The sequence below is a fragment of the Patella vulgata genome, chromosome 2 (assembly GCF_932274485.2).
Source record: "Patella vulgata chromosome 2, xgPatVulg1.2, whole genome shotgun sequence".
Classification (NCBI taxonomy): Eukaryota; Metazoa; Mollusca; class Gastropoda; family Patellidae; genus Patella; species Patella vulgata.
The window spans coordinates 83,936,208-84,061,766 of record NC_065880.2 but is presented as its reverse complement, the minus strand read 5'-3'; the positions used below and the strand labels follow the sequence as shown (position 1 = coordinate 84,061,766).

General features: G+C 36.7%; 5 protein-coding genes across 7 annotated transcripts; 3 read left to right on the top strand and 2 right to left on the bottom strand.

Annotated features, from left to right (window-relative positions):
• Window positions 1-6,054: 6,054 nt before the first annotated feature.
• Window positions 6,055-11,206, top strand: LOC126812140 (glycoprotein-N-acetylgalactosamine 3-beta-galactosyltransferase 1). The gene is made up of 4 exons (XM_050538400.2): window positions 6,055-6,205; window positions 6,767-6,925; window positions 7,945-8,627; window positions 11,022-11,206. Exons 2-4 carry the CDS (start codon window positions 6,796-6,798, stop codon window positions 11,127-11,129), a joined length of 921 nt encoding a protein of 306 aa, XP_050394357.1. The 5' UTR covers window positions 6,055-6,205; window positions 6,767-6,795; the 3' UTR covers window positions 11,130-11,206.
• Window positions 11,207-12,457: 1,251 nt separating this feature from the next.
• LOC126812157 (uncharacterized) lies at window positions 12,458-57,870 on the top strand. The gene is made up of 7 exons (XM_056099140.1): window positions 12,458-12,719; window positions 27,588-27,824; window positions 37,725-37,854; window positions 43,530-43,662; window positions 45,884-46,023; window positions 47,576-47,706; window positions 56,277-57,870. The coding sequence occupies exons 2-6, from the start codon at window positions 27,638-27,640 to the stop codon at window positions 47,703-47,705; spliced, it is 720 nt and encodes a 239-aa protein (XP_055955115.1). The 5' UTR covers window positions 12,458-12,719; window positions 27,588-27,637; the 3' UTR covers window position 47,706; window positions 56,277-57,870.
• Window positions 57,871-59,897: 2,027 nt separating this feature from the next.
• LOC126812156 (microsomal glutathione S-transferase 3) lies at window positions 59,898-65,494 on the bottom strand. The gene is made up of 5 exons (XM_050538428.2): window positions 65,155-65,494; window positions 64,642-64,703; window positions 63,832-63,889; window positions 62,589-62,661; window positions 59,898-61,308 (listed from the first exon to the last, which is right to left on the bottom strand). Exons 1-5 carry the CDS (start codon window positions 65,272-65,274, stop codon window positions 61,208-61,210), a joined length of 414 nt encoding a protein of 137 aa, XP_050394385.1. The 5' UTR covers window positions 65,275-65,494; the 3' UTR covers window positions 59,898-61,207.
• Window positions 65,495-65,649: 155 nt separating this feature from the next.
• Window positions 65,650-73,596, top strand: LOC126812098 (protein downstream neighbor of Son). Its single transcript, XM_050538333.2, has 8 exons — window positions 65,650-66,110; window positions 66,793-66,924; window positions 68,114-68,302; window positions 68,787-68,899; window positions 69,856-70,091; window positions 71,298-71,514; window positions 72,110-72,305; window positions 72,779-73,596. Exons 1-8 carry the CDS (start codon window positions 65,736-65,738, stop codon window positions 73,124-73,126), a joined length of 1,806 nt encoding a protein of 601 aa, XP_050394290.1. The 5' UTR covers window positions 65,650-65,735; the 3' UTR covers window positions 73,127-73,596.
• A 28,674-nt stretch (window positions 73,597-102,270) lies between these two features.
• On the bottom strand, window positions 102,271-110,784 carry LOC126812154 (transmembrane protein 50B). 3 transcript variants are annotated; one of them, XM_050538425.2, is made up of 7 exons: window positions 110,727-110,784; window positions 110,052-110,176; window positions 109,236-109,348; window positions 108,636-108,703; window positions 106,791-106,886; window positions 105,606-105,666; window positions 102,271-104,747 (listed from the first exon to the last, which is right to left on the bottom strand). In XM_050538425.2, exons 2-7 carry the CDS (start codon window positions 110,148-110,150, stop codon window positions 104,702-104,704), a joined length of 483 nt encoding a protein of 160 aa, XP_050394382.1. In that variant the 5' UTR covers window positions 110,151-110,176; window positions 110,727-110,784; the 3' UTR covers window positions 102,271-104,701. The 3 variants fall into 3 exon arrangements, with proteins under 3 accessions (XP_050394382.1, XP_050394383.1, XP_050394381.1); XM_050538426.2 differs by having other exon boundaries at window positions 110,739-110,780; XM_050538424.2 differs by having other exon boundaries at window positions 110,633-110,744.
• Window positions 110,785-125,559: the final 14,775 nt, after the last annotated feature.

The window sequence follows — 125,559 nt, the reverse complement described above, 5'->3', positions numbered from 1 at the left end:
CATTTCTCTCTCTCTCTATATATATATATATATATGATTAGGTGAGCTAAAAGAAATTTATTGAAACAGTATTACCCTCTCGAGGTAATAGAAGTTGGGATAAATAAGGCTTTGGCAATTGATATTCAAACACTGAGGGCTACTAAAGCAAAAGACAGTTCGGATAATATCATTACCTTTGTCGCTACTCATAACCCCCAACATCCCAACTTCTTTAAAACAATGTACGAGAGTAGGTTCAATTCATTAAATCACAAAGACAGCCACCTAATCTGAAGAGTCTCCTAACCAAACCAAAATTCAATTCATCTATCACAAGGACCGGCTTTTATGTATCTAAATGCCCGGATCTTCGATGTAAATGTTGCGACCATATTACGCCAAATAGCAAATATAATTTTCCTAAGTTTACATTTAGTGTCAACGACAATATGAATTGTGACACAAAAAATCTCATATATGTCTTGACTTGCAATGGGTGTCTAAATTTTTACATAGGGGAGACGTCCACGCATCTACGGGATAGAGTACGCAACCATCGACGGGATTGTAATATTGAAAATGGGCCCTTATTTGTAAATAGACATATTTTTAAATGTGCACAACACCTACAAGTAAAATTCCAAATTTTCCCTTTTTATAAAATGAAAGTCGATGACACCACGAAAAGGAAATTAATGGAAAATCATTTTATTAAAAAATATGTTCCTCGACTTAATAGTCAATAAGTAACAATTGGCCATTAGCTTCATTAATTTTCTTAAATCTATCCCATGATTATCTTAAACTCATTGTTCATAAATTGAACCCCATATACTACAGATTAACACATGTGTGTACATGTTTCTATTAGTTAACGATATACTATGTAACCATAGACAATGGTAACTATAGCCAAGTGTTACTATGTAAATATGTATAAATATACTATACTGTCCATCTTTATACAATGACATTATTTATGAATAGTCCCAAGACGGACGAAAAGTACTTTAAAATGTTAAAATGTTATTAAACCAGTGCTGAAATCAGTTTGTGTCGGCATACCTTTTTTTATCTTTTCATCATTTACCGTGAAACAAAGTAGTGCAGCTTTGCGGTTGTGCTAATAATTTTGGATATATATATATATATATATATATATATATATATATTAGACAATCTAAACTGTTTATGCAATATTGTAGCCCAAAATGGAAATTTCTTGAATTCTGATTGGTCGAAAAGTGGCGTCGAATGAGTATAACAGTCCTCTAAATTTCCTGGGCGACTCACTGCGAATGAATATTTTCTGGGTGCTAGACTCTGTTTGCAGTGGCCAAAAATTCTACACCTCAAAACTTTATTCTTGGAAATCTTCATGAATTTTTTCTTGTATGTCATCAACAATGAAATTCAACCATTGGCTTATTGAAACACTCACCTGAAACACATAAAAAACAAAGTTAGTGAGTGTATTTGAAGCATAATAAGTAAATTTAATTTCAAGGCTGGTCTGACAATAACGGTTGCTATGGTCATTCTATCATAATCAGACTGGTCAAAATCGAAGATTTTCAACAAGTGAATAAAAATACTACAATTTATTGAACTCCGTATGGATCGTAATATATTTTTAAAAATATACAAGTCGGGCTGATACTGATATGAATATGACAGAGACTAATTTTCATACATAGGCCATGTTTTTTTCCGAAGAAAAACAATCACATTCACAGCGTCGAAATGACAACGTAAACAAGCATAGCAACCACATGCGTACGCTACACAGCATATATCTACACGGTCACACGAGTGTATGGACATTTATCAAACAATTTGTTTCGAACCTAGTCACTGCTGGAGTTCAAAATCATTTAAAAAGTACATAAAATACATTACGATTTCTGTTTCGATCTTTAAAATTATCGCAGAATGACCTCCTTTTCCAAACAGACACAATTAACCAGTCGCTTAGTGAACCAAATAGAATGGAAATGAGTGTTATTTTATTACGTCACGGATATTTTCATTACGTCAAAATTGTTTTCCTTGGTATTTACGTCATTAAAACCAAAAAACGACCCTCAACTATCGCGAAAGAAAGAATTCCAAGAAAAATGTTAAATATTTTGGGCTACAATATCGATAAACACCTCCTGTTTAGAATTTATCGGACTGTTATTGTCCATTTGATACCGCTTAAATTTTTCATTAGAGGCGCTCGATCGCTACGCGATCTCGGCCTCTAATGATTTAAGCGGTATCAAATGGACAATAACAGTCCTCTGAATTCTAAACAGTCGGTGTTTATCTCCTAATTGATAACCTATTTATCATGATATATGTATATTAAACACAGGATATTCTATTATCATATGATTAATTAGTTGTACAGTGACAGCCGATCGAGGTATATTAAAGTTGCAATTTCATATTTTTAAGTTATATTTTTAATATTTATTAAAATAAAGCCTTAAAATAGATGGTGTCTATAAACAGTCCTATCTTGTTAAAGAATAATCCTATTAATCCTATAATTCACCATCATTTTCATCTTCAAACTCCAACGTTTGAAGATAACTATTCCATGGTGGGGATAGAAAACAAGGGAGGTAATTGTGTTATTATTTCCGGTGTAAATGAGTTTTAAGTGTGAGAATGACACCTATGATCGTATAATAGTGAGTTGACTGACAACCTATTGAGCCAAAGACATAGAAATAATTATGTTTGACTTTCTTAGAAAATATGAAATTGTAACTTTAAACACAGGATAACCTATTATCATATGGTTAATTTCTTTTACAGTGGCAGTAGGACGTTAAACCCCATTTCATTTCATTTCGTTTTACAGTGGCAATCGAGATATATTAAACACTGGTAGTCAGTGCGTACGGCTAGTACAAGACCGGGGTCATTCGTCAGGGATGCTAAAGACGGGCATACGCCATGTGGTGTGCTATTGGGGAAATATGTCCCTCGCAGTGGCATTTTTGCCTAATTCGAAAAGGTCTTTTTACTGTCAACGCGTATTGAATTTGCACACCAACAAATTGTATGGCGGACTTCAGGTTTTCGTCCTGTTCTTGCCACTCAACTCCCCGGCCCTCACTGAGCCATCGTACCAGGTATTTTGAAGGCTTGGCGAACCCTGGATTATGGATTATGACCCCTCCTTTTTTTAGCTTCTCTGTCCATCTCTTGCAAAAGGTGGGTGTATCTTGCATGGCAAACCTTGTTTTTTTTAAATGCCGCTTTTAGCTTGGATGTTAGATGAAAGTAATAACCCCCTTTCAAGGAATGAATGAATAAATAAATGAAATGGGGTTTAACGTCCCACCGAGCTAATCAAGACAAACATGCAGTATGCTATGATGGAAATTTGGCTAGGACAGTATATGAATTCCAAGAGTGTATGGATCTGCTACGTTAACAAGAGACCTCTGTTTGGGTCGTCCCATCCGAACGACTAGACTGTGTTCCTTGTCACGCGTTCTGCACTTCTGGCAAGGGAAACCACACCAGACAATTCCGAGGAACATTCTCGACCAACTGCGGGATCGAATCCCGGACCTCCAGGTTACAGAGAGAGAGAGCGAGAGAGAGAGGGTGGGTTGGTATTAACCCTGTCGGAGGAGAACAGTAGGACATTAAACCCCATTTCATTTCATTTGCATTTCAATTCTGTGATCAATTTGTATGTACCTGTTTCAACAGAACATATTCAGCCTGTATTAACAAATGACATCACGTTACATAAATATAGGATGAACGATTATTGACTTAGTTACCTGCGGTATACCTAGTTATTATCGATTCAATCTAATAATTACCTGGATTAAATATAATAATATCATAGTTATACGCTTCGTCAAAAAAAAAAAAACCAAACAAAAAAAAACATTCACGTTGGTTACCCATGACTACTCTTTTCCCATTATATCATAGGGTCTCGCATGGTTTCGATTCTCTAGCTGGTTGTACGTGACAAGGAGTAGTCGTTCGGATGGGACGAAAAACCGAGGTCCCGTGTACACATTCGCGTACACGTAAAAGATCCCTTGGCAGTTGGAATTCGATATAAGAGTAGGCCGTAGTGCCGCTGTCCGGGCAAAATTTCCCTCATAGCACACTGTATGGCGTATGCCCGTCTTCATTAGCCCAGTTCGGAGCAAAACAGTAAGACGTTAAACCCCATTTCATTTCATTTCATTTAGCCAGGTTGGTGCACCATGAATTACCGTAAACCACATTTCGTTATATTCCTGCGTTACACCTAAAAAAAAACAAAACAATGTTTGATTTATATTACGTTATATCATTATGCCAAACTTCTTGTTAAATTTTCCAAACGTTTGGATCTAATGATGCATTGGAATTAGGTCTGGACAGTTTAGTCTGTTTCAAATCTGGATTGATACACAATTACTTAAGGTAATTTATGCCAAAAAAAACCAACAAAAAACAGGCGGGACGATTTACCCAATACTACCCAATACACCACAATATCAACACATACTACCCAATACTACAACACAATCTGATTAAAACACAGATCCTATTTCGTTTCGTTTTTATAGTTCAAAATTTCGTTTTACTTGTCTATATTACACTAGGATCTGGAAGAGTTGTTATTATTGACGTGTTGTGAATGGTGTGAGAGATTAGCCAATGAAACGGTCTGTTACGGCGAGCTTCTGGCGTGTTTTGTGCGGAACTGTTGGTAATCCACTGGTAACATCAATGCTGATTGGTTAATCAAATGTCTGATGTTATAGGGTGACAAGCCGCTCGTATAAACCTCTGGCGCGACCTATCGCTACAACCGGTCAGATCTTCATGTAGTGTAGGCAATCAAAAGTATAAAAAAACGAAACGAAATATAGATCTATATTTTAATTAGATTGTACTACAACATAATGATGCAAAATTTGCATATTACTTGAATAAATAGGTGGTGCCGAATGCCACCCCCTCCCACTCTCTTTTATAGTGCCCACACCCTTATTGGTTTGCGTCATATACTGACCACGGTCCTAGATTATAAATATGGAATAGACACACCCCGTATCTTGCACTCTGGGAGGGACTAATTACTAAATTTGACCAACAGACACATTCCATTCCTGACCATGAAGATGGCATATGACAAATGTGTTTATTAACCTTTAGTTCAATTCATGTAGATTTCTGTTGTTTCGGGTGTTATTTTGCTTGACTATACTATAAACAATTATTAGTCAAGGCCTGCTTGGATGTTAAGCGCCATTATGAATCAATTCAAATTAAAAAATGATCAATTATATCAACGTCATAAATGATAATACAATAAATAAAATGTTCGAATGTTATTGTTCTACAAGTGACCACTGTTCATAGCAAGAAATGAAATCTAATGGGGGCCGCAGTGGTTCAGTGGCAAAGCCGATGGCTCGCTAACCTGGAGATCAATGGTTCATGGTTTACCTGCTTGCATTCCCTTGTCAGTGGTGCAAGGCGGAGGATACCAAACGTATATTGTCTTTCGAACGCCATCGATTGTCAACTAAGCCAAATAGCGTTGGAAGGAGGGTGACACGGAGCTTGTCAAGTGCCGGGTACCCCCCGACCTCCCCACCCTAAGATGAAATAAAATACAAGAAGAAAAAAGAAGAAGAATTTATCATACATGTGGAGTGGGGGGGGGGGGGCGGAGGTGGGAGGGAGTAATAATGATGGTCTGCATCCAAAACAATCAAGAGTTACCTCCCTTTAAGGGAATAAAATAGTCATTAATTAGCAAAGCCAAATTTTAACATTTGGTGCTTGCCCAATGAGATTGACATGTAAAGATGATTTACATAATTATAAACCTACTAGTCACAAAACATATTATTACCCAAAACGAAATATGCTTATTGATCAAAAGATCAATTTGATTATTATAATTATGTATTATACAAATAAACACGCGTGCATACAACGGGGATAATATTTGTTATATTTGAGTAAGTTTAGCTGAGGAAATAACTATAATGTGACACTATAACGCCTTATATTACCATTTTTCAAACAGCTGTTGATGGTTTCGTACAATTACGCATTGATTATTCGATATGCGGAGCAGCTTAGAAAACACCTCGGTGTAAATATAGTAGGTTTTACTTTCCCGATTGCATTTCAATACCTTTATTTGAGTGTAGACATGTATGTATTAACCAGTATGTTCACGGATTGAAATAAGGTAAGTTTTAAATATGTTATATTTCTTAATGTTTCAAAAAGTTACGTTTAATTATATACAACTGAAATGTGAGTCATTCAGGTTTATTATTTGCGTAAGATTTGGAATTGTTTTATTCATATCAACTTTCGAATATTAAATGAGTTGTATTAACGAAAACCTTAATTCTAAAACTTCAATTAATTTTTAATTGTTGCCCTTGAATTATTTTTTTTTTATTTTTTTTTTGGGGGGGGGAGGGAACCTTTATTGGGATTTATTGGGATTTTCCGGGGTGGTTCCCCCTTGTCAGTGTTGCAGGACCGAGGGGACAACGTATAGTCGTTCGAATGGGACAAAAATCGAGGTCACGTGTATATATTGGCGTGGACGTAAAAGATCCCTTGTATACCCGTCTTCATTAGCCCAGTCGGGGCAGTACAGTTGGACGTTAAACCCCTTTTCATTTCATTTCATTTATAAAAGCGGCATTGAAAAGTTAAGTGTTTTCAGGGCTGTGGTTTTATAGGTTTCAGTAGCGACAAATTGCAGTAACGATTAATATCTAATCTATCTTTTCAGTGAAAGGTGTAACAGATGAAAAGACCAATATGAAAACTAAAACGATTGTCACCTGTATTTTGGTGTGGGCGGTTTGTTTAATAATATACCAAGTAGTACGCATGCATATAGTACCATACACAAAAGGCTTACAAAGACGGGGAGATAACCTAATGCTAGGTAAACGTTTCATGTTTATGAGAAGTAAAAAAAAATATAAAGACCTCTTTGATTTCGGCAAAAATAGAGTATTGAAGTGGTGGGGTGTTTTTTTTTTGGGGGGGGGGGGTATTCGATTTTTTTGGTTTTGGTGCGAACATTAATGATGGTTTCATTTTTAGCCACCTGCTTCAACACAGTAGGGGGGTTGCATGGCCGAATGGTTAGCATGTGCGCGCTGTATCATAAAGCCTGTCATTATTAGTCAACTGGCGTGGTTTCGAATCCCCGGTTGTACGTGACAAGGAGTAGGGTCGCCTGTCCAACGTCGCGGGTTTTCTCCGGGTCCTCCCACTGCTAAAGACCCCTATGCGCAAGCGAATTATTGAAATAAAATTGAACCATATGTTAGTCCCGAAATGACCTAGTTTGTGTCGAGTGGACGTTAAACCCCATTCTCTCTCTCTCTCTCTCTCTCTCTCTCTCTCTCTCAACACAGTAAGATACGATTGATTACATCTCACAATGGCTGTAGACAATTGTGAAAGACGACATGTTTGTTTCTATAAAGATATCGACCAAGATCAAAGGGGTTATTTTAAGCTAGCTATATTATATTGTATGTATACATTGTTCAAAATATTCAACTCTTGTTATGTCCCGATGCAGCATTTTAGCTCTATAGAAATCAATTGCAAACTAAAATATTGATTGGCCAAGAAAGTTCATTCAGGTGTTCCCCCTTGTCAGTGATGCAGGACGGAGGGCTGACAAGGACAGCTGTCTAGTCGTTCGGATGGGACGAAAAACCGAGGTCCCGTGTACACATTGGCGTGCACGTAAAAGATCCCTTGGCAGTTGGAATTCGATATAAGTGTAGGAAGTAGTGCCAGCGTGACGGCAAAATTTCCCTCATAGCACACTGTATGGCGTATGCCCGTCTTCATTAGCCCATTTCGGAGCAAAACAGTAGGACTTTAAACACCATTTCATTTATTAGATTATTATCTTCTCGTTTTCTCTAATATATGAATATTTAGTTTCAGAGCAAGAGGGTGGAATAATCACAGGTGACGCAGAGGGAAAAAACAAAATTCACCGGATATTTTGCATCATTTTTACTATTCCCAAAAATATAATGAAAGCTTTAGCTGTGAAAAATACGTGGGCTAAAAGATGCGACAAATACCTGTTCTTTAGTAATACGACCAATGCATCATTACCAATGGCCGCCTTAAATATGACGGAAGGTCGAGAGTTTCTACCGAGAAAAAGTAGATTAGCCTTTGAATACGCTTATGAGCATTACGGCTCGGATTTTGACTGGTTCCTGAAAGCAGACGATGATACTTATGTGATAGTGGAAAACTTACGTCATCATTTAAAACAATTTAACCCGGATGAACCTGTTTATGTTGGGAAAAAGTTCTCTACGCATCACAATCATACCCATTATATGAGCGGCGGGGCGGGTTATATTTTTAGCCGTACTGCCGTAAAATCGATGGTTTCCGAATGTTTCCTAAAATACAGTAATTATTTTCGTGGTGGTATGGAAGACATAGCTGTGGGACAGTGTGCGAAAATGTTTCATTATAATATGGTGAACGTATCCACGGACGCCTTGGACAGGGAAAAATTTCATAGTCTACATCCGGGTAATTATCTGGATGCTGATGTGCCCGAATGGTTATACAGATTTTCGTTCTCTAAAGTAAGAACGGTAAGTTGCGTATTTGATCTTTTTCGAACTAAGATTCAGATAACATCCCGAGTGAGGTGGTCTAAGCATGGATCTTAAAATACATCTATTATAAGGTCCGTGGTCTAACGACTGAGCTGTAGATGCACGTCACGGGTTCGACCCAAGGTTTATAACATCCCGAGTGAGGTAGTCTAAGCATGGATCTTAAAATACATCTATTATAAGGTCCATGGTCTAACGAGTGACGGGTTCGACCCAAGGTTTATACTTGACAAGAAATTTGATCGCTTGCCTAATCTCGTGGGTTTTTCCTTGTATCAATTATACAATATATTAGTCTACGGCAATATACACTTGTCTTTACCCGAACGCCCCCCCCCCCCCACACACACACACACGTACGTCCTGCACCACTGACAAGTGGAAATCAGACTGTTTAATTAGACAGCACCATACTCATTCCTACTAAACTTACGCTGAACGTCTACAGACACTAAGCTAGTTGACCGACATTTTCATTCCTAAATCGCAGATTTTAGTCGAAAACATTTAATTTAGTCTGTTCGTGTATAACAGATGTGAACCGGCGTAGGGCCGCATTACAAAACAATATACTAATTGTTGGATATGGCGACCATTTACGGCAGAGGTCTATTCTCGAAATAGGGAGGTTGGATGGCCGAATGGTTATCATAAGTTCTGTCATTGAGTGAACTGGTGTGGTTTCGAATCCCTGGTTGTACGTGACAAGGAGTAGGTTCGCCTGTCCAACCTCGTGGGTTTTCTCCGGGTCCTCCGGTTTCCTCCCACTGCTAAAGACCCCTACGCGCAAGCGACTTATTGAAATAAAATTGAACTATATGTTAGTCCCGAAATGACCTAGTTTGTGGCGAGTGGACGTTACCCTCTCTCTCTCTCTCTCTCTCTCTCTCCCTCTCTCTCTCTCTTCTCGAAATAGAGTATCGTTTTCTGTGTACAGAATGATACCCATTAAGACACACTGGCTTCCCAAACGATGAGGATGTTTGGTTATAATAAAGACGATGGGCCACGGATCAGTGAGTAAGATGCCGACTCACTGAATAGGTGGTCTGGGGTTCGGTGCCGGTGTTGGTCAAGATTATCCAGGGTGTTTTCCATAGAGGCGCAGGAGGGGGAGGGGCTGTTAAAGGAAGCGCGTCTAGAACCCTTGTCAATCGATGTCCTGGGAAAATGCCCCTCATATCACAGCACACTGTACATGTGTATGGCGTATGTCTCATTTAGCGCGATTTGTGCAGGACTGTAGTCACCTTGATTAGTCCAGATGTTTTCCTCTTTGACAACTCGATACCCGCTTTCGCTTAGTACACACTAAACATTTAAGCCATGGCATGGTAGGCTACATAATATTCAATACCGTACGCAATGGTCCTAGATAGATATAATAATAACCAACACAAGCCAAGAAAATGTTTAAATGTACTAAGAATGCAACAGATGGCGATGTTGAACAGCCATCTAGCAGAAATTTTATTAGAAAACGAAGAAAAAGCAAAAAGCAAAGAAACAAATCAATTCTCAGCATCTATGAAACAGGTGCACCAAATAATGGGGTAACATTTGCCATGAACAAGGAACCGTACGAAATCAGGTATTGGATAAAGCTGTGGCATAAAATAATTTTAAAAAAGCCAGAGACACAAAGAGTGGAAATACGATTTCTATCTAGATGAGGCGTTTGAAAAAAAACTCTTTTTAAAACTTTAGTCTTTGTCGCGTCCACAGGGGGTATAACTCTGGAATGGAAGGCCAAATATCGATAGAGTCTGTCCTCTCTTGACCACAATACTTCACATCAAATTTGAAAAGATCCGTCAAAAACTCTAGCCTCTATCGCGCCCATAAGCCATTTGTTGATGGACGGACCGACGCACGGACGGTCAGAATGACGACATAATAGTAATACGCCCACTCTGAAATATGTACATATAATAAGTATTTAATGCAATCTGGTTTAAACACAGATCCTATTTCGTTTCGTTTTTATAGTTCAAAATTTCGTTTTACTTGTCTTTACTACACTTGGATCTGGAAGAGTTGTTATTTAACTCGTGTTCTGAATGGTGTCAGGGATACCCCAATGAAACGGTCTGTTACGGCAAGCTTTAGTCGTGTTTTTCACGGAACTGTGGGTAATCCACTAGTAACATCACTGCTGATTGGTTAATCAAATGTCTGACGTCATAGGGTCATAAGTAGGTCTTTTGACCCCTGACGTGACCTATCGCTATAACTTGTCAGATCTTCGTGTAGTGTAGGCCATCGAAAGTATAAAAAAAACGAAACGAAATATAGATCTGTATTTAAATCAGATTGTATTTAATGTGACCCTCCAATTCATATACGTTGTTGTCTTTCTTTTTATTTCAGGGATTTGATTGTTGCAGTAATGAAACTATCTCATTCCATTATGTCTCACCTAAGGAAATCTATCTTATAGATTTATTTTTATATCATATTCAAATTGCTAAAACTTAATATCAATACTTATTTTATTGTATGCCTATCACGTATGTAGATTTTATAAAATATTAAAGAAAAATAAAAAGACAATCTATATTGTGGCCATCACTGTATAAAGTTGGTTAATACAGTCGCTAGTGGAAAAGGGCCCTTATTCACGAAAACTTAAACTAAGATACAATCGAAATTTTAAGAAATACTGCAACTTCATTGGATATATGCAAATTGATTTTACTGGTCAGCCAATCGAATTGCAGTATTTCTTAAAATTTCGATTGTATCTTAGTTTAAGTTTTCGTGAATAAGGGCCCTGGTATTATCGCTTTGGAGATTTTCACCGGTTGGCACTCAAATCAGTTTCGGTTTGTAGTGTTTTGATAATGCTTAGTTGAGATATAGTTGTTTTAACTTCAATTTACGTTTTTCTTGGCAAGAGTGATAACACCTCATTAAACCTATAAATGATGCCTGAAGCATTGGACGAAACACTAATCGCTATATATTTCAGGTCAGCTTATATATCCGTTGTTTGTTTGTTTGTTTTTTTTTTGGGGGGGGGGGGTACCCTTCCTTTTCTGGGAATAAAATATTGTTTATTATTAAAATAAAAAGGATGGCACTGTCTCCCTAACTAATGCAATGAAATGAAATAGGGTTTAACGTCCCACTGTTCTGCTCCGACTGGTCTAATAAAGATGTCATACATGTCATGCTTAGAGGGGAATTTTGCCCGGCCAGCATCGCTACGGCATACTCTTATATAAAATTCCAACTTCCAATGGGCTTTTAGGTGCACGTCAATGTTTTTCTTCCCACCCGAATGTCTAGATAGCAGCCCTTGTCATTCCCACCGTCCTGCTTCACTGACAAAAACAAACCACACCAGAAAATCCCGATGAGCTTCCTCGGCCAACACCGCTAGCGAACCCGCGACATCAAGGCTGCAAGCTTCGAGCCAGCGTCTTACTCACTTAGCCACCGTGGCTCCTCCTGTGTTAAAACTTTTGGTTTAGACAAAACATGGCCTGTTATGTTTGTAAATATCAAAATGTATAATTTAATTCTAGAAAATGTGACTAGTAATATATTGCCAACAATCTGGGATGGACTTGTTTTAAATAAACAATGCTAAAACATCAAAGAGATGAAAATCCGAACATTCCTTAAAAAATTATTTATTTATCATCAAGAATTTGTTTATTTTCATATTACGCTTCCTGGGGCTACTTTCACTTTGCGCAATTAACATCTGGTTCTAAAATAAACTCTTGGAATATATGATATGACATGGACAAGTATGTAATAACTACTTGAGTTGTGGTGTATATACAAGCATGTTACTAGCACTGGCAGTGTATATCTGTTACTATTACACCAAACAGACAAGCACCCCCGCCAGTGTGTAGGTCTGTTACCATTTTTGGCCCAACATAATGAACAGGCGCTGATGCTATCGTATCAGATTTATACGGTTATAGCCACTGTGCTCGTAAAGGATGGTAGGTATAGATAGATATATGACTTACTTATACTAGGTCAGGACGAGATATATGACGTGGGTGTTAGACGATCAACCATTTGGATTATATATATACTATACAACAGGTAAGTATTTAAAAGTCTTTAATTTTTTTCATATTATTTCACAGGGTTTGTCTACCTGGTGCCACGCCCCATTATTAGTAGTTTAGTAAAATATCGAAAATGTTAAATGTTCGTGTAAGGTACTGTACTTTGTTATATTAGTGATTTAGTAATGAGAGGTCCCCACCGTCTTGCGATACGTTACGATAGGATTGTCCTTATTGAGTCCACATTTTTTTATATCACATTTAAAGGGTTTATGGGGTTTGTTTACCTGGTGCCACGCCCCATTATCAGAAGTTTAGTAAAATATCGAAGGTACTGTGTGTTTGTTATTTTATTAATTTAGTAATGCCTGGTTCCAACTGTCTTGCTTTGCGTTACGATATAGGATTGTTTCTATTGAGTCCACATCTACATCAGCTGGTACGTTCGGATACGTTTCGGTACGATTAACACGATTTGTACGACTGACCACAATATATAATAAGACCTGATAGGATTATCATAATTACTCCACGATTAAAACCACGATTTCAATCGTAGCGCGAATCGTGATAGCGGGAACTTAGCATTAGTAATTTAGTAAAATATCAGAATTGTTAAATGCAGAACATGTTTTATACCCTGTCTAGAACACCCTATGTCACTTCTCCTTCAGTTGGAAGAATATATAACTATCAATTATTGTTCTACTTTTGTGCTATAATCAAGAGAAAGAAATAGGGTTTAACGTCCACTCGACACAAACTGGATCATTTTGGGACTCAACATATGGTTCCATTTTATTTTATTTCAATTATAATTCGCTTGAGCGTAGGGGTCAATAGCAGTGGGGGGGGGGGGGAACCGGAGGACCCACGAGGTTTGGAGTGTTATAATCAAGGGAATTTCAGGTGTGTCCACCAATGTTACGTAGAAAGAGAGGCGGATAGAGAGAGAGAGAGAGAGAGAGAGCGACAGAGAGAGAGAGAGAAATGGGGTTTAACGTCCACTCGACACAAACTAGGTCATTTCAGGACTAGCGTATGGTTTGATTTTATTTTAATGATTCGCTTGCGCGTAGGGGTCTTTAGCAGTGGGAGGAAACCGGACAGGCGATCCTACTCCCTGTCACGTACTACCCAGGAATCGAAACCACGCCAGTTGACTCAATGACAGACTTTATGATACAGCGCGCACGTGATAACCCCCCCCCCCCCCAATCACGTTACGTTATGATTATATTCATTTACTATATATTCAACATTTGGAAATCTTGAGGAATGTATTAAAAAAAATCCGTTTTCAATTACACGTTTTGGTGCATGTTATTGACGATTCAAGTAACACCCGAGAATGTTTAGTCATCATGTTTAAAGTCACGTATAAAACTGAATAGATATATCGAACCCTGTTGCGCCAATTTCTACATAATCATAACACACAGTGCTAAATGATAATCCAGTTCAGTTTTTCGTCATAGGTCGCTGAGATGTAAATAAGGTTAGGGCGAGATTGTAGGTTAGGTTTAAGAATTTTGGGGAGAGGTTAAGTCTCCACATAAGCACTGACCTAGGATGATGAAAAATTAGTTCTGATATTTCCTAGTTTTATTAAAAATACATGCAATATATTAGATTTATATACAAAGTTGATTTCTCTCTCTTTTTTCTTTTCTACACACCCCATACAATCACACAGCACCCAGACATCCACAACCACAATTAAAACAGAGACAGAGAAATGGGGTTTAACGTCCACTCGACAAAAACTAGGTCATTTCGGGACTAACATATGGTTTAATTTTTTTTATTTCAATAATTCGCTTGCGCGTAGGGGTCTTTAGCAGTGGGAGGAAACCGGAGGACCCGGAGAAAACCCACGAGGTTGGACAGGCGACCCTACTCCTTGTCACGTACAACCGGGGAATCGAAACCCCGCCAGTTGACTCAATGACAGACCGTATGATACAGCGCGCGCGTGCTAACGCATCGGTCACCCCCCCCCCCCCCCGATATACTAGAGAATCTTCTATGAAACAGATGGTAATCAAAGTTTTTACCACTCACGAACCCCTTGGGACAGGGTACAACTCCCAGCAGACCCGACATCTGTATTCAGATTTTCCATATTATGCCTTGTAGTGTTGTGTTGGGGTGTTTACTCCTGGATTGTCCTGGACTGGTTTAATTTATTTAGAGTCCATCAAACATACATCCATATTGAAGTTTCACCCAATCCCAGAATGCTCTAGGGCTAAGGCCTTTTATTAACAAGGAAAACAACTCTATATACCTTTATGGTTTTAAGAAGGCTTCAGACCACATTTAACTAATTAGTATTAATCTACATTTGTTAAAGTAGAATAGTGAGCAAGTAATAGGGGATATATATGACACTAGCCTGTGTCACGACTTTTCAACACAATCGTTGTAAAAAAAACCCTAAACTGGGCCATCTTACTCTGAAAAGTTAAATTATGAAAAAATAAGCATGAAACGACATTTTTTTTTTAAATGAAATGGTGTTTAACGTCCTTCATATCTCCATCGACTGGGCTAATGAAGATGGACATACGCCATACAGTTTACTATTTGGACAGGACACAAACTCCTCGCAGTGTTTCGTTTGATTAGAGTTAAACCCACTTAACACTGCTGTAATGGAAGCAAATTTCTGTTCCAAATTATGACTGGTCAATAGTCCGATTAACAACTAATATCTAACTGCGTAACAATATCATTACGCTTTAAACAGAGCTGTAAATTTGACTAAATATGTTTACATAACGTTACGTCATAAGCGAGGTCAAGCTTTATTTTAAAGATATAAATGGTGATGTAAGAAATGAAAACCAACCAATTTGGGCGAATTAAATAATTATATTCCAGGGGGCAGTTTCACAAAGCAACTTACGATGAAAAATTTGCGTAAGTTTATCGTAACGTAAACTTACGTAAAAATCGCGTTTCACTAAAATTCTTAACTTACGAAATTCGTAACTTTTATCGTAAAGTCTACGGCAACTCTCACCATGTCGTAAGTTGGAATTTTTTTCGTATCTTTGACAAAATGGCCGCCTTGTTACTTTATGTGAATCGGCAACTTCGACGAGAGAGAATATTCAGGGATAGATTAAACCCTCTCGACACCCATACAGATGAGGAGTTAGTTTCGCGGTACAGACTTGATCGGACCAGTATATTACATCTTATTAACTGTATTATTATTATTAATGATGATATCGAAACCGCAACTTACCGATCGAAATCCCTGTCATCACCTGTACAAGTCCTGATTGCATTACGATACTATGCCACAGGTAGCTTCCAAAAACTCATTGCTGATGCAAATGGGATGAGTGTACCATCAGTGTCTAGACTAATTTATCGTGTTTCACGAGCAATAACAACCTGTGTTGACGATAAATTATCAATAAATTTCCCCTATTCCATGGAAGATATCAATTCTACAAAGGAATGTTTTCACCAAATAGCAGGCTTCCCAAATGTAGTGGGAACGATTGATGGTACACAAGTTGCCATCATAGCACCATCGGGAGAAAATGAGCCGATGTTCGTCTGCAGGAAAGGGTTTCATTCCATTAATGTTCAAGCAACAGCTGATTCTAAACTCAGGTAAACGTACGAATTATCGTTTTGTTTTAACTTTAAGCTTCAACATGACACGCGATCCGATAAGGGGAAAGCGATAAGGGGACTCGTCGTAAAATTACATAGTTCACTGCATAGTTCCTTTCAGAATCCCATAATTCTGTTCAACCCCCTCAATTAAAACACCGAGAGCTGCCGGGTTCCAATTTTGTTTTCGCCTTTTTGGTTCCATTTCGGCTTTTGGCAGACTTACAGACGACGTATGGTACTATGTCACGCGCTATGACGTAGCAAACAAAAACAAGTAAACAACAGGCATGAAAATAGCATTTTATTCATAAATACATCGCTAAATCTTAGCGTATATATAAGGAATATATCATTTCGTCGTTTATGTTACAAAAGGTAAGGATCAAATCAAACATAACGGCTATAATGCCGACATTGTCAACATCCAGTCCGTGGGAATGTTTACAGAAGTGTGAATGAAGTGACGCAACATGACGTCACGACCATTCGTGACGTATTTACGAAAAAAGATACGAGAAAAAGTTAAGAAAAAACTTACGCTGGCCTTTGTGAAACCGGCGTAAATAATTCGTATCTTTTTCGTAAGTTTTTCTTAACGTAGTTTTTTTTCTTAAAGTTACGAACTTTTGTGAAACTGCCCCCAGGTCTTTGAAGCTTGATAATTTATTACGAAGCGAACTAAATAATTATATTCCAGGGGGCAGTTTCACAAAAGTTCGTAACTTTAAGAAAAAAAAATACGTTAAGAAAAACTTACGAAAAAGATACGAATTATTTACGCCGGTTTCACAAAGGCCGGCGTAAGTTTTTTCTTAACTTTTTCTCGTATCTTTTTTCGTAAATACGTCACGAATGGTCGTGACGTCATGTTGCGTCACTTCATTCACACTTCTGTAAACATTCCCACGGACTGAATGTTGACAATGTCGGCATTATAGCCGTTATGTTTGATTTGATCCTTACCTTTTGAAACATAAACGACGAAATGATATATTCCTTATATATACGTTAAGATTTAGCGGTGTATTTATGAATAAAATGCTATTTTCATACCTGTTGTTTACTTGTTTTTGTTTGCTACGTCATAGCGCGTGACATAGTACCATACGTCGTCTGTAAGTCAGCCAAAAGCCGAAATGGAACCAAAAAGGCGAAAACAAAATTGGAACCCGGCAGCTCCCGGTGTTTTAATTGAGGGGGTTGAAAAGAATTATGGGATTCTGAAGGAACTATGCAGTGAACTATGTAATTTTACGACGAGTCCCTTATCGCTTTCCCCTTATCGCGTGTCATGTTGAAGCTTAAAGTTAAAACAAGACGATAATTCGTACGTTTACCTGAGTTTAGAATCAGCTGTTGCTTGAACATTAATGGAATGAAACCCTTTCCTGCAGACGAACATCGGCTCATTTTCTCCCGATGGTGCTATGATGGCAACTTGTGTACCATCAATCGTTCCCACTACATTTGGGAAGCCTGCTATTTGGTGAAAACCTTCCTTTGTAGAATTGATATCTTCCATGGAATAGGGGAAATTTATTGATAATTTATCGTCAACACAGGTTGTTATTGCTCGTGAAACACGATAATTTACTCTAGACACTGATGGTACACTCATCCCATGTGCATCAGCAATGAGTTTTTGGAAGCTACCTGTGGCATAGTATCGTAATGCAATCAGGACTTGTACAGGTGATGACAAGGATTTCGATCGGTAAGTTGCGGTTTCGATATCATCATTATTAATAATAATACAGTTAATAAGATGTAATATACTGGTCCGGTCAAGTCTGTACCGCGAAACTAACTCCTCATCTGTATGGGTGTCGAGAGGGTTTAATCTATCCCAGAATATTCTCTCTCGTCGAAGTTGCCGATCCGCATAAAGTAACAAGGCGGCCATTTTGTCAAAGATACGAAAAAAATTCCAACTTACGACAAGGTGAGAGTTGCCGTAGACTTTACGATAAAAGTTACGAATTTCGTAAGTTAAGAATTTTAGTGAAACGCGATTTTTACGTAAGTTTACGTTACGATAAACTTACGCAAATTTTTCATCGTAAGTTGCTTTGTGAAACTGCACCCAGGTCTTTAAAGCTTGATAATTGCAAATATAACTGTTTATTTCTATGTTTATTGATTTCGGTATAGTGCCCGTTATTACATCTTTGATCTATATTCAATGGCTCTTTACATGGACATTATATATACACACACAATATATATATAAAGTCTGAACAAACCAATTAGTAATTACTGGATATGACATTCAACATATACCACTGTAGATTTAGATAGCAATTCAAAGTTGGTTTAAACAATATTTTATTTCTATTATAACATGATTATTTAAAATACTCATATTGTAGATCTGAAAACAAGCCATAGCTTAGATGTATATAAATTCATCTCCATGTAAATTGTACATTTTAATAACATTGCTAAATAAATGTACAAATTTCAAAGGTATAATATCTTACATTTTTTACAAATAAATAAATAAATCATCTTCATGGGCATCATCATCATCATCATCATCATCGTTTAACAACAATCACCACCCCTTGCCAATTCAAAGTTCTAAACACTATGCTAACTTGATTTGGTTCCCATGAATTAAGCCAGAACAGTGTCTTACGTTGAATGCCAGAATATAATGATCTAATAAACTTTAAACTTCCAACAATTTGTCTGGTCTCGAAGGTGTTTTTGACTCATCCTCAACAGTTGGCAAACAGCGAATTAGAAAACGTTATGTATTATATAAATATAGCTAAGCCTGTTCATAATGGACAAACCTTTATCTCATCAATATATTTAAATATTATAGTTGGTTAGTCTTTGAAGCTCTACGTAGGTCTTTTCCACGATTGAAGGTGGTAAGAAATAGCATCGATCCGATTACCGCTCTCTCTCTCTCTCTCTCTCTCTCTCTCTCTCTCTCATCCTGACACACGTGAATTTTGCGCCAAAAATCTTTTTTTTTCATGAAACCCCAATCTCAATTTAAATTATTTAATAGTGGCTGCACATTATCCTTACCAATACTTACTGACCATAGAGCGTCCATGATAAGATTTAATAATGGTTGCACACTATTATTGTACCAACAATTACAGACCATAGAGCGTCCATGATAAGATTTAATAATGGTTGCACACTATTATTGTACCAACAATTACAGACCATAGAGCGTCCATGATAAGATTTAATAGTGGCAGCACACTATTCTTACCAATAATTACTAAGATGATTGACCATAGAGCGTCCACGATAAGATTTTAATAGTGGCTGCACACTATTACTAAGATGATTGACTATAGAGCGTCCATGATAAGATATAAAGAGATTTGTAGTAAATAACAAGTAAATATAAGTTACTATAACAAGTTGAATCAACCCTTATTAAAGAGATAGATGGTTGTTGTAGTAAGTAAATACCATGGTGTATATAAATGTGTGAATCAACCCTTAATACAAGATAACACATCTGGTAACCATATTGTTTTATTGGTTAGACAGTAACATGATAGATAGTAGAATCGACAGTCAGGTCTAGAGTCATTATGTAACAGATCTATCGACAAGTTCACAAAGCAAGAGTGAGAGAGAGAGAGAGACAGAGAGAGAGAGAGAGATAAATGGGGTTTAATGTCCACCCGACACAAACTAGGTCATTTCGGGACTAACATATGGTTTTAATTTTATTTCAATAATTCGTTTGCGCGTAGGGGTCTTTAGCAGTGGGAGGAAACGGGAGGACCCGGAGAAAACCCACGAGGTTGGACAGGCGACCCTACTCCTTGTCATGTATAACCGAGGATTTGAAACCACGCCAATTGACTCAATGACAGACCTTATGATTACAGCGCGCACGTGCTAACCATTCAACCATTCGGCCATTCAACCCTCCAGTTCACAAAGCATTCTCAGACAAGAACTACTCAAAATTGTTTGCCTTATTTTAACTAAAATATAGCCCTTTATAAAACTTTGTTGTTTTAATGTATCAAATACATCAATAAGGAACTATGTGCAAAGTTTTGTGTTACTGGATCAAAATATTTCTCATAAATAGTGATTGGAAGTTGAATAAATTCTTAAATTAATTCTGAGAATGCTTCGTGAACTAGGGACCTGGGCCCTGTTTCTCGAAATCTTAACTAAAGGAGTAGGGTCGCCTGTCCAACCTCGTGGGTTTTCTCCGGGTCCTCCGGTTTCCTCCCACTGCTAAAGACCCCTACGCGCAAGCGAATTATGTAAATAAAATTAAACCATATGTTAGTCCCGAAATGACCTAGTTTGTATCGAGTGGACGTTAAACCCCATTTCTCTCTCTCTCTCTCTTAACTAAAGATAAAATCCAATTTTAGTAGATACTTCAATTTTGATTGGCTAAGCACTAAAATCAATCTAATATTATCCGATCAAATTACTAAAATTTGGATTTTATCTTAGTTAAAATTTCGTGAAACAGGCCCCTGGTCTAGAGTCATTATATAACAGGTCTATCGACAAGCAGTAACAACTGAGTAATTAAACCCACAGATACACCATTAAGGTTCACAAAGATTTGAAACTCAATTCAAAGTGAATCCAACTGTCGTTAACTGTGTGAACGTATCGTTGTCAATTAAAGACAGGTGACCTTGGAATCAGGGCCAGTGCAAACCCCTGTGTGAACGTATCGTAATCAATCACAGACAGGTGGCTAGGAATCAGGGCCAGTGCAAACCCCTTTTCTAGTTTTTAAAAACTCAAATCAAAATATGTTTGCTAAAATATAGTCAGAGTCCACCTACTAAATAAATACTGGCGTGGTTTCGATTCCCCGGTTGTACGTGACACGGAGTAGGGTCGGCTGTCTAACCTCGTGGGTTTTCTCCGAGTCCTCAGGTTTTCTCCCACTGGTAAAGACCCCCCTACGTGCAAGCAAATTATTAAACTACTAAGCGACGTTTCTGTAGTTTTAAACTCAGTAATTGTGTATCCTTTAAATTATACCTTGTGTTAATCATGCACATGTCTGTGCTTCCTGGGGAAGAACAGGAACATATTATATTAACGCAGATATTTGTGAAAACCAATCTGGGTGGTTCCAAATGAAAACAACATCATAAGTTCAAACTTTTCCCGTTTGACTTTTATCACTGAAAGTTCACATCCTGAAAACTAAAACCAAAAGAAGGTGGTTTCGTTTAAAAGTTTAAAAATAGAAATGATTGTACACCTATAACATTTAGGTGTAAACCTGTAGACAAACAAAAGATAGTATCGTGTCTCACATGGACAGATGTTTTTCTAAGAGAGGAACAAATAACAGGTTTTAATTGGTACTAAATATACATTTAAATACTCGTTAGGTATTCTATACGATGTTCTTCTTTCATTTCTCGATGATTTATTTACAGTGGCTATAAATCTATGTAAGCAAGAAAACCCTATTGTCATTAATTAGCCCTTAATCATACCCAGTGTTGCATATGTATTTCAGACAGACAGTATGTAAGGGCTAAATCTGCCTATTGCGGGTCTTTCTCTGGGCCTTAAATGTTATATAAATTATTAATTAGACATTAATTAACTTCCCAAGACCATAATCAACCCTCGATGCCATCGTATAGTTTAGATTTTCAACAGGTTTAAATCCAATGGCGGTTGGTGATTAACAGTCAAAAATGGATAATCGAGACTTTGTTTATTATCGTAACAATGGTAGGGATGACAATCGAGGCTACAGTGTTATTAAAATACGGATTTCTCTGCTAAGAGTGAAGCAATTTTACTAAAATTTCCAACATATTCCTTTTACATTATTCATGTTTAACTATTATAGCTATAACTGCCAGGTTAGCTAACCAACGTCGTACTCACTGAATCACAACTGCGCTACGGCCTACTCTTATATCGAATCCCAACTGTCAAGGTATCTTTTACGTTCACGCCAATGTGTACACGGAACATCGGTTTTTCGTCCCATCCTTATGACTAGACAGCTGTCCTTGTCAGCCCCCCTCTCCCCCCGTCATGCACCACTGACAAGTGGAAACCACGGCCGGAAAATCCCGATGAACAATCTCAGTCAACAGCGGGATCGAAACAGCAACCCCCAGACTAGCGAGCCAGCGTCTTACCCACTGATCCACAGCTGCAGTCTTAATCGTAAAGATCTGGGGCCTGTTTCATGAAATTTTAGTAGATACTTCAATTTTGATTGACTAAGCACTAAAATCAATCTAATATCATCCAATCAAATTCCTAAAATTTGGATTTTATACGAGTTAAAATTTCGTGAAACAGGGCCCTGACCCTTGACCTTTCTCTTAAAACCCGGTAATTAAATACAGGTGCTGCCACAAAACATTAAATACAAGTAGATAACATCAGTTTGAACTCAAGATAAATGTTGTGATATTACTATTTAGTTGTTATCATTTATATCACTTAGTCTGTAGATAAATTCAGACCTCCTCGTGTTAATTTACCTGTATGCCAATATAGTATGTTGATCATTTACCGTTTACCGTGTGAATCTGAGAGAGAGAGAGAGAGAGAGAGAGAGAGAGAGAGATATGAAATGAAATGAAATGGGGTTTAACGTCCTACTGTTCTGCTCAGAAGTGGGCTAATGAAGACGGGCATACGTCATACAGTGTGCTATGAGGGAAATGTTGCCCGGACAGCGGCACTACGGCCTACTCTTATATCGAATTCCAACTGTCAAGGGATCTTTTACGTGCACGTCAATGTGTACACGGGACCTCGGTTTTTCGTCCCATCCGAACGACTAGACAGCTGTCCTTGTCAGGCCCTCCGTCCTGCATCACTGACAAGGGGGAACCACGCCGGAAAATCTGGATGAACTTTCTCGGCCAAATCTGGATGAACACCCGACCTCCACGCTAGCGAACCAGAATCTTACCCACTTAGCCACGTGATCCCCGGAGAGAGAGAGAGAGAGAGAGAGAGAGTGGGTTGAACGGCCACTCGGTCCACTCGACACAAACTAGGTTATTTCGTTCAGGACTAACATATGGTTAAACTTTATTTCATTAAATCGTTTGCGCGTAGGGGTCTTTAGCTGTGGGGGGAAACCGAGGGACGCCGAGAAAACAACGGATGTGAAACTCAAGCCACGTTATTGACTTTGAAAAAAAAAGTAATTCAGCTCGTCTGTGATACCCCAAGGGTACCATATGGATGCCACAAGGATACGAAGACTTCTATTCTTTACATACGTTATAAATAAATCTATTTGAATGGTATTTCTGATCGTCTGCTTGTCATCAAAAATAGCAGGAATATTTTCACAAGATATGGTCAAAGATTCCATATGTTGGAAATAGTATAAATGACATTTCGGCCAACATTGAAAATCGACCCCCGGACCCCCGTGACTTCTTGTGCATGAGACTCTTTGAAGACCAATGTAAACGTTCATATTGACAGATTTATCGCTGCACCCATGAAGTAATTTTATAGTTAGATTACGGCAAATCGAAATAGTTTTTTAAAGCGCCATGGCCCCTTTAACATATTGTGAAATGAAATAAGTTTTAACGCTTTACATTTCTTCATCAACCGATGAAGAAATGGTTAGCATGCTGTGAAAGTGATAAAGATATAGTCTACAAATTGTTTAAACAATCATTCACGATTCAGATTCGTTGATTCACAAATGATTCAGGGGTTACATGATTAACCTGTGAGGTATGAATGTAGATATAAATTGGCACTGTAAAATACGAGTAACGTACTGGGAATGTGTTTATCAGTTAATTACTGTAAACAAATACAGTGGGATGTACGAAATGAAAGGAAATATAATAGGGTTTAACGTCCTACTGTTCTGCTCCGAACTGGGCTAATGAAGACGGGCATACGCCATACAGTGTACTATGAGTGAAATTTTGGCCGGAGAGCGGCACTACGGCCTACTCTTATATCGAATTCCAACTGTCAAGGGATCTTTTACGTGCACGCCAATGTGTACACGGGACCTCGGTTTTTCGTCCTATCCGAACGACTAGACAGCTTTCCTTGTCAGCCCCTCTTTCCTGCATCACGCCAATGTGTACAAGCGGACCTCGGTTTTTCGTCCCCTAGACAGCTGTCCTTGTGGGATGTACTAGAAATAAAATGAAATGGGTTTAATGTCCTACTTTTCTGCACCGACTGGGCCAATGAAAACGGGCATACGCAAATACGCAGAACATGTCCCGTATCGCTGGCAAGGGGGAACCACGCTGGGAAATCCCGGGGGAATTTCTCGGCCAAAACTTAGATCTAACCTTGACCTTGGACACCCCCCCCCCCTAGTTAATGAGCCAGTGCATTACTCACTGAATCACCGCTACTTTCAGTTATCATAGAAAATATGATATATTTTTGAAATCGTTTTAATCCTCAAATAAAGGCCTTTGGTTAGATTAGATAAGGGGGGACAGTTTTCTGTATAATAGTTAATTAATAGATAATGAAAAGAGAATATGCTGAAAATTTCAGTGAAAACTACTTCACTCTGAGCCTAGATCTCCGAGACTATTTTGTTGACAGTTTTCAGTGTAATAGTTAATTAATAGATAATGAATAGAGAATACTTCACTCTGAGTCTAGATCTCTGAGACTATTTCGTTAAAACTTCAAACACTCATAACTTCGTTCCATTTTTGAACTATCATAGCAAGAACGTCCAGCTCTTTATCTATAAATCTTACATAATGCATCTTTACCTTCAATGGCGAGTTTACTTTGTATTTTATGACAGCCTGATATTCAAATATTCATTATTATGTCTTCAATGCATGTCAGAAGTATTGTTTGACATTTACTGCGGGGCTATGATTAATGATTGACATGACCGAAACACATACAAGTTCATTGAAATAGACTTGAATTGTCCGCCATGAATTTCTATTGTATCTGTTAGGTGTGTTGTGTACGCATGTAGCGTTCATGAATCAGTACAAAAGTATATGTTTTATCACCGCATGCAGATTATCAGAGATATTCTATTCGTGTGTGCACGTGAGAGAAGACGATAGCTGTATAAATAGATAGGGTAGGTAGGCCTATATTTGTATTACATGCATGTAATAAGGTGATAAGCTAATACAGTTCCGGTCTCCTGCCCAACACGGGATATTCCGAGGTGGTTTCCCCTTATCAGTGGTGCAGGACTGCTGTCTAGTCGTTCGGGTGTGATGAAAACAACGAGGTCTCGTGTATACATTGGCGTGCACGTAAAAGATACTTTGGAAGTTGGAATTCGTATAAGAGTAAGCCAAAGTGCTGCTGTCCGGGCAAATTTTTCTCATAGACCACTGTATGACGTATGCCCGTCTTCATTAGCTCAGTTGGAGCAGAAGACTAAGGCGTCAAACACCGTTTCATTTCTTTTCATATTATGCCCGACACCCGCAACTTTTAATGTTTAAATTTAGAGAGGGTTGGATTTGGACTTGAAACACAGAAGGTCCTTGGTACAAGTTAACCTCAGCTGTTAATTTCTTTATATACAAGAAGTACGTATATATAGGTACAACAAAAATGGTGGCTATGTAAAATCTTAACAAAGCGAGAGATATATTGAATTACAAACCCCAATAGCAAATTCAGACAGAAGTTGGATATCTGGAGTTAATTAAGAAATTAGAAAACTATTGACCAATAGATAATAGAGGCCAGTCACGTGGTGTTATACATAATAGAGGTCAGGCACGTGCTATGATGTGCCATGTATGCTGCAACTTTAACTAAACGAACATTTGGATTCTGTATATAAGACCCTTAATAGCAGGCAGAGAGAGAGAGAGAGGGAGAGAGGGGGGGGGGAGCTTCTGGACTCACCGGAGCTCAGGCACTGGATTCGGCAGATATGTGGAATGGTTGCTTGGAAGGAGTTAGGGCCTAGCCTTTAGTAATGCATGGTGATTATGTGTTTTATTCTTGTTCCTGATGTAAATAAAGGTTTTATTTACAGCACAGGGGTCTGTTTCACGAAATTTTAACTAAGATAAAGTCCAAATTTTAGTAATTTGATTGGATAAAATATTAAATTGATTTAAGTGCTTAACCAATCAAAATTGAAGTATCTACTAAAATTTGGATTTTATCTTTATTTAAGATTTCGAGAAACAGTGCACTGATCTTCTGTTAACAGGAAGTTTATATCAGTGACGTATAAAACCGAATACCGTTGACGACGATGTTCAAAATGCTAATAACTAACCTGAAATGTCTCAGTGTGATACCCTTGGTGAGGATAGAACTATGATTGCGATTGTCGTATAATTGGCCCGAGATCGGAAGCACGAACCCAATTGTGTTTAGTATAAATCACCTAATAACACGACCATTTTGTGGCTGTGAATTATAATATGGTTCATGAAAGTTCATATAATAAGTTTGCTTGAATATTCACAATAACAACCCTCAAATGGCGCTTTCTTCAAGTATTTCAATTAATTGCGTCCAGGATTTTATTTCCCCGGAAGGTTTTGTAAATTTCCACTGCCCCGACTGGAGAAACCAGGCGGTACCACTGCACCTACGAACGCCAATTATGTAGTTTACTGAAAGACTTGGTAGATTTGCGACTCCCCATCCAGAAAATCCAGGCTCGACAACTGCACCTACGAACGACAATCACTTATACAAAGAGAGAGAGAGAAATGGGGTTTAACGTCCACTCGACACAAACTAGGTCATTTCGGGACTAACATGGTTTAATTTTATTTACATAATTCGCTTGCGCGTAGGGGTCTTGAGCAGTGAGAGGAAACCGGAGGACCCGGAGAAAACCCACGAGGTTGGACAGGCGACCCTACTCCTTGCCACGTAATCACTTATACCATGGACCTTTTAATATTATAATGTCCGTGCCTACACATAGTCTGTTTTGTTTCAACATTAATCAACATGTTTTTCCTTTGACTTTCGTCATTTCCGTTTTTTTAAATCTTCATTACGTATCTATCGTGGCAATGCTATCTGTGTTAAAATAATATTTGGAACGTGTTTAACCAGTTCTATCACATATGTGATAATGACTGACACCAATATTGTCCTTTAATCACGTTGTATATGATGTGTGTGTATATATTGTGATAATGACTGACACCAATGTTGTCCTTTAATCACCTTGTATTATGATGTATGTGTACATATTGTGATAATGACTGACACCAATATTATCCTTTAATCACGTTGTATGATGTATGTATATATTGTGATATTAACATGTGGTGTTGTTTTATTTCAGCATTAACCAGGTTTTATATGGTGTGTGTATAAACAGAGTGATATATTATCATGTGGTGTTATGTGACAGTTGTGTTAGTGTTAGTTATAACATCTATACCAGCACAACAACAAGACTATTTACCAACTGTATGGAATTTTAACCAATATCCTGATCCTGCCACGGATTATCTGAAATGTGGCAGACGCATGAAATCATCGGTCTGTGATCCCAATGGTATCATTACGAAATCTAAAGGTAAGATTATTTTCGGTTCCGGATTAAAGAGAGAGAGAGAGAGAGAGAGAGGGTTTAACGTCCACTCGATACAAACCATGTCATTTCGGGACTAACACACGGTTCAATTTTATTTCATTAATTCGCTTGCGCATAGGGGTCTTTAGCAGTGGGAAGAAATGGAGGACCCGGAGAAAACCCACAAGGTTGGACAGACGACCCTACTCCTTGTCACATACAACACTATGGATGAGATTATAAAAATACTTCCGAATCATAATTATTATCTACTATAGAAGTTTTTGTTCCCCAGCAGTGAGTCAGGCTGTTATTGCACCTGTTGTAATGTACCGTTACGTGTAGATGTGTCAATCAAAGTGTCAAATAAATGAAATAAAAACATCATCGTCATTGATAAACATAAATAACACGATGATAACACCGAGTTAACGTTTATAACTTTACATACATAACATGTGTTTATTTGCAAATGAGGCATTTTTTATGATGAATTGATATGGCAACACGCCTATAGTTTATCACCAGAGAGAGAGAGAGAGAGATTTAACGTCCACTCGACACAAACCGGGACTAACCTATGGTTCAATAATTCGCTTGCTGCGCGTAGGGGTCTTTAGCAGCGGCAGGAAACCGAAGGACCCGGAGAAACCTTACGATGTCAGACAGGCGACCTTACTCCTTGTCGCGTACAACGCCAGTTGAATCAATGCATTAACAATACGTCCATCCAACCCCCCAGTTTTTCACAAATACACTGTCGTAATATTTAAATTATTCATTAAGTAAACAAACTGGGGAGAGGGGTTTTACATAGACTAAGCCTGTTCCCCATTCAGATATCCTAAATAAAAATAAAATCTGTCCCAATAATTTTCGGTAGAATCATGTTTCTTTTTTATTAAGCTTTCATATTACATATGAAAGCTTATTGTTTCTGTTAAGATTATTATTGTTATTTTTTTTTTGTGTTTTGTCCACAAATCGGATTTCTCAGAATCTAACCATAGGATCGTTCTGAAACTTTTACCTATCCCCCCAAAAATGGGTGGTGGCTGTTGATTAAATATATTTTCAAAACGTTTTACGAATCCGAAATCACCGAATTTTACGAAGGAATGCATTTGACCTACAATGCTGTAACTCTGTGACTATTTGACCTATTTTACTAATTCTTTTTTCTTTGAGTATCTTGAAACATTTACTTCAAATCTGCAATTTCGGATTTTGGCATTTCGAAAATTCGTCGCTGTCATTTCGAACCGGAAGTTATTACCAATTTGACAACTTCTTTAATAGTTGTGCGATTTTCGTGAAATTTAGAATGTTAGTAGATCTTGCCAATGCGACTTCAATGATGTCCTTGAAAATTTTCTAAATTATCTCCCCTTGGTGAAATTAAGGATCAAAGTTTTCAAAAAAATCGACGAAATATAGGTCAGATTGCCCTGAAATTTTTTTTCTGTACTAGCTAAGACAGTACTGATGAGTACACAAAATATGGAGTTTGTCGAGCAAACCGGAAGTGCCACCATCTCAAAATGTGAAAAGTCCATACGGCTTTTGCAATATTTTACTTAAAGACATAAGAGTTACATTTTCTGAATGCTTGAAGGAAAGCCTAAAAATCTATCGGTTTAGAATTTTGATTTAGGTCAACTGATGGACACCATTTTGAAATGAAAATGAAAATTAGTGAAAAATCCACATTTATGGGCTTGAAAACATACACAATTGGTCGTGGCTTAGAGAATCTGTCTCCTATTACCGAAATTAATACATTTGAGGATAGCCTGGATCATGGTCAAATGTTTGGTATTTGAATATTTCAAAAATTCGAATTTCTCCTTTGATGTTTTCCGTGCCGACAAGGTTGTTTTCGAGTTTAGCTGGTTTTGATTTCGCGCATGCGCTACACAGGAACCAACGGTACCATGAGTACTAAATTCCGGCGAGCAACTTTTCACGTTGGTACCTAGGCACCCTGAAAATTTCAAGGTGATACCTGCATTCGTTCAAGTCGTTTGTTGTTGTCAAGTGGAATTTCGCCGTGACACCGGCACCGATTGTCCGAAAACCATGAAATTTGGACACAATACGCCCATTACCACCCCGGACTCTGTGCTTTACCCCCATTTTGATCCCATTAAAAAAAAAGAGTTTTAGCAAAAAAACGATTTTCGGAATTTAATATTGGTTTTAACCCTGTAATACCCAGACATGATATATTATTATAATCCCTATGAAATATTTTAATTATTTACTGCTATAATATGAATTATCACTTATTCCCCGTTAAATAAATATCGGTCACCTGGTGCCGCTGTACAACTTAAAGGACACTGGCCTCAAGTCAATTTACGGAGAGAGAGAGAGAGAGAGAAATGGGGTTTAACGTCCACTCGACACAAACTAGGTCATTTCGGGACCAACATATGGTTTAATTTTATTTCAATAATTCGCTTGCGCGTAGGGGTCTTTAGCAGTGGGAGGAAACCGGAGGACCCGGAGAAAACCCACAAGGTTGGACAGGCGACCCTACTCCTTGCGTCAATTTACGGCTTCCATGAGGGGAAAAAGTGGAATTTCGCCATGACACCGGCACCGATTGTCCGAAAACCATGAAATTAGGACACAATACGCCCATTACCACCCCTGACTCTGTGCTTTACCCCCATTTTGATCACATTAAAAAGAAAAGAGTTTTAGCAAAAAAACGATTTTCGGAATTTAATATTGGTTTTAATTAATTTTGAAATTGGAAATGCAAAGAGATTTTATCGCCTCTTCCGTATGTGATAGGTATTGGTACTATACACATTATCCTTAAAAGACAATTTTTTAAACTGACCGTAACGATGCATCGACACTAGAAACCGAAATCGCCTATTTTGACCTATTTTGACTGCTGGGGTATCTTTCCGTCGCCCGTCCAACCTGTGTATTTTTTCAGGATCACCCGGTTTCCCCCCACTGCTAGACCCCTACGCGCAAGCGAATTATTGAAATAAAATTGAACCATACGTTAGTCCCGAAATGACATAGTTTGTGTCGAGTGGTCGATCAACCCCATTTCGCTCTCTCAATTTTAGCACTCCTAACTCTAAAACTAAATGCAAGGAACGGGCCTATTTACAGAGGTCACAATTTTAACCTACATGCACACCTACATGATATACATATTATTATAATCCCTATGGGATATTTTAATTATTTACTGTTATAATATGAATTATCACTTATTCCCCGTTGAATAAATATCGGTCACCGGGTGCAGCTGTACAACTTCAAGGACCTTGGCCTCAAGTGCATGGGACCAACTCTACATTTTCTGAAATGTCAATAAAAGCCCTGGAATGATTTCATTTAAAAAAAATAATCAGAAAGTAAATCTAGTTTTATTTATATGCTATTTGTTGCCAGAAAATATATTTTGTTACGAGTCTAATTCAAATTTAAAAATAAACAATGGGTCTGAGGCATATTTTATTGATATATAGAAATTAATGCAGTGTTCTCATTATGTGATAAAAGAGTGCCAGAAATGTCTCAAAATTCAGCCATTTGTGTATTTAGTATATCAAGTATATGCGTGTATTACAAAGCTCTGATTTGTGTGATTTGTGTACACCCCGCTCCCCCCCCCCCCCCTCCTCGTGTCACTATCATGTACATATCAATTCTGCTGCCAACCCACCCACGCGAACATGACTAAATTATGAAACATTGTCTAGTCGTTTGTATATTACGACAAAACGAGGCCAGCGTGGCTCATTTGCTGCAGAACGGAAGGCCTTGCAAGGATTAGTGTCTAGTCGTTTGGATGGTACGAAAACCCGAGGTCAAAGTGGTTCCCCGTTGGCAGTGGTGAAGTATGGAAGGCCTAGCAAGGATCTGTGTCTAGTCGTTTCGATGGGACGAAAAACGCCCGTCCCCTCGTCCATGGTACAAGGATTAGTGCCTAGTCGCTTGGATGGTATGCAAAACAGAGGTCCCCGTTCTCTCCCTTTGTCTGTGGTTCTTGACCGAAGGCCCGACAACTAACTTTGCGTGCAGTTTTTTTTAGGTAGGACGAAAAATCGAAATCCTGTGTGCATATTGGCGTGCACGAAAAATAACCCTTTGCATTTGGAATTTTATGCACCCACCCCACCCTCGAACAACGCTTAACATAACATTTTGTTTTCACTACCTACATTGTAAAATTTGTTTGATTTCAGATGACTTAGCCCCGGTTTTTCACAGTGAAAGATTTTGATGAAACTTGACATGCATGTTTATAACCCAAAGATATGGTTCCTTTCGATATTTGCGCATATCGAATCGTAACTTCATGAATTATGGTCCCTGATTGTAAGAAAAATCACTTTATATTTCGCGTGTTCTCTATCTATCTCTCGGAAATGGAATATGGAAATACACAAGCTAGCTAGTGTATTACAGGTTGGTGGTGGTGGGGATGAGGTCTTCTATTTGCAATGATTTTTTGACTACAAAATATACGCTCTAACTCATTACTCAAACTACAGCAAAAAAAAGCGGAACGGAAACCCGATTTTATATATTCTTACAATAGCAACGCACTTCGGGATTAACTTAGAAATGGTTCCACTACTGATGTCTTCCGCCTTACTCCTGCCACAGTAGTGGCTTGTCCTACGGAGTTCCTTTCCGCAAGTTTTTTTTAGTCAAATGACTGCAAAAAGGTTACTGGCCTATGTATAGCTCCCTTAATTTACACATAAACTGACCTAAAACTGCACTGCACATATAATAAACCAATTCCCATTGAAATAAAGGTGAAGCCGTACCGCATAATTATATGATTTGATGAAACCCAACTGCTACCTGAAGTTTCTCGCCTATCGAAGTTATAATATCCGCCGGTGTCATGGCGGCTCGCACATTATAAGAATCATTGCTTTGAAAATGTAGAACGCATTAACACAAAGAAAAACTGATGGGTAACTAGTTTAGTGGTCCAGTCTTCACTATAATTTGTGATAGAATTACTTATTTAAAAAAAACTGAATGATGTAAAAATAAAAATGGTTGGAGTGCCCAAGTTTAGATTTGTCGTTGATTTCATAAAGATGTTAGGATATAGAACGTTAAATACTGTGTGATTCAACATGGCGGCCGAGGGGTTTAATATGATATAAGTACGAAATACATGTACATGTAGTACCAAATGGTTTATATGTATGAGAGTCAAGGTTTGGACTAAATGTCTTGGGGAAGTAGGGGGCGACTAGCATGTGCCTCTCTTTAGTGGACCGATGTGAGATTGCCCATTGTATTAACTGGACGGGTAGGCCTATTCACCTTCAGTTATGTGTCAATGTCAAATAAGCGGCTTCGTATCAACACGGTCGGCTCTGGGCCGGTTTAATTCTACGTATCTCTCGTAGCTGAGAGAAAAAAGATTTTTTAGCCCAGAGAATATCTTCCGTCAGAGTGGTTGTTGATTCATAGATTCTAATAACCCCTTTTGAAGTTTATATGAAAGCTTTGATATCTGCTATGCAGATCTAGTTATTATTATTATTATTTTAAAGTATCTAATTGCACTCGGAAACGGATCCACCATGATAATGTATCTTTGTAATGATAGGAGAGCTTGAGATGTAATAGATTTTGTGTTTCACTGTCGAGACAGTAAGCTAAAAATAAAATTAAAATTAATAAACTTAATTTTTCAAAACAAAATGGAACGGAGGTATATTCTAACTGATTTTGCGTTCCAGTGACGACACGGTAAGCCAAAAATCTAACTTAAATTAGTCAACTTTCAAAACAAAACGTAGTCGTATACGGTCCGGCCAAATTTCCCTCATAGCACACTGTATGACGTATACCCGTCTTCATTAGTCCAGTTGGAGCAGAACAGTAGGACGTTAAACCCCATTTCATTTCATTTCTGGTAATCGTATACTGCCCGACCAAATTTCCCTCATAACACACTGTATGGTGTATTCCCTTCATCATTAGCCCAGTCGGAGCAGAACAGTGGGACGTTAAACCCAATTTCATTTCATTTCTGGTGGACGCTGACATCAGTTCCAGGCATTTTGATAAGCTTTAACCAATAAACTATTTAATCTATCAAACTCGGTTTTAGAGAGATTAAATGACCCATTCCTCATAGGATCATAGTGAGCTAACTAGATTAGGGAGGAGGGGCAGCTCCAGAGAAAACAATTAACTACTTTTTTGTTGTGGATGGGTTAATAGAGAGAGAGAGAGAAATTGGGTTTAACGTCCATTCGACACAAACTAGGTTATTTCGGGACTAAATGAAATGAAATGGGGTTTAGCGTCCTACTGTTCTCCTCCTATACTGGGCTAATGAAGACGGGCATACGCCATACAGTGTGCTTTGAGGGAAATTTTGCCCGGGCAGCGGCACTATCGCCTACACTTGTATATTTAATTCCAACTGTCAGGGGATCTTTTACGTGCATTCCAATATATACACGGGACCTCGGTTTTTTATTTCGGGACTAACATGGTTCATTTTCATTTCAATAATTCGCTTGCCCTAACCCTAGTCTTAAGCAGTGGAAGGAAACCAGAGGACCCTGAGAAAACCCACGAGGTTGGACAGGTGACCCTAATTCTTGTCATGTACAACGGGGGAATCGAAACCACGCTAGTTGACTCAATGACAGACCTTATGATACAGCGCGTACATGCTAACCATTCGGCCATCCAACTCCCCACGGGGGTTTAGACTAGTTAAGTTTAGAACTGTGTCTTGTGTAATTTATTTGAGATTCTCAAGCTCCTTAGAAGTGATATCAAATTACTTTTATCCACTTTATATAATAAGATAAGAGCATAAATTAAAACGTCTTTTGACATTTGATACCCTCAGTGCCGGTTATAGTTGTCAGTGCTTATCTAATGGAACCATTTATATCAAGGCAATAATGCTACTGAAGTCTGACATGCTGTTATACCAGTCAATTAAATATCAGTGAACCTGAACAAACCCAGACGTCAAAAATTTAGCCCTCTTGTCAGGGATACTACTAGGACTGTATATAGTCATGTATAGGATTTGTGTAGGTGCCCTTAATGCATGAGTAAATTGCATGTGAATAGTATAATATATATCATTGTAATGTCCTATGACCAATTGTAACAACAGTATGAATAAACATTTGTATTTGCGTGAAATATATCAATACTTCTTGATTACATTGCCTCGACTCAACTTACGCCACCCTCGGGATAAATTGTGCCGTTTGACCAAACAATTTTGGGACCCGGTCATTTTATTCCGGAATAATTAATTGTGGCTGGATACTACCTGTTAATGATAAACAACTTCTTAAACTATGTAGGGAAACCAATTTGGGCAGCAAATATTGAATACTTTGGACGCAAGGGCAGTTTTTGTGGCAAGAGGCACAAAGTAGTCCCTCTCTCTACGCACGCACTGCAGTGTGTTGTTGGTGAAATTTTGCCTGTACAGCGGCACTACGGCCTACTCTTATATCGAATTCCATCTGTCAAGGGGTCTTTTACGTGCATGTCAATGTGGACACGGGGCGTCGATTTTTATTTTCATCCGAACAGCTGTCTTTGTCAGTTTCTCCGTCTGGAAAATCCCGAGCATTTCTCGGCCAAAACCAGTAGCAAACTCGAGACCTCCAGGCTAGCGAGTCGTCTTCTGCTTTTCAAAGCAAGCATACACAAAACCACGTACAAAATCTTTGGAATCCGAAAATATTTATTGAAATATTTAGTGGAGAGATTCTGGAACCGCTCCAAAATTGATGTTATTAAATTTGTCTATACTACCGGTTAATGACTTTATGCAGACCCTCCAGTTTTATAATGTTTAAAGCCGACATAGTATAAAAATAAACGGCAGTCTGTTTTCAGCAGGTGTTCCATTAACTAAACCTGGAATGTTGTTTATTGTTGATTTAACGAGGTGTCAATTAAATCATCCCTCATCAAAACCTACCTGGTATTTCTCAAACGATTCTTGAAGAAATACAGATATGGCCGGCATTTTAGCACATGCTATAAAATGTCCACAAAATCCCTTTGTGTGAATGTCCACAAAATCCCTTTGTGTGAATGTCCACAAAATCCCTTTGTGTGAACACGTAGTAATAAAATTATTATTACTGTCTTCATTTACCCAGTCGGCCCAGAACAGTATGACATTAAACCCCATTTCATTTTCATTTCGTAAAATTATTTTAATTTTAGCCTCGCCGATTTTTTTAAAATGGGTAGAGATCATTACGGTGTGGTTGCGTGTCGTCAATATTGTCCGTATGATCAGCCCACAATTTGAGATATAATATAACTATAGTTCGCCTAGTTTATGCCTAGGCCCCACTAGGCATATTTTGCCTCGGGGATATACTACCGATGGACATTTTTATAAGCCTCGGGAGGCGTCATGAACAGGTTCCACGGCGTCCAAGTGGAACTACCGGGGGCATCGAGAGCCACGTAGAATCATCGGCAGGTCTCGGGATGAACTGCGAAAAATTTTGAAGTTTGCATTGTAGGGAAAATAGGCTCATCAATGTCCATCCCCGAGGCAAAACATGCCCAGTGGGACCTAGGCATTAGCGAACGGAATGAAATTTGTATTATTTAACCTCTAGTCGACAATTTAACCAGGAGATGGGATATTTTCCCCGACAGCGACGTGCCTGATCTCTGACTGTCCAAAATACTCCAACTGCACCGCTGGGTTTGGTACCACGCGAAGAACTAGGGACAGTTTATATATTGGGAAATCGTGGTCGACATTAAAGGGAGAAGTTTATAGTTCTTTAAAGGACCTCCGCAAAATTTCGACACTTGCATCCAAGCCACGTATATTGCATGTGATGTATACCTGAAAATAGGTACACCTGGTAGCCCTGCTGCCAGATTGCCTGGAAATATTTTAAGTTGTTGAGCTGCTGGACCCCTTTCCAGTGTGGGGCCCAATTTGGAGTAATTGGTCAAATGCAGTGCCGGACTGGACCCACCTGTCCACCTGTCTTTGACAGGTGGGCCTAAGCTCATTTTAAAAAAGTGGGCCTGAGCCTATAAAGAAAAAAGAAAAAGAAAAAAGAAAGGAGAGGGGGGGGGGGAGAAAAGAAAGAAGGAAGGAGAGGAAAGGACACAGGACAGGAGAAAGAAAAGCTAGGAAAAAAATGACTGACAAACAACACAAAAAAAGAAGTGTACTACAAGGAAAGAACTTTATGAGTTTGACCTCATTATACCGAGAACCGTGTAATTCATCTTTTAACCTCTACTTAGTTCTTCATAAGTCATTATCGCCGAAATAATCGCCAAAAACTTGCCAGTTTTGAGTTTTTCGCGAAAAATTAACCACTTCCGGGGGGGGGGGGATTTCACTTGGAAATCAAAAATTTGGTTTCTTCTGCTTTGGTCTGAAATGCTTGGAAAATGGGTTTGCGGTTGTCAATTTTCAAAATTTTCCGGGTGGGTTCTCCACCCCCCCCCCTCCCTCGGACGCTGGCGGACCTTCAGCGTGTACTTGTGTGGGCCTTAGTCAATGACCTGACAGGTGGGCCTTCAGCCCACCAGTCCGGCACTGGTCAAATGTGCCAAAAAACCGGTCCTGTAAGTTGCTAGCACTATACGTGGTCTAACGTCTGGTGTCGACGTTCTATTCTTCTACGCAAGATGAAGACGCTCTCTGTAAAACGTGGAGTTGTTCTAGCCTTAGCCGAACTTGTTCCGGTAAGTTTCGGTGATCACGTGACTGATATTGTATTGTACTCTTGGCGCCATAATTATCACTCAATGTACTTGAAATGTGCCGTATATCTCATTACAGTGTCTATTGTTTTTAACGACGATAGATATAGAAGTGTTTATATTATAAATCATGTGTTTTTTTTCTCTCTTCAGCTGATGAGATTGATAGAGTTATAGACGGTGTAAGGAATGATACTAGGTGTATGTGTTATGACTGTGTTCAAGCTAAACGAGGCTACATCATCAGAGTTGCTATACTACCACAAATGCAGAAAATATTAAAGTAAGAACATATGTGTATAGCTTTCAAGTTCTATAATAAACCTATAATGGTAAATCTCTTTGATCTCTGGGGTATATTCTATGCCAGGAATAACATGCCCGTCTGAAAGTCGGGAGCGGCTTTGAATATATACAGGGGAATTCTTCTGAAAGTTTTTTCTTTAAACCTGTAACGGGGTATTCTTCCAGGGTAGGTTTTTATTTTCCATTAGTTAACATGATTTAAGGTTTTTCTTACTGGAATTCTGGGATATTCTCATTTTACGAGACGGTTTATAAGCAAGATAAAGTCCTCGACTTTGGTTATGCTGGGGAAGAAAGACTTCAGAAAAAACCCTCGAAAGAAAAACCTCGGCCTATCGGCGTCTTTTTCTCGGGTTATTTTCTTCATTCTCTATTGCCGGCCCAGCATAACGTCAGTCTCGTACTTTATCCTTCACATTAAGCCTTGATGCATAATGTAGCGCTCCCTTAAACATACAATATTTTGAAATGGTGCAATTCCGTTCAGGTTTTACAAAGTTATAATAAATTTAAATATCATCGATATGCTGTTCGCTATATAACAAGACACCGCCATCTTTTAATGGTACAGCGGAGAAACCTGATGGTCCTAGATTAAATCCGACTGAATATAAGCCGGGAAAATTATCTAGCATTGGTATTTTAATTTTTTCTTAATTAAATGTTAAATGATTAAGCTAAGTACATATTTAGCGTGGATTAAGCCATGAGAAATTTGATATTTTAGGGAAAATGCAAATGACGCATCGGTACTTTAATCCTAACCGACATTCAAGAAATACAATCCAATGTAGGACCTAGACGTCTTGATCTCCTGTAGGACTCTAAACCCCATTTCAGTTTTCATTATAACCGAGCTAATGAAGATAGTGAGGGAATATTCGATCAGACAGCGTCGCCACGGTTTATACATTTTTCGATCTCCAACTTTCGAGGGGGGTGGGGGTAGCGTGCTTCCAGTGGTATGTACACGAGACCTCGGTTTTACGCACAATCCGTACGACTAGACCCTTTGCCTTGTCAGCACCACCGTCAAGGGCCTACTAGGCTGAAAAATCCTGCATAAATGTCTCGTCCATCTTGATCGAACTCGAGACCTCCTGGTTAGCGAGCCAACGCCATGCACACCGAGTCTAAACAAAAATAAGTGATTTGAAAAATTGGTGTTGGCGGTTAAAGGTAAAATGTTTATTTTGTCTTAAATATTGAATATCAGAAGTCCATCTTTTCCCGGTAAGATCACAACATCAATGTTGATTTAAATTGACAAATAATTTGTGTTTTCAATGTCGAAGACTTTGGATGATATTGAGTTAGAGTCTTTAAATAAAATCATTTCTTATGTCACCATGTAAAATATTTCTTCGTTTTAAAGAATAAATGAACCCAAGTTAGATTGTTTTTTGTTCTGCTTTGTACGGTTAATGAAACATATAACGGATTGAGTTAGTGTTCTCAGACAAGGCAATTAATGAAACCCGTAACAGATTGAGTTAGTGTTCTCAGACAAGGCGATTGATCTGTTGTTATGTTGCCAAGTAAAACAATTCTGTTTTCCCATATCTATATAGACGGTAACAATTATTTTTAACCTAGCTAACTTAAATAAGATTACTGGTGTAAAGACATTGTAGTCGGTATAATAAAAACAGTCTAGAAAAAAGGTACACTTAAAAACTTCCAGTGTATCATGGCCTCCTGTGTTCATTAGCCCAGTCGGTGCAGAAGTGTAGGACGTTAAACGCCAGTTTATTTCATCTGGTATTAAAGGTCAACGGAAAAGCTTCAATTTTTTTTTAAATAATGCAAGTAATTATGCCAACATAACAGGAGTCCGAATGTCAATATTACTTGCAGCAGGTAAATTTAAACGTTAGTAATTTCCGCTATTCTCCGTGGGTAGTCGTAACGTTCCGTGAATAAACAATCCGTGACGTTATTTTAGTCCTTCTGCTCATATTCTAGTCTATATTGATACAGGAACAGATAAAGACAAATTCTATTAAAGGAGAAGGTCCACTATTTCTATAGTAAAAGATAGCCATATACTAGAATCAATTGTTAAATATTTTCTCGAGGCCCATGTTTAAATGGTTATATCCCTGATTGTTTTCAAATTTTAGTGAAGTCTATGTCACTACTGGTCCGGGACTGTACAGCGCAGTGGAAGCTTACGGCTAGACCCCGGATCCATTCACTTTATTTGAATTGTTCGTTTGTTTGTGATTTCTGCGTATCTTGTCCATATATTTGTTTCTGTGTAAATTATGTGTGGTGCAGTCCCCCTGGACTTACTATTAGAGAGTGCAGACACATGACTAAGAGTTTATTTCGACACACAAAATAAAAAACAAATGTTTTAGAAATTAATTTGTTGGAGGAAAAAAGATTATATTTGTTATTAATCCTAAGCCGTCATCACGATTCATGTTTGTGTATAATAATGTATGGATTATTGGATTCGGTTCGGGAAGGGACGCAACTCTTTCTTGACTTAGCTAAAAAGTTCCATTGCCCAAGCGTAACTGGGAGGTTTTAGGTTTTTTTTTATGTGGTTGATTATCCAGCAAATTTCACAACTGACCCTGAACCTCCGTTCGCTAACCTGGAGGTCCCGTTTTCGATTTCGGTGTTGGCCGAGAATTTCGAGAAAGTTCATAGGGTCTTTACGGTACGGAATATCGAAGATGACGCTCGACAAAAAAGTAGGTGTATGGGTTGTGCGGGGTCGTCTGAACGAGAATATAACAGCAAAAGATCAAACAGAAATGTACAAAAATGTTTTAAAATATTAATATTGGGGTAATTTCTAACATTCCAACTACGTTTTACATTGATCATGTGAAAATATATTTTTTTCATATTACATGCCATGGCTCTAATTAAAATATAGACACAAAAATTATGTAATTGTTGAGACTGGAAGAAACCGTCAAGTTTTTTTGATCTTTTCTTCATTAACTTTAGTTTATAAACTTCTAAAAAAAATCCACATTACGCAGGAATTATCCATTTTCGTGTATTAATATGTCGAAATGGCGGACCCGGTCTTCACATCTTCACAGGTGGTATTGTTTATCATCTTTATCATCTCACATATATACCTATTTATATCTCATACATATACAGATGCACGTGTAGAACATACATAGTCAAACATGTTCCTTTCAGTGTTTCTGCGCCTTAACATACCCGTTACCATGACAATATCAATAAGAGATACAGGATTAATAGATAACATATGATCATGTATACGATAACCCAGTTTCTCCGAGAGAATATTTAATTTTCCGAAGCTAGACATATTTTGCCTCCCCCCACCCCCATTGATTGCCAGAGTAAGACATCTGAGGTCGGACCAGAGGCTCTGTAGTACGAATATTGGCCACGCCGACGTAAAAAAAAAATAAATACATATCTATAGAGAGCGCGAGAGAGAAATTGGGTTTAATGTCCACTTGGCAGGAACTAAGTCATTTCGGGACTAACATGGTTCAATTTTTTTTTCAATGGTTCGCTTGCGCGTAGAGGTCTTTAGCACTGGGGGGAAACCGGAGGACCCGGTGAAAACCCACGGGGTTGGACACGCGACATATCTATGGGCTCAATGGGGATCCATGATGGGTTCCGGACTGGTCTACCGGCTACACCCACCTCTCACTGGGTCAGCGATAACCCTATCATATATAGATTACCGTTCTTTACCAGAATTTTAATGGTACTCGCTCAACCGTTAATGTACACACGATAACAAGACCTTTAAACTGGTTGGAGTCTCTATCATATATTGCTAGGTTCTCGCTTTCACGATTCGTGCTGCAACTGAAATCGTAGTTGTAATCGTGGTGATTCTATCAGGTCTTATCATATATTGAGGTCAGTCGTAGCAATCGCATTGATCGGACCGAAACGTATCCGAACATATCTGGACGGACCAGATTGTGGACTTAATAGGGACAATCCTATGGTAATGTATCGCACGACAGTGGGAACCTAGATAGATTATTTTTCTCTACCACAATTATAATGGTACTCGCCCCACCTTTAATGTTCACCGATAACAAGACCTTTAAACAGGTTGGGGTCACTGGACGCCCCATGATGGTTCTGGGTTTACCCCTGATGTAGTAAAATGTTGTAACTCTGATAGTAAAATGTTATACGGCTTTGCCGCCAAAATGTCCCCGGTTCGTCCCGGTTTGAGAACCGGGGGAAGACCACGTTTTACCCAGGATCTCTCCGGTTCTCAAACCGGAGCGATCCGGGGTAAACCGTGGTCAATACCTGCAATTCGTGGCAGGGACTTACAAGCACCAGTAACTATAAAATGTTTTGAAATATTTAAGGTCAAAATGTAGATCCCTTATCTTCAACTGGAGAAACAATTAATGACAATATCTTGCCATGCCGCCGCCTTGAACCATTATTGTACTTATTATGGCGCCTTGAACCATTATTATATACAATGTAGTTAATTAGGTGTATGCTGCACACTAACACTATTTATGAAATAACAATTACAAAGCTTGATCAAGACGAGGGTGTCATGTTGAAGCGTTGCAGGTTAATAAACCAGGGGCCTGTTTCACGAAATTTTAACTAAGATAAAATTCAAATTTTAGTATTTTGATTGGATAATATTAGATTGATTTTAGTGCTTAGCCAATCAAACTTGAAGTTTCTACTAAAATATGGATTTTATCTTTAGTTAAGATTTCGAGAAACAGGGCCCAGTAATTGTTATTCCATAAATACATGTAGTGTTAGTGTGTTACTAAATGCCACTTTAAGAAGGATGTATATACTGCTAAGAGAGGTCTATCTATAAAAACAAACTACACTGTAGGTGGCTTAGTTTCCCAATATTCTACTCTCGTTCCTTACAGTAAGTAGAATAGTGATGCTTCAGCTAATTTCTCTTGTAACATGAACCTGTAAATAGACTGTTCCGTTAATACTTTGTTATGTTAAACCGATTTGTTATCCTTTCCCAGTATTATCATGAACTGGCTTGCGCGCAAGAGCTGTCGGTTCCAAATTTTAGCAGGGTTTAGGGTTGGTGCTAAATGATAAGGCCAGCTTAATTTTTCGTCATAGGTCACGAAATGTAAACAGGGCTAGCGCTAATCCCAACCCTGAACCTAGCCCCAATGCTTACCCTAACCCTAACCTACAATCTCGCCAACAATTACGTGCCATAATCTTATTTACATCTCAGCGACCTTGACAAAAATTGAACTGGCCTTAACGAATAGATTTAGCCAGGGTTAAGAAGAAATGTAATGAAATGAAATGGGGTTTACCCATGGACCATGGGTAAGCGCAAGACGATATCCAAGACGCTGTCCGTCTTTTGCACCACAAAAGAGGGGAAACCACGCTGGATATAAGCAAAACGAAGAAGAGAAAATCTCGTATTAGCCGAATCTAAAATGAAGTGGGGTGTAGCGTCATACTTTTCTACTGTGTGCTATGAGGGACATATTTTCCGAACATCGGCGCAACGGCCCATACTACTCTTATATCGAATTACAACTGTCAGGGGTTATTTTACGTGTGCACCAACGTGTGAGCAGGACCTTAGTTTTTTGTCCCATCCGAACGACTAGGCGGTTAGCCAGAACCTAATTATTCAATTTTGTTTAATTTCAGTATGACTGGAAATAATCCAGAGGGTAAATTAAAAGATGCCCAGTTATTCGCCTACCTATTATCACAGAGATGGAATCTAGTTGGTACCTGTAATGAAACTATTTTAATTCTTTATGCTAGAAATGATAATATAGTAAGTATAGAATTTGTAGAATCAACTTTATCCATCCCTATCCCACCTCCTAAAGTTTGACTAGGTTCCTTGGGTAGAAGACTCGCAGGAAACTGCGTTAGTTATATGTCCATTTGAATTGTTATTACAGTACCAATTTTAAAACAGCCAAGTACTGGCGTTTTGATGGCCTATATGGCATAATTCAGCATAATTATTTTACTGTATCCACGTGGTGCCCAGCATGTACGCCCTTTCTCAATATTAAATTATCTCTTATCACAAGCTTCATTCGATATTTTACGTCAATAAGTGACTAGTTTGAGATGTCAAACATTGTGGAACATTTCACCGAAAATTTAATGTCCGGCCCCTGAAAAAAAGACAAAACCCAATCTAATCAGTACAGTATAATAAGATAGCTAGTATTTCGACAGATTGGGGGCCAGGCTAGGTGATATTAGACAGTATTACAATACAGAATCTCTCGAAATATCGGCGATCATGCTAGGTGGTATTAGACAGTATTCAGTAGGCTACAATATAATGAAATAACTAGTATTTCCACAGTCTGGCGGACAGTCTCGGTGGTATAAACAGCACTCGGTACAGTGTCATGAAATAACTATATATAGTATTTCGAGAGACTGGGGGCCAGACTAACCTGTATTAGATAGTATTCAGTACAGTATAATAAGATAACTAGTATTTCGAGAGACTGGGAGCGAGACTAGGTGGTATTAGACAGTATTCAATACAATATAATAAGATAACTAGCATTTTGACAGACTGGAGGCCACACACTGATCAGCAGTGAATACTAGGCCTCTACAATAAAACTTTCGTAATCCTCTGTGAAACAGATTGTGGCGGCCAGTCTAGGTGGTATTAGACGGTGTATAGTATGCTTTCCATAGACTGGCGGCCAGATTAGGTGATATTAGCTAGCAATCAGTACAGTATCATGAGATAACAAGTATTTCCACAGACTGGATGCCAGTCTACAATGTATATAACATCACGCATCCATTACATTCAGTTGAACCCAAGATTAGATATTGAAAACTAAGAATTGTAGCACGTGTTCCATACAGTAAAATAGATCATTACTTATATTGACCTGGTTTCTGTTACATACAATCAACAATCAGTCACTTGAAATAAAAAAGGGGATAAAAACACTAGCGTCTGTTCAGCTAATCTCAGAAATAACTGTTTTCAGATGGGTAATTATGACATCAGCAGAAAATATCAAGACTTAAAAAACACGAGTAAGGCTTCACGTTTGGTTGTAATTATACAAAAACAAACACGTAGAATATTGTTACGAGTAAGGCCTCACATTTGGTTGTAATTATACAAAAACAAAAACGTAGAAGTATATTCTTAAAAAAGTCTCAGGCGTTGAGTAATTGTGACATCGGTGCATGGATAACGAGCGACGAGCAATGAGCTATTAAAGATACATTATGGGAGATTAGATAAAGAGCTGGCAGTTCTCACTATAATAGTTAAAAACTAGATAATGTAAAGGCAATTTGCTGAAAATTTAATTCAAATTGATCCACTATGAACTGAGACTTAAGCGATTGAAATTTCGGCCTAGCTTCGATCATCATTACTAAAGTATGTACGATAAAAAAAACATAGTGTCGACCATCCATTTCATGATTAAATTATGAATGGAAGTCGAGCAGCAAATGGGATCATAATCCAGTACATATCGCAGGCTAGCGATGACATCGAGAGTTGGTTATGGTCTGGATAAGTTAATTAATGTCTAATTAATAATTAAGATAACATTTCAGGCCTAAAGAAAATCCTGCAATTGGCAGATTTAATGTATCTTTAATGGTCTTGTGCGTCATGTTGGGCATATGCACGTTCAAACACTCGCGGTTCTTGAGCAGTTATAATTTCTTAAACTGTAAGTGTTAGTAATGGAAATGACTGCAAACTACGAGAGAGAGAAATGGGGTTTAACGTCTACTTGACACAAACTAGGTCATTTCGGGACTAACATAGTGTTCAATTTTATTTCAATAATTCGCTTGTGATCGAAACCACGCCAATTAACTGAATGACAGCCATTATGATACAGCGCGCACGCGCTAACCATTTTCGTACCATCCGAACTACTAGACAGCTATCCTTGTCAGACCCTCCATCCATACAAACATAGTACGATGGTACTTGTTTATAAAACTAGTTTCACTGTTAATTGTATGTTGTTTTTTTGTAGATTTATACCTTAACAAGACAACATGCGAGATTGAGGTTAAGAGATAGTGCTATTATACAAGTATCAATGAATACTAGACATTATTTTAACAAGAATGCAACAATAGCTGATGGAATTATACAAACTATTTTAGGATACAAGTAAGTGTACAATATCTGATCGGGCAATATTGATATAGACAGGTCACAATTCTATGGGATGCAATTACTGCTTATTACTGAGCGAGGTTGCAACTAGGCTTCTCTAGTCAAGTCATTAGGCTTATTACATATATATTACACACACCCCAGACTAAATCCCCGTAGCAACTATTGTCTTTTTTTTAAAACCACTGGGTTTTTTTCTGAACAAAATAGTCGAATTCACTTCATATTTATTGGAAAGGTACTCATAAGACTAAATACTGTCTAACACAGTCGTTTTTTGATACTTTCGGTGGTTTACACTAAATGAAGATCTGACCATTTGTATTGTGCGATCGCGTCAGGGGTCGTACGAGCGGCTTTTGACCCTATAACGTAGACATTGATTAATCAATCAGTGTTGAAGTTTCTAATGGTTTACTTACAGTTCCGTGAATCGCACGCCAGATGGTTTCATTGGCTAATCGCTCACGCTATTCAGAACGTAGGTTATATAACAACTCTTCCAGATTCTAGTGTAGTACAGATAAATAAATCGAGATTTTGAACTATAAAAAACGAAACGAAATAGGATCTGTGCTTTTATTAAAAATGGTTCCACTACTGATGTCTTCCGTCTTGCTCCAGCCAAAGTAGTGGATCGCGTCCTAAAGCCTTCCTTTGAGCAAGTTTTGTAGTCAGTTGATTAATAAAAAAAAATTCTGGCCTATAACTCCATTAATTTCCAATAATACAGACCCCAAACTGTACTATACATAGCTTAACATATAATAAACCAATTCCCATTGAAATAAAGGTGAAACCTTACCATGATTTGATTAACTCCTATTGCTATGCGAAATTTCTGTTCAGTTTAAAATGGCTGCCGAACCAGAATCACGGGGTGTCATGTGCACTCGAAAAACTGTTCGGTAAGATAAGATAATGATTTCAGTGTTCCACTCTTCGCTATTTGTAACATAATTACTTATTTCCATGCAAACTGTGAAGATTATGTGTTGAAAATTTTGCAATTGGATCTAATTTTACTTGGTCAAGCCTCGAATAGTGCAGCCGTAGATAAGAATTATCACGGCTCAAATTTGCAGCTATGTTTTAATCGGATTGTATCTAACAGGAAGGGATTTGTATCAGGTCGTTTAGATACTGGATCATCAAAGCCCTAGTCCTCACACTAGATTTTATTCAAATTTACTAAAAGAGAGAGAGAGAGAGAGAGAGAGAGAGAGAGAGAGAGAGAGATGGGGTTTAACGTCCGCTCGACACAAACTAGGTCATTTTGGGATTAACATATGGTTCCATTTTATTTCAACAATTCGCTTGCGCGTAGGGGTGTTTAGCAGTGGGAGGAAACCGGAGGACCCGGAGAAAACTCACGAGGTTGGACAGGCGACCCTACTCCTTTTCACGTACAACCGTTGATTCGGAACCACGCCAGTTGACTCAATGACAGGCTTTATGATACAGCACGCACGTGCTAACCATTCCGCCATCCAACCCCCCTAAATTTACTAAGATTCGGTCACAATATTTCTCTTCTTTTTTTCAGAACAATTCTACGTGGTGAAGAATATGTACCTCATTTCGCCGAGATTAAAGATGATGACAGTCATGGGACACTGATGACCCCAACATGGTGCCTTTTATTTATATCACTGTTCTTTATAGTCTCTGTTTAAGGTATTAACACGTGGTTTTTCAAATGAAATGAAATGAAATTGGGTTTAACGTCCTACTGTTCTGTTCCTATGCTGGGCTAATGAAGACGGGCATACGCCATACAGTGTGCTGTGAGGTAAATTTTGCCCGGGCAGCGGCACTATCGCCTACACTTATATCGAATTCCAACTGCCAAGGGATCTTTTACCTGCATTCTAATGTATACACGGGACCTCGGTTTTTCGTCTCATCCGAAGGACTAGACAGCTGTCCTAGACAGGCCCTCCGCCCTGCATCACTGACAAGGGGGAACCACGCCAGACGTTGTTTTTCAAATCATATCAATTAGGCCTATCATGATTTATTTTAAATAAGTATATATTATAATAGGTTCCCACTATCACGATTCGCGCTACGATTGAAATCGTGGTTTTAATCGTGGTGATCCTATCAGGTCTTGTCATATATTGAGGTCAGGCGTGGCAATCGTGTTGATCGTATCGAAACGTACCCGAACGTATCTTCACGTACCAGATCGTGGACTCAATAGGAACAATCCTATCGTAACGCATCGTACGACAGTGGGGAACCTAGCATTAGGGAAAAATGTACATAATCAGATCATAAGTAAAGACACTTATCGTCAAAATGATTCCAATACCACTTATTACAGAATTTGGTTGAGGCCAAGGCTTGTCTACAACTTTAACATGTCTGAGTTCCTTTATAATTTTGTAAACTGTTACTTCGTCAACAACTTTTAATGCAGGGGGTTGTTCGGAAACAGCCCCCCCCCCTCCTTCTGCTCCCCTCGTCTCCTCTCCCTGTGACAACATCCATAATACAGGAAACTAGACACACATCTATGACATTAAATATAAGCTACATATAAGTTCTCATTCCCCAGCTTGTGTTTACTAGATTACGATTACCATTATTCTCTTTGCCCCACCATTTCGTAGGACAAGTTTACTGATGTACCCCCTTACATCATATGGCTCTCCTACGACTTAACCGGGTGCTCTAATCCGAACGATAGTGTTATATCCCGTCTCTCTGTCAGCAAACTTATGGTTATACATACCTTTCAACACTATAGAAAGTTGATACGAATGTCTTGTAAGGAACTGAGTCTACACAGACAAGTGTGACATTATCTTAGTGATAACAGATATCAGTTTAGTAAATATATCATTTTTTTACATCAGGAACAAAATATACAACAGCTACATAAATAAAACAGGAACATAAATTAAACATCAACAAGGTACATTAATATAGTATATGACTATATTTCAACCATTCAAAAACAAACAATCATAATTTACATTCTTTTAAAAACAAAATGTCATTTCTAAACATCACAAAAAGGAAATTCACACAATCAAAGTATAATTTTAAGAAAAAATAGCAAACAAAATACAAAACGTACATATATAAATATAAATTAACATAGGATTTTGTCATATTGTTTTTTTACTTGAGATAAAAAAAACTTATCAAATTTAACAACGGTTTATCTCTCTAAGGATTTTGTCATATTGTTTTTTTACTTGAGATAAAAAAAACTTATCAAATTTAACAACGGTTTATCTCTCTAAGTTGGGAACAAGACACAAAACCAAACATAACATTCGCTTCTCATTTAAGCGCGACCCTTCTTCCTTGTCTGCGATATCACCTCGGTGGAAGCGGGCGCAAAATACAACTAACTCACACACCTTGAGAGTATAAACCGATTCCTCTTAATACGAATACAAAGCTGTCGAATTTACGAGGCAAACCTCTTTTAAAACTTTTCAGTTACATCTGTGACACTACGGGGTAGATGTGTGACACGTTCGTCTAGGACCTTCTTCGACTTCACGTTGTGGGATAAATTATTTCAATCATCAATTAACTGACTTTGGAACAACGTTTATGTTGATACTATATATAAGTTTATATAATTAAACAAATACAGCAAACAACAAAGTTATGATAGTACTTTTCGAATTATTAAATTAACCACGGTCTGAGTTTAATATCCTTTTTAACTCAGACCTAACGGCCTAAACGTGGCAAGAGCCACATACTTCTTGCTAGTTCTACATAAGGTTCGCGCTAGGATGATGTGTTCACCATGGCCTCTAAGCCGAGGAGGTTATGGGTATGTTCCCCTGAGCTCTGAATAATGGTCTTCACTACGCTCTCATCATGATATCTGAGCGTAAATCAAACCCGCTCTTACCTATATAGAATAGTATAATGCGTCATCTATTAGGGCGGGACAATTACCATTTTTGGGTAAGTGTTTCGTATAGGCACCGTTTTACGTCAAGACTATTCTAGTTAATTGTATTATAGTACCCTACTTCCAGCAATGGATACTGACATAACTGTCGGCGAGTTAGTCTAAGATAGTAGTAGAATAATGCAAGATACTTCATTACCCTAGTTTTCGTCACACATCATGTAGGTAACGAATTTCTATATTAAACAGAACACCTTTCTTATAACTAAAATAAACCCTATAGTATTACACATCGAGGTATATACAAAACACAATAAAAAAAAACATAGGAGATAAAACCATGAAAACTTTGTGAATGTTTATGAGTTAATATATTTACCGCGAACACAACGGTGGGCGATAAAAAAAATCTATTCAATCGTCTATTCAACAATTTCCAAATTAGGAGAATCTTAACTCAATTCCAGCCAAACAATCACAAAATATTTTACTTTGAGTACTTTGTTACTAATCATTTTCAAAGCCAAACTATGTGTTCAAAAACAAACAATTATAATTTATATTCTTTTAAAAACAAAATGACCTTTAAAACAACAATAAAACAAAATTTCTGTTCCCACCTCTTCCGCCGCCATCGGTGCGTAAGTCTTTTGAAGTTGTTAGTGATTTACTCCTTTTCCATCCTTGAATTATGGATTTCCATATCATCGAACTGTGCATGATTCATTTCCGATCATTGGACAGTGGTCATCTTTAGAGACTTCACGCTGTGCTGACGATAGATTTCCAGTTTCAAAGTCACGGCATCCATAACTGATTCTGTTGGTACTTATTTTCTATGGAAACCGCGCCTGTCACCCACGGTTTCGAAGATAAGCTTTTTAGCCCTGCATTTTTTCTGTCCTGCATTTCTTTTCGCCTCTAATTTAAGCGCGACCCCTTTTCCTTGAGGGTACATAACCGATTCCTCCTAATAGGAATACAGATCTCTCGAATGTACGAGGCAAAACTTTAAAAAAAATCAAGGTATATACAAAACACACGCACAAAAAAACTAAGAGATACACCCGTGAATACTTTGTGAATGTTTGAGTTAATACAGACAAATACGTTTATGTTTAAACTTAAACCTTACTTGTTTTCACTATTTTCTTCGCTTGGTAATTTTACAAGTTTAACATCCTGTTTAAACTTTATATTTAGCAAATCTCTAACATTTACAATTTCATTAAATCTATTACTTGGTCTGTTTGGCTTTCCATGGTCAGTTTACTAGGAAATTGATACCTAACTAAAAACGACCATTTACAAGGGTAATCCATCCACCTGGAAACTTCGTCTGCTTCCATTTGCATCTGGAAACTTCTTCTTCTTCCAAGTCATTCCTTGAAGGTCGACATATTTTTGTCAACGGCACCAAAAAGAGAAAACTGTGACACTACAGTCAATTAGGAACTGACTTTTGACTTCACGTTGTGTAAAAAAAACTTCAAGGATCAATTGACTCTGGAACACTTTGTTCGTTTAACTATATTTTTATATCTTTATAACATCCATAATACAATGGTTATATACCGGAAACTACACACCAAGCTATGACATTAAATATAAGCTAAATTTAAGTTCTCTATCCCTAGCTTGGGATTTGCGGCGTTGCGCTCTTCTTTCGTAGTCTATATGATGATCTCCCATTTCCAAGGGTAATCTATCCACCCGGAATCTGTTTCCATTAGCATCTGGAAACTTCTTCTTCCAAGGAATTCCTTCGGGGTCGACATCCTAACGCCAACGGCACCAAAACGAGGAGACTGTGAGACTACAGTGAATTAGGAACTAACTTTGATTTCAGGTTGTGTAAAAAACGTCAAGGATCAATTAACTCTGAGACACTGTTGGTTTAACTGTGTTTTATATGACATTAAATATAAGCTAAATATAAGTTCTCTTTCCCCTAGCTTGGATTTTGCGGCGTTACGCTCTTATTTCTAGGTATACATGGCGATCTTCCATTTCCAAGGGTAATCCATCCACCTGGAAACTCCATCTGCTTCCAGTTGCACCTAAAAACTTTTTCTTCCAAGGAATTCCTTCAGGGTCGACATCCTTACGTCAACGGCACCAGTCAATTAGGAACTAACTTTGACTTTACGTTGTGTAAAAAAACTTTAAGAATCAATTGACTCAGTATACAATGGTTATAAACAGGAAACTGCACAAACAGCTATTAGCTAAATAGAAGTTCTCTATCCCCTAGCTTGGGTTTTGCGGCATTACGCCCTTCTTTCTAAGTCTACATGATGCCGTGGGATGATTTCCCCCCTAAGAACCCCGAGCGATGTCTCTCCTAGGATCTTCAAATGATGTCTGAAGGAAAATTCAACCTTCCTCTTTCTTTTATAGAAATTATAGATGTGTCAAATATTAAGGCGGGGTGTGACACTCTGGGGGCATGTACTCTCTGTCCGGACGGCCAAATCTTCTGCGTCACACTGTCGTGTGTCTAAGTAGGACTTGACGTTGTGATAAATAAGACTTCAAACTCTTTTCTGTACTCTGGAGATATCTTTATAGGTTACAATGATATATTCTACAACATCGACACAGCTATTGTTCTTTAGGTATTTAAACGTTAACCACGATTAAAACCTATAAAGTCTACCCTGGCTATTTCGCCCAACCGTCTCCCAGGAAAAACGCGCTAGTCTAATGTATATAAAAATGGTTAGGGGCATCAACTATGAGGGTGGATCCTTGACCATGTTTGGGCAAAAGCTGTATTAGAGCACGCCGTTACGTCAACCTAATTTTATGAAATTGGGGTAATTTGTACCGTACCAAAGGTGCGGAGACCTCAGACTGACCTGATGCCTGATCGTTAACGTAATGGGATATCAGTTTTAACGAACCATGACACAACAGTAGCCCTCTTTCAGACATAACTGGTTGCAGTAACCGTGATTCAGTCTAAGAAAGGTGAAGGAATCCTGCAAGCGTAGTTTGCGTAGTGTCACAATTCGCCCCCCCATTAATTTTCTTTTGTGAGTTCAACACAAACGTATTTGGGTAGGCCTTAACATAGCCGGCCAGATGCTATATTTATATCGCGTCAGTCATGAGAGTCGAACTGTTTTCACCGGGATGGGTACAATGTTAATTCCAAATAGCCAGGGATATTTGTATAGGATATAATGCAGACATTGATATAGCATATAATATGGTTATACTATAGGGGATTACAACATGGATATTTATAGCTATAGCACAATACACTGTAAGTACACACATATATATGCGATATATATATATATATATCGATGGTTATAGTTCTTGAGAGCAATTGTTTATCGTTATTTACAAGGAGAAAACCGCACACAATAGGTTCCTATCACACGCAATGTTTCATTTTCACTGAGTTTATCAATCACATATATGTTTTCTCAGTTTGTACACCAATTACCCTAATTAAGTTCCAGTCATCGGCCACGTTTGGACGGATTCGGTGCGGGAAAAACTTTCTGCAGATCTTCCATTGCCAATACAGGGCACATTTTGTCTATAGTCGCCGGTGTATCAAATGGCATGGAAGTGACATCAGTCGGAGCTGTGGTGTAGGCTTTTGGTTCCATAGAGGATGTAACACTATCTTACAGATAACAGAAGATCAGCATAATGTATAAAACATTTATTGAGAACATGAAATAGACATAAACCGGTGGGGGGGGGGGCTCTATTCCAAGTCTGACTTGCTGTCAGTAAACGCCTGCTTATATAGCGTCTAACAATTAGGGGAGATGGACAGGAGTGATAATCATATATGGTATTGTTTATTATCAAATTATGGTGTCTATAATTACACTGCATATTTCTTTGGAAGTCATTGTCAGGTCAAGGTATGATGCACTGACCACTAAGTTCTGTCTAGTGTTATACGCGGATCACGTGTAGCTTGTAAAGAACATATTGAATAAATTAGATGTTTAATAAAATCGTGCCTTAACAAAAGTTATAGAGAGTTTAAACGTCATCTTCAGGTATAGATCACTTTGTCACATTCGTTTCCCACTCACAGGTTATTTATTAAAAATAAATAACGAACACAATTCCCACAGGTGGGACACTGGCTTCATCTGTATTACATGTACTTGATGTCACATTAATAAATGTATATCACACACGAAATAAAACAGTGCACACGATATAATAAGAGTACTCATGATATAATGAAAACACACGCGATCATATATTTATACTATACTACAGGAACAACATTAGTCCTAGACTTTTTGTAGGACGATACCATTTATGCGGTCTACACTTCTCGTTATACCATTAAATTATGGCATTCTTCTGGACTAACTCATGACAAAGTTAATGTCACTTGGTTATTTCTTAGTGCTGGTGTGGAATCATCTGTTCCATGGAGCGTATTTTCGTCCTCGGTCTCAGCCGACACCATCTCCTTAATTAACGTTGTTATCTAACATGCATTAAATACAATACAATATCAATACTTTAAAGCTCTAAATATGTCGATTACAATTTCAAGTCCTAATTCTAAAATAGCATTACACTGATATACATGCTACAGTTTTATATAAGGTCACTGAGACATTGTCAATATGTATACTCGGTTATACGTTACAACACATTAAAAAAAAACAAACACTGTTTTAATGTCAATAATACTACATAAATATATGTTCTATTCATAGTTCTGTTTCTTGCACGGCTAATTTGGTGATCGTAAACACTTCTGCAAACTTCGCTTCAGAGCCACATCTTTTTACATACTGGAATTCCCCTGTCTGGTTCGGCGTTGCTGTGCGTTAAGATATGGTACAATAAATCCCATAAATGACCAGTGTACTTGCTCAATTAGACCAATTACAATTACATTACCCTTAATTTATAACACTGCATATTTCTTTGGAAGTCATTGTCAGTTCAAGGTATGATGCACTGACCACTAATACATTCTCTGTCGAATTATACATGGATCACGTGTAGCTTGTAAAGAACATATTGAATAAATTAGATGTTTAATAAGATCGTGTCTTAAACAGAAGTTTAGAGAGAGTTTAAACGTCATCTTCATGTATAGATTACTTTGTCACACACATTATAATTTGAAAACCGTCACTCTTTTCCTGTGGTCAAAGTTCAATCAATGATATAAAAAACAAATCCAACAAAACACGTAAAAAAACTATCTAGAATATCCATTTTCTGTTTGTCATTCTTATGGAAACCTCGCCTGCCACCCACGGTTTCACGGATAAACGTCTTAGTTCTGCATTTTGTTGGGGGGGGGGGGGCACCAATTCACCGTGTGTCTTTTGACAGCCACATGCCATTTTCTTCATTATCACGGGAACACACCCAATGGTCTTGTTGGGCGATGGTACCGTAACAGATATTGTAACACTATCAGTTTTGTCATTAGACTGGATAACCTGCTCTAATACGTCAGACTCGCTCCTACGTCACTCCTTTTCTGACTTGCATATTGAAGTCAGAATAGCGCAGTGACGTAGAACCAGCCTTACGTCATTTAGAGCAGGTTGTCCAGTCTATTTTTTTATTGGCCTTAGATGGTCAACTTCCAGTGGCTCATGATTATGTGTAAAACTTGAGATTGGATTTTGATTTAATCTCAACACAAATCTGGCTTGCAAATTTTGTTCTGACAAAGCCGAAACTGTCGCTTCTTGTAAAGTTTTTGGATTGTCTGGAATTAATTTCATTTTTAAACGATCATCTTACAATCCCGTAATAAAATATCCTACTGATTGTCACTGAACGGGTTCTAAAACAATTTCAGCAGACTTATATGCATTTTTAGCCAAAAATACCTGAACTTTTTCAGAAAAACAAAATGTTTTAGCTTGCTGTAATATAACTAAAGCATGCTGTGGGTCAGCAATAGTATCATATCTCGTTTCCAATTCCTTTTTTACCGCTTCCCAAGTACATGTACGATTTGATTTTCTGTTAGTCAACAATTCAAAAAGTCACCCACGGTAACTTTACTGGATTGATAAGCCACATTTTTGACCGTATCTGTATCAGTGTCAGTAAAAAAAGAAAAATGGTTATTTCCCAATACTCTTTATCCAAGGTTCGAAATTTGTAGGTTCCCCGGAACAAGCATCAACTGAATTTGAAATACCATGATGTTTTAAAGTTGTAGACAGCCCATTTAATTCCTCTGTTAAATTCTGAAATAAAGTTATAGACAGCCCAGTAAACAGCCCACTTAATTCCTGTGTTAAATTCTGAAATAAAGTTGTAGACAGTCCATTTGCAATTAATTACTCAGTTAAATTCTGAAATAAAGTTGTAATTTCATGATTTTCAGCCATGATCGATAAGTAACAAAGACAAAAGCTAACGTACCTTTCCAACGTCAATCAGGTGGTTTAACTGGAGAATTCTGGCTTCAACAATATCTTCCTTCTGCTACATAGGACTTCTTTTCCATGTATTATTCCTGGTTCACGAGCACCATTACTGATAACTGTAACACTACAGATAAGTGAACGTCAGCATAATAAATGATCTGAACTTTATTACAACCATGAAATGTGAATAGGTTGGAAGAAACTCTGTAATTAAACACATCTAACCAATATATGTAGTGGTCAGTTGGGCCCTGTTTCTCGAAATCTTAACTAAAGATAAAATCCAAATTTTAGTACATACTTCAATTGTGATTGGCTAAGCACTAAAATCAATTTACAAAAATTTGAATTTTATCTTAGTTAAAATTTCGTGAAACAGGCCCCAGTTTATAAGTACTGGGCGTCGGTGCATTTAATTATATAATAGATGTTAGTATACTGTATTGTAATATATAGTCAAAGTTTGATAAACGTTATAAATTATGAAGCACTTTGCAGTCACAAGTCAAGAGTCTGGCTACAATTTACAAACGAGAGAGTTTTATGATCTCAAGTTCGCGTGATGCATGTAACTGGTTCTACATTTTTTTTGCATCTTAGGTATGTTTCTCGGTAAAACGTAGGGGGGGGGGGGGTGCGGGGTACTCGTTGTTTAAGTGGTGTATTATATGTACCTGGTTCGCTCCTGTTCCCCCATCATACGACTTGTGGTCCAGTTGGTCCTACATGAATTTAGTACCCGGGCAACCCAATGCCCCAATAATATTGTAGATTGATTTCGTTTTTATTTGGGTTATCGTCAAGCTAAAGCAACAAGAACTGTCTACGTCAGTTTTAAAAATAAATCCGGTAGACAAATTTCAGAGGACGAGTTAGTTATATTTTAAGTGAAATATAACAAGAAGACGTCCTAATTCGTTCATTTTACCAGAGAAAAAATGCAATTAGGGCTTCAAATAAAATTTCATTACACAATGTTTATGTCCTTTTTAAAATGTGACATTTTTGTGCTTTAGGTTGACGATATATATTTTATTTATAATCCCTGGGTGCCATAAGCGGTTGAACTCAATAAAAACCCAATTATGGAAAACAATCACAGGTTTATACACATATAGCACGACGTTTCGACATGTGTTCTCTTGTCGTTTTCAAGCACTTACCAATCTGATTTTAAAAAAAAACAGACCCTATTTCGTTTCGTTTTTTATAGTTCAAAATTTCGTTATACTTGTCTTTACTAGGCCATCGAAAGTATAAAAAGAAAACGAAATGAAATATTGATATTTTAATCAAATTGACCACATACCGCCGATTGTTTTCCATATAAATTGCGTTTTCGGGTTGCTATTTTTTTTAATTTTAATTATAATTACAATGCTTAAAATCATAATTCATCTTATTATAAACCGAGCTTTTCCAATATTATATTTTGTGTATTTTTGTATAATATTTAAACTGTATATAATTATTGTAAACAAAGTTTTGATATATTTTTTTTGAATATTTAGAAAGCTTGTATAATGTAAAAGTGATGGCTTGTGTTTTAGAGAGTAAATAAATATTTGATTGTTTTTACTTCCAGTGTCATTTAATTTTTCAACAATCTGATTAAAACACAGATACTATTTCGTTTCGTTTTTTATAGTTCAAAATTTCGTTTTACTTGTCTTTACTACACTAGGATGTGGAAAGAGTTGTTATATTATTGGCGTTTTGGTTGAAGTGAGGGATAAGCCAAAGAAACAGTCTGTTACGGCGACTTCTGGGCGTGTCATGCACGGAACTGTGGGTAAACCACTAGAAACGCCAACGTTGATTGATTAATCAGTGTCTGACGTCATAGGGTCAAAAGCCTCTCGTACGACCCTTGACATGACCTTATAGTACAAGGTGTAGGCCATCGAAAGTATAAAAAAAACGAAACAAGATATAGATCTGTATTTTAATTAGATTGATTATGTTTTAGAAGCATTGTGGGGTTTGGAGATTTGTTCTCGATCATTAGGTATATTAAAAATATGAAATGAAATGAAACGGGGTTTAATGTCCTACTGTTCTGCTCCGACAGGGCTTATGAAGACGGGTATATTAAAAATAATTTTCGATTTGCAATATGACGTGACTACACAATTACACCGGGTGTTCAAATTAGATTGCGAGCCAACCGTAGCTGATTATGAAGTGAGTAAGACATTGACTGTTGGCTGAGAAAGTTTTTGTCTTTCCAGCATTGTTTCCCTTGTCGGTGGCGTAGGAAGGGGTTCCTGACCAGGGACGTAACTAGCCTAGAGCAACGAGAGGGACTGGAAGTGTTCTCAGGGGTGTTGTAAAATTGACGGACAATGTATATCTATTGTTTTTATGGTCGACATTTTTTTCACAGGGGGACGAAACTTTTTGCCCCCCCCCCCCCCCTAGTTACAGGCCTGTTCCTGACATGGAACAGTGTCTAGTCGTTCCGAGGTCCTTGTACTTTAAGAAAGAAATGAAATGAAATGAAATGGGGTTTAACGTCCTACTGTTCTGCTCCTATACTGGGCTAATGAAAGAAAGCCCAGTTAGTTGTAATTCGAGTACGCAGCAACGCCACTGTCCGAGCAAAATCTCACCCAAAGCACGTGGAAAGTAACTGTGTGACTAAGTATATTGTCTATATAACTGAAGCTGATTATCAAATTCAAAGGGAAATAACTTGTGTGAAACCGATTGCCTATCAGTACCTATAATATAATACTAAAGTTAAGAAATGAAATGGGGTTTAACGTCCTACTTTTCTGCTCCGAATTGGGCTAATGAAGACAGGCATACGCCATACAGTGTGCTATGAGAGAAATTTTGCCCGAACAATGGCACTACGGCCTACTCATATCGAATTCCAACTGTCAAGGGATCTTTAACGTGCACGCAAATGTGCACTCGTCCCATCCAGACCACTAGACATCCTGCATCGCTGACAAGGGGGAACCACCACGGAAAATCTGGATGAACTTTCTCGGCGAATGCAGGGATCAAACACCCACCCACCAGGCTAGTGAGCCAGCGTCTCATCCACCCTGACCCCAACTAAAGGTAAGAAACCGACGGCTATAACTATGGGTGGGTTCAAAGTTCAACACCCTACATTCCTTCAACCAGTCACAATACTGACTATTTAAGACAATCGAGTTCCTATATGGATAAGTTAAGTGGAAAATCAAATCAAACTGCCCATAATGCAGCAAACTAAAATTCCTGTAAACAGTCATTAAACTAGTAATAAATTAGTCCATCGCTTTCCCTATATCGTCCGAAATGGCATTTCAGGGACTCTAGCTTCAAAACTTTCTCCAGGCCCCCTAGAAAGCTCGCACCTGTTGTGCATGGCTAATGGCCATGCCACTCGTTCTCTTAGGGGCCTGTGCATCAGTTTTACAACACCTTCTTTCATTCCATTCAAATTTGCTTTTCACTCAATTCTTTGAATTGATAACCTTTTGAGTCTATATTCCTGTTTTTAGATTTGACATCCTCCATGTTTTACTATAATGTTGATATATATTTTTTTAAACTGTGATAACCACCACAAAGACAAATACAAGAATACAAGCATTATAATATAAAATTTTTGTTAGAATTTACAGTTACAAATAATATCAGAAAACATAATCTTAATTAACTAATAATTATACTAATAATTATACTATATCCAAATTTCAAGTCCACTTTGAAATAGTGTTAACACAAATCATGTAAAAATTTGTTTTAATTATCCCACATTAATTAATTAACATGTACAAATCTGTTATAGTTCTTCCACAGTGTATACATTTTATTTCTGGGCCACCCGATATAGCTATCATTTTTAGCAGAAAACAAAATAAAACTAACAATTGTAATATACAGCTACCATTTTAACAATAAAAACAAAACTTGAGCAATGTATATAGAAAACAACCTATACTTCAATGAAAGAGAGAGGGTTTAACGTCCACACAACACAAACTAGGTTATTTCGGGACTAACATGGTTCAATTTTATTTCAATAATTCACTTGCACATAGGGGGTCTTTAGCAGTGGGAGGTACCGGAGGACCCAGAGAAAACCCATGAGGTATAACTGGGGAATCAACACCACATCACCCCTACTACTTCAATGAAAGAAAACGATCACTAACAATACTTTTAAAAATCAACAAATACATTCTAATGGGCGACTTTTATTATATGGAATAAGAAATGAGTATAAATACATTTTTAATCAGATGATGATAGTATATAATTTATGATTTGTAACCATGGTTACACTGGTCTCTATCAGTTGATTGGTTGTTCTTTTTCTTGGTTCGTTTTATCTTTCTTTGTAACCATGGCAAGGCTTATCACAGAACAAGACAGAGAAAGAGAATCAAGCTCATGATTTAACGAGACACAAATCGGGTCATTTTGGGACTAACATATTATACAATTTTATATCAATAATTGGCTTGCACCTAGGTGTCTTTTGCAGTCATGTACAAGCTTGGGGTCGAAACCACGCCACTTGACTCAATGACAGACCTTATGATCTAAAGCACATGTGTTAGACCTACTCCTGCTTTCTCACCCATAGTGTATAGGACTATATAAGGGTAAGTTAGACAATATTTCTTGTCTACGATATCACCTCAGGTGGAAGTGGACGTAAAACTCTAGAAACAACGAACGAACATTCTACACATATACCTTAAAAATAATATAATACCCAAAACAATCAACTTATTATAGGCCACCTTCATTCAAATTAAAGTTGTTTAGTTATTAGTGACTTGAATAAAATTTTGTTAGAAAATATTAACGTAATAAAATATAAATGGTTACAAATACATCATGTTAATGCCTGTGAAAATATCAATATATATGAAAAATATTAAATCCATCCTAACAAATTCAGACCAAAGGCCACAGTACTAATGAGCAGTCCTAAGAGGCCAATATAACCAAATGCACCTCTGTTCCTCTTGGCTGGATCTGAAAGAATAAATATACACATATTTAAAGATGCTTTATGTAAAGAAATGTGAAATGAAATGAAATGGGGTTTAACGTCCTACTGTTCTGCTCCAAACTGGGCTAATGAAGATGGGCATACCTCATACAGTGTGCTATGAGGGAAATTTTGCCGGACAGCGGCACTACGGCCTACTCGTATATCGAATTCGAACTGTCAAGGGATCTTTTACGTACACGCCAATATGTACACAGGATCTTGGTTTTTTGTCCTGCATCACTGACAAGTGGGAACCACGCCAGAAAATCTGGATGAACTTTATAAAGAGCTGGTCGTTCTTGCTATATCATACATGTACATGTAGTTCAAAAATAGATAATGAATATTTTTAAAATTTCAGCCAAATTATTTTATTCTGTGTGAAATTATGAATGTTTGAAGTTTTGACAAAATGTTGCATAGATTGTTTATTATCGTTAGTCCAGTCTACATTGAAGTTAAGGTTTAGCATATCACTTACGCACTGAGGTTTAGCAGCCTCATTCATCAAGGTGACTCATTATTACAAATGCGCATGAGAGCATAGAGTTTTAAATTCAAAATTGTTCACCGTGTCTTATATATTGGATATCCACAGTCCATATTTTCACAGTAAGATAATAACATCACTATTTATTGGAATGGAACAATAAATCATGTTTGTAATGGTGAAGACCCTGGATAGCAGTGAATTAGTGGTACAGCTTTAAAAGACAAATAATGCCAGTGTGATTCAGAGAAAAAATAACTATCTCTAAACCTCTTCTCATGACAAAACTACAGGTACTTTTTCTAATAGTATATTATAAATTATATTAAGTGATCATCGCAAAATTTCAACATTTGCAGGAATAACCTGCGGAACTGGGTAGGTTGAACGATACCGCAGATAGAACATGATAATTAAAAGTTGAATCATAAATGTTGGATAGGTAGATGGGTGGGTCAAGATATAATGATATATATATAGATGTGGGATATTTGTTTGGATACAAGTGTTGAAATATTGCGACTGTTCCAAATGCCAGGTACCCACTATCGTGCGATGTGTTTCGATAGGATTGTCCCTATTGAGTCCACGATCTGCTACGTGTAGATACATTCGGATACGTTTCAATACGATCAACACGATAACTATGACTGGCCTCAATATATGATAATACCTGATGGGACCACCACGATTACTCTACGATAAAAACCACAATTTCAATCATAGCATGAATCGAGATAGTGGGAGCCTAGCATAAGAAAGAATACATACCTCCAGTGTAATACCCATAAGCATAAACAATTCTACTGGCCAGATACAGTATGCCACATACAGCACTTATTCTCTGTAAATAATGACAATTATATTACACTTTATACAATTCTACTGGCCATATAGTTACTCTTTATATCTTAAAACCATGGATAATATCAATCCAAGCTAAATGGTACTAAGATTGATTATTTAACATTTAATTAAAAAAAAAAAAATCAATAAACCAACTCAGCAAAGCAGCCTAGATCGATGTAATTTTAAATTCAACATGTTTTTGTAAACACTGAATGGAATTGCATCATTTTTCTGTCCAATATTCCTATTAGATATATATCTTTCACAATATTGTAGCTTGTAGGGGTTTGATATTGGGTTAAAATGACGCAAGGAGGCTTTAACAGAATTGAACACTTCTTGGATTGATATTCCTTTCAGAGATTCAACTTTCCGTTTATTGTTCTTAGCAAGCTATTAAATATCCCTCAAATAACGATCAGAGACTAAGATAAAATTTTTAAGTTCAGTTGTGTACTCTTAAGGGTATTTTTTAGGGTCTACTGGCCCTACCCAATATATGCTCAAACACAACAGATCCATACGTTCCTGCCACTTTTTCTTATTTAAAGGAGCTAAGTCGCTAATATTTGGGACCTAGAAATTGACACAAATGGGTCGCAACGCATACAATAATGTAATATGAATGTATATAAATTGATTTATATTTAATCGTTTCTGTTTTTACTGTAATTTCTAATCAGTTAGGTTCGGCGAAATACGCCAGTATTATCAATCGAATTTCAATCTCTAGCGTCTGGTTATTCCAGTCTACGCCGATAGTATTTATTGGGCATGCTCTCCAGATAAGAATATAGCGTCACCGTTTGACATGACTTGTGGAATATGCCTAGCCTCGTTTTTCGAGTCCCTTATTACAAATAGCGCTGAAATACATCATGGTACAGAATTCGTGTACCAATTGTAAAATGTTTATTTTGTCTTAAATATTGGATATCAGAAGGCCATCTTTTCCCGGTAAGATCACAACATCAATGTTGATTTAAACCGACAAATAATTTGTGTTTTCACTCTCGAAGACTTTAGATGATATTGAGTTAGAGACTTAGCTACTTTAAATATTTTAGATCATTGATCATTAAAGACCAATAAAAAAGGAAGATATTCATTGTGTAGTCCAAAGTCTACATTATATAAAAAAAACAACAGATTTAGTTATACTTACAGGAAACTGGAGTCCACCCATCATCAAAAATATGAGAAAGAATGGGAGATTCTCCAATCTAAACAAAAAAAATAATAAAGCTGGGTCAAGAATAAAATAAGATCTTTTATAGTTTTTTTTTAAAACAGCATAATTAAACACACATAAAAATGTGAAGAATTAATATTTTCTTTCTTGTTTACTAAATTAGGCCAGGACAAAAAAATCCCTGTGTTTACAGTTTATGGTTATTTGGCCCACAAAATATATGGTTGGCTGGAAAATCTTTTTGCGTGGGGTTTATATCATCTATTTCCTATCATTTCTAGCTTAATTACTGAGTAGAGTTGAAGCCATGGTGGCTAAGTTGGTAGTCTGGAGCTTGCATGTTCGATTCCTGCATTGGCCGAGAAAGTTCATCAGGATTTTCCAACGTGAATTCCCTTTGTCAGTGGTGCAGGACGGAGTGCCTGACAAAGACAGTTATCTAGTCATTAGGATGGGACAAAAAAAACCTGAGGTGCCGTGTATACATTGACGTGCACATAAAATATCCCTTGGCATTTGGAATTCGATTAAGAGTAGGCCATAGTGCTGCTGTCCGAGCAAAATTTCCCTCATAGCACACTGTATGGCGTATGACCGTCTCCATAAGCCAAGTTGGAGCAGATCAGTAGGACGTTAAACCCCATTTCATTTCATTTACTGATTAAAGTTCTTGAAAAAAATACTGATATTTCAGGTGGAATTTTTCAAGAGAAAATCACACCAAGACCAGGTGATAGAGCCTGGAAAATGATCAAGTTTCTTTATCTTTTTGTATTTACTTACGTGTTCTGATGAGCTCGTTGATAACAATTGAAGTTATGGTTATTTGAGTACAGATTTGGATACTGCAAAACAAAATAAAATACAACATAATACCGGTAGTCAGTGCAGGGGGACTGCACCACACACAATTACTTAATTGTAACAGGTTTGGTGATTTAAGGCACTAGATCATCAGGTCTGTCATTGAGTCAAGTGGTCGGGTTTCGATTCCCTGCTTGCACCTGGCATGGTATAGGATTGCCGGTCCAACCTCGTGATATTTCTCTGGGCCCTAGGCCTAAACCCTATTTAGAAGACTGATCGAACTGGATCCAAATTACCTTTTTCCCCTCTTAAAAGGGTTAGGGTTAATAGTATTTCCAAAAATAGGCTACTCATTTAAATAAAGCGACCTTTGTGGACTCTGGAAATTCTCGAACCTCCCAAACCGGTCTACATTTAGAATCTCCCATTGATTATGAATTAGGCCATAGAGTGTCAATCAATTTGACATTCTTTTATTCAATTGTTTACCTCCACTCCATACTTTTTTCTGGCTTTCATCACATTTACTGCTAAAAAGTTGACGACAACCCATGTAGCGGGTAAAACTAAAACAACATAACCATAATCTGCTGGAACTTCAAACCCCATGTTGGATGATTCTGCAAAAAGTGAGATTTCTACTGTAATAATTCGCTTATATTACAAACTGAACTGGTCCGACAGGTCTTGGGTCAAAGAGCAAACAGGTCAATATCTCGGCCATGTATACAAATTTTAGATCTAAATTCTAGATGAAACGAAAGAAAACTAAACAGAGGGGGTATTCATAAAAATAACTTTTCCTTTTAAAACAGTTATACTTAAAAAAATATCCAGATAGAACTTATTTTATGACAAAGACGAAATAAAATGCATTTTAGGAAACCAGTTTTAACAATTTACGCCATTAGCAGATCAACAAAAGCGAAGGCTTTTACATCCAGTCGAACGTCTCAAAATATTTCTACATCCGGATGACCTCAAGCGGGAATTACGACTAAAATAAATTTCATTATTTAGTTAATTTTCATCGCTTTTTGTACAGTTTTCCATGAAATAAATCTTATATAATGTCGTGTGAACCTTCCAAATGGTGTAATCCAGCGGATGTAATGAAAAGACGAAAATTGAAGAAGAAATCGAAGAGTATTTCAGGAGAATATCCTCCTAAAACTGGCACGGTTTCACATATCGTAAACAAAGGTATCAGCACAAAAAGGGCCAACCCTTTCAGTTGCAACAGTGTCAACAAAAGGAGGGCTGTTATTAACTCTGAAACCGGTCTGGTAGAAAACAGTGTATTTGATTCATTGATTAGTACACAGCCTGATAAACATACCAACGATAATGAAGAAGAGATTCGATCGTATTCCCAGCCAAACCCAATTGTTGTTGGTACAGGATCGACAGCTAAACTATTCAGAACTCTGGATATTGAGGAAGAGGTAATGTATATTCTGCAATTAAAGTAATATGCTAGATAATTCTGTTGTGTTCAGAAGCAGATACTTGGGGGTAAGGGATTGCAGCTGTGCCGGTCTGTGCTGAGGGACAGGGGGCGGGGAACTTATTTAGACATAATAATAAGCTTTTTGTAGTGCTCCTTAAGTACATGTACTGCAATTTTAATCGTTTGCACGTTAACCGATCTCTTACCGTTACTTGGCTATTGCGTCAGAACACTTCCAGCTTTCGAAATTTGATGCAAATTGATTGGAGGGGAACAAAATAGGTCAACACTCCTGCTTCTCTTAACTGAATCGATAGATTTCAGCGTATGATCATGGTACTTATATCAGTACTCATATAAGAATCTAAGAGCGGCGCCGTTTTTTATGGCTTGCTCGAGTGGTATTGGTTTTGATGGTTTGCCAAGAGCGGCACTGTATAAGTATATGGTACATTAATGTGTCTTGTCCACTGGTTTGTCTTTTTCCGTTCTGGGTAAGAGTGGTGTGGTCCCCCTGCACTCATTATATCGAATAGATGCTCTGATGTGTTATTGTGGGTATCGTATTATGACATGCTTCAGTTGAATTTTGAACAATTGACAAATAAAAACGCCAACTTACCGTTATTTATTGAAAGTGTATTGCTTTTAATTTAATGTACCTGTTTTTATTTTAGGATAAAGAGGATTCAAATACAACACCTATTCTGTCAAGATCTGTGTCGGTTTTTCAAAACAAGGGTAGACAATTCCAGGAAAGATTTTCTAATTGCATTCAAACTCCAGATGATAAAAGCACCCATGAAAAAGTAAGCATTTGACTCAATGTTAGAATGTTTAGCCTGCATGATATGATCTTTTCTTTGACCTTGCAGGCTGTGTGTATCACCTACAAATTGAAAGGAAGCCAAGGTGGCTTAGTGGGTAAGACGTTGGCTCGCTAACCTGTAGGTCTCGTGTTCGGTCCCTGCATTGGCAGAGAAAGTTCATTGTGATTTTCCGGCGTGGTGCTGCCTTGTAAGTGGTGCAGGACTGAGGTACCTGGCAAGGGACAATGTTTAGTTGTTCGGATGGGAAAACAAACATTGAGATCCCTAGGCAGTTGGAATTCGATATAAGAGTAGGCCAAAAGCACGGCTGTCCGGGCAAAATTTTTTCCTCATAGCACACTGTATGTCTTCATTAGCAGAACAATAGGACTTACGGTAAAACCTATTTCATTTCATTTTACAAATTGAAGACATATTGGAGTTGCCTCCCTTGCATAATACAGCTGGTGAGTTGAAAAACTTTCTTCTAACCCGCTAGAAATGTAATTAAATCGGCTTGAATATGTGTAATGTTATCTCCTTGTGTTAGTTTTAGAACCAGATGAATTTACTTATTGTGGAAAAATAAGAGATCCCTATGAAATTTCAAAAATTTTGTGTTGTAAATTTCCATTGAGTTTTGCAGAGTCACTAAATCACAGTTTAGTAATGGTGGAAATATATGTTTATGAACCTATTATCTGGGGCTAAATTTGCCTTCAAAGGAAAGCCAAAGTTCATGATCAGATACCTGTAGTGCTTCTTATGCAGGGATGATGTCATGAAATAAAATAGGGTTTAAGGTCCTACATGTACCTTTCTGCTGCAACTGGCTTAATGTAGTGTGCTATGAGGGAAATTTTACCTGGACAGCGGCGCTAAAGCCTACTCTTAAATCAAATTCCAACTGCAAAGGGATCTTTTACGTGCACAATGTATACATGGGACCTCAGTTTTTCGACCTATCCCAATAACTATGCAGCTGTCCTTGTAGGCGCTAATACAGAAATAAGTGGTTTTATTAATGAATAAGTAAGAATGATGCTAAATATTTCAAATTTTTTTTTTCACACATTTTTAATTTTGTTTCATAATTTCAGTTACAAAATTGACCACAGATAAATACAGAGAGCTGTACTCAAGTGGGGTGTTGTTTTTCTTATTTTTAGTATTGGTTCTATAATTTCAGTTAGAAGATTTACCACAGATTAGTAAAGAGAGTTGTACTATAAAAGAAAGATTAGATTTATTACCTGTTGATTGGAGTTTAAAAGGTAAACTACGGGTAACTAGTGAAGAATCTCTAGCATGGTGTGTTCATATGAAATCTACAGATCAAGCTGGTGGTCTTCAACATTTTGTGGGGTGTAAAGAACAGGTGGGTTTTGTATATGGACAAATTATGGTATTTCGTCATTAGGGACAGATAATTTTGGATTTATGGTCAGTTGATTCATGGTCAGTTGCAGTTATCCAACTGGATAGCACAGGCCTGCCTGACAAAATGTGTCCCTACCTTGACAGATGTTGTTCCTGACATTTTTATTGACATTCAATTTTGAATTTATGGTCAGTTGCTGTTATATGCATCACAGGCCGTAAAAGAAAATTTAATTGAGATGTAGAGCCTACCTGACAAAATGTCACCCTACCTGACCAAATATCACTCTACCTGACAAAATATCAGGAACTATTGAAGTTTTACCTGACATTCTTCACCTTTGTACGGAGCGTGCATATAAATTTCGGTAAAAACACTGAAAACAAAACAAATCTTTGCCAGACAAAATGGCAGGCAGCAGAGGGATTGTTCTTTTCATATGTACATGTATATAATTGTGAATGTTTTGATATTTTTTCAGTGGTCACAGGATAATTCAGAATCATCATTTCACAGATGTTCTCTCTACTGGCAGCATCCAAACCTTCCCTGGACAAAACTTTTTCCTCGAATAGTATCAGAAAATAAAATAAGGTACACATGGAATATAATATTTTATTTGTGTTTTCATTCTGGTGTTTATATATACATGCTTCACAATGCATACCAAGTATATAGTTATACATTATAAGTTTAATAGTAAATGAAATGGGGTTTAAAATACTTCTATTCTGCTCCAACTGGGCAAATGAAGACAGGCATATGTCATACAGTGGGCTGTGAGAGAAATTTTGCCCTAACAGCGGCACTATGGCTTATTTTTATATCCATCTGCCAAGGTATATTTTTACGTGCACGCTTATGTGTACATGGGACCTCATTTTTTCGTGCCATTCGTACGGCTAGACAGCTGTCCTTGTCAATCCCTCCGTCCTCCACTGCCGAAAAGGGGAAACCATGCCGGAAAACTCCGATGAACTTTGTCGACTAAGTTTAATAGTGAAACTTTAGATTTATATGTACATAAGTCTCAAGTGTGCTTTGCAAAACGTTACACATGAGACTTATGTACATATAAACTCGAAAAGTACAAAAACAGGGGAGAAGATGTATGTACCCGGCTAGAATTTATCAAGACCGGTGGACATAGTGTTTTAAACTGTTGTTAGGTTCTGTCGTTTCAACTTTAAATTGCCATTTGGATTCCATGCTAATATTAAGTGCAGGAGGACCGCACCACATGCAAAACAAAAATCTACAAGATAAACCTGCGGACAAGACAGAAAATAGACATTGCACCAAATAAACAAATAGCAAATCATGTGAATGGATCCGGGGGCCAGCCGTAAGCGTCCACAGTCCCGGGCCTGTAGTGACACAGACTTCACTCAAATTTGAAAACAATCAGGAATACAAAAAAGACGTAACAGAAATAATGTGACCAATCTTGACAAGTATCTTTCAGGAACAGGCAAATAGATGTCACTTTTAGATTTGTATAATCCATCACTCTTTTTTTTAAAGATTTGTTTAATTTATATGTTTTTCAGTCGAGCTAATATAATAGGTAATAGTGACGATATAAAGAAGTGTTTATATACAGATTGGTCTGATAGTTTTACATCAGCTTTCCATCAACTACGATCAAACTATTCACCATATTTCTATATGTGTACACATCAGTTTACAGCGTTATTCCGTGGTGTGGGTGTGGCCGGTATTAATTCTATATCAGCTTTATTAACACCAACAACCAGAGGGTTCAGAGAAGCTCTTAAAACAGAAGGTAATATTAAAAAAAATATTATTTAAAGATACATTATGTAAGATTTAGATAAAGAACTAGCCATTCTTGCTATAATAGTTCGAAAATAGATAATGTTAAATGAATAATTTGAAAATTTCATTCAAATTACTCTATTATGAGCGAAGATATTAGCCTTTGAAGGTTTGACAAGACGTGTGCAAAAATTTCAACCACCATATTGGCTGTTCGAAGCTAAGTGTCGCTCCTCTATTTTTAGCTTAAATCAAAATATGGCTGAACTGTTCGAATCTATTTAATATCGGAGAAATCTGATGCCATCGAGGGTTGATTATGGTCTGGATAAGTTAGTTAATGTCTAATTAATAATTCAGAAAACATTTCAGGCCTACTGAAAGACCTACAATAGGCAGATTTAGCTCTTGCATAATGTATGTTTATCAATAACAATCTGCCTGAATGCTTACACTAAGAATATTTTATAAATGAAATATTTAAAATACAATTCAGTAAAGTAATTAAAACATTTTTCAATAATACAAATGGGTTGAATTTAGGAAATCAAGTGCTGTTTTAAGTCATAGTACTCATAGCCTGTTTATGTTGACCAAAAATTAAAGCCACTTATTGGTCCAAAAATGGTTCAATTCCATTCAGTATTTCTGCAGATGTGGTAAATTAAAATTTTGCAACATTCAGCATTGTCTGCTAAAGAGAGAGAGAGAGAAATGGGGTTTAACGTCCACTCGACACAAACTAGGTCATTTCGGGACTAACATATGGTTTAATTTTATTTCAATAATTTGCTTGCGTGTAGGGGTCTTTAGCAGTGGGAGGAAACCGGAGGACCCAGAGAAAACCCACGAGGTTGGACAGGCGACCCTACTCCTTGTCACGTACAACCAGGGAATCGAAACCCCGGCAGTTGACTGAATGACAGACCGTATGATACAGCGTGCGCGTGCTAACCATTCGGCCATTCAACCCCACACACACACACACACACACACTGCTAAAGACCCCTACGAACAAGCGAATTATTGAAATAAAATTGAACCATATGTTAGTCCAGAAATGACCTACTTTGTGTCCAGTGGGCCTTAAACCATCTCTCTCTCTCTCTCTCTCCCTCTCTCTCTCTCTCTTTCTTTTAAAATGTAGGACAGCAACAAATAGCTGTATGTGAATAAGTTAAATGTTTTCTATAAAGTTATATTTATGTTGTAGGTATTGAATTTAAGATGCCATTACTTGAAAAAAAGAAATCTAGTTTAGAAGATGAAGATACAGAGTTAGAAACTACCAATACAGAAAATACTAAACCATGTGGATCAATAGATGATGAAGATGCCCTAGATACTGATGAAGGAGCATCTGTATGGTTGGAGAGTCTAGGATTAGACAAGAAACAGTTCCCATCATTAGATCCTAATAAAGTTAAAATGTATCCTTTGAAATATATATCGACTGTCCTAATCTGTGGGTTTTCTCCGGGTCTCCTCCGATTTCATCCCACGACTAAACACTATTCAAAAGCGAATTATTGAAATAAAATGAACCATGTGTTAATCCCGAATTGACCTAATTTGTGTACGAGTGGATGTGAAACTCCATTTCTCTCTCTCTTTAAAATATATGTACATGATCTATTTGATAGATGGGGGCCACAGTGGTCCGAGTGATCAGGGTAATGGACTGAGAATACTCTTCGAAACGTCACCTAATTAAATCAGTAATTGTTCTTCCAGAAGTATTTATTATAGTTTATTGTGTATATTGGGAGCCGAACAATTGTCCCCCAAATAACTTTTTATTTTATTATTATCTACAAAAAATTGCACTTACAAAAAACAATATCTATTTTTGTGAAAAACTTAATTTTACACTATATTCACTAGGGTTTTGTGAAATAAATTAAAATATATTGATGTGAAATGAAATGAAATGTTGTTTAATGGCACGTCAGCTCCAACCGGGCTATAGAACTGACATGCCATTAAACAACACTGTGGTGAATACTGACCTTAATTATATATCAGTCAGAAAGAAGGATATAAACGGGTTGATAATAGACCAGAATCAATGATATATGTTGAAGGTGGTGAAGTTCAAGCTTTATTTAATTTTCTATTAAACTGTCGAACTTGTATAGCTAATAGTGGTGAACAGGCTGGTATCCCTCCTACTATATTATCACCATGTCCTTTTACTGGTGCTACATTAAAATCTAACAAGGTATGTATAAACTGCCCTTTCAAATGTGTGTGGGTGTGTGGGAAGGGGTCTTGAATGGTTTAACATGTGCCTGACAAGGACAGCTGTCTAGTCGTTCAGATGGGACGAAAACTAAGGTCCTGTGTATACATTGGTGTGCACGTAAAAGATCCCTTGGCAGTTGGAATTCGATATAAGAGTAGGCCATAGTGCTGCTGCATGGGCAAAATTTTCCTCATAGCGCACTGCATGCTGTATGTCCGTCTTTATTAGCCCAGTTTAGGAGTAGGAGGTTAAACCCCATTTCACTTCATTTTCAGCAAATCCCCTATACATTATCTATTTTTTAACTATTATAGTGTGAACTGCTAGCTCTTTATCTAATCTTTAAGTTTGTAAAGAGCATCTTGACACTTAGGTGAAAGGTGTGCTATATAAATACACCATAATAATAGATAATAATTACTAGGTTTTTTTCTCTTTCTGTTTTCCAGGTTAAACATTCACATGCCAAGCAGACAGATAGTCAAGGCAATTCTCATAGATCCCATATCTTAGAAATCAGTGGACCTCTACTTCCTCATAATATATTAAATATATCATCCTTATTCCGACAGAAAATTGGTAGAGAATTTAGTTTTACGTTTAATAACCACGAACCTACAGCTCCTTTCAACATCAAGATATCACAGAATGTCGAGAAAGATAATAATTTATTTCAGAATATGAATTTACGGTCTGATGTGAGAGATAGTTTGTATGATGGGCAGACATTAGAACGTGATGTTTGTTGTATTAAAACTATTAATGGGTCGAAAGATGGTTTTCAGGTTACGGTTTGATAGTTCTTAGATCTCACTCAGGGCCCTCACATAGGGGCAGGCTGAGAGGCGTTGAGATCTCACTCAGGGTCCTCACATAGGGAGAGGCTGAGGGGCGCATATACCCAGGACCGACACTTTTCACGGGGCAGCAAATTATCTAAGTGCATACCAGAAATATTCAAAGGGGGCTGAGATTCCAAATCACTGGTCTTTGCTTCTCCTAAACCTGTGGGTAACCCACTAAAAACATCAACCTCGTTGGTTAACCAAATTTCTGACGTCATAGGGTCAAAAGCTGCTCGTATGACCTCTGACGCGACCTTCCAGTACAACCGGTCAGATCTTCATGTAGGGTTGCCTGGAAAGTATAAAAAACGAAACCAAATACAAATTGGTTTAATTATTGCTCATACCTGAATTATAATTTATGTTGTTAATGGGATTAATTTAATTCTGATATATTGTATAGTTGTTTCTAGGTTTCATGAAATTGTATTTATAGCATATTGTATTTTAGTTTTATTGTCCCCCGCCTTTCGAAGAAAGCAGGGGACTATTAAAATGGGTTCGTCCGTCTGTCCGTCTGTCTGTCCGTCTGTCTGTCCGTCACACTTTTTGGGACACAATAACTCTCTTCCTAATTGAGCTAGAATGTTCAAACTTGGTGTATGTGTTTATTAGGTCAATGCCTTGATGGAGTTCGAAGATGAGCATTTTCCGCTTAGGGTAAGCAGAGATAAGCAATTTGATTGGTTGATGCTTTGGGACACGATAACTCTCTTCCTAATTGGGCTAGAATGTTCAAACTTGGTGTATGTGTTGATTAGGTCAATGCCTTGATGGAGTTTGAAGATGAGCATTTTCCGCTTAGGGTAAGCAGAGATAAGCAATTTGATTGGTTGATGCTTTGGGACACGATAACTTTTAATTGAGCTAGAATGTTCAAACTTGGTGTATGTGTTTATTAGGTCAATGCCTTGTTTATTTTGATTCTATCTGATAGAGAGTGATGAAACTTAATGTATACTTAATAATCAGTTTGATTGCTGGATACTTTTGAAAAAGATAAACATGCAATTAATTAATATATGTCATCTATTTATTTCGGGATTTCAGCGGGGGACATCAGCCTCACTGTTGGCTTGTTGTTATTTAAAGAATAAATTTTGATCTATCATCATTATAAATACTATTATTTATTGTATTAAAGCAAGAGAGTAAATTATATATCATGTTCAAGTTTTATTTCATTTAAATGTATTAATTACTAGTAATAAATATAATGTATTGCTTTGATTTAGGGACCACAACAAAATTTCAACGCTAGCGTCCGAACCAGGGATGGTACTTCACCCGTATATTCCGGACATGTCCTACGCGATTTTCGAAATGTCCGATCAGGAATATGCCAAATCGAACATCAAGATGTGAATGATATTCAATATATTGACTATACTGAGTGTATAATTATTGCTCATCTCGATTATTGTTGATAATAGGTACGGTTGCTTTGGTAATTATGTGATCAATCCTACCTTAATTGATTAACTACTTAATCTGCCTTGATTAACTACTTAATCCGCCTTGATTAACTACTTAATCCGCCATGATTAACTACTTAATCTGCCTGGATTAACTACTTAATCAGCCTTGATTAATTACGTAATCTACCTTGATTTCCTTTATAAATTCTTTCTGTTCTATGAATGGTGTGAATGTAAACGACTGGTGTAACTATGTGTTATATATTTTTGAATTTGAAAAATATTTACTGAATGAGAAAATAATTGTTTTGAATTTGCTATATTGTAATAAAACATTTTTAAACGTATATAATCATTCTTTGCTTGATAAAGACGAGAGAACCCTCGTCGAAACTTCGCTGAAATAAACCCTTCAAGTGACTTGTATTCCATATAATTGTGTCATGTGTTATTCTCATCCAGTTACTAAATGCCACGTAAACAAAGTATATAGTCATTGTTGTGCACTGTATCGATAAGACAAATCCGCGGACAAGACAAACTATACAGATAAAGCAATAAATAAACAATAAATATCAAATCAAGTAGGGGGTTGGATGGCCGAATGGTTAGCACGCGCGCGCTGTATCATACGGTCTGTCATTGAGTCAGTTTCGAATCCCCGGTTGTACGTGACAAGGAGTAGGTTCGCCTGTCCAACCTCGTGGGTTTTCTCCGGGTCCTTCGGTTTCCTCCCACTGCTAAAGACCCCTACGCGCAAGCGAATTATTGAAATAAATTTGAACCATGTGTTTGTCCCGAAATGACCTAGTTTGTGTCGAGTGGACGTTAAATCCCATTTCTCTCTCTCTCTCTCTCTCAAATTAAGTGAATGGCTCCTGATTGGTGGATAACATTTTTGAGAAGGGATACAGAGAAATGGGGCCTAATGTCCAATCTAGGTTATTAGTGTAATAATTATATGGTACATCTTTATTTTAATTATTCACTTTCACATAGGGATCAATTATAGCAGGAGAAGAACCTACCAGAAAAGCCACACAGCTAGACAAGTGATCCAGTTCCTTGTTATTTAGAGGCTTGGATCGAAACAAAGCCACCGGACTAAATGACAAACCTTTTCAGATGAAGGACATAATCGTACCCAATTCTAAATACCGTGTTTCTTCTTTTATACACACGAAATAGAATGAAATAGTCTAGTTGTATGGTTTAAAGTAGCCAAGTCCGTAACTCAGTATCATCCAAAATCTGCGACATTGAAAACACGAATTTTTTTGCAATTTAAATCAGCATTGGTGTTGTGATCTTACCTGGAAAAGATGGGCTTCTGATATCCAATATTTAAGACAAAATAAACATTTTACCATTGGCACACGAATCGTGTACCATAATGCGTTCAGCGCCATTCGTAACAAGGTGCTCAAAAATGAGGCTAGACATATTCCACAAGTCATGTCAAACGGTGATATCATATTCTTATTTGGAGAGCATGCGCAATAAATAATATCGGTGTTGACTGGAATAACCAGACGCTAGAAACTGACTTGCGGTTGAGACTTCTGGCGTATTTCGCCGAACACAACTGATGACAATTCACAGTAAAACGAACACGATTGAATGTAAAACATTTTATATAACTTCATATTACATTATTATATGTGTTGCGACACATTTGTGCCAATTTCTAGGTCCAAAATATTAGCGATTTAGCTCCTTTAAACAGTATTTATTTCGAGAATATTATACAATGTAAAAAGCATAAATAATAGAATATAAAAACAAGCCAAGTTGTATATGCCTAGATTCATTATATGATTTCAGGTGGGGTTGCGCAAAAGACTTCTTATCTGTATTGAGAGGTTATCTCTCACAGGAAACAAAGTTTTGGAGTGCAATTAATGTTTGTTACTGACTCTTTCGACTCGATAAAGCCTACTTTTCTGTTCCAACTGGGCTACTGAAGACGGTCATACTCCATGATGTCTGGTATGGGAGGGGGTGGTGGGTGGTATAGTCCACTCGACGCAAACTAGGTCATTTCAGGACTAACACATGGTTCAGTTTTATTTCAATAATTCGCTTGCGCGTAGGGGTCCTTTAACAGTGGGAGGACCCGAAGAAAACCCACGAGGTTGGACAGGCGACCCAACTCCATGTCACGTACAACCGGGGAATCGAAATCACGCCAGTTGACTCAATGACAGACCTTATGATAGAACTTTCCAAACACGTGATGCCTTGTGTCCTGTTCCAGTTTCCGGTTGTTTACAATAACAACGGGTGTTCATCGTGACGCTGCGGGTGTATTCCGCGAAGCAGCTCTAAGGCGGATTTCGCAAGCTACCATGAACGCCGTTGACTCGGTAAAATCATTCATCGATAATCATGCTATCTATATTAACACCGAATTAATTTTCATATGCGATGGGTTTATTTTTTTTTGGGGGGGGGGGGGGGGTTGGGGGGGGGGGGTATTGTTTGTGATTTTTGTTTTGTATGTTTTTTGATGAACTAAGCGTTCAGCGCATTAATATTTCGAATGAATAATTTTCCCTTGGAACTGAATTAACAATTAAAATTTAAAAAAAAATAAATAAAACATCATGTAGTTTAATTATAGTAGTTGTCACTTTCCTAATAATCCTATTGTTAGAACAGATTAAACCACCTCTTGCTGTTAGAAGTTAGAACCCTACTACATCCCATAAGCTTGCATGTCAGTTTCAAGTACTAGCTCTTCATTAAACAACAATAAAACAGAACACAAGACCGATGTGGAACTGTCTGCTTCATATTGGTGTCAATATATGTCAATTTCAGAACTGTGACGTCCAGTCGCGAGCCATGCGCGTGCTGTCAATCAAATCTTTACGTCTGCCATTAATGGATTTGTTGAACATGTGGACGGCTGTTGTGATTTTAAAAGTTATATTTAGTAGTTAAAATGGCGAAGGAATGTTTCAGGAAGTGCTTTTGTTGGAGTTTTTATGGAGCTGATCGGTCTCCCATAGCTTTTCCTTCAATTAATGACAGACATCACTGTCAATTTCAGATTATTTTGCCACTTCACGCTGAAAAACAAAACAATCTCCATCTTCAAGAACAAAAGTCTAGCAAAAAAGTTAATTGAAAGAAAGGTAAATTAATCTAAATGATGTAAATTTCTAAAATTAATCGATATTCCCTTTTCATGCTTTTTGTTCTTGCCAACTGTTAAACTGTTTTACTTTAAACTTAAACCTTTATCATTAATGGAAGACCCAGTGAGCATGAAACAAGTAATTGGAATTTAAAAAGAAATGTTTGGAAAAGTTATAACAAAGTTTCTAATTTTTTTATTATTTTTAAGTCAAATAAAGCCAGTATGCAGCCGTTTTAAAATTATGAAATCGGATTAATTTAGGTCTTTATTCTTTTGGTGAGAGGGCGCTATCCGTATTAGAATTTCACAAGTGAACTAAAAATAATAAAATTCCCAAAAGTGGATGTAAAAATGCCATTAAGCCGCCCGCCATTGTCGATATAAATAGCCAACAAATGACATTTCAAATTTTTTATTAACCAGGCATTTTGAAAGAGCTACATCTGCCTATTGCAGGTCTTTCTTTGGACCTTAAATGTGATATAAATTAGTAATTAGACATTTATTAACATGAAAAGACCATAATCAACGGTGTGTCCTCACTGTGCCCACTTTTGATTAATCCAATTAAGGTCTAATTAGGATTAGTGGATTAAGCGGATTAGGATTAGGTGTTATAGGTAATTAGATGGAAAAAAAAACCCAAATATTTTATGTAATTTTTTTTTTATTTTTCGATGTTTTATATATATTTAATAAAAATATAACATACATGGATATATCATACATCACATTAGCACTTTATAATTTAATGAAAATATAACAATTTTCGATGTTTTATATATAAAATATTTAATAAAAATATAACATACATGGATATATCATACATCACATTAGCACTTTATAATTTAATGAAAATATAACAATTTTCGATGTTTTATATATAAAATATGTATGTTATATTCAAGTGTCATTTTTTGAATAAAATTCATCACTTTAACGATTACAGTGAGTTCATCTCACCAATTATAAGACTGAATATTTAGTCACTTTCAATATTTGTTTTTTTCCATCTAATTACCTATAACACCTAATCCTAATCCGCTTAATACACTAATCCTAATTAGACCTTAATTGGATTAATCAAAAGTGGGCACAGTGAGATGTAACCTAATCAACTCTCGATTTTAAACGTATTAGGAAGATTCAGCCATATAATGATTTAATTTTAAAATGGAGAAGTGAGGCTAAGACTCAAATGACCAGTACGGTGGTTACGATCAATGCGCACATCTTGTCAAAAATATAACCACTGATAACTTCGCTCAAAATAAAGTAATTTGAATAAAATCTTCAATATATTCATTGTGCATTATCTGTTTTTGAACTATTATAACAAGAGCGGTCAGCTCTTTATCTAAGTCTTCATAATTCCTCTTTAATTGACTCCAACGATAATAATTTATTCCGCCCGAAATCGACAGACAACCAAACAGCAGAATTAATGGGTTACTTCTAGTCTCCAACGGTGAAAATTTGTTTAATATAAGTATACAGTTCAAGTCTTAGAATTATTTGATTTCAAGTGAAATTTTATAACATGGATTATATCACTCAGCTATATGTGACTTAAATAATTCTAGTCGATTTGATCTAATAAAACTAAAACACCTTTGTCATGCTCAGGAATATTTCTAACTAACTATAATAATGTACGCTTAGAATAAATAGTGTAATATACCTCAGTAAAATGATTTCGATGTTTAGACATGACTTATAGTATATTTATTTATTATCAATATGTTTGACGATGGTGATGTCAATTTTTTATTACTTACTTGTTGATATGTTTTTAAACTAGTTTCATAATAACTGAAATGAAATGGGGGTTTTAACGTTCTACTTTTCTGCACCAACCGGACATGTACAAATTTAAGTTATTATGAAATAAAGAGAGAGAGAGAGATAGAGAGAGAGAGAGAGAGAGAGATAGATAGAGATTGGGTTTAACATTCACTCGACACAAACTAGGTCATTTCGGTACTAATACATGGTTCAATTTTATTTCAATAATTCGTTTGCGCGTAGGTGTCTTTAGCAGTGGGAGGAAACCGGAGGACCAGAGGAAAACCCACGAGGTTGGACAGGTGACCCTACTCCTTGTCACGCACAATATTATGAAATAAATACATACTAGAATGTCTATTCAAAGATAGAAGTTACATATATATATATATATGGTGTGTGGATCAAATTATATACGCTTTCGCTTATTTTAAAATATCTATTTTATTAGTATTGAATCATATACACATGTTGTGCGGTGTAAACCAACTAATATAAATTTGAAAACCACCGAAAAAAGTTTCAGTTACGACGCCAATTGTTCATTTTTGAAAAATTACGTGTCAGAGCCAATTTTGAAGAGTATGCTAATGATTCTGGTTTTTGAATTCAAGTGGCTCTCGTAGCCTAGATTTTAAGAATAATTCTTGAAATTAGAGAAACTTTAAAATGTCAAGATGGCAGATTATACGGTTGATTATTCAATAAAGCGTGTGCTGTATGATGTGTCCAAACTTCAACAAGATTTTTCTCAGAGTGTCAGCTAATTTACTTGTAACCGGAGGCCACGAAGCACCAGTGGTCAGACCGTGTCTAACCCCGTAGCAAGCCAGATGTACGTAAGCTAGCGTATATGGGAGGACCACACTTTATCGGAGTTTGATCAATCGTAAAATGTCCCTAACCGGGGCACGGTGCCTCACAATAGATGTTAATTTTTCACGGTAGGAAGGGCAGGCTAGCCGGAGGGGAAAACGCCTTGGCGATTCTACCAGCTACGAGAAAAGGGGAACCCCCGGGGCTGGCGATGAATTGCCTAGTACTACACTATTAGTGTTTGTAAACCTTAGATTGAAACAACTATTAAAGCCATTAAACCCTCTTTAAAAAACTACATTGTAGAATATTAGTTTGTAAATACACGAAGACTGGTCAAGAGGCTTTGATCGTTTGTCCATTCGCCGCTGACCATTACAATAAATATGATGACAATAATAGCTAAAATCTTAAAAGTCAACTGGTCACTCAAATCTTTACACAAAAGAGCATTTGCTTCAAACAAGAGAGTCGGAAAAAAAAGAGATATTTCGGTTTGTTCATCGCTGTATAAAATCTAGATTTATGCTTATCAAAAGGGTTGAAAAGCCGGAACCCTGGGTGAACACTTATTCTTAAAGAATAAACAATAAACTAAGAATTAGAAGTCATTCAATATATTAGTATAATATATATAAAATGTTTCAAATCGGTGGGAACTATGCATAATTGATATCAAAATATTGAGCGTCTGTTATCATCCTTTGCCAAGGGTGCATTGAGTATTTTCTCATGGAGAGAAATAAAATGAAATGGGGTTTAATGTCCTACTGTTCTGTCCTGACTGGGCTAACGAAGACGGGTATACGCCATATGAGGGCAATTTTCCCCTGACAGCAGCACTACGGCTTGCTCTTATTTCGAATTCCAACTGCCACGGGACTTCGGGTTTTTCGTCCCATCCGAACGACTATACGTTGTCCCTGCAAGACCCTCCGTCCTGCACCACTGACAAATTGGAACGACGCCAGAAAGTCCTGATTAACTTTCTCGGCCAACGCAGGGATATAGAACACGGGACCGCCAGGTTGGCGAGCCAACGTCCTACTCACTGCCCCACCGTGGCTACCTCGCATGAAGAGCCCGTTTTCACATGTACAGTTGGAATTTGAATAAGGGTAGGCGGAAACGCCGTTGTCCGTGTAAAATTTCCCTCATAGCACACTGCATGGCGTGCGCTCGTCTTCATGATCCCGGTTAAACCCCATTTCGTTTATGCACATTGTACGTGACAAAGAGTAGGGTCGCCTGTCCAACCTCGTGGGTTTTCTCCGGGTCCTCTGCCCCCCCCCCCACTGCTAAAGACCCCTCCGCGAAATGACCTAGTTTGCGTCGAGTGGACGTTACCCTCCCCCCTCTCTCTCTCTCTTGTGTTCTGTTAAAGTGTTTTCCGATCGCTTTACGTCACTTAAAGATCTCTCTCTCTCTCTCTCTCTCTCTCTCTCTCTCGCTATGGTACACATTGGCGTGCACGTTAAATAACCCTTTGCAGATGAACTTGGATGAAAAGTAGGGGAACACCGCTGTACATTGCATGACACACACCTTTCCTCGTAAGTGAAACAAGGACACTTTAAATTCCTTTACATTAGATGCATTGGTCTAAAAGATGTAAGAAATTTACTACGAAAGAAGTTTGTGACGGAGGTCGATCACAACCAGGTGATGACGTTTCAATTAAAACGTCATAATATGGTATAAGTCACGACAGGAAGTCCCCTTGGGATTTCCTTCAAAACCAACCGCCATTTGCACAAGCGACTCTTGCTAAATCTATTAAGGACAACAATGTGACGGATTTCGTTGACTTCTTTAATTGGCCTCGTTACCAATGCTTGACCAACTACAGATTTGATGATGTCATCACCAGCATTTGGTGACAATGACATCTGACGAGGAGAAAATTCGAAAAAGCTAATCATCTCTAATGACCGGTCGGAACTAATCTCTAATTCCTGCTTGACATATGGACCCCAGCTCGACATAGTAACCCGCAGTAATCTAAAGCTCATATTAAATTTATATTTCTAACCTCCAACGTAAAATCTGTGTAGCCTAATTTTACAATTCACACTAAATTGGCACTTTTTAAAAACCCACGTCTAACGTGAGTGTATATCATCACTTCTTTCCGGCGTCCCGTTCATAATTCTAGTAACTTTTCTACAATTGTGAGTGCTGGAACTACGGTCGTAAAGGATTCCTATTGAAATTCAAAGTTGCACAACATTTTGTTCTCACATTTACCTGTTACTGAAACCTTGTACACACTTTATATGTCAGAGTTTTGTTTTAATTTTTCTGTCGGTGTTTTTCGGCCAAATATAAAGAGGGGCCCTATAGTAATTCAGCCTCGTGTGTCAATGTTATGCCTAGTTCCTTCTTTGAGAATTTACACCGAAATCATGAACACGGTCATTAGGTCGAAACTTGTCAGGATTTTTCAACTTGTATCAAAATTCCGAGTCGCCCATCAATTTCGTGTATAGGTATTGTCGTGGTCCTGAAACATTGAACGCCATCCTTGAAAATATTACTGGCGAGCGTCTATATGTACTCATTGCGTCGATATGAGACATTTTGATACTCGCACCTGTACATATTATCAAGCGACAGCTGTCTAGTCTTTTGAATAGAACGAAAACCCGAGGTCCTGTGTACACATTGGAGTGCACGTAAATGATCCCTTGACAGTTGGAATTAGATATAAGAATAGGCCGTAGTTCCGCTGTCCGGGAAAATTTCCTTCATAGAACACTGTACGGCGTATGCCCGCCTTCAATAGCCCAGTCGGAGCAGAACAGTAGGACGTTAAACCCCATTTCATATTCATATTTAACATGTAGGCTAAAAGCTGCAATACAAAATTATTTGGTCAACAGGAAAAATATGTGCGACTTAATTATTTCACTAACACAGATAGTATATATATATTAAAATTAAGTACTATTAGGGAAGCGACGGGCGTCGTGCAAAAATCAGTAGCCTATGCTAACTCTATTTGAAACATCTTATGCCATACTTTGCTTTTTGTAAATGAAATGAATTAAGGGCTTAACGTCCTATTTTCTGCACCGACTGGACTAATGAAAACTGGAGGTTGCCGTTTTTAGTTATTGTTTTCGAATTTGATTGCCCTTTAAAATCAATAACGATACAATTTGATTTGTTATTATTTATATGTACATAGTTAAATATTGGAAACAGAATATATAGCATTAAAGCGACATGGTGAGCAATGGATTGGTTTATTTTTAATTCGACGGTCTTTGCTTTTAGTGTGAAATAGCTTTATTTAAAGTCTACTTCCACCGAGGTGATATCGCTTTAGGGTGGCCAATCCATTTATATGTCTGTCTTTTTTAAATTCTAAAATTGTAAAATAAACAAATTGACATTGCTAGTCGACTGATACAAACAGTGATTATATCCCCACGAGACTGATTAAATCACACACCCTAGTGTCCGAGTATTGTCACCGTCAAAGCATGTGTCCACCTCTTGCCACTCGCCATTGTCACGCCTTATAGATGAAGTCACCCTGTAGTGACCATTACCTTGTTACGTCACAGAACTAAATTAATCCATTAATATACCAATCTATCAAGATTCTTTATAAGAGTATGTGTCTATTGACACAAACATCTTGAGTTTAAGGCGGGGCATGGAAATATAAACTTCTTGGGAAAATGATCAAAATACAATCTTTGTGTCAGTCGACTTTCATCCCGCTGCCAAAGGCGCCTACCGCTAGCGATTTATTGAAGTAATATTGAACCATATTTTAGTCCCAAACTGACCCTAGGTGTGTCGAGTGGACGTCCTCTCTCTCTCTCTCTCTCTCTCTCTCTTTCTGTGGATAGAATGGATAGAAACTGCGTCCAAAAAGTCAGACGCGATGTAATAATTCATACATTGTACCCGTCTTCATTAGCCCAGCATAGGAGCAGAACAGTAGGACGTTAAACGCCATTTCATTTCATTTTCATACATTGTAAGTTTAAGGCGAGTCTCGGGATTGTAAACATCTTGGGCAAACAATATCAAAATACAATATCTATATGTATACATAAAAAAAAATGTCTAAAATGTCGGACTCGGCAATTATATGCATTATCCTTATGCATTATTATTCACTGAAAATACTGTCTGTGTAATTCTGTTATAATTTCTCGATTCTGTATGAATTCTAGAATAATTGTTTCGTTATTTTCCAGGTCATAAAAACAAAACGAAAATTGTGACCCGAAAAGGTATTGCCGGAAGTTACTGTTTCGTTCAGGTAAACATTCCAAAAATTCATATTTATATAATAGAAGTACAGAATAATTGAATAGAAACAAGTTTTACTCCTGGGCGTAAAAATATTTATATTACGTATATTACATATTTTAATATTGTATATTACGCAATTGACCAAATTCCCTAAAGATGGATTATTTAATTTGTATCAATGGTATTTAGTAATTGGGCTGGAATATACAGGTCACAATCCTATGGAATACAATTACTACTTTAATCTTTGAATGGCATTTAGCGATTGAACATATTAAGTACAACAACCAGTGAAATCTTGTCGAAACGTCGTGTGTATATAATAATTATAGTGATTGTTATCCATAGAACTGTGTTGTGTTTCAGTTACTGCTTATAACTGAGCGACGTTTCGAGAGAAGCCTAGTCGAAATGTCGCTCAACTAGATAAGCCTAGTTGAAACGTCGCTCAGAAATAAGCAGTAATTGTATACCATAGAATTGTGACCTGTATGTGGATTATTTAGTTAACAATCATCTTGCTTATAATTAACCAACGTTTTCTCTGAAGGGAACTTCTCAAGGGAACATCCCAATACTAGATGAATGAACAACTTGGTAAGAGGTCTCAACAAAACAGACAAATTAATACAACGTGGAGCTTCGCTGTTATTGTGAACAATAACTAGTACTGCGACTTGTTTGACAATAAACCAGACCGAACAGTTGGCCAGTGTTTGTTAATTATGGGTTACAAAAACTCATTAATTTACAAAACAAAGACGATATAATCAAACTTGCTTCCATGAATAATATGGGTGGTATAAAACAAAACTTATTGATCAAATAAAACACTTTTATGGAATAACTATGGTTTATTTCACTTCGACATGTATAATATGCTTGATAAGGACTTGTGAAATCTTGTTGAAACGTCGCAGTAAAATAAACCATAGTTATTGTTGTTCCATAAAAGTGTGTTATTTGATTATATGTTCCAATTATTACATGCCATTCAAAGAATAAATCTAATCGATACATAGAAGCAACTGTAGCGATTTTCACTAAAAAGACTATAAATGAAAATGTAAATGTTATTACTAATTTCATCTGTTGATTTTTCAAGACAGCATTCTGTAATAATAGAATACCGTAGCTGGTTGCTAACATAGGCATACGGGGTCAATCTGAATTGTAGGCAAGGGGGTCTAAGGCTATTTTTCCGAAAAAATCTTTGTCAACAGAATTTTCAGAATGAATCAGTTATTAACTAAAACGAATTTTCCACAAAGGTGTGATGGTTGTTTATTTTTACTTAATTACACTATTTACACAACAATTTAAATTTACAACTTTATGTTCGAAAAACGGAGGAAATACATTGCCTAAAAAATGGACGGTTCACCGAATCTAAACCACCCTTAAAAACTTTACCCAATGTAATATAACTAGTGATGATAGAGGTTTGTTATACCGATTAAGTTTATATTTATAACAAACATGGAACAAAGTTCAATGTGCTGATGAAATTTCTAAATAAACACATTAAAAACTTTATTTACAATGGGTTATAAATTAGTAATGATCAAAGTTTAATGTGTGGAATGAATTAATATATTTTTTTTAAAACTTTTTTCAATGAAATATAGATTAGTAATTATCAAAGGTTAGTGTGTTGATTAAATGTATAGAACACATATTCAAAACTTTACTAAATGGCATGTAAATTAGCATTGATCAAAATGTGCAGATTAAATTTACATACAATAGTCATGTTTAATCTGTGGATTCAATTTATAAAAAATATTTTTATTTTAAAACTTTTTATAATGGAATATAGATTAGTAATTATCGTTATCGAAGGTTATTGCGTTGATTACATGTATAAAACACTTTAAAACTGTACTAAATGGTATATAAATTAGTAATGATAAAAATGTGCAGTTTAAATTTATATAAATATGTATACGATGTTTAAACATCACGAATTCTACAAACGCATCCCTAATTGTCTCTATAATCTTTTATTTTCTTCCAGATAAAATGTCCTCGCTACAACCTGTGCTACAAAATATTCCAGGTATTTTTGCAATATATTTTAGTTATAATTCGGAAGAGAAAAAAAAAACATTCTTTAAAAAAAATCTTTGAAAAATTAGAGAAATAGAAAACGTGAAGGACGTGACAGCGATTGTCTTTCTCTGTCTATCTTGAAGCTATGAAGTCCTGCTGGGAACGTCTGCTCTCCAATTTTACGAAATGTTTTCAAACTTGCGCCTTCTGCTACCGTTCACCAGCACGTGCGGGGTGGTCTAAAATCAATCTTATCTGGCGATAGTCTTTGGAGACAAAATTTTTATCTTTAAGATAATTACAAGTTCTTTACTGTCTGGTTCGCATCTTGATGACAAACGAGCATATTCTATAGTATTAATTATGGTAATTGGTCATAATTATGGCGGAGTCCTTATTTGTTGTGTTGTTTACAGTAACAAGATTTGTGTTGTGTGTTTAACAGTTTATCGCCATGACAGTTGGTCAGATGATTATTGGTTATAGGGAAGGTTGTTAACAGACGGACTAACAAGCAATATTATAATTTAATGGTGAGACAAGAATTAAACGAGCTTTATATGACCTTTTCGGAAGCCACGGTGACTCGGCGAGTAATACGCTGGCTGGTTACCCTGGAGGTTTCGTGTGCCCTGGGGTCAAGAAAGTCCCTCGGGATTTTCCGGCGTGGTTTCACCTTGTCAGTGATGCAGGAGTGGGGCCTGGCACGGAACAGTGTCTAGCCGTTCGGACGGTACAGAAAACCTGTGTACGCATTGGCGTACATGTAAAAGAACTTTTGACAGGGAAAAATCCCCTCATGGCACACTGTATGGTGTATTCCTGTCTTCATTAGCCGAGTCGGTGCAGAAAAGTAGGACGTTAAACCCCATTTCGTTCCATTTCCTTTTAACAGGGGGGGGGGGGTCTGGTGGTTTAATGCTTGTGCGTGAAATTATAAGGTCTGTCAATGAATCCAGTGGCGTGATTTCGATTCCCTGATTGTACGTGACAAGGAGCGGGTAGCCCGTCCAACCTCTTGTTTTTTCTCTGGGTCCTCCGGTTTTCTCCCACCACTAAAGACTCCTACGCACATGCAGAGTGATTATTTTTGCACGAGGGCGTATATACCCTTTTAGAATAGATCCTTGGTCGTAGAAAACCGAAGATTAAAAGGGGTCATCATAAATCAATTGACCCCCCTTTTGTTGATATTAAAGGTTAAAAACATGGGTAGCTTCTCGTTAAGTTTTAAACACTGTATTACCATTTGTAATTTATGGCACTTATTCTCGCCGATCTTAATAAGCGGTCATTAAATTGAATCTGTAGTTAACTGCTAGAGGCCACTACCTCAGTTTAATTGTCACTAATTTTAAATAGAATCGTTATTCGATTCACAACAGGCTTTAATTTATTCAAACATGGTGGAAACGCGGGCGAAATTATCGCTCGAAACTAAATGATAGCAGTGGGTTTCTGTGTTCACAATGAGTGGAAACTACAATACTCGTATTTACAATTTTTATTCTCCCATTAGTCAACAGTAAATATAGAAATACATACATACCGTACAAAATAACATGATGTCATATGAGAGAGAGAGAGAGAGAGAGAGAGAGAGAGAGAGAGAGAGAGATGGGGTTTAATGTCCACTCGACACAATCTAGGTCATTTCTGGGCCAATACACGGTTCAATTTTTTTTTCAATAATTCGCTTGCGCGTAGGGGTCTTTAGCAGTGGGAGAAAACCGGAGGACCCGGAAAAAAACACGAAGTTGGACAGGCTACCCTACTCCTTGTCATGTACAACCGGGAAATCGAAACCACGCCAGTTGACTCAATAACAGACCTTATGATACAGCGCACACTCGGCATTCCAACCCCTCGATATCGTATTACATTATAATTGTTGTAATACAGCACTATAATAGTTTGTTAACTTTATTATCTTCTCAAATGAGATGTGATATTGGGTGTTCTAGAAATGTTGCGCATGCTCAGTGTCATTTACGGCAATACTTATAGGTTTATGAAGAGGGTTTTATATAAGATCCAGTCATTTTCAGAAAATGTCAGGTTTAAAAAAAAAAAAAAAAAAAATCTCGTCATTTTCGTAAAATGGATTTTTATTAATGAGAATATTATTTTCGTAGCTTAGATTAAACAGGAAATACAACGCAAAACTTACTGATTCGTTTACAAAAGATGTTTTCGGAAGAAAGGGTTTTATTTTCAAACGTTATGGCGATCGTGTTATTTAGATGAAGTTCCGTGCCTGGCGATCTGAAATTAAACCAAGGGTTGTGACGTAGAACTGTTTTGGCAACTGGTTGTTTCAAAACTTGTCCGACGCCCATGTAAAAACTTAAACATAAAAAAGGGTAATTCTTCTTGTTGTCTGGCAATCCGGCGTAACAGTGCATAAGCAGTTGAATTCAAACCACCTGCTAAAAACATGTCGACCTACATGGAGACGGATTTTTCTCAATTACTCTTGTAAAGTTTGATATTAACAAGAACCTACACCGACAACTGCATATTGTCTTGTGACTCTATCTAGCTATGAAAGGCTAATAGCAAATTTCACGTGCGATTGCACGTTCATCGGCGCAGAAGTAAGATACTTTAATTAGCTCATTTGCTGAATGTTTGAATCTAAAGAGGCTGAAATGCGATCCTTGTAGAACATCTTTAGACAGATTTCCCTGGGCAAAAATAGGAATATAATAGCTACTTATGTCAGCACTGTTTGGTGTAAACCTGTGTTTGTGGTCACTTGATGTCATCACGGCGCATCAGAAAATCTTATTCGCCTTTTTAAACTGTCGGGTAAAACCTCTCCTAATGTGCCAACGGCGTAACAACCTATACGATTATCATGTTTATCAAAATCCATCTTTGAAGTTTGAGCTCACTTTAATTTATTCGGCATTATATAATTTTGAGCTAAAATTCTCAAATTTCCTCCAAGATTCATTTTGTACTTCATCATATTTAAGCGCCGACAATTGCAGTTGTTTTGCGGTTTTGAATAAGTATATATGATTTGTAAGGACAATACAAATGTAACTTCACAGACAAAAAAGCGCTTGTTTTTAAATTCTTATAATTTTGTTATTTTTTATTAAAGTCTAGTTGCGTCATTTTAACGCAATAGGAATCCCTTGCCAATTACTAAGAAATATGAATCTCTAATACGAATATTGGTTCAAAAATGGTTCATTTGATACGCTATGTGATACGTCCGCCGCCATTTTGTTGCGCGTGAACATAATTGATAGGCCTATTTTAAATCCGATTTAATCCAAGCCTATGGGTTATCTATTACATCGTTACTTTACGATAGTATATTGCATCTTTTATTTTTTTTTCATTTTCGTTCAGTATTTACAAAAAAAAAATGTTGAATTGAAATTTTATCGATCGCCATGTGAGAACATACTTGATAGGCCTATAGGCCTATTTTAAATCCGATTTAATCCAAGCAGGTGGGTTATCTATTTTTTTCCGACGTGGTTTCCCCTTATCAGTGATGCAGGACGGACAGCTGTCTAGTCCTTCGGATGAGACGAAAAACCGAGGTCCCGTGTAAACATTGGAATGCACGTAAAAGATCCCTTGGCAGTTAGAATTCGATATAAGGGTAGACGATAGTGCCGCTGCCCGGGAAAAATTTCCCTCATAGCACACTGTATGGCGTATGCCCGTCTTCATTAGCCCAGTATAGGAGCAGAACAGTAGGACGTTAAACCCCATTTCATTTCATTTCATTTCATTTCGTTATCTATTTTATTTTTGTTTTCTTAATTAAATGCAAATGACACATTTTATTTATTTTTTTTTATTTGTTTATTTTTTTCAATATTGCCTGGTGATTTGTTTTTGGATGTTATGTTTCATTTTGTTTTTAAAAAGCTAAGAGATTTCGGATGGGCAATTTACATAAAAATTGAAACAGTTAATTACAAATGTTACTCCATTAAAAAGGAGTTTCAACCAATTTCCTGGTAAATATAGAGAATATTTTAAAAAGACAAAAAACACCTATTTTCCACGTAAACATAGACGTGTAGTTTCCAACATCTATTTATATCGTATAGTTCTAGAGATGTTTGTTTTGCTGTGGGGAAAATTTTATCAGATAAAAAAAAAATATAATTACATGTTTCTTCCGCTGGGTTGGAAATTCATGTATGCTTAGCTTACTATCGATAATAGCGTCTTCATCCATCAGAAAATAGTTGAAAATAAACCTATTAAAACAGACTGTTGTTCTTTATCGGAGAACAGAACACAGATGGCAGCGGAACATTGCCGCGTTTTTACTTTAGACTAGATCGGGTTTCTCACTAAGTAAATTAGTATTCTCACACTTTGATGAAAATAGGCAATTACCTGACTGGTTGGTCGCTTTCATGGCAAGTGTTAAAATCAGTGTGATGAACAAGCAGTGATTTAGCCCGGGGTGTCGCTTGTTCTGGGGGACCAAGTGAGAATTAAGTAAGCTTCATTAACGGCTTATACACATCTAGGAATGTGTTCATATAACCAAGACGGTTTCCACTTGATAGAATGAAATCTGATCTAGATGAAGTTAGACATAGTCAATGTGACAACCTAATAAACTCCAGTTGACATGTGTTGACATTTCCTTGCTCTATGTTCTGGTCATAATTTGATATGGTGATAGAATATCAACTTTAATTTCATTCTTCTCTTTATTTTCTTATGAAAATAATTACTTTAATGGATCCGGTAAACAAAATTGTTGTTTTCCTACCATAGAAATTCATCCATATTAGAAATCTGCCAAATGAAATGGTGTTTAACACCCTATGTATCTGCTCTAGCCAAGCTAATGAAGACGGTCATGTGCTATGCAGTGTGCTATAAGGGCCATTTTGACCAGACAGCGGCGCTACGGCCTGCTCTTATTTCGAATTCCAACTGTCTAGGGTTATTTAAAGGAGCTAAATCGCTATATATTCGGGACCTAGAAATTGTCATAAAAGGATCGCAACGCATACAATAATGTAATATGAATGTATATAAGCTGATTTACATTCAATCGTTTCCCTTTTTCATCTAATTTCAAATCAGTTATGTTCCCAATCGAATGGCAATCTCTATTAACGTCTGGTTATTCCAGTCTACAACGACTGTCTAGGGATATTTAAAGCGTACGCCGACATATACACGGGGCCTCGGTTTTTCGTACCACCCCAACTACTATACATTGTTCCTTGCCACACCCTCCGATAAGGGGAACCCAGAGGGACTTTTTAGGCCAATACTGGGATCGAACTCGGAACCTCCAGCGTCTTACTCTCTGTGCTACCGCGGCTGCCATATAGATACCAAATTTTGAGTTTAATCGCTTTGTCGTTCGTAAAAACATATTTTTCAGGGCATACTTCAATCGGAATAAAGCTGAAAACGATATGGGTATCGAAGAACATCGGATCGATTCTTGATTTATTATTTACAGTTAAATTTAAGAGAATTGTTAGTCGAAAACTAAAGTTTGTCAGTGTCCTTGGGATAGCTAAAGGACCCACCAGGCATTAACAAACGAAATAATAGTTAGAATGCAGCTTGCGGCAAGTAACTATTGCTGTTTTCTTACCCCTTTAATAGAGCCTGTCCCTATAGTTAGTGACCATTATCTATTTAATTAGTACTAAAGACATCATCCCACATCTTATAATTTCTCCTAAATGGTCTGTCCACGAGCAAGATTAAGCAATTCAGCATCGTAAAAAAAAGCCCATGTATTGTAAATGTTTTAAACGACTGATAATTCAACTTGATAAGATTTCACTTTGTTTCGATTGTCAGAAAACAAATAATTCAATTACAACCAAACTGTTTTCATGTTTTGGCACTTTTATTATATCTTGGCCCTGATGCTAGATAAATGATTATATTCTTCCTGTAATCTTATTATATATGTACTTTAATACTTCATATATTGATATTTATAATATATGTTTATGTCCTCTATGTTTCTTGCTTTTGGGAAGTCGATTTATACAAGCCTTTGGCTTGTTTTGGTATCCTGTGAATAAAATATTGTTTTTAAAAAAAAAACCCACTAAAATCTACAACAATCTGAATATGAAAATATATTTAGACACAGGATTGAGTATATACCTTTAACACACATATAGTTATGGAAAACAGCTACTGATATATTTAGACACTGGATTGAGTCAAAAAAACAACTTATAATACACATATAGTTATGGGAAACAAACTACTGATTTAGACACTGAATAGAGTAAACAATACAAATTTTAAACTTGACTTTTCCCTCCTCCCTCTACTATCCACAACTCGAGGTTCGCACCACACCATAATCGTGTCGCTAACACATTAACCTATGTATATTTAGTATTTTATACATTTTAACCAATTGAGAATAAATATGTTTTGCTTTTGTAATTATAACCTTATGTAAATTGTGATTGTAATTATAAACAATGTATTTATATGTCTATTACGGGAAATGAATTTATATAAGCTCCGACTTGTTTTCAGATCCCATAATTAAATATTGTCTCTTTATAATATGTAAATATTGATCGAATAAATATTGTTAAAAACAAAAAATACAAATTAAAAAAAAGCATATAATACATACTTATGGAACAACAGGTATTACTATATTGAGAAACTGGATAGAGTAAAAAAAAAACTGTAACACTTACTAATAGAAAAACCCCACAATAACTGGTTAGAGTAAAAAAAAAAGCTGTAACACATACTTATGGAAAACAGATACTTAATACATGTACAAATAAAATCGGCTGGACACACGGGTAATACCACACTCGTAGATTTGAAGAATAGCCACGCATAAATCTTTGGAATGACCATCTTATCAATCTGGATTATTCTGGATTTACTTTCTGCTAATACGAGTTGGTGATGTTCATCAGATTCTCGATTCAGTTGTTCATCTGACGTGGCAGTAGTAGATTCCAGGTTCAGGTGATGTTTGGGAGACTTCTTTGAAAGTTCAATATCACCTAAGGGAAAATGCAGTTTTTAGCCCGAAATTAACATCAGAGCAATGGGTGTGGGTCTGTGAGATGATGCAAAATAAACTATTTGAAGGAAACAAAAGCGCAGTGAAAGCTGTAAAACTGTTGCTAAACACTTGGCGATATTTTTCAGTTATTTCATACATGTTCGTCTTCACCTAGATTTTCCGGCGTGGTTCCCCCTTGTCAGTGACGCAGGACGGAGGGCCTGACAAGGACAGCTGCCATTCGGATGAGTCGAAAAACCGAGGTCCCGTGTACACATTGTCGTGCACGTAAAAGATCCCTTGGCAGTTGGAATTCGATATAAGAGTAGGCCATAATGGCATAGTGCCGCTGTCCGGGCAAAATGTCCCTCATAGCACACTGTATGGCGTATGTCCGTCTTCATTAGCCCATTCGGAGCAAAACAGTAGGACGTTAAATCCAATTTCATTTCATTTCATTTCTTCCCTTTATGGTGGGGTGGTTTCTGGTAAACAGTGAACAAAGATTAGAAAACCAATAAACTAACAAAGGTACCAAGATGACTCCAAGTTATCGAAATACTGGAAATATTTCTGTTTGTTCACTAGACAATCTGGTAACCGTAAATTTAAAATAGGGGAATTGACACAGTATCTGTTCTTTGGACAAAAAGGAAAAGGCCAAGAAAGTAAAGATACCGATAAGTCTTAAATTTGTCTTAAAAAAAATTTTTCTGGTAATCATAAATTTAAAAGAAGGACATATACATATTTTGTTATTTCTGGTAAAAAGTCAAGAAAGGAAAGGTATCGATAAATATCAAAATTATCGAAAAATTGGAATAGTTTTTCTTGTTATTTCACGGGATTGTTTTCTCCTTACGGCGTCGTCTTTCCGGTAGCCGTAAAATTAAAAGCTCTGAATTTTATTGGAGGGAAGTAAACATTGTTTGAAGAGTTAAGAACGGTAATCATTGGTGATTATAGAACACAACATTACATCAAATAACCTAGGTGTTAATTCTAAATAACTCTTTATGGTCAATTAGGATCAATCTGAACACGGTACTCACTTATTTGTGATAATAAAACTATTAGCATGACGTATAAGACGTGTGCGTCTTAATAAAATGGCTTTCTGTACGAGATAGTATCTTTCTTCTTTGATCTTTTCATTGAAATTTGTCTTTTCGTCTAGATTTGAAACGTGCCCTTTTTCTTTCAGTTCTTAAAGAAAACATCAAAGTTTTTAAATTAGGAATTGTCCAAAGTTCAACATAAAATGTATCGTATTTTCTAATTCCAAAACTTATGAGATATTTCATAATATTTATTAAAAAAGAATTCTCCAAAATAATCATATAAAATATATTGTATTTTCTAACACTAAAACTTATGGGATATATCATAATTTTTAAATAAGAATTGTTCAAATTACAATTTAAATTTGATTGTATATTCTTACACTGAAACTTGTTCAAATTACCATTTAAAATGTATATCATTTTCTAATACTAAAACTTATGGGATTTAAAATATTTACTGATTTGAAAATATATTCCAAGTTTTGAATTAGAATTGTTGCAATTACATTTTAAAATGTATAATATTTTCTAATGCTAAAACTGATTAGATATATCATCATTTTTAAATCGTAATTGTTCAAATCATCATTTACAATATACCATATTTACTAATATTAAAACTTCATATTACCATTTGAAATGTATTATATTTTCATAAATGGGAATTCTCATATTTTTCATATATTATTATTTTAAAAAAATTATAATTTTTCATATATTATTATTTTTAAAAAATTAGAATTTTTTATATTTAAAAAATTATTATTTTTCACATTTTTAAAATTAAAATTTTTCATATTTTCAAAATTAAAATTTTTCATATTTTCAAAATTAAAATTTTTCATATTTTCAAAATTAAAATTTTTTATATTTTCAAAATTAAAAGTAGAAAAGCTGGACAGGCTGGTACATCTGCGTAGGATCTTGAAAAAGGGTATTGCACCCGAAACGTTGGATTAATATAAAGCTCTTTTAAATCTACAAGTCTGTTGCTGGTTCTGTTTGGCGGGGATTCTTTCATTTTATCTATTCTACTACTCCGCCCCGCCGGCATCATTTAGAAGTTTTCATGTTTTACAAATTAGAAGTTTTCATATTTTAAAAATTAGAAGTTTTTATTTTTTAAAAATTAGAAGTTTTAATATTTCAAAAATTAGAAGTTTTAATATTTTAAAAAATAGAAGTTTTTATAGTACCATTTAAACTTATGGGATATATCACATTTTGATTAGAGAACCGTTTTTAAAATAAAATTAACAGGCACGGAGAAATATCAGGTTGCAGTGTTTCCGGAATATAGTCTTACATGATGACGTATTGCTAATTTAGATACGACTGTGACCAGTATGCATTCTCTAATACTCCTGGATGCTTGTAAATGAAATAAAAAGAGTTTAAAGTCCTACTTCCCTGCTCCGACTGGGCTAATGGAGACGCGAATACGTCATACAGTGTGCTATGAAGGATATTTTGCCCGGACAGTGGCCCGAACTACTCTTATATCGAATTACAATTGTGTACGTCAGTGTGTAAACGTTGACTTGGGCTTCGTCTCATCCGAACGACTAGACACTGTCCTTTTCAGGCCACCCCACTGACAAGAGGAAACCGCGCTCCTAAATGCTCGTACATGTATATTACTTTGTTTAAAATTTCCGACATTGTTCTACAACTGATGACTCTGATTGCATCTGAAGAAGGAATAGAAAAAAAAATCCTGAAATTTTAAAATAATTGTATTATTCATCGATACTCCTTAAGGTTGGGTACAAATTTTTCGTGGTTTCCATTATACATTTTTTATGATATTTTTAGAACTATATACATATAATACTCACGCTTACATTATTAATATATTATTAATATTGATTATGATTTCATCAAATTATCTAATTGTAGTGGTGTCAAACACCTCGATAAAAAGAAACTCCCTGGTATTTATTTTTAAGTGCAATCAGGAAAATGCTTAGATTAATGTCATATAATATACAAACGGCAAATTAAACACAAACGGATTGTAGGTAATGTTTTATCCTAGCGAGCCCGACAAGGGGTATATACATATTCAATGATACGTATTAAAATAAATAATACGTACTATTAAAAAACAGGTGTGATAAGCTGTAATGTGCCATGTATATATAAGATTTGGGAGTAGTGATTACGTAGTTCGCCTCTTTTTGTAATTTTAGTTAACAGAAATGGTATAATGGTGATTTGACAATGGGATTAATATACCTACATTGTTTTCTTGCTCATTTCTCTGATATCCTGGTGTGAATGTAACGCCAACAGAAGGTTAAAACGGATTAACCTTCTAGATTATCGATATCCACTTGATTCAACCATATGATATGATATGATATACAATATGTATTAATCACGACAATATAATTGCAATTAATGATCCGGTCTTATTTGTGACAAATAAACAATGTCTGTTAAACGTTGATCGATTTAACTATATATATGACATCTTTTGTTTAGCTTTTCATCATTTGTTATTAAAGATTTGTTATTTTCCTGAAATGCTTTTGTTTACCCTTTAGTCGTTAATAAATACCCAATTCACAATTTAAATTTTAGAGATTAGAAATTTGTCCTTTTGACATAATTCTTTAACGATTAAGAATTTAGCAATAACAACATTTTTTGACTAATTTTCTGTCATGCGGAAAAAACCCCTCACTTTTGACTATCTATATCTGTTGTTAATAAATTTTTCATTTGGAGATAATTCATCAGAAATTATGAATTTAACTAAGACAACATTCTGTGGATATTTATATGTCATGCGAAAAAAAACCACACTTTTGAATATCTATTTATTATTAATAAATTTGTCATTTGGACATAATTCATCAGAAATTATGAAGTTAGCTAAGAGAACATTTTGTGGATATTTATCTGTCATGTAGAAAACTCTTGACTTTTGACTATCTGTCTATTGTTAATAAATTTTACATGGATTAACTACATTTAATCAAACCGCCTTCGATATACAAAAAAATACAACAAAGATGGTTTGCTGTGCATGATTTCCCGTATAAATGAAATGGAACGAAAATGAAAACGTCAAAGTGAGGGTTGGGGTTTGGATGGCCAAATGGTTAGTGCGTGCGCGTTGTATCATAAGGTCTGTCATTGATTCAGCTGGTGTGGTTTCGATTCCCCGGATGTACGTGACAAGGAGTAGGGTCGCCTGTCCAACCTCCTGGGTTTTCTCTGGGTCCTCTGGTTTCCTCCCACTGCTAAAGACCCCTATACGCAAGCGAATTATTGAAATAAAATTAAACCATATGTTAGTCCCGAAATGACCTACTTTGTGTCGAGTGGACGTTAAACCCCATTTCTCTCTCTCTCTCTCTCTTTAGCAGTGGGAGGAAACCAGAGGATCCGTCAGTTCTGAAATGAGCTAGTTTGTGTCAAGTGGACGTATTTATAACTAAATGAAATAAAATTGAACCATATATTAGTCCTGAAAATAACCCAGTTTATGTGGTATGAGGGAATTTTGCCCGGGAAGCGGAACTATGGTCTACTCTTATATCGAATTCCAACTGCCAAGGGATATTTTACGTGCACGCATATGTCCCATCCGAACGAGTAGACAGCTGTCCTTGTCAAGTCAATGTGTACACGGGACCTCTGTTTTTCGTCCTTGTCCTTGACAGGGATTCGAAAGGTAAAGACTATAACAGATTGTTTCACAAATATTGTTTTCAAAGTGGCAATTATATCAGTTGCGATTTTAGTAGCCATTAATAAGAGTAAATATCTAAACCCTAAATGTGTTTTAAGTCATTAATTAATCAACAATTTGTCGAGAATTCCCTGCTTCAATAGGAGCTTTCGTTATCAATGAATCTGCATTATTAGATCAAGATAAGCAAAAAATGTCAATGATTTTCTTATAGTAAGGAAATTTTAATATTCAACCAAGGACATCGATGTCATTAAATAACGAAAAGCAATGGGTATAATTAAGAAGCTAAATGAAATATTAAAAATCCATCTTTATGGATTATCCAAGACATGAAGGTGACAATAAATTGTAACTTTCATTATAAGTACCTGCCAATCATTAATGATGTTAACACGTAGGGTGTGATAAGTTGATTCTGGCAATGATTATTGGTTGATCGGCTTCAACGCTTCACTGATTCTCAAACCGGGTTAGTCTCTTGTGCTTGACTAACCACGCCTTAAATAGTCACCACGGGTGATCTAACCGTCTCCGTATTAAACAACTGACAGCGAGGTTTATAACATTAGTTTTCGGGTTACCTGTGAGTGAGTGAGTGAGTAACCTCAGACTAAAATATCGTGCTAAAGTCTAAAGCATCAGGGAGAAATTGAAGAAAGTTATTTTTAAAACAAAGACAACTACAGCGATGTCTCCTCAGAATCTGACCACTGCTGAAGATAATAAGGAATATATCGACGTCATTGGTGATGACGACACTGATGATTCCAGTGACAGGAATTCGTGTGAAGCTTTGAAGAGGAAAACAAGTTATACACTTCGGGGACTCAACGACGACGAAATCCATGAGTTACGATCCAAAATTAACGGTCGCGAACGTAAGAGGATGCACGATCTGAATTTAGCTATGGAAGAGCTTCGTGATGTTATGCCTTATGCCAAAGGACCATCAGTGCGAAAAATATCAAAAATAGCAACGTTGTCGTTGGCTAAGAACTACATTACAATGTTATCGAAAACAGTTGACGAATTGCGACATCTTTTGGATGATATGTATAGATCCGGTGCTCAACAGAGATTACCAGTCCACGCAGGTATTCCAGTACCATCTCCATTACCATATTTACCATTACCATCTTCACCAACGGCTGTAAACGGACCTCCGGGATTTCCGTACCAACCATCTCCGGCCCATCAGCATCTACCAAGTTCTCTTCCAGTTCCAGTATCGTGCTCATCTGCCTGTTCGTGCCCAGTCTACCCCTACTCCCACGCTGTTCACACGAGCCTTCCCACGATGTCACCTCCCCAAAAACTTTACCCCACTGCAAGTTCAAAACATTTAGAATCACTGCAAAGGATGTGAAAACTAGTGATACAAGACAGTGAATTGTGACTCATAACAAAAACTTTGAACAACCGTGACTTAAGACTTATTGACAAAGTGTATTTTTAAATCTTGTTGTTTGTGATATTAGGGCGACTGTGTGATGTTCTTGTGCCTTATTTACATGTAAATAAAACATCGTTTGTATTTATACATCATTTTCTTCTAGTTTCATTGATTTATTATTGATTAAATTTTGAATTTTGAATATACTTTTAGATATAACGAGGCGAGTCGGGGTGGCTCAGTGATTAAGACACTGGCACGCTAACCAGGTCTCGGGATCGCTTCCGGTATTGGCCGAGAAAGATCACCGGGATTTTTCGGCGCGGTTTCCTCTTGTCAGTGATACTTGAACGGAGGGCCTGGCAAAGACTGTGACTAGTCGTTCGGATGGGACAGAAAAACGAGGTCCCGTGTACACATTGACGGGCAAGGAAAATAACCATTGACAGTCGGAATTCGAAGGCTTTAGCGCCGCTGCCTGGGGAAATTTCACTCATAGTACACTGTATAGCGTAGGCCCGTTGTTATTAGCCCAGTCGGTGCAGACCTTAAACCCCATTTCATTTCAGATATAAAGAGTGTATTTGAAATCTAAGTTTAGAATTATAACTAAATCAATAATAAATTTAATATATTTCATTAGGTTTTAAATAGACACCGCTGCGCCTTGTTTGTAATCCTGCATTTTATATATTGAAATGTACAGCAAATTCGTTTCATTGTGTTTGATCCCTGCATTGGCCGAGAAAGTTCATTCAGATTTTCCGGCGTAATTCCCCCTAGTTAGTGATGCAGGACGGAAGGGGGGGGGGGGTCGGATGGGACAGCTGTATAGTCGTTCGGATGGTGCGAAAAACCGAGGTCCCGTGCATGTAAAAGGTCCCTTGATAGTAATGTTGTTGCTCTCTGCTTAGAGACACGATCTTCTGATTTATTTGGGCAACGTTTCGAAGAGTATTCTGTCAACATTTTCAATCACGTGATTGTTGGCGAGATTGTATGTTAGGGTTAGGGTAAGCATTGGGACTAGGACTAGGGTTGGGATTAGCACTAGCCCTGTTTACATATCGTGACCTTTGACCAAACTTGAATTTGGCCTTATCAAATAGATCTAACCACGATTGCTTATAAAATGAGAAACTGATAAGCAGTATATATTCGGTTAGCCGCCTTTATCCCATAAAAATTGTGTTCTGTTAAATCACTGATCGGGATGACGTCGGGGCGAGTTAATTAATTCTCAAAATAAACTCTTTTTTTCTTCTGCAAATTAAATTATGAAACCATATTTTTAATTATTAAGTAAAATAAATGAAGATTTAGTGTAAATGGATACATAAAAGAGTACCGGAGGAGCATTCTTTGCTCCGGACTTCCCTAATAATATAGATGCAGTTTATTCTAAACATTAAATAATATGGAAGCACGGTTGGTTAGATCATGGCATTATCTTGCAAAACAGGTTCAGAGAACAGTTGTAATAATATTCGACTGAATTAAAAAAAAACCCTATCTATATGGATCGCATATAAAAATGAAAGAAAAGTATCGTCAATCCAAAGAGAGGGGGAGAAATGGAGTTAACTCCACTCAACACAAACTAGGTTATTTCGGGATTAACATATGGTTCAATTATATTTCAATAATTCTTTTGCGCATATGTGTCTTTAGCAGTGAGAGGAAAACGGACGACCCTACTCCTTGTCACGTAAAGGCAGTTAACTGAAACCACACCACTTGACTCAATGACAAACCTTGTGATCAAGCGCGCACGCGTTTAACCATTCGCCCCCCCCCCCCCTAAATTAAATAGAAAAACTCCAATAAGAAAGTTCGTTTATAAAACTTATTCAATTCGCAGGCATTACAATATGTAATATGTAACTTATTTTTTTTTCGGTGGGGGGGGGCTCTTAATGTAATAAAATAAAACCAAGTACGAACTCAAACTACGGAACAGATGTCTAAAGTCCTCTTTCTTCATGATTTTCTCCTTCTACAGGCAGAAAAATTATGAAATTGCATTTTTAATATCTTTTATAGCAAGTAAATTTTTCAACTTAAAATTTAAGTCAAGTCATCATAGATGCGGGACTTTCTAGTGCAACACACACTTTAGAGCAAACCGGTATCGTTTCATTTGATTACATGTAGATAGTTCTGTTATTGCTAACAGTGTCCATATTTTCTGCTTGTCCATGTGTTTGGTTATTGTACGATGTGGTACCTACCTGGAGAACCCCAGACAGTTTATTATTCTTATAATAACCCACATTGATTCATTTGGTTTGATAGTTCTGTTATGACTTACAATGTCCATATTTTCTCCTTGTCCACATGTTTGGTTGGGATCCTCTTAGTTCTTGTAGGACGTGGTAGCTATCTGGAGAACCCCAAGCAGTTACAATCCTTATAATAATAAAGTCATTTTACAATGCATAAATACATCAAATGTTTATTTACAAAGTAGCATTTACAAAGTTATAAATATTTTTACATCTTAGATTAAAATTAGATCCTACTTTCATTTTGTTTGCTATCTTTACACAGTACGGCCCCGATATGCTGTGACCTTCCGTCTACCAATAAGAAATCCTCACGGCTTTACACTGGCTTCCAGTTAAACAAAGAATTGTTTAAAATAGGCCTATCATTTAAACTTATAACTGTCTCCACTGTGACATTGCTCCAGAATACTTAAAAGAACAACTAACCAATTACTGTCCTTAACGCAATATAAGATCATGTGATAAGAATCTACTAAGGGTACCTCCAACGAAATCAAATCGTTCTGATTGTGCCTTCTCCTCTGATGTTCCCATTATTTGGAACTCTTTACCATTCTCATAAGGAATACAATTTTAATATATATATATATATATATGTATGTATGTATGTATGTATGTATGTATGTATGTATGTATGTATGTATAACTAATACATGAATAATATTGGTAATATAGCCTATCAAAGAGACATTTCATTCCTTTACTTCCAGAAAAGAATATCTGCTCATAAGGGTTGATGACTTGATGCCTGATGCCCTGTGTGTAATAGAAAACTCAATGATATGTCCCTTTAATTACAGCTTATTTATCTACACAATTTTTACATTACCAACATAACAATAAATATTCAAAAACAGTGTGTGTATTAAAAACAGAATAGTCTTCATAATATCAATAATAGAATTTTGTTCGAGAAATAAAAATTAAATATTCGAAAAAATTTAAACATTCCTTAAAGATACATTATGTAAGATTTAGATAAAAAGCTGACCATTCTTGTTACATTGTATAATAGCTCAAAAATAGATAATGTAAAATGAAAATTTCATTCAAGTTACTTCATTCTGAGCCAAGTTATCGCTGTTTGTAGTTTTGATAAAATATGTGCATTGTGGTAACCAGGGCACTGGTATATTCGAGCCTTAGCCTCGCTTTCCCATTTTTAAATTAAATCTTTAAATGGAGAACCGTTCTAACCGTTCGAGAGTCTTGTTTTGTTAATAAATGTCTAATTAATAGTTTATATAACATTTCAGGCCTAAAGAAAGACATGCAATAGGCAGATTTATCTCTTGCATAATGTATGTTTAACAAGGAACAAAACATGCCCTTTGATTAAGAATGAAGTCTTTTCACATTTAAAAGAGTTTTACAAGACATATATTTAGTGAATTAAACTGGTTATGTGTGAAAGGCTCTTAGAAATGTTTATCCTAGTCCTATGCAACTACGGGTCTGGCAAGGACAGCATCTGCTGTCTAGTTGTTTAGATAGGAAGACAAAACTGAGGTCCTGTTGTGCGAAAGTAAAAGAACACCCGAGAGTTGGAATTCCGGCAAAATTTCCCTCATAAAAGAGACTCTCTGTATAAATAATACAACTACACATTCAGAGACCGATGTCTAAAAGCATGAGTTAAGATTGGAGTATTGTACAAATTCTGTACACAGGATACTATTCATGGAATACAAGTACCTTTTATTATGGCGCGACATTTCACCTAGGTTATCTAATCTTTATCAACCATACAATTTCCAAAAACCTGACCTCAGACGAATTACTGCTTATTACTGAGTGTTGTTTGCTTGATAATGACTAGAGAAGCCTAGTCGAAACGTTGCTCTGTAATAAGCAGTAATTGTATTCCATAGAATTGTGACCTGTATATTCCAGTTCAATTACTAAATGCCATTAAAACAATTTATGACCTCATCAGTAATAAACAGTTATTGTATTCCATAGAATTGTCACATATGAAGAGCCCCGGGGAAGAACGATCTAAGTCACTTTTCCAACGAACCCCAGTTAATGGCTCCAACTGGTAGCAAATTGTATAAGCTTTCTGTGGAACAATCTATTTCAGGTAAAAACGATCGGAGTCACATCGAACCAAGGCCCTTTTGAAATGTGCTCCTGGACAAATACAAGTCTATCGTACCCTTTATTTAACCTTAATTTGCCTGAAAAGTTGAAGTCAGTTGTACTGGTAATTATGGTTCCTAGTAAACATCATTTTGAAGTTGTAATTAAACCCACTCGTTGTTATGTTCTCGTTGTTATGTTCGCTTTGTTATGTTTGCGTCAAGCATTCTCGTCCAAAAGTCTGTTTTGCCTATTATGCGAAAAGAGAAAAATGTGACTTAGATCGTTCTTCTATTTCTTATTTCTATTAAATAACACTGAAATAATGTATAAATTCTAATGAACGAGTGAGAATAATTAAATGAAAAGCTTATATTAGTTTTATTATATAAATTATTGTTCGAAGCAGTCAACATGTAAATAGGATGCACCATCAATGAAATCATTGATCACCCAGTTTTAATCTGTTAGATATTACTGATTTTCATCTAACTCCACAGATCTTCTGTTCTTCCAAATTTAAACACTAATCCACTGGAAAAAATATACATGTAAAAATTAATACATTTATACGTGTAAAAATTATTTAAGTTGCATTTAAAAATATTGTTTGCAGTCCAATTTGAAATATTACAAAGTGAGAGAGAGAAAGAGAGAGAGAGAGAGAGAGAGAGAGAGAGAGGGGTTTAAGTCCACTCAACAAAAACTAGGTCATTTCGGGACTAAGACATGGTTTAATTTTATTTCAATAAAATCGCTTGCACATAGTGGTCTTTAGCAGTGGGAGGAATCTGGAGCACCCAGAGAAAACCCACGGGGTTGGAAAGAGAGAGAGAGAAATGGGGCTAAACATCCATTTGACAAGAACTAAGTCATTTCAATAATTCGCTTGTGCATAGGGGTCTTTACCTGTGGGAGGAAACCAGAGGACCCAGAGAAAATCAACGAGGTTGGACAGGTGACCCTACTCCTTGTGACATACAAGCGGGGAATTGAACCCATGCCACTTGACTCAATGACAGGCTTTCTGATTCAACGAGCATGTGTTAACCATCCAACCCACAATACTACAAAGTAGTTAAAGCCAGTTATGTAATACTAAAAATAATTTGAAATTGTTACTAGATAGTATTGATCGAAAATATTTGAAAAATTTGGGAACATTATTCTCTTCCTGAACAAAGTAAGACAACACTGTTCTCATAGAGCAATACACCACTTGGTATAGTTTCTATATATTAAAGTGTATGTTTCAATCCAACACCATTATTTCTTCATTCAAAATTGAACAGAACTGAGAAATTAACAATTTTATAGAATTTAAATTTGTATTTTCAACCTTGATGGAAAAACTTTTGAAATATAAAGAAATCATTTAAATACAACAATTACCTGAAGAAAATCAGAGCATTTTGAAGAAACACTGCAATTCCTGGCCAGTCATGTTCAGAAACTAAATGAAAGAAAAAACATTTTATATTGTACAATGTTTGAGTCATTAAATAGGTTACTTGAACAAGGGGGGACAACTCCATTTATTGTATCCTTTCTTTGTTCATTACATTATGCATGAAATACACTGTCCAGCTCTCTAGCCCACCTCCAGTCCATGGAAATACTAGTTGTCTCACTACGCTTGACTAGTTTCACTGGTATTATAAATCATGGATTGGATCAGGGGATCAGAAATCATGTCATGTGGAATTTTTCTTAATTCTTAATGATTGGCCTCTCAAAAGGGTCACTTATTGACCTTAACCACTGGTTTAATGAATGGATTTCTGCTCCAACCGAGCTTATAAAAAAAGATGGGGATAGGGTCGAACGTTCACTTAACAGACACTACCATTTCGGGACAACAGTTCTAAATTTTATATCTGAATGGCTGGGGGCATTTTCCTAAACTAGTCACAAAGTCAGGATGGGATGAAAAAAACGAGGTCCCTTGTACACATTGACATACACATAAAACATCCCTTGACAGTTGGAATTTGATATAAGAGTAGGCCGTAGTGCCGTTGTCCGGGCAAAATTTCCCCCATAGCACAAAGTATGGCATATGCTCGTCTTCATTAGCCCAGTTCGGAGCAGAACAGTAGGACATTAAACCCCATTTCATTTCATTTCAGTCAAAAAGTCATGTAACTCTTACCCTTTGTCAACTGGTAGTGCTCTGGGTAGTTTTTAAAACTAGATCCAGACTTTGGTTTGATTTTTTGTGACTACATGTTGGTCTAGAGAGTATTTATATCAAAAAAGCATTTATTAATCGGTGTTGTCTATTTTTGGATTCCTTGGAGAGATCACATTAATTTGGGGAGGTCATTTCCATTTGGAAAATTGATCTATTGGAAATCCTAGGTTAGGGTTAAGATTATCTACCACTAACTCTAACCATTTTGGGAATGTAAATCAGCGTGTTTGAATATCGACCTGAACAACTGACTTAAAAATAAAGACTCCTAAAAATATGAGAAATTGTCAAATAAAGGGAGATAACTACATTATCAAACTGGGCTATTTTATTCAATTGTCTACAGAGCATTTGATTAAAAATAAGATTACTTCTCAACTTACCTTTACTTACTACATAAAAACCAAATAGAATCCATGATGCAGCAATCAAGGCAGAAAAAGACATCAGAAAACCAATAAATAACCATACTCTAGCACCTGGGGAATATTACAATTACAATATTACTTTAAAAACATAAATTATGCAAGACCTAAATCTGCCTATTGCAGGTCTTTTTTTAGGCATGAAATGTTATATAAACTATTAATTAGACATTAATTAACTTATCCAGACCATAATAAACTCTTGATGTCAACGCTAGCCCGCGATATTTATTGGATTATGATTTGATTTGCTGCTTAACTTTCATTCATGACAATGGATAATCGAGACTTGTCTTTTATCGTACACACTTTAGTAATGATGATCGAGGCTACGCCGAAATTTCAATGATAGTGGATCAATTTGACTGAAATTTTCAGCAAATTCTCTTTACATTATCTAGTTTTTAACTGTTCTAGTGAGAACTGCCAGCTCTTTTTCTAATCCCCCATAATGTATCTTTAAAGGGGCAATATGTAAGATTTACATAAAGAGCGGACAGTTCTCGCTATAATAGTTAAAAAATAGATTATCAAAATGAATATATTGAAAATTTCATTCAAATTACTTTATTATGGGCAAAGCTATCAATGGTTGTAGTTTTGGCAAGATGTGTACTTTGATCACAACCACTGTACTGGTCATTTGAGTCTTAAATCGATAAATGGCCAAACCGTTCTAATCTACTTAAAATCAGAGTTGTTCGATGTCTAGAGAGGTGATTAGGGTTTTGTCATGTTAATAAATGTCTAATTAATAGCTTATATAACATTTCAGGCCTAAAAAAAGACCTAAAATAGGCAGATTTAGCTCTGTATCGTGAATGTTAAATTTCTAAAAGGGATATTAGTATAAGAATACTTTAATTCCATTTAGTATTATATATACAGATATGAAAATCCTGAGGAACTTTCTGGACCAATACCAGATCGATCTTAGGACCTCACAGTTAGTGAGTCAGCTATCAAAAATTGTTAAAATTCAATAGGATCCTTTGTCAAAAAGATGATAACTTTAGCCCCTAAGAGTGTCCAAATCTCCCATAAGTAAATATCGGAAATCATTGAAAGTAAAAACACTTCTTGGCCTCATGATCTATAAATTTCATCATTAGATAAGATTCAGACATTTGAAAAATTGTGGGCTCTTCAACATTTTTTAACCCCTTAACTGTGTAGTTTTTAAAATGTTAACTACCCCCTATTGTGTAATTAATTTGACGAAAAACGTCATTTTTGGACCTTTGTATTCCTGAATACAAACTATAGTGGTCCGAAACCATTTTAAAACTAACGGTAAATAGAGTTGTCTCCCTTCAATTAGATTTCCTGCACATGCTGCGATCGTATGTTCGAAGAATAGGTTGGGGAAAATATCTCCAGGGCGTTATATTACGTCCTACACACGGTGAGTGGCAGTTGTCCAGGACGTTATATAACGCCCTACGCAGTTAACGGTTAAACAATCCAAAGAGGGGCTGAAATATATTACATATATCCAATAATTAAAGGCTTGATGCTTCATTTTAGAGCCACAGGAATCCCTTGCAAACTAAACTATTTATCTTAATATATAGGAAAAGTTAAAGATCATTACTCTTAGGTATTAAAAATACACAAAAATATAAAACTCTTTGAAAAAAGAACTACATTATTTGTTGATTACTACCACTACCACTTTCGCTTATCTTATTAAGCACTTCAGGTAAACAATATTTAGATAATATATTTTTGCGTGTATATATGTATATGATTCATTGGTAGAAATAGGAAATTAATAGTAAATAATATTGGATATAAACCAACCTGTTTGACCAAGACAACCATTTGTATATGACTCTCCTCTTATCTGACCATTTGATACAGAATTTATCCTGAAATATATAATAATAATGTTTATATACGTAACACATTTTACTAGTTTCAACTTGTACTTAACGATGCATTATGGAAGATTTAGATAAAGGGCTGACAGTTCTTGCTATAGTAGTTCAAAAATAGATAATGAAAAGGGAATATGTTGAAAATTTCTGTCAAATTACTTCACTCAGAGTGGAGTTATTGCAGTTTGAAGAACAGTAGCAGTGTAGTCATTGTTACTATTGTTATGATAATAAACTAAATCTTGATTACTCATTTTTAAATTAAATTATTAATTAGCAATCGTGCGTGCTGTATCACAAGATCTGTCATTGAGTCAACTGGTGTGGTTTTAAGGAGTAGGGTCGCCTGTCAAACCTCGTGGGTTTTGTCCAGGTATTCCGGTTTCCTCCCACTACTAAAGACCCCTACGCGCAAGCGACTTAATGAAATAAAATTGAACCATTTGTTTTGTCCCGAAATGACCTAGTTTGTATCGAGCAGACGTTACCCCATTTCTCTCCCTTTCTCCCTCTGAATACTTACAGAAAGAATGCCAACGTTCCTATAACACCTGGTGTATGATAAGCATGATTAAAATCTGTTGTACTAGGATAAGATGCAGCGGCATCAATCACGATCCACCAACCTGCGAAAAACTACAACAAAAAAACATATATTGTCACCATGAGCGCTATGTTGTATAACACGTTCAAATACCTTACCAGATCTAAACTTTGTTATACAAAATAAATAGGTTTTGTTTTAGTTTACACATGATCATCAAAGTCAAATCATGTTGTATAAACACTGCCTCCAGGCCTCTGCGCTTAGTCGTAGATTTTTTTTGACATAATGATAGGGTCTATAGATTTACCCAAAACAACTTTAGTTAACCAAAACAACCTGTATTTTGAATAAAACAACACATTTTTATTATGTTTTTTTTTTCTTTGTATATGAATGATTAATATTAAGTAAACTTTTCTATTATTTTAATAGTTCTGAAAAAAAAAGAGAGCAAAGTTTAGGACATATTAATGTCTACGTGCATTCATACAAAAAGAAAGAAAAAATCATAAAGGTTGTTTTTGGTAATTAAAGTGGTTTTGGGTTAAAATAAACACAACAGTTCTATGGATAACAACTACTATATTTCTATAAAGCTACGTTTCAACAATGGTTTTGGGTTGTTATAGGTAAATCTACGGACTGCATAGCATAATGATATAAATCACACATCCATGGGGTCAGAACTACATGTATTTCAGTCTTCAAAATGTAATTATATAGAGTCTATAATCTATAATAATTTATAATAAAACATTTTGAAATGTGAAAATTGATATTTATTTGTTATACCATAACTCCTGATACAATTGAGGCTACACTGTTTCTTCTCTCTCCCAATTCAATACAATCACACTTTGGCCATTGACAGTTATCTAGAAATCCAGACATCTTGCTGGATCTTTATATTCACCAATCTGTAACAATTATTAAACACATGTAATCAATGAAAATATTATAATCCTTGGCTTATGGGCGATCATGTTCGATCCGACTCCCTTTTCTATTTCAATCACTTTTACACTGAATAACTAGCAGTTAACCGTCCGTACTGTGTCCACAAATGGACTGGATTCCTACTTTCTATTATTAGGGTTAGGGTCAGGTATTTAAGATTAAAACCTATAACACAAATATGGTAGGCACATCTAACATGAATGCTGGCTTATGATGTACTTTCAGTCTGCAAATGTATTGTACAATGAATTACTATAAAATTTTAATGAATGACATGATGGCTGACAGTTATGTGAGTGACAATGAATCACATTTAAAATAAGGATCCAGCACAACAGAAGGTGATTTTTCACAAATTCAAAGCTGTTTTTAAATAGATTATAGTCATTCAGATGGTATCACGTTCTCAGACTTACATTTAAGCTAAATGCTATTAGCAACGCCTTGAAATATTAAACTAAAACACAATATAATAGAATATCATGACAAAAAAATAAACAAAAAGCTTACTATTAAACTTACTTCCGGTCGTAGTAATTCAGGGGCAACAACTCCAAGATAAATTAAGAGGGTTATCTCCCTTCCGTTAATATCATTTCGCAAAGAAATAAATCCTGGTACGACGACAACAGGATTATTTAAATCTGACTGCCAAATGCAGAAGCAGAATGAAAGGGAAGGACCATCGAGTCGGATCCCTACTAGAATGATATTAAAACAATCCAAGTTATATTTTTGGGGAGAAGGTCATTTCATCCCCAAACCGTTTCACCCGGGCTGTTTCATCCCCAAATTAAAAAAGGTTGTTTTTTCCAAAAATTAAAAGGTTGTTTCATCCCTATTTTTATCCACCCGTGTTAAGAAGTATGTTTGTCAGTTTGACTTACATTTCGATTCGTATGAACCACATGAACCACAAACGAAACGATTGACACGTAGCCTATACCGGGAGAATACCTATGGTTAAACCAAACCACATAAATATTTACCAAAATTAATGTTAGTGATAATGAGAACGACAGGTAGCCCTTTCCCGATGATTTTAACTGGCCTCGAAGAGCATGTTAAATAGTAATTTTCGACTCCCTCCGCTCGGCTCCAATCAAATGTACCATTTCTGTCTAAATGTTAGAATTTAAATAAATAAAAAATACTAATAAAAATCTAAATATCTTGAGTGGCAATCTATCTTTATGTAAACAGTTGCATGCGATGTTGTTGGTTTTTTTTTTGTTGTTGTTGGGGTTTTTTAAAATTTAATTATTAGCCTTTGTCATAAATGATGTTCATGCTTTTTTCTTTTTAAAATGTTATGTGGATATTTGTATGCTGCCTCTTATGGGGTGTTTAGATACAATAAAAATCTAGGCCTATATAAATATGTAAACACATGTAAAGTCAAGATCATTTTCTATTTTTGAAAGCATGCTCGAAATATCTTAACATGATTTTATTTACATGGAATAGGGGGATTGGATGGCCGAATGGTTAGCACGTGCGCGCTGTATCATAAAGCCTGTCATTGAGTCAACTGGCGTGGTTTCGAATCGCCGGCTGTACGTGACAAGGAGTAGGGTCGCCTGTCCAACCTCGTGGGTTTTCTCCGGGTCCTCCGGTTTCCTCCCACTGCTAAAAAGACCCCTACGCGCAAGCGAATTATTGAAATAAAACTAAACCATATGTTAGTCCCGAAATGAGCTAGTTTGTGTCGAGTGGACGTTAAACCCCATTTCTCTCTCTCTCCCATTTACATGGAATAAACATATCTGCATCTACCTGGGGAATTGGCTGAAAGATTTTTACGTTTTCCTTATTGGTGTGCTTGTCCAACATTCTTATTTGAAATTGCCGGAAAATTGTATAGACGTCGTAATAAATATTCAAAGATATATGTATTCCATTGAAGTTTAGCTTGTGTTTTGAACTGCCTTAAAAATTAAACGGTCAACAAAATTATTAGCGAATCTTGTCGGCGAACCAAGCTACCGATTTATCCAGTGGTTCTCAACCCTTTTTTTGCCAACGGCAGACCTTGGAACACATGAAGAAATAGCGGCACACCTGGCTAAATATATATGAAAAGTATCTGAATTTTGCAAAATAAAAAGATGGTTAAGTCAGACGGCATACAACCGTAGACAGAGACTAGTCATAGACACTTAGAATGACTCAAACTAAATGAAGAAAAACGCACAGCTATGAACTTATCAGTGGATACTCAATTGCCGAATTGGGATCACCTGTTTTTTTCACATTTTCTTAGTGTGCCGTTCAAAATTTCGCGGCGCACTTAGGAAGATCTCGCGGCACACTTGTTTGCCGCGGCACACTGGTTGAGAATCACTGGATTAATCCGAGAGCTTAAAGTCGTTAGTCTTAAATAAGCCTATAATAAAATGATGTCAATTTATTAAATTAGTTCGCCTATCCCCGGATATGCGAGGATCTGTTCATTTCCAGAACAGATCTATCGAATGCCCGGCATAATGGATTATTAAAACTGGATATCTAGTTCGTTTCAGAATTCCGACAAGCATTTGGGGACTTGCGATTTGAAAGGTATTTTCTTGACGTTTTTTAGGGTTTTTTTTACTACGCCCCGTATACCCCTTAAAATACAAGTTAATGCAGTGGTTTACATGTATTTGGTTGAGTGAATCTATTTGACATTCACAATTTAATACAAATTAGAAGGGGGGGGGGGGTGGATGGCCGAATGGTTAGCACGTGCGTGCTGTATCATACGGCCTGTCATTGAGTCAACTGGCGTGGTTTCGATTCCCGGTTGTACGTGACAAGGAGTAGGGTCGCCTGTCCAGCCTCGTGGGTTTTCTCCGGGTCCTCCGGTTTCCTCCCACTGCTAAAGACCCCTACGCGTAAGCGAATTATTGAAATAAAATTAAACCACATGTTAGTCCCGAAATGACCTAGTTTGTGTCGAGTGGACGTTAAACCCCATTTCTCTCTCTCTCACAAATTAGAAATTTTTCCTTTCTGTTTAAGGTTGATCCAAGTGTAATTAAAGGATTAAAACATTTGTCGAAGAAAAAGACTAATGTCTTAGCTCTAATCGACAAAACACTCGCTTTAAAAATGCAATAACCAGGGGGTTTCGGTTCCTCGGGATTTTCCACTTGTCTGACAAGGAACAGTATCTAGTCGTTCGGATAAGACGACAAACAAAGATCCCGTGTGCACATTAATTGACGTGCATGTAAAAGGATACTTGACAGTTGGAATTCGAAATTAGAGCAGGCCGTAGCGCTGTCCGGGTTAAAAATTTCTATTACAGCACACTGTAACTTTCAACAGGACATAACAATAGCAAAATACGTCCCCGGTTATAGATAGTAGTACAGACATAGCTTACTGTTCCTGTTTTCATAAGCGAAGAAGGGTGTGGGTGGTGGGGGGGGGGGCAAAAGGTCGCGATACGTTGAATTTCGGTAGGGTTTGTCCACTTGTGAACCGAATGTAAAATAAACCCATTAAATACTGTAGATCACGATAACCAGATAGCTGGAAAAGCTGGATAACTCGTAGATTGTGGTACATTGAATATCGATAGTGTTAATTCTCATGGCCCCAATGCTTCACATCAATTTTTATACGCCCACATTGAAATGTGGTCGTATATTGCCACCGGCCTTCAGTCGGTCCGGCGTCCACAATAGAGGCTAAAGTTAATATTCGATTAACATAAAATTTGTATAGTGTTTAACGTTATAAGAAGAAAACGCCGTTAAATTTTCAACGATTTCCGATAATTACTGCATGAGTTATGGTCCTTGACCACAATTGCTTATGGACGCTCTAGACGCTAAAGCTAATATCCGATTCACTTTAAATTTATACACAGTGTTTGAGGTCGTGAGACGAAGAAGTCTATTGATTTCCGATAATTACTGTCAGAGTTATGACCCTTGATTACTTGAGAAATCTCTTGTGGACGTGCTAGAGGCTAAAGTTAATATAAATGTAAACACAAATTTATACAAAAAGTCACGAGACAAACAATCGAAACAAATTTTAATGATTTCTGATAATTACTTAATGGGTTGTTACTCGTTATCAGATTTTAGTGTGTTGTAAATGTTTTCATTACCGACAAAAGACAAAATTATTTAATAACCCTTGTTGACTCTCGGACGACTTAGCGTCTGTGGGCGTATGTTTCATAGTCTGGCAACCTATCCTTTAAAAATATGTTACAAAACTCTAAACTCTCTGAGTTTAACAAGGTCGCGGAACGTTGAATATCGATAGGAATTGTCCTGTCATAACGCCAAATTTGGAATACAAATCCATTGAAAACTGTAGCCTAGCTCTGTTATCGCATTAACGAGTCAATTGTGGACGGATGGGCAGACAGGGTGACGATATAATGCGCGGAACGATTCACATCAAATTTGAAAAAATAATTGTTGAAAACTAGACTGTTCTATTTTTTTTTTAAAACGAGCCAATTGTGGGCGGACTGATATACTAACGGATCGACGAACAGGGTGACGACGCAATACGTGGAGCATTGAATATCGATAATCATCGTCCTGCCAAGACCTCAATACTTCACACAAAATTTGAAGAAAAAAAACCAATCGGTTGAAAATGTGGACGGACCGGCGGACAGGGTATTGACATAATACGCGGAACGTAGAATATCGATAGGGATCTCCCTGTCATGACCCCAGTGCTTCACACCAAATTTGGAATACAAATCCGTTGAAGACTGTAACCCAACCCTGTCATGTTAACGAGACGACATAGTACGCTTATATACACAGAAATGTGGTCGAATAAAACATTCTTTATTACGTACTATTATCTGGTTTTAAATGGAATGTTGTAAGAATGACTCTTTATTAGTATATCTGAAACTTCTATAAAACTTGTGAAATAATCCATTTGCATCCAGTAGCAGGGGGCGATTTGATGGATGTATGGCGAAGATTGTCAAAATCCCAAATTACAACTACAAAATAATAGGAGACAATTGCCTGAATTATAAAGAGCGTCTGGCGTGTCACGATTTTAGCACTTTTAAAAACAATTTAATTAACAATATCTATTTCTTAGTATTAAAAACTACTCCTAGGTGATGATCGAACAAAAGGAGTTATCCCCTATGAATTGTCTGATATCCGAGATGGCGGATTCCCATTGCTTTCCTGCCATTTCGGAGCAATCCTAATTTTCTTTCCATTACCCGTCCTCGCAGGTAGTCGATGACAAACTGCCGTCCGCCGACATTTTCCTACTCTACAAAACAATTTATTTATTCGGTACCGATCCATGTGGCTGGTTTTATGTTCAAGCATGATATGGTTTTTGTAAAGAGTCGACAACCATTTACGTCCTAGTTTCAAACTGGGTAATGAGGCGTGCTACATGATTTGGTCTCCTGTTGAGAACTAGAGGGGATCGGTGCCATGACAGAATCATGCGGTTAACACAACTACTGTGCTATCCACATAATGTTTAAACGTGAATAAATTTTGACTTTTGAGGGATTTTGCGAGCCTTTCACGTAAAGCGCCGGTTCGTGAAATTATGCACCATTTGTAGGATTCCCGGTGTGAGCAATGCCTCTCTAATGTTCCTTGGATATAAGACCAGATCGGAGTGTTGGGATTCAGCCAAGCGGATGATTAAACGACTGATTTATGATGATGTTAATACACGATAGAAACTGTGAAAAAAATGTGTCATTTCAGTTTTTGAATAGCATTTTAAAAGCCATTTCATTAATTTCAGATATCATCTTACCTATCATAAAGCAATTTGGAAGATTATCAAATCAACGATGCTCAAGACAGTCTGATATCTGTACACAATATCCATTTGGTGGGAGTAGACCGATATACTCCAAAAAAAAAAAAGTCAATTGAAGCATGAAGCGGAAAAATAAACGATGTCATAAAATCAGAAAAGCAGAAGAAAAGTCAAATAACATCTGTTTAATAGACATACGTTATATAGAATTATGTGTATACATTTTTTATAATATTTACTTTCTAGTCAATTACATAGAATTTTAGATTAGCCTTATTATTCATTTTCTATAATATTTTATTGATTTTGTGATATTAACCTATTTATCATGCCACTTATGAATAAAATGGTACCACGTAATTCATTAAAGGGCATGTAGCTCTATTCTTTGGCACTTAACATAGACGAACATGGATCTACATTATCCAAGAGCTAAATCTGCTTATGCAGGTATTTCTTTAGGTCTGAAATGTTATTTAAATTATTAATTAGACATTAATTAACTTATGCTGACCATAATCAACTCTTGATGCCATCGCTAGCCTGAGTTATTTATCGGATTGGAATAGATTTTTTGAAAAAATAATAAAACGTAAAAATGGATAATCGAGGCATTGTTTTTTTTTTATCGTTCCGAGTTTAAAAACGATGATCGAGGCTACACTACAATTCAAAAGCTAATATTTCGGTTCAGAGTGAAGCAATTTGACTGAAATTTTCGGCATATTCTATTTGCGTTATCTATTGTTTAACTATTATAGCGAGAACTGTCAACTCTTAATCTAATATCCCATAATGCCCCCGTAATGTAATATGAGTGTATATAAACTGATTTGCATTCATTTTTGTTAAACTTTTATCGTATTTTCTCATCAGTTCTGTTCATCAAAATAAGTGAGCATTCCAAATCGAAAAATAGTCGCTCGCGCTTGGTTAGTCCAGTCTACATCGAACGTACGTTTTGTTATTTCACTCACGCACTGACGTTTAGCCATTGGCATCCAGGTGCCTCACTGAGCGCAAATAGTACACGTCGGCGTATACTGGTTCTAAAATTGAACAATGTGTCTTAAATATTGGCTATCAGAAGCCCATATTTTCACGCTAAGATAACTACATCACTTTTGATTCGAATGAAACAACAATTCTTTATAATGGTAATGTCGAAGACTGGATAATATTGAGTAATTAGAGGTCAACGCCCTTTAACGTAAATACACAAAAACATTAACCTAATTATCATTAATTACACAGCATAATACAACGCAAAGGTGAATTCACACGGACGTATTTGTAGGGTAGTTATTTCCAATAAAAGTCTGGCATATTTGGTATATATGGAAAGTAGAGACACCCAATCTTACGAGAAAAATACTGGATTTTCTGAAAAACATCGATGGGCGCCCACAGGACAAAAATGAAAGGGTATCATTAAAGATATATCATGGGAGATTAGATCAAGAGCTGGCAGTTCTCACTATACACTAGTTAAAAACTAGATAATGTAAAGAGAATTTGTTGAAAATTTCAGTCAAATTGATCCACTGTGAACCGAGAATTTAGCGATTGAATTTTCGGCATAGCCTCGATCATCATTACTAAAGTCGGTACGATAAAATACATAGTCTGGATTATCTATTTCTTGAATTAATCATGAATGAGCGTAGAGTAGCAGATCGGATCTTAATCCAGTAAATATCGCAGGCTAGCGATGACGTCGAGAGTTGATTATGGTTTGGATAAGTTAATTAATGTCGAATTAATAATTTAGATAACTTTTTAGTTCTTGCATAATGTTTGTTTAACTGAAAATGGTAAATGAACAATGGACAGCGAGTAACGATAAATACATGATTTAATGGATTATTTCTCTTTCAAGTCACGTGAAAACCAAGGCTACTCCAAACGACTTTCACAGCCTGTGGCAGTTTTCTTGAGATTGAAATGTTTTGAGAGAGATTAGAAGCAAACTTTTGAAAGACAAATTAGTTTGAATATGTTTTTAGTCCAAATATATCATCAAATCACACATTTTGTATACAAAATATACAGTAATCGATTTCGTGCCAATCGTCCATGCCGACATTATATTCACTAAACAAATATCCTCTGAGACAAATATTGAAAAACAAAATATAATATGAGATTTTTTTATCCCTTGCATTACCCTAGTATGTGACTTACTTGTAGAAAATTTCTGTACAGGGCCAATTTGGCCACTGGAAAAAACGTTCTTGTCGGATTGGCGGGTAAAATAGTACATCGATCATTTTTTTTCTTCTTAATTCTTAATGCTCATTCCTGAACTAAATTGTATCATTCGTGATTTGTGAAACAAATGTAAATTTGCAACGAAAGAGGTCGATATCGGTTTGTTTGACTGATTTTATCGACACAGGAACTCAAATAACATCTCAATATGGGCTTTCACTAAGGGCCTAATATTTTGATCAAAGACAGATTGGTATCCTATAAATACAAAACGAAAATAAACACACAAAGTTCTGTGAAATCGTAAATTTTATAATATTTACACAATTTTGTCACCAGACTTGTATACCCAAATATAAGGCCATCATAGTTTTTGTCTTTTTCAAAACATTTTCTGAACTTCAGTCTTTAAATTATAAAGTTTTAATTTAGCCACGGGGCTTTTATCATACAAGAAGTTTTCTTTCTCCTTTATGTAGATTTTATCTTTAAATTAAACCAGCCAATGGAAAAATTGAATAAATGTCGTGAGATCGAACCACACGGATCATTTAATATACGGGTCATATGACTAACCAAGGGACATTTAACACACTTAATAAATCATAGCCCTTATTGTACTTATATAGCAAAATCCTTAATGGTTATTGTAGTTTTTCTAAAGAAACTAATCCAACACTAATTCACCCTATAACAACCCTAATTTTAAAGACCAAGGTGTTGACGTCGGCTTTTTCTTTTTTCTCCTCAAAGTTATAATTTTCATACATGGACATTATTAGCACCACGGATATCAAAGGTTATAATACAATCACTTCACCTGGTTAACGTTTCTTGAGGCTTGTTTTTTATCACAATTAACCCTAGAAGACGTATTGTATCTTGGTGTAAAGTCCCCACTGAGCAGATAAGCATATGGGACAGTGCAGCTGGGAGCTACAGGCCTAAATAGCTCACTTAACTTTTACAGCTACTCCGAAAGGCGACAAGATTTCAAAAGCAGTGTGTAAATAAGGCTTAATGACATTTCATACAAAATGACGGACATCTTCATATGATTTCTCGGCGGGAAACTAAAGGGATTTCGGTTAGGAAGCTGTGAGTCTTTGTGATGACTATATGACAATTTGTTGTGGACAAGACGAAGGGTCTGTTTGGAAGACGATCCTCCACTTGAAGTTAGAAACTAGATTAATGCCAGTAAGCAACACCAGTTCCTCTTGATAGAGCTTATTGTTAGCCCCATGTGTGATATCCTGGTACAAGTGGACGTCAAGTCACAAAAAACTAGGGTATAATGAAAATGTTGATAATGCGATCTTTGTTACAGTATATATATAGAGAGAAATGGGGTTTAACGTCCACTCAACACAAACTAGGTCATTTCGGGACTAACACATGGTTCAATTTTATTTCAATACTTTGCTTGCGCGTAGGGGTCTTTAGCAGTGGGAGTAAACCGGGGTACCCGGAGAAAACCCATAAACTTTGGAAAGGCAACCCTACTACTTGTAACGTACAACCGGGGAATCGAAACCACACCATTCGCCCCCCCCCCCCCCCAATCTTTGTTATATAACACCGATCCTAAATATCTGACACTAAAACAGACTGTAAATACAAAGGCCGAACGTAATTTCAAATTTAAACTCTATAAAACTAATGAAAATGCTCATGAAAGCTACACTTAAAGTAGCTAAGTCCGTAACTCAATATCACCCAAAATCTTCGACATTGAAAACACGAAATGTTTTGCAATTTAAATCAGCATTGGTGTTGTGATCTTACCTGGAAAAGATGGGCTTCTGATATCCAATATTTAAGACAAAATAAACATTTTACCATTGGTACACGAATCGTGTATCATAATGCGTTTCAGCGCCATTTGTAACAAGGTGCTCAAAGAATGAGGCTAGAAATATTCCACAAGTCATGTCAAACGGTGATATCATATTCTTATTTGGAGAGCATGGGCAATAAATAATTTCGGTGTTGACTGGAATAACCAGACACTAGAAACGGACTTGCGGTTGAGACTTCTGGCGTATTTCGCCGAACATAATTGATGACAATTCACAGTAAAACGGACACGATTGAATGTAAAACAGTTCATATAAATTCATATTACATTATTATATGTGTTGCGACCCATTTGTGCCAATTTCTCCTTTAACCATCTGTATTGTAAATTTAATTATTCTATTGGAAATGAAATAAAATGGGGTTTACCTTTTTGTATCAATTAGTCAAATACGCAATGCAGTGTGCTTCGTGGGAAATTCTGTCCAGTTTCTGTCCTATCCGAACTACTATACGTTTTTTCTTGCCATGCCCCCTCCCGCCCCTTCCCTTCCCCACGACAGCAAAGGGGAAAATCAGGATGCCATGACCCTAAGTAATTTTTCAGCCGCCACCGGGATCCTTTGTCTATATGCAAACCAGCATGCTTACAGTGAATAACGGAAAAATATGGCATAAGTTTCTTGGCCTCCCAGACCAATGTGTGGATGGCTTAAGACACGATAGTGGGGATGCATTTCATTCATCAATCCCATTAAAATACAGATCTATATTTCGTTTCATTTTCTATACTTTTGATGGCTTACACTACATGAAGATCTGACCGGTTGTACTGGTTGGTCGTGTCAGGGGTCGTATGAGCGGCTTTTGACCTATGACGTCAGGCATTGATTAATCAATCAGCGTTTCTAATAGTTTACCCACAGTTCCGTTCATCGCACGCCAAGAACTCACCGTAACAGATCGTTTCATCGGCTAATCCCTCACTTCAACCAGAACGCCGGTAATATAACAACTCTTCCAGATCATAGTGTAGTAAAGACAACTAAAACGAAATTTTGAACTATAAAAACGAAACGAAATAGGATCGAGTGGATGTTAAACCCAACGAAATAAATGACCCGAAATCTTAAAAGGCTTACGAGTCCGGATAAGCAGTTTTGACGTTCACGTCCAAACGACTCAATATTTTGATCTGAAATTTTGAAACAAGGTAAATACAACATTCCTCTATATTTTGGCGCTTAACTTCCATACTTACTCGGGCTCTGTTCAAATCGGGATAGTCCCTTTAAGGTTCCGGGGGATAGAGCTATGTATTTTCTTAAAACTATTTGTTACTGTATTGCGGTTAGGTTCAACACCTTTCGTAAATTATCCCAGACAATAGATTCTATAATATACACCCATAGAACGTCGTTAATTCTATGATGGTTATTTTAACAAGCAGGGATTACTCGACTCGCGGGATACAGTAAAAATTTAATGGCGAGATATTTCGTGTAATCTGTAATCACCTCAACGGGATATTACGCCACGATGTAAAGAGCTTACCCCTTTCATTTCATATAATTTAACATATACCATAAGCGTATAAAGAAGCATTCATGATAACAATGCTTTTCCAATGAAGTAATTACTAACAATTCTACGTCGCGTTCCTGCTGAGTTATAAAAAGCTTGCGTTAACCGCGGGGCGAGTTTGCAACACTATCAGAAAGACGCGACTCGCCGTTAAATGTAGCGAATTAATTCTGCCTGAAATATTTGTAATTTTGGGATTATTGGGCCCGTTCATGCATCAAAGAGATCCAGTAATGGCCAATGCTACACTATATTATTGGAATCTATTAGTGCTAATAATTACGCTGGAAAATTGGTCGACCTTTCGCGCGTTTTTTGACCCAGGTCCCGTACTCCCCGCCACGAACGTCATTCGCTCACAGCAAAGAGCGCGAACAGCAATTGGTTCGTAATTCTGATTTGACAACCAGAAATAGCAGATTAAAAATCATCTGTCAAGCACGTGCTTGTAGCAGAAATTCGCGTTCTCTCCTTTATTCCCAAAAGTCTTAAAAAAAAGATACCATACCGATTTGTTTTGTTTTTTTGTTTTTTGTTTTGTTTTGTTATTTGTTTTTGTCTGATTTTGTTTCTATAACCGCGACTTAAATTAGATTATTGAAGAACGTTTGCGCGTCTCTTGGTTCATTAATTTTGTTTTGGGATTATTTTTTGCTTGTTTTTTTTTTGTTTTAGATAACGGGCGACATGCGTGTTAGATTGCGGAAGAAAATTTGCCCGTCTTTCGTTTCATTAATTTTGTTTTTGGGTTGGTTTTTGCTTGTTTCGTTTTTGTTTTTTGTTTTAGATATCGGGCGTCTTGAAATAGATTCTGGAAGAAAATTTGCTCATCTCTCGGTACATTAATTTTGTTTTTTTGTTTGTTTTTAGATAACGGGTGACTTGAATTAGAATCTGGAATTAAGTTTGCTCGTATCTCCGTTAATTGCTCAAGAACCTACTCAAACCAATCTGTAATAATTCGCCTCTGGCTTTCTCTTAATTCATAATATATTCACTCACAAGTGGCAATAAATATACTGTGTATTGATAGACAAGAAAAAACTCTCTAAACTCCATTAAAAGCTAAATAACGCAATCTGCCAACATTTTGTAATATTTGAAATGGTTACATGAACGATATCTCATTGTCACGACTATTAATTCCTTGTCACAACGGGGGGTTAGTTTAAAGGAAACACTTTCGCTAATTATGCTTACACGCGAAATCCTAGCTGAATCCAAAGGGTTATACCTTGGGGTGTTGGCGTTTGTAGTGACACATGCCCTTATTCAAATACATTCTGTGATTAGTTTCATTACGACACTTGCCAAACAAATTACGCGTTCTTAAGAGCGGGTGAAATCGTTTTAACGTGAAACCACATTAAGCAACGTAAGGTATCATATGGTTAAGATCCGTAATGATGTTTTGTGTAAATTTTAAAGTGGTGCTTAAAATATGTCAACCTTTATCCGTAGAGTAAATAAGCTCACTCTCGCTTATGAATAGTGGATAATATTATTTGACAAAACGATTTAAGAAATCTGCTTGCTTATAATAGTCTAATTTCATAATCTCACGAGTGCTAATCGCCGTTTGAATGTTTTCAATGGCAGAGGAAATAGACATGATATTTTTTTACTCCCATTTCAATCCTATGTCAACATTTTGATATGGAGAGTACGTTTGAAGAGGGTGGTGATCGACAGCCACATAGAGCCCAATGAAATGTGATTTGTTGTTGAAGCCGTTGAGGAAACTACTTCTTGCCTTGATAGAAAGCTTTCTAACACGTTTAACCCAGGCGTGTAGGGTTGATAATTACAGACGATAAAGAATATTATAAAAGATAACAAACACGACGATGACAGCTGTATTCCTGTCTCCCACGGTGGAGATAAATACTTTAACAACTATTCACATTTTCCCTCGAATATTGGTAATAAGAATTAATTTTACAATGAACAAGCACCTTGCTTCAAGAGGTCTGGTATTGTTCCATAGCTGGTATGAAGGGCTATCCACAATCACCTTATTATAATCTCTCACAGCTAGCACTAATACTTGATAGCTGGGAACAATATTTTGAAATAAAAAGTTAGAAAGGCTTTCATTGAAAACTATATTACTAAAATAGGGTATGAATTTGAAGAGCTGAAGAGGTTTCTGTTTGTTGGCAGTGTGTTGAAGATGATGCTCCGGCATATGGGCGGATAAAATATTATTTTTTACAGCTCGGTGTGTCTATAGGGCTTTTGTGTCCGCGATTGAAAACTTTCTTTTATTCGCATCTTAATGTAAGTAAATATGTACATTTGTATGAATTGATGTCATTCATAATTTATCCCGATGTCTGGTAAAAGCTCTTCATGGCGTCGCAAAAAGAGAATCATTAAACACATCTTTGTTGTGAAAATAAATCTGAAGCCTCGTTCTCCTCATAATTTCGTTTTCTTCTACACAAATTAAAGACTAATTCGATGATGATTTGCCGAACCGTGTTATCTAATTTTAGACTGGCATATGGCGCAGAAATTCAGTGACTCCATCAACTTGTTTCCGCATTTAGCCATATGTAAAGGGTTCACCGACACGAACATAATTCATGTTAAGGTCCATGCAGTAAAATAATTTGAAATTCTAGCCTTGGCTACTGACGCCCATCCTCTAACGATCGTGATTACTAAAAGTCGACTTCTGGCCTGACTAACCAAAGGGTGAGGGGTCAAGAGGAAAGGACTGACCCCCAATGGGAAGAAGTCGCCCACTTCGTGCCCTCGGGCTAATTTAGAACCTTTCATTTAATAGCCGAATAGGGTGGGGGTTGTATTGTTTCAATTGTGTTCAGTAAATGTAGGGGAAGGTTGAGATTTACATCAATAGCATCTTAAATTGTCTTCTTCATCTTAGATAAAGCTTTTGTTTTACACCACATGTTTAAGAGTTATTGTTACCTTGTGAAGTTTAACCCAGAGATATCGTTTGTCACCATTGACTTCTGAAGTGGGGGGCGCGGTGGCTCAATGAGTAAGACATTGGTTCAAGTGGTTTATATTTATGCCGGGGAATAATCTGTTCGTTTAAATGATATATTTCTTTCGTGTTATTATTTCGTTGCATATATAGCATATTTTATGGACGCGGTACTCAAGCACCGGGGAAAGTGTGCTATTTCCAACGTAAAAGCGGGATATATCGAGTTCACTATTTAAAGTGGAATAATTCAGTCCGGCAAAACATAATTTGGCATTTTTTTGTGAAGGAGGTGGGGTTGGTGTTGCCGAATGGTTAACGCGTGCGCTTTGCATCATAATGCCTGTCATTGAGTCAAGTGGCGTGGTTTCGATTCTCCACTTATACGAGTAGGGCCACCTGTCCAACCTCGTGGGTTTTCTCCTGGTCCTCCGGTTTCGCCCACTGCTAAAGACCCCTATGCACAAGCGAATTATTGAAATAAAACTGAACCACATGTTAGTCCCGAAATGACCTAGTTTGAGTGGAGAGGACGTTAAACCCCATTTCTCTCTCTTTCTTTTGTAAACCTCGTACTATATTGACGCTATTTGCGCGGTGCATCTACAATATGGAGTGAAGCCTAGTGGAGTTTAGTGTAGATATTAATTTTAAAATTTCTGCCGTAGGTGTGGTTTTTTTTGTTATTTATATCTTACTATGCTTATTTATTTGTGTCTTTATAATGTACATTTCGTCTCTCATAATTCTTAAGGAATGACAGTTTTTTAATTCTTGGTATATTATAATTTATGAATGAGATGTATTTATAACTGGTGAGACGTTAATAAACAACTATTACATGTGAAACGTTAATGACATAGGTACAATACTTTTTGAATTATTCCTAAGTGGGTAAGACGCTAGCTCGCTAGCCTGGAGGTCGGGTGTTCGATCCCTGCAATGGCCGAGAAAGTTCATCCAGATTTTCCGGCGTGGTTCTCCCTTGTCAGTGATGCAGGAGGGAGGAGCTGACAATAA

What these genes read in the sequence shown, in the direction of transcription:
- LOC126812140 (XM_050538400.2), top strand. Translation starts at nt 6,796, where the DNA reads ATGAAAACTAAAACGATTGTCACCTGTATTTTGGTGTGGGCGGTTTGT. An exon ending in GGGAGATAACCTAATGCTAG is followed by an intron (nt 6,926 to 7,944) that starts GTAAACGTTTCA and finishes ATGAATATTTAG; the next exon opens with TTTCAGAGCAAGAGGGTGGA. An exon ending in CGTTCTCTAAAGTAAGAACG is followed by an intron (nt 8,628 to 11,021) that starts GTAAGTTGCGTA and finishes TTTTTATTTCAG; the next exon opens with GGATTTGATTGTTGCAGTAA.
- LOC126812157 (XM_056099140.1), top strand. Translation starts at nt 27,638, where the DNA reads ATGTGGTGTTATGTGACAGTTGTGTTAGTGTTAGTTATAACATCTATA. An exon ending in TATCATTACGAAATCTAAAG is followed by an intron (nt 27,825 to 37,724) that starts GTAAGATTATTT and finishes TTCTCTCTTCAG; the next exon opens with CTGATGAGATTGATAGAGTT. An exon ending in CAAATGCAGAAAATATTAAA is followed by an intron (nt 37,855 to 43,529) that starts GTAAGAACATAT and finishes GTTTAATTTCAG; the next exon opens with TATGACTGGAAATAATCCAG.
- LOC126812156 (XM_050538428.2), bottom strand. Translation starts at nt 65,274, where the DNA reads ATGGGGTTTGAAGTTCCAGCAGATTATGGTTATGTTGTTTTAGTTTTA. An exon ending in GAAAAAAGTATGGAGTGGAG is followed by an intron (nt 64,704 to 65,154) that starts GTAAACAATTGA and finishes TTTGTTTTGCAG; the next exon opens with TATCCAAATCTGTACTCAAA. An exon ending in CAACGAGCTCATCAGAACAC is followed by an intron (nt 63,890 to 64,641) that starts GTAAGTAAATAC and finishes TTTTTTGTTTAG; the next exon opens with ATTGGAGAATCTCCCATTCT.
- LOC126812098 (XM_050538333.2), top strand. Translation starts at nt 65,736, where the DNA reads ATGTCGTGTGAACCTTCCAAATGGTGTAATCCAGCGGATGTAATGAAA. An exon ending in GTATCAGAAAATAAAATAAG is followed by an intron (nt 68,900 to 69,855) that starts GTACACATGGAA and finishes TATGTTTTTCAG; the next exon opens with TCGAGCTAATATAATAGGTA. An exon ending in AGAAGCTCTTAAAACAGAAG is followed by an intron (nt 70,092 to 71,297) that starts GTAATATTAAAA and finishes TTTATGTTGTAG; the next exon opens with GTATTGAATTTAAGATGCCA.
- LOC126812154 (XM_050538425.2), bottom strand. Translation starts at nt 110,150, where the DNA reads ATGTCTGGATTTCTAGATAACTGTCAATGGCCAAAGTGTGATTGTATT. An exon ending in GGAACGTTGGCATTCTTTCT is followed by an intron (nt 108,704 to 109,235) that starts GTAAGTATTCAG and finishes TATATATTTCAG; the next exon opens with GATAAATTCTGTATCAAATG. An exon ending in TGGTTGTCTTGGTCAAACAG is followed by an intron (nt 106,887 to 108,635) that starts GTTGGTTTATAT and finishes AATATTCCCCAG; the next exon opens with GTGCTAGAGTATGGTTATTT.